This window comes from Hydractinia symbiolongicarpus, chromosome 8 (genome assembly GCF_029227915.1).
Source record: "Hydractinia symbiolongicarpus strain clone_291-10 chromosome 8, HSymV2.1, whole genome shotgun sequence".
NCBI lineage: Eukaryota > Metazoa > Cnidaria > Hydrozoa > Anthoathecata > Hydractiniidae > Hydractinia > Hydractinia symbiolongicarpus.
In genome coordinates, this window is record NC_079882.1 from 13,834,445 (window position 1) to 13,978,623 (window position 144,179).

At 35.7% G+C, this 144,179-nt stretch overlaps 4 protein-coding genes and 1 long non-coding RNA gene across 5 annotated transcripts; 1 reads left to right on the plus strand and 4 right to left on the minus strand.

Moving 5' to 3' along the window:
* The first annotated feature begins 10,893 nt into the window (after positions 1–10,893).
* LOC130655228 (replication protein A 32 kDa subunit-like) lies at positions 10,894–97,408 on the plus strand. The gene is made up of 8 exons (XM_057457960.1): positions 10,894–11,017; positions 24,965–24,981; positions 30,156–30,224; positions 44,321–44,428; positions 58,973–59,086; positions 82,663–82,851; positions 82,984–83,183; positions 97,268–97,408. Exons 1-8 carry the CDS (start codon positions 10,909–10,911, stop codon positions 97,347–97,349), a joined length of 888 nt encoding a protein of 295 aa, XP_057313943.1. The 5' UTR covers positions 10,894–10,908; the 3' UTR covers positions 97,350–97,408.
* On the minus strand, positions 22,037–23,137 carry LOC130655230 (uncharacterized). The gene is made up of 3 exons (XR_008984600.1): positions 22,999–23,137; positions 22,870–22,901; positions 22,037–22,164 (listed from the first exon to the last, which is right to left on the minus strand). It is a non-coding gene; the product is annotated as an uncharacterized LOC130655230 (long non-coding RNA).
* On the minus strand, positions 90,910–93,077 carry LOC130655229 (uncharacterized). The gene is made up of 5 exons (XM_057457961.1): positions 92,940–93,077; positions 92,598–92,633; positions 92,467–92,523; positions 91,323–91,373; positions 90,910–91,224 (listed from the first exon to the last, which is right to left on the minus strand). The coding sequence occupies exons 1-5, from the start codon at positions 93,007–93,009 to the stop codon at positions 91,100–91,102; spliced, it is 339 nt and encodes a 112-aa protein (XP_057313944.1). The 5' UTR covers positions 93,010–93,077; the 3' UTR covers positions 90,910–91,099.
* Positions 97,409–104,549: 7,141 nt separating the features above from the next.
* Positions 104,550–106,255, minus strand: LOC130655367 (uncharacterized). Its single transcript, XM_057458118.1, has 2 exons — positions 105,700–106,255; positions 104,550–105,589 (listed from the first exon to the last, which is right to left on the minus strand). Exons 1-2 carry the CDS (start codon positions 105,968–105,970, stop codon positions 104,862–104,864), a joined length of 999 nt encoding a protein of 332 aa, XP_057314101.1. The 5' UTR covers positions 105,971–106,255; the 3' UTR covers positions 104,550–104,861.
* Positions 106,256–110,343: 4,088 nt separating this feature from the next.
* On the minus strand, positions 110,344–121,500 carry LOC130654463 (START domain-containing protein 10-like). Its single transcript, XM_057457048.1, has 7 exons — positions 120,198–121,500; positions 118,750–118,905; positions 118,537–118,681; positions 118,240–118,343; positions 114,503–114,620; positions 114,375–114,427; positions 110,344–110,832 (listed from the first exon to the last, which is right to left on the minus strand). The coding sequence occupies exons 1-7, from the start codon at positions 120,333–120,335 to the stop codon at positions 110,602–110,604; spliced, it is 945 nt and encodes a 314-aa protein (XP_057313031.1). The 5' UTR covers positions 120,336–121,500; the 3' UTR covers positions 110,344–110,601.
* Positions 121,501–144,179: the final 22,679 nt, after the last annotated feature.

The window sequence follows — 144,179 nt, forward strand, 5'->3', positions numbered from 1 at the left end:
GTAAATATCCTTCAACATCTCCGCAACCTCGCTGGATTTCTTGTTTTTCAGGGGCCTCACCACCTTATACCTTGAGGCCACGTCAATGCCTGTGAGGATATACTTGTATGTATTTCCATAGATTTTATCATGGGGCATGTACAAGAGATCAAACTGGTGCGTTTGATTAGGCTTTGTAATATTGAAATGGGGATAATCGAACTTTTTCGGGCTACAAATATGTCGAAGCCAGAGCAACTGACGACTCAGCCAGTGTATAATTTTCTTCTTTGAGAGACCAGCCTCTGCAGCGAGTAATTTGATGGTCTTGCGTCCGATCCATAGATTTTCTGGTTGATAGTAGTTTTGACTTAGCTTTTTAGCTTCCTCCCCAGTAATATGTGCTTTTGTTTTTGACATCTTTTATTATATGTCAAAAAACGTTACATCCATTTGTACGCCGCAAAACCGAGGAGGGCCAAGGAGCCAAGAATGAACATCAGTTCACCATCGGCTTGTTGTTTACTGGGGACATAAAAATCGGATAATATCGGAGCTTTCTCATGTGTTGCTATGAAATACTCCCGCATTCCTTTGTCCAATTCTTTGAGAGATTGCCCTGGCTCCCGCTGTTCCTTCCGCCGTCGGTTATACCAGTCTATTTTCGCTTGACGATCCCTTACCCATTGAGCTTGGGCCGTCTGTAATTTCTCGACGGCTAGATCGTGCCTTCGTCGCTCTTCGTCGCTATGGCCGCCGAGTTTGCTGAACAAATAGTTACTACCACTGAATGCGAGTGAATTAATCAACGCTCCTCCTGCCATTATCGCGAGAGTTGCCATTTATTTTGTAGACCCAAGGCCTACAAAAATTTTGCTGCACTAATATTCGACACTGTGGAACCTCCCATCCAGGATATTGACCTGACCATCCATTAAGAGATGCACGTAACACCGTATATCCCCAGTTCCGTCAGCCTTCTTTGTCATGTGCAGGGTTATACCGTCCGATAACCTTTGCAGAGGCCGCCCGCTTCCGTGTAGGGTATCGTCGGCAGACGCTCTGAAGTCGACAAATAACGCATACCTTTCAGTAAAAGTAAATGGTCACTATGGAATCATGGGATCCCAGCAACGCAGCCACCTGTTCCATGTGATCCCTGGGTAACATCGCGTGGGAAAAGAGCTGATTGGGCTCTCCTTCGTAAGTGACACTGACCGACGATATGCCAGGATTGTAGAATTTTTCGTTATTCTCAGCATATTTTTTTAACAACGGTAGGATCCTGAAATGGAGTAGTACGCCCTTCAATGATTTAGCGGGTGTATCCAGTTGGAGATTATAGCTGGTGTCACTTTTCTTCATTCTTTCATAGGGCAACGCAAGCCGGGAATAACGGCTCATCATCGCACTTGCAAGGTCTTCGTTGGTCACCTTATCAAACTCGAGCGCAATATTGGTAATTTTATAACTAGCATCAGCTGCCTTTGCCGCTGTGCTTCCAGATGCTGAGGTCCCTAAGTCCTTGATCACGTCACCATAGGGCGCGAAATGCAGGATAAACTGCAATCTGTCGTGTAAGCCTGCTTGGTAGAAGGGCAAGTCACGAGTCAACGAGAAAAATTTACAGATAGGAATGGCAAACGTGTTACCGTACGCCGCGGCGATGGCCTTTTATTTCCTACATGGTCACTGGCCTTCAGTTGGAGGGCGCGGATGGTCCCATCGTTGGGGTTAATACCTTGTAGGATCAGGGTATTATCCCTAATGAACTTCGAAACCCAGAGATCACGGTACACTGCGAGTATGTTGTAATCTTGTATGTTTTGTATTTCATTACCATTCAGCGTAACCCGTAAGCTCTGTACCAGAGCTTTACCAATATTTGAAACAATAGTACGCTTGGTATTGGTTCCCGAGAGCTCAAGGTCAAACAACTTGATTGAGCCGGGGAAAATTACGTCGTTTTATCACATGTTTGGTAGATCTATATACAAATCTTCATTTGGGCCTATGGTGCTGGGTATGTGGCTCATCTTCACCCTTTGTTTTTTCCCTTTCATGCTATACATCGTTTTTACCTCCTTGTGCGGGTCTAATTTTGTTCCAAAAATACTCATTTATTTATAGTGGTTTGGGCTTGAAATAAATGCTAATTATTCCAGGATATGAAGATGACTTTACGCCGGAGGAAGGCATTCAAGACGAAGCCGAGGAGTTTAGTAGCGAGAGCGAGATCCTTCGGCCCGAGTATATTCCCGTACCAAGCACTGAGCCTCAGGCGAGTGGGATAGAAGCGACTGAGACAGACACCACGCTAAGTCCACCGGAATGGTTGCAAAGGTTGCTGGAGAAGGAAGGAAACGACACTACGCTAAGTCAAGGGAAAAATCTGAAAAGGTCGAAGGTTGTTAGCTTTTACAAACATCTTGCAATGGGGTTGAATGAGGAGCCGAAGCTAGATGCGATACCTTACGACAATTCTAGACTGAACAATAACCAGCTTTTTTTCGATGATATAAGACTCACAAGGGAAGATAATGGCGAATTTAGAATTATTAGATCGACACTGCTGAGGATACTACGCCCCAAAAATCGCTTGGGGCGTATGGGGTTCGAAGGCTATATTGCACCTATCGCGACAACGGCCGGGAAGCTCTTGAACGATGTGGAGCAGATCATGGCAAATGATGACACTATCGAGATGCTGCCTCTACTCAAGAGTGTTCTTGATAATACGAAGAGCCTCATGGAGGATACTTCTTTTACAAAAGCTTTCGACGAACGTGAAAAAAGGGGGTTTAAGCGCGAGCTTCAGACTCTCAGCGGTAACCTGGAGAGACTACGCGATCAGAGGGATATTACCAAGGATGCCCATGGTTTATTATCTTCCAAGATCCACAGTCAGCTGAAGGCGATTAAGGAGACCCTCATGAAAAATGACTGAGAACGACACATCCCTACGGGAAAAACTGAACATTTTGTTCAAAGAGTAGGGTATAACAATTGCTAGCATAGTCTCGGCTGTAGGCTTACTGATATCCACCTTGGTCCTAGCACTCACAGGTGGTGGGGCAGCAGGAGCTGCTGGAGGAAGTGCAGGTGGTAGCAAAGGGTTTGTGGAAAAGCAACTGGAGAGATTAGGACGGTTCCTGAAGTATCTAGCAGGCAAGGCTGGGACCGCATTACCTGGCATTATTGGCACCATCGTATCGTTCTTCTTCCGGGTAGCCGCCAAGGTTGTGGAATTTGTAGCGAGACATCTATACATGGCCATCGCAGGTGCTGTGGGTATAGTTGTGGCTTACCTGGGAAACAGAAGGAGTGGGAAGAATAGATGAAAAGTCTAGCTTGTTGATAAAACACATTAGACCTATTTCTTCATCCTACTCCCAACGTGATAATGGTGGCCTTGGTATCCTCACGCTGCCTGTGGTCTTCCTTGGAAAGGGGTGAGGCTGCCGCACCCACTGTGATATCACTGCGAGGCGTGGTTTTCTTCGACTCGACATGTTGCCTAGGAGGTGTGGTGAAGGATGCCTTATGTTTGACGGCATGGCCCATGGTATTCAGATTTAGCTCCACACCGACACCTATGTTAGAGGGCGCGATTAGAACGTTGTTGTTATATCCCACAATCTTTCCAATACGGAGTTCCATGTTGGAGGGGAGCATGTACACGCTGGACATTACGGCGAGATTTACCGGAGTCCTTGCATGCTGGAGCACCTTTTGAAACTCGGTGATGTCTTGACCTACGTTTTCCTGACGTTGAACCATAGCCTCGAATTTCTGCAGAAGGATCTGTCTAGCTATGAAGTTATCCGCGTTAGAGCCTAGGATTGAAGCCTTGGCACTCGCTTGAGACCCTAGTACCAAGATCACGTAAACGCGAATACTTTCGCTAAGCTTCATCAGGCCCTCCGATGTCAGACCCTGTCTAGTGGGCATAATGAACTTGGCCCAATCTCCGTCAACTTGCGGCCACCATCTACCATTTGTCAACGATGACGTCAGGGCTTCGAATTTGTACAAAGCGTTGGGATCCGCACCGTACTCACGACATGTTTGCGCATACCCCGAGGTGGAGTAGGGGTTCTCGTATTGTGAAAAGCCTCCTTCGTATGACATAGGTACCTTCATTCTGGCAAGAATGCGACGCATGTGGTAGTACACGTGGAATTTAAAGATCGAGTTGACAAGGGGTACGAGCCACTCATGTGCTTGGCAGAGATCCTTAACGCCGTTGTCGCGCAATGACAAGCGAAATTCACCTGGATGTTCCAATAGTCCAAGGCTTGGCCTTCCCAATTTACACTCACAGGATCGTTCAACAGGTTAGTGGGAACTTTGATGGGATATTTGGTGAACTGTGGGAAGGCCACGGAAATGTGCTGAGTCGTAGACACGTAGAGGTCCTGATACTCCAAGTTAGTTACACCGATATATATTCATGTTTCTTTAAAGAGACATGAAGCAATTGTATATTACTGATATTGAGGAACCAATAGTCTTTGATGAATATCTGAGTGAAGGCACCAGAATAGCGCTAAAAAAAATTAGTATCCGCCCCAGGTGGGTGAATCTTTATGAAAAGAGTGAATTTAATATCTATCGCGGGTGCCAAGATGAGTGACGGGACGTTTAATGTAGGGCCATTGGAAGTCACAATCTCTATTGAGTTGGGCTTATATAGAATCGAGGATCTCTCGGCTATTGTCAAAAACCAAGCAGGGGATAGGATAGAGCTATTTGTACTCAGGAACGGCGTGTGTAGGATTAGGGTTAATAAAGGGTATATTGTGATAATTGATCAACCGCTGCAGGACCTTATGGGGTATGCTCTTAATAACAAGGTGGTGACTACCACAGCAAGTACAATACTGACATTCATCAGCGGCTGAGAATCGTATGCCCTCAGATGGATAAAGATTACTGTCTTTTAAATGGTAAGAAATTCAATATACTAGCAATACTCCCTATCAAAGAGCTTTCTGCTTTGGGGATATGCTTACCTGGAATTTTAATAACCCCTCGGGCAACTTACGGACAGTCCCTAACAGGCCAATGTAGTGATCTCACTATGGGGAAAGAACTTTTCATGTCGGTTTTTAGGCTAAAACGTAGCTTTTGATGGACTGTTCTTAAAAAAAGCTGTTAAAATATTATAAACTAAAAAATGACGTCACAGCGTCGATTTCAAGTTTCCTTGTCGGTTCGTTTTAATTGAATTTATTCAAAAATACGGCTCCCGGAAACTTTTAACAGCTTTTTTGTTAGTCACTGACATATCAGGCACGAATTGTGACAGATAAAATATTTACAGGTTGCCCGCGCATAGTGAGAACACTGTTTTCCGACAGTTTTTCAAATATTTCGTCAAAATAGGGCATTTTCGTCAACATTTGACGACAGTGTCGGGAATACGTCGAGTTTTTCCGTAATGTTAGCAGAAGCGCGAAAATTGAAAATGGTAGCTTAAGGCGGTAAAATATATAAACATTATTTTTGCCGAACAATTACTGCAGTATGGGAACTTTTTTTTCAATGTGCGTTTATGAGAGCTGAAGTAATACGCAGTACTCAAAGTATTAGTTATCGCAACAAAGATGTACGTTTTAATAATTTTTTGGCTATGTTTCCGCATCAATCAATAACTAAGGAATACTTTAACAGAAAGGCCGGCGAGCTTAATGCATTTGTCAGAAAATTTAAATGGATGGGCGAAATAAGGTGTAAGTACCTGGAGGAGTTTTCAAGAGAAAAGTGGTTAAAGTTGGACAGTGAAAAGCAAAAATATCATACAACGCACGAATGTGTAGGATGCAGTTCACTTAAAGCCGATATAAATACATTTCCAATTTCAACAACACACAGACGCAAAAAACCTAATCCGTTGAAAACACCCTTCGCTGATATCACAAATACACCAGATACACCAATAAATATTATTCTCGAAATTCCGCACACAAAAAATGACATTTCATATATGAAAGGAGCAGCCGAGTTTGTTTTTGACAGTGTCAATGACAAATGGGATAAAATATTTGATACACCGTTTACTAAAATTTTGACGAAAGGGAAATCAGCTAACGTTGCGGAAGTAAAAACAAATTGCGAAAAGAAAAAAGAGTTAAGGCAAAAAAATACAAAAATTAAAAAATGCCTGGAAAAAAAATGTTTTGGTCAAGGCAAAGTCATGGATACGATTTTGGGAATCAGACAGTCCAAATCTACCTACAAAAAATCAAGATCCATTCAGTATCTTGAGAATAAAGAAAAAGCAGTTGAAAGAATGATTGGTAAGAACAAATTTATTTATTTTTTATCCAATATTAGAGCAATGTTATAAATACATATTTTATATATATATATATATATATATATATACATCTATAAATATATGTACAGCAACTGTTTCCAACATATGTAAAACTAATTTTAGAACAAGTTAGAACTATACTGGGCTGTATGATTTTTTACAATTTTTGTACAAAAACAAACGTTACACACTTTTTAGCAGGAATGAAAGAACTAAAAAAATGTTTAAAACATAATATATAATAAACAAACCAAATTAAACAAACAAACAAACAAACAAATAAACATCTTTTTAGGAAGAAAACAATCACTGCAATCTCAAACAGATGATACACCAATGAAGAAAAAGAGGCATAGTCCAGACACGAATAAAATTAATTTTGACAGAAATGCACTGTTAAGAAGTAAAGCATATGGAAGATGGTTCAAAGGTAGTTTCGAATATAATATTCTGTAAACAGTACTTACAATATCCATTAACACACGGATAATTTTTATAAATTTTAGATAAATTATTCTGAATTGGCACGAAAGTATGGCATTCCTGGCACCACTGGAAATACGGTTGTCATAAAATACCTGGAAAACAATGGCATCGATTTATCGAAATTTACCAACAACTTTGTTAATCCAAACCGAATGTGTCGTAAATACGAAAAATTTTCAGTTAAGAATCTAAAGAATAATGTTTTACAAATTACAACAGCTTTTTCCTGATTTTCCAATTTTTGAAAGCTTTTTTTTAATAAATTTTGTATTTTTATCACACAAATTTGTAGTTTTAAATATTCTAATGTATATATACTACTTTTGTTCTACTACTGTTCTATGAACTTTATAATCTGTAATACTAATGTTCTATAAATTGTAAAATGTATAATACTGTACCAAAAAGATGTATATATATACTTTACAGATGGTAGTGGTGTTTCAGTACCAATGCCTCCCACATTTGAAAAGATAAAGAAGGAAGATTTTTTTTTTCCACTAAGGGACTTTTAGACGTACGCCCATGAAACAAGTTCAGATCAGTTTAAAAATAAAATAATAAAATCTTTTCTTAAGCACTCAAAAACTTTCACTCATTACGGTTCATTATGTGGTGCATATATCCGTACCCTACTAATGCAAGAGAATACTAGCTAGCTAAACTGCTTTTCTAATTAAGCTACTCTTTTGTACAGAGGCGGGATTTGCACCCACGACTATTTAGCTAGCTAATCTGCAGTGATCTAAGACCTACATAAAGAGTTTGTATTTTTTGACTGTTTTTTATTACTGTTTATATTGCTGTTTATATAGCTATAGCTATAGGTATAGCTAGCTAGCTGTCAAACCATGATGGTAAAAATTTAAACTTTAGCTAGCTAGGTAAACACTTTTGGGAGTTCTTAGTAAAATATATATATGTATATAATTTTACCTATAGCTGGAAAGATCAAATAATACAATACAAAATGTGCCAAACCTTTTTTTTCTGTGTTCTGTTACAAATACGTCCCAAACATTTCTGTCAAAAAGACATTCGTAAAGAAGATGGCTGCCTTCTTGCCCTCCTCTCTTCCCACACTTTAAAAATAATGGCATGTCAGCGATGTATCCTCCCACAAAATCAGCACGTCAAAAGAACACGTCAAACAGCAAAACGCGGGAAAAATTTAAAGAAACGCGGTATACACGTGCTTCTCCCGAAAAAATTAAAGACGCGCCGTAAGTTGCCCGAGCCGGTTTACCTCCCCATTAAGGATTCAACAGACAGGTTAGATTTCATGCTCATAAACGAATATCAAAACGAAAAGAACCCTTTCGTTGGAATTACCATGCACTTGCTTATAGAATAAATGAATAATGATGAGATTATGAAATTATACACGAGCTTACCACCGATTGCACCGGATCATGAGCCTGATGAAAGTCAGGTCTATCGATTGAAGAAAATAGAGGAAATAGAACAATACCTACGAAGCGAGATTAAACAACGTAAAAAGCTGTCGAAAAAATTTGGAATGCATGGTACCTGGATCCATTATATAGACCACGGATTTCTCGCCATAAGCGTGATCACGAGCGGTGTTGGCATTGTTACAATGCTCAGTGGGATAGGAGTTCTCCTAGCAGTGGCAGTGGGAGGAATCGCGATCGCTGTAAGGTTGGGACAGACTGCCTTAAAACAAGGTGGGAAGAAGCTGAATTACAAACGCAAAAAACATGATAGTATAAGATTATTAGCGGAAACGAAGCTGAACTCCATCGTTGATTTGATTTCGAAAGCCATCGGGAATAGAGTGATAAGTGATTATGAATTTTCACTAATAAACCAAGAGAAGCACAAATATATGCTGCTAAAGGAGCAGATTCGCCAACGCACTAAGAAAATCGTGGAGACGACTAATGAACAAGAAAGGCAGCAATTAGTCGCTCAGGGAAGACATGAGGCCGGAGAAGAACTGTTAAAAACTTACAGTCTGCTCAATATGTAAGAAATACCTAGATGAACCGCCTAAATTTTCATAATCTAATTTGTTCATTAACAAATTAGACGATGCCTACAACTTCACCTGTAATAGAATCAACCATGAAATCTCCGTCATAAATTATTGTTCGTTTCTGTTTTGACTCAAGGCCTCTGATGTACTCATCGAGTATTTTCATAGCCGTGATTTCCAAGCATGATTTACAATTAGGCCCGAGGGTTTGCGTTGAAATATCTCTATATTTTATCTTGTGGATCGCAGCTATAATTTCACCCTTCTTCATGGTGGAGTATCCACGTATACCTAGCTCTTTGGCCTCTTTTTTGAAATCGTTCATAGTTTATTTTGTATACAACATTAATATACAAAAACTATCGAGTTTTTACTATACTACAACGAATGATTTCTCGTCGTTATCTGAATCAATAAGATGTCATGTCCTGGATTGTTGAACGGACTTATATTTGCACTCCTCAAGAAAGACCTGCGGATAGTGCTTATTCCCCTGTTGACAAATGCTGGATATTTTTAGTATACAGATACATTCACATGGTTGTCGCATAGGTAATGGAAGATCGTAGAAATACGTGTTTATTTTACCATCCCATTCTTTAATTTTTGTGTTCAGGTATCTACCGTTCTTCAATGCTGAGGTCGTGAACTCACTACCATACAATTGCTGTATCCTGGCTAGGATACACTTATATTTTTCCAGCCATTCAGGATGATCACCAACATTAAATGACATGGTAAGGGAGGATCCATCATCGTATCTGGACGCACCGCTTGAATACAGCCCCTTTGGCGTTATGATCAATAGTGACGATATCTTGCTGCCATGTTTATAGCCTATAAAATATCTAGCATCTTTGCCTTTGTTGGCTTTAATGGGATCGCTAAGTACTATGTTTTCAATTTGAACCTCGTCGATATCGAGCACTGTTGGTTTGCTGTAAAAATCCTTTGTCTCTACGGAGTCGTTATAGAATTTGAACATCCTTTATTAAAATAACCAGGGCCCAACTAAGGATTATTACATTTGCAATAACCTCCGTTATACGTTATATACATTATATAGTGCTGCCAACACAGCATTTTACCACATATAATTAACCTCCGTCCACTTTTACAGCGATCGTACTTATCAAGTTCAATCTCACATTCATCGCAATACTCAGTCATTTATTTTTAAAGGCTTCGGGTATATTATGTATAATATTATTTATAGCATATATAGTATATATGCTATTGCGCATGCGTTGATTATATCATATTATGTGTTAGTATTTAATGTATATATCATTTAGTATGATTTTGTGTTAGTTGTTGGCATTTATATATCATTTCATATTATTTTGTGTTGGTGACTGGCATATTATTATGTGTTGATATCAGCATATGATTTTGTTTTTACTTGTTTTTTTGGATGGGGTGGTGATGGAAATGGTGGAAGCGGGGTTTTTGGGGGTAAAGGTGTAGGAGGAGGTCGGTGTACTTAAATTCACTCCCTACTACTACTAATGGGTTGAGAGTGCCAAAAATTCTACCATCGATTGGCTGAAGAAATCGCAGCGAAAAAAAAGCAAAACCTGGGCAATGTGATATCGTGGATCCGGACGAAACTGACTTTTTCACTGCTGAAATCGTGCCTATTGTGTATTAGAGGCTCCCGTACGGCAAGTGTCAGGTCAGAGTGCAGTAGATTGGTTGCTGAAGACATTGATGTCGATCATCAACTGGCTAAAATTTAGATTTTTTCCTTGTAATGTAATCTTTTCTATGTTCTGTTATCCTTCCACGTATTATGTCCCCAGTCGAATTTGTATGTATTTAATGTAATTTTTTTTAATGTATTTTTTTATATCGGTATATCTCTGTTGGACACCGGTAAAATATAAGTTAAGTTAGCGAAAAAAAAGCCATTTTTAATTTCTAGTTCAGTTCCTTAGTTTACTCAACGCGCATCAAACGTGCTCCACAATTTCGCTTTGCTCGCGAAGCTCAATCGCTTCGCAAAAATTGGGCTAGGAATGAGGTTGCTATATATCTATCTATCTATCTATCTTCGCTCTTTCTCAGGTCGCTTAGCTCCGCAAAAAACTGTGATCAGCCCAGGTGACGAGGTTGTACCACAATGCAAATATCGCATTTGCTTTACCGCGACAAATCTGAAAAGGAAATATCAAAACAGTACGGAACTGAACTGAACACTGATCTGACAAAATCAAATATGAATTTTCAAGGTAGGAAAGTAATTACCATTTGTTGTTCCATTTATAAAACTAGAAGCGGCAACTTTCAAAGCCCCTTCACAGAAGAATGATTAAGAATACAGATTTTGTTATGTACACAAACTTTACACAAGACAAAGTTACCAATCCGCTAATTAGGTGTGTCCGTCTTTTGGAAAGTTTTACAATGTAAGCTCAATATTTCAAGGAAATGCGATTTTGTATACGAAATGTGTAGCTAACTTAAAAAATTAGCGAGTATCGCGCTGGACTTAGACAGGAAAAAAGAAGAAACAACTAAATTAAACGTAATATAACTATTTTTTGAAATAGCAAACAAATACCAACATAATATCAACTAATAACAAAAAGGTTTTTTGAAGAAACTTTACTTGGAGAAAAAATATTTAAAAATTGTTGTTTTAAGTTCTTTCTTCTATTGAAATCTTTCAAGTTCAAGCGTGGTGATCTTCTGGTGATCTTCTCTTCAACGTCATCATTTTCGAAATTGTTATCACTCTCATAAGATAAAATCTCTTCTACATCAACTCCAGATTCTTTACAAAACGAAAGCATTGTTTGGACACATGTCCGTTTCCATGCTAGCATGATGGGTTGGACGGGGTATATTAATGACCCTCTTCCAATCTGATCTAGACTGTGTTATATCTAAACTCAACTTCCTCTGTATCAATTCTGTCCTTATAACCTACTGCCAAGTCTTTCTCGGTCTGCCTCTGGGCTTTGCCCCAGGAACTATCAAGTCTTGCCCAATTATCCCCCTCCATTCTTTCCAAGTGCCCCAGCCAATTCAATCTTCTTATCTGGATAACTTCTTTAATTATACGGAAACTTAGCCTGCTTCTTAGCTCATCTGAACTCTTTCTGTCTCTCAGACCGACGTTACACATCCACCTAACCATTCTCATATCATTCCTTTCTAAACGGTCAAGATCTTCCTGCTTCACTGCCCATGTCTCACTACCGTACAACATAACACTTCTTGCACAGTGCTACTCAACAAATGGAGTAACTCCTGCAGCCTTGTCAATCTTCAATTTCCTAGTAGCCTCAACTACCCATTCTGTCTTGATCTGCATAACTGGCCCTTCTACAACATCATCAGACAAATTATCCTCATCCCAATCAAACTCAGTGTTAAGCCTCTGATAATAATTCTTCCAAGCTACCCTTTTCTCCTCCTCTGTGATAGCCAAGATACCTTCATCATTACGTATACACTTCTCACCTACAACATCTTGATTTGTCTTCTTTATTTGCTTTGCTATCTTGAATACCTCATTGCGCTAGTCTTCCCTTCTTAACACATCTGCAAATCTGTTTCTCTCTGCTTCTGATTTTGCCTTATACACTCCTGTACGAGCACGATGCTTAGCTTCTAAGTAAATATTTTTACTACCACCTGACTTCCACTCCTTCCAAAGTTTCCTCTTTTCCTTTATACACTGGTCAACCTCATTATTCCACCAGCAGGTCTGTCTATGTCTAGCTGGTCCTTTCGTCCACCCACAGGTATCAGCAGAAGCTTCTAGAAGACAATTCTTCAAAGTAGTCCAAGTACTTTCAACATTGTCACTATCACACTGACCATTGTGGGCTAACTGCTGAACTTTTGCACTAAATTGTCTTGCTACAATCTCCTCCTTCAGCTTCCAGACTTTGTGACGGGGCCTGTACTATCCATTCTTTAACACTCTTCAAGATAATATCACAAACCAGCAACCTATGCTGGGAAACACACTCTTCCCCTGATATAACTTTCACGTCCTTCACCACTTTCTTGTCTGACTTTCTAACCAGGAAGTAATCTATCTGTGTCTTACAGCCACCTCAAAATTTTCTTCTGGCACTAATAATGTTAATCCACTGATTAATGTGCTCCTATTGAGACAAAATTTCGAAGAAGAAAAAATTAGTTTACTGAGAGGCTTGGAGGGAATTGGTTCGCCACTGCAAAAAACAGATTCGCCAGATTTAAGTATTTAATTTTTAAGTCTTTTCAACAAATATTTATTTACTGGTTACCGTAATGCTTTAAATAAACGCCCCTCTTTCATTAAACGCCCTCCTCGAATAGACGCCCCTCTCTTTCAGTCATTTTTTAAATAAACACCCACCTCAAATAGACCCCTCCCTCGAATAGACACCTCTCCCTCATAAGGGGAGTTTATGCGAGGCGATAGTAAAAGAATACTTACTTTTTTCCTAAATCTTAGGTTGAAGGTTGAAAATTTAGCTTTACCCTTTTAAAGTTCATTCTCTAAAACATGTGAATATCTTTTATTTTCTGTTGTGAAGATATCTATTATAGGTATCCTTAAAAACTGCAAAAGAGACGATGTGTAAAAATTTAATAAACGCCCCCTCTTTTAAACGCCCCCCCCCCCCCTTTGAAGAGAGGCCCCCCCCCCAAATGTCAAAAAATTTAATAAATGTCCCGGGCGTTTATTTTAAGCATTACGGTATGTACCTAAATGTTGGAAGAGTTAAAGGGTCTTGCCTATTCTTAAAAGTGGCAATAAAACAGATCCTACTAATTATCGGCCTATCTTCCTTCTGCCAATTCCTATAATTTTTTTAAAAAGTTAGTGCATGAGCAAATGTCTCATTTTATTTCTGAGCACAACTTCCTAAATGACAGACAGCCCAATTTCGAAAACTCTTCTCTACAGAAACTGCAGTAGTCGATGTTTCTGATTTTATTCTTACTGAGCTCGACCAACAAGACTTTGTTTGTGCTGTGCTCATTGACCTTAAAAAAGCTTTGGACACTGTTGATCATAAAATTTTCTTCAAAAAGTTATGTTGTTTTGGCATCAGAGATGCTGCCTTTGACTGGTTCGAGTCCTACTTAACAGACCGAATGCAGCTGACTCTTGTAAGCGACACAAGATCAGATCTGCTTCATGATTCATTCAATTTTTCTTGAAGACGCTTTTGGGGTGCTGCAGGAATTTGTGTTGGGCCCCTTGCTTTTTCTTTTGTATATTAATGACCTAAAATTTGTCATCAATTCAAGCTACCACCGTGTATTAGCAGATGATACAATAATTATTTCTTCCCATAAAAACTAGGATACCCTTGTCTTTCAGGTCGAGTTAGAACATTCGCAAGTCGACCTTTTGGAAATAATAACAAAATTCATCTGGTGATGGGAGAGGAAAATATTAGCCAAAATTCATAAAAATTAATTAATCAGGAACAAGCTGATAATACAATTAATTACGGTAATTAACTTTTTTTTTAGATATTCTTTTGTAGGGTTGGTAACCAAATTTCTCTCCTCAAACCTCTTTACACGCCTAAAAGAAACTTTGGAGTGTCATGTCTTGCACACCTCAGGACCTGTGTGGAGAGCGATGCACAAAATAGAAAATCTTTTATTTTTTATCTTTTTTATTTATCTTTCTAATTATCTCTGGTGGTTCATTGAGCTTTTTTATCTATACTCCTTCAATTTTATAAGATCATAATTATCTTTGTTTAAACATGTGTTCGTAGAAGAATTTTTGAGTTTTAAAAATCAAATAATTTTCATTCAGTGAAGACCTTCTATTTTGTAGCAATTTGAAGGAACTTAATATTTTTTCAAAACCTAAAAATATTTTAACAAAAAAAATTGAAAGGTGGTACCTAGGAATTGGTGAAGTTTGAGTCCTGATGAAAAGAAGAAGTGATTGGTTCAAAAATTGAAAATATAAACAGAAGAACCTATGTGACTGAGATATGGTGCAAAGTCTGTGCCAAATATAAAGAACTCAAAAAATTCCAACTCTGAAAGGCGTTGCTTTTACAAAAGGAACTAACATTTGTCATCTTAAGCTTTTCTTGTTTAAGCGACTCTAACTTATTAAAGGGCCCGACCAACCCTAATTTTCACAACAGCAAAAAGATAATATCAAGCAAAAAAGTTTTAAAGAAAAAAAATGAAAACAAATAAACATTTTATTAACCCATCTCGTGAAAAAAGATTACTGTCGTAACACTCTCCTTCGACTGTGCAAGAAACATTAAAAGAACACTAAACTTTTTTATTAAAATAATTTTTTTTCGTTATTTTAAACAGGAGAATAATAACTTGCTATATAAATTTCGAAACAGCCCAAGAATAGTTTTTGCGGTATGGTTTTTAAAAAAACACAAGAAAAACTCTTGCTGCATAACTTTTAAAAATAAGTTTTTGAGCATGCAAGTATTTTTATCTTTTCACCTTGAGTGCTAGTTACATTTTTTTAGTGAGACAAATTATTATTATTTCCTCTTTGCAACTAAAAATTATAAACTGCATGCGTTATGCGAAAATACATAAAAAAATATGCTTCTTGTAACACCATCCTTTATTGTTATTTTATTTATTTATTTTTGTTGTCGTTCCAACCATACATTCTCGATAAAATTATTTTTGTGTTTCCGACCAACCATAAGCTGCTATCTACTTCGCCCCTAGAACAACTAATTAAGTTGGAATCGCTTTTTTCTAAAATTCAATTTCAAATAAAAATATAATAAAATATGCAAAAGAATTTTCAAATGTAAAAAACAACAACAAAGACACAAGATTATACGCATCTATTGCAGTCTTTGTCATGAATATTTGCACCCGCGTGCGGTGGTATGTACACCTACACTAATACAGGCGTGCGATCAGTATCGCACGCCTAGCTTATGATTTTGGCGTGCAATTATTACATTCAAGAGAGTGGTGTCCTGTACCTTTATACAGCTTTCGGACAAATGTTCTCATAATGTAATAATGCCAAAGAAAAAACATGTTCAATAAAGTTTAAAAAATCTTTTTAAAAGGCGAAAGAGAAAGCAAATATCTTTAGTAATAATAATCGAAAAAATGTATATCGTATTAAAAAGAAATCCAGACGTTCTGTTTCCCACACGACACAGCAGGCAATAAGTCAGCCCTGCCATCGCTTTTGTGAGAAGAGATGTTCTGCGAAGACTCTAACAATTGAGTCTCCTGTATAGTTTTGCTTTGCATTGAACTGTGCCTGTGACAAGCATTTTTACGAAGCATGTCACCGGCGACTTCTGCGATATTCAACTTAATGATGCCCTGACCTTCAGTTTGTAAATAACATGTGTACAACTTACTTCCTAATCAGTTTATCATAAAACATAGAGAGCTAGTTGGGACAGAACTATTAACTTAAGAAGTACACCATTGGGAAGGTAGGTCAATAGGACTTGTACTTCATTTCCATTTGTCATCGTCTTAAGGAGAGCAATACAAGGTTGATGAATTTTTTGCCAGCTGAAAAACAAAAAAAATATTGTTAACGCAATACAGACGCAAAACATTTGAAATGTATCTCACGTAAGCAATTTTAATGAAGGTGGGTATTTAATAGAAATACATTTTAGAGATACATTTTAAAAAGGAAGAACAATAATGTATTGGTTAAAGTTTGGGTAAGGGATTACTCTAAAATAGCTCAGTTCTGCTTGGCGTGTGTACGAATTAGAACAAGTCGTGTGATAAAGAGCACGCCTGAATTTCACATGGCGTGTGCGGAGGTGTGCGTGTGCGATTGCACGCCATTCATGACCAAGACTGTATTGTTTAATATTTTTATTGTTATTCACAATCCATCACGACTATCACCATTAATGGTGACGATCGCAATAGCATCGTAATTTTTCAAACATTGCAACTATCGCAAAGTTCTTTGTTGGCATATTTTCTATCGCGATAGTCAAGATTGGTTCGCGGATCGTTCGTTTTGTGCATGATACCTGCTCACAATGTTAGGTGTCTTGACTCCAGTACTGTATTATTCAGATTGATTGTTACCTTTCTGGAGAAATGCACAGGCAGTCTACTGCTATTGATAACAACCAACCAGAAGGTGGAAAAGTTGTTCTCTCCAATCAAAAACTGATGCCACCCACCCGAATATAAGAACATTATTGGAAGACTCGGTGTTCAATATGTACTTAAAATTATTTTGGTCAACATATTATATGGTTTTGACGTCGTTGATGCCACACATGCATTTTGAATTTTTGGTACGCTACCTAAGGGAGAATGGTGTTAAACTGATCGAGGGAAGGCGCAAAAACAAAGCTGGTATTTTATTTTCAAATATACAAATAGTTACTCTATAGTGAGTACACAACCTCGTTCCCAACGTTCCTTGCCCTTTTTAAGGCAACATGTCTTGGGTACAAGGTTGGTTAGTACATTGTGGTCAAACAATGTTTCTACAATGTTAATTGTCCCGGCCCTAACACAACACAATGAAATGACTGAATTTTATGAAGCACTCACTCCAACTTTCCTCTTTTCAAAACCAATCTTGTTCCCATTGCTTATTGTTTACTGTTTTATGTTTTAGCACAGGAATTGATACATTACGTAGCAAATGCAACTCGTAAAAAGATTGCCAAGATCTTTGCTAGCAAACATTTTTTGCTAGCAAAGATTTCTTTGCTTCGCTATCTGATGGAAGCCAGGCCAGAAAAACAAGCAACGAGAAAGAACTTGTACTTACTCGTCCCACATGTCGGTATGGAAAGCCTGCTTACTTTGTGGTGGAGTGCTAAATCGCTGCAGATGGCGTTAGATTCAGTTTTTTTCAGTAGAAAACCCTGCACTAAATATTCAAGCTGGTAATATACCCCTGCTTGACTACAACACAAAGTTAGTTACTGCTACCGCTGATGGAGCTGCTGTGAATATGGAACAGTACAGTGGAGGTCTCACACAAATGAATTCGGAACCCATGGTTGGTAACAATACACTGCCTTAACCATCACTTGGAGTTGGCCATTAAGAAAGCCATTTCTGAGTTCTTTTTATTAAGCAACCATGGCAAACTAAAATCAGAAGTGAAAAATCCCGCAACAGCATTAGGTATCACATACTACTCAATGCCAAAAACACACATGGAACCCGTTTTGTAAGTCATCACCGCAAGGAATTAAAAAAATCCTCCATAATTAGCCCACCTTAATAACAACATTCAAAGAATATGCAGCTGATCCAGGATGTTGACGTGAAACACGTGCCAAAGCTATTTGAATTCACCTTATTTAAAATCATACAAGTTTATGTCTAATGTCATTGTCTATCTTGATGTGCTCAACAGAAAGAGTTGTTAAAGTGGTGTACAACATGCAGTCTGTTGTTACATTGTCGCTCTCGTATTTGGAAGATCTACAACGAGAAACATTGGATGATGTCATAAGCAGTTACAGTACAGTCTGAATGTAATCTACCGCGTACACACTAATATCACACCTTTGCATGGAGGACGGCAGTTGTTTGTCTTTTATTTTAATAAAATCCCTTAAGGGTTTTGCAAGTTTATATTTGCGTGTTAAAAAACAATGTGCTCGTGAAAAAAAATCGGAGCAATTGTATTTCTTGTAATAGCGAGATACATTGTGTAAATGTATTGATAAGCTATTCCCTTAAGTATTAGCGTGAAGTAATAAAATAATAAAAATCTTTCAGCGAAGTTTTATAATACATTGTGCGAGAATGTGTTGTTGATTTAATTACTTAAAAAGATTCCAGCGCGTTTAATTTAAAAAACTTATGAGAAGCATTGTTCACAACTATTAAACGACTCGTGCGTTTTTTTATTAAAAAAATACAACTACGGTTTATTTTTGTAAAACAAATGGTGTATATTCTGAAATAAATACAATATCTACATTTCTCGATGAAAACATTTCCTTCTTAACAAACAACGTAAAATAAATCCTACCGCATATTTTTTTATTGAAACAAATTAAAACATTTCTATCGCTTCTTTTCGTTTTTAAACTTTTAAATGCAATCTAAAAAAACATTTACATCGCCGTTCTTCTTTCTTGAACTTTTAAAACGCGATCTAAAAAATCTTTTTTATCACCGCTTTTTGTTTGTAAACTTTTAAAATGCGATTTAAAAAAACTTTATCGCCGCTTTTCGTTCTTAAACTTTTAAAATGTGATCTTAAAACACATTTCTGTTGCCGCTTTTCGTTTATAAACTTTTAAAATGGGATCTTAAAAAACCTTTCTATCGCCGCTTTTCGTTTTTAAACTTTTATAATGCAATCTAAACTTTTATATTTAATTACTGCAATTAAAAATTTCAAAAGAGTTCGCGCAAAATAGATTGCTAAAATTGATCTTGCAACCTATTGTGATTAAACAATCGATCGCGTGGGGTCATTGTTTATCAGCGAGGCAATTATTTTCTTAAAAAAACAAAAGCTATCACAATGTTATTGTTCTGTGTAACCATTCATGCGAGTTTCGCGTCCGCGATAGATTACATTCAGACTGTACTGCACCTGAAGAGATTCTCGATTTAACTACAACAATATGACAATAGAGTTGATTAAGTCATGCTTATAGGTAAATATCCCAAGACTGGCCACAGATGAAAGAAATTGCCCCTATCGCGATTACATCCACATTGTACTAGAAAACAGGAATTACGCCCAGTTCAGAGCAAACTGCTAAATCTGCTCTGAATTTACAAACTACTGCTGCTTGACTCATCAAAGAGAAGTTTTCATCTATTTCAATGAAATTGATGATGCGTACAGCCTGTTGACAAGGCTGGAGTTGACAAGGCTTGAACCTCAGTATTGAGAGAATGATCCAGAAAACGGCAAGGATGCTATAAGAAAGTTATGTCAACATTTTAAAATTCCATTAACAGCTGCTGGGTTTGATATGCAACAAGCTTTCATCGAATGGAGATCTTTGCAGGTGTGAAATCTTTTTACAAAAAAATGCTGCTGAAACTGCTGCTGTGTGGGAAAAATTATTCCTTCAAAGGAGTGGTCCCACAAAAAATCAAAAAAAAATAATTTCATCTTATTTTATGGGAAATATTTTATTTATTATTATAAAAAACTTTTTTTGACGTCATAGTTTTGACGTCACAATTCAGCAAATAGAATGATATTCTAGAGAATCCAAGATCGTAATTTCATAATTAGAAATATTTATTTTATTTTATTTTCTATAATTATAATCACATATTATATATTATATATTGTGTGTTTATTCTTCTGAGTAAGGGACATAGAGTTACAATGTTTTTATTATCATTTTATTTAGTGGTCTCGAATTGAAAAAAGTTGCAGCCCTGTGCCTGTAATAAGCTCATCAAAGGTTTCCATCTCATTATCACCGTCCTCATCTTCTCCAAAATTGTTTTCTTCAATAATATCTCTAATTCTTCTTCACTGTGTCTGTGTTTATATATGTGATCTGAGCATCAAGCTTTTCTTTCTCTCTCTCTCTATCTCCCTCTCTCTCAAAACTAACATCGCCGATTATGACATCACAGCAAAAGGTTCTTAATAAAAAGACAATCTTTGCGCATTGATTAAAAGATCAATAAACAATTTTTCGAAAAAAGAATAAAAACGTTATACTAATTGAATAGAACATGTAAAAAAAATCAAAAATTTCGTGGGACCACTCCTTTAACAAAAAAAGGAATTAACGAAGGAAAGTAACAACTTTTTAGAACTCGCACGCCTACTATCCTTCATCACACCCCCAAATAGAACTCAGGAGTGCGATGTTTGTCGAAACCCCATGCTCCATGACCAAGTTTGAATCTCAGGAAGTTGATACGAGATGCTGTTTGTGTTTGTCATGTTCTACACTGTTGATTGTTTCTTTTATCATCCTAGCCGTTGTTCTGGATTCTCTGTCAATGATTGTTTTTCTCATCCTAATTAAACTGATGAGTTCTGCTTCAACTGTGGTCTGCAAGTTTGTTTTTCTTAACATCTCCCTTTCTCACTGCACACATATGTTCTTGGACTTGTTGCTTGAACTTTCTTTTTGTTCACCTATATATACTCCGTTGCAATCTGTACACAAGATTTGGTAAACAACATTGCTTTGTTCTTCCATGTTAATTTTTTTCCTTTGGTTTAGACAAAGTGCTTAATTTAAGTGTCTTTAGAGTTAGAATGCATTTGTTCTAGTGTTGCTTTAAAACTTGATGAAGGGTCTTGCTGGTACCTGGTATGAGGGGTAGGAATGCTGTTGCAATAAATTCCTCTGATGCTTCTGTGCTAACGATACAAGGAACAAAATAAAACTGGCTCCTGAAAATCAGCAAATTTCGCTTCCAGTAACTCTTTTAACGAATTGCAAACATCTTTTTTCTTCCAAATAGCGGAATTTATGGAATTTTTGTTAAGGTATGTAAGATTTTAAAATTCAATGGTAATGCAACATCAAGTGCTCTGGTTCAAATATTTTGGAAGCTGATGCTGCAATCTCCAATATTTCTGCATATGTACAAACTAGACATAAAAACTGAGTAAATGACGTAATTTTTTTAGATATCCTTAAACAGTGGCTTGTATTTCTGCTCTAGTTTTCGGTTTGGCAACAACTGTTTCATAAGCTACTTGAATAGCTGGCCAAATTGCAAGCAACTTCTTGTATGCAGCACCAACAAATTGAGTACTAGTTAATTTGCTTAGTAAGTGATGCTAGACGTTTAAAGCATGGCAGGCTGCCTTAATCTCAGTTTTGATTTTCCCGGAGTTTTTCAAAAACTTAAAGTTATGATGTAGAATTTATCAACTTGTTGAAACGCTGTTGTTTTAAAGGCGTGCTTCACTGCCAGTTCAACGCGATCGTTTGAGCAGTGAATTTTGACTAGCCAAGGTCTTGTCATAAGACCAGACTTTCGGCCAAAATTGACCCTGGCACCGTCTGGAAGTACAAACCAATCATTTTCGTGCAGTAATCTACTGGCTTGAGGGGAATGAATCCCTCTTGGTTGAAGATACCAGCTATACCATTGTGAAGAGACTCTGCATCAGTGCCACCATACCCGCTCATTTCTAAGAGTGACGCCACAAAATACACTGTTAGCCCTAAAATACAGAAAAGAAAGAAAAAATAATTGTGTTTTTTAGTGAAATAATTTTTGTTGGACTTTGAAATAATGTAACTATTGTAAATTGTTTTCACCATTGCGGGTTGTTCGTGTTTGCACCATTTCTCTATCACTACCTGTTTTTCACGCCTGTGATCCGTTGGTCAAAACTGACATAAAATGTGTACTGGCAAGAAAGATAACCTTTTCTCGAACTGCCTCCACAATAAACTAATAAATTCTCTTGCACTTTTTTGATCAGAATGTCCTAAAGTAAAAAAATCTTAAAATAAAGTACAAAAATGTAAGAGAAACCTCGCCCCAGATCCCTTTTTCATTAGGAAAAAAGTTTAAGTATCTTCAATTAAACGTACGCCATTAATTTCTGCACTTTTACCAACGTTGTAAATTAATTCAATGTTAGGTTAGGATTCATCGCTATTTTGTAAGCAGTTCAAAACTACTTTAAGTATCTCCTTTGTGCTTTTGTGCTTCTTATCGTCAATTCGTTTTTGGGAAGATCCTTGAACTAAAATAGGTACACCATCACCACCTGTTCCTTGTTCTAATTCCAAAACGATTTTATGGCAGGCACCATCATATCGTGTTACAAAATTGTAACATGGGTTGCCGATTTTATATGGGACATTGGATACCTGAAACTTAGTGACAGTTTGTGCCATCAGTAAATGCCAAAACCGATGTCTTTACACTACCCTTCAGTTTTAATGCAAGTTCAGTTTTATAGCAAGCACAAATTTTGCACCACTTATAGTTCACCATAGTTTTGTCGTCAACCTCTTTAGTTTTATAACCAATAATGTCCTCTTAATATACCACTTTTTTAAACGTAGAAATCTCATTTTTGCCAAGAAAAAAACGTGTCCTTGTATTCAATAAAATAAGATATAAAAGTGAATGGTTACACATTGTCTAAAAAATTTGAAAGAAACAACTTTAACACCATGATTACCTTTTGATTTGTACCGAAAGATTTTTAACAATCTAAACCGAAAGTAGAAAAAGAAGTATAACATCGATAAAAAAAATATGAATAATTTTTTATCGAGTAAAGAAATATCATCTCAAAAATTATACGAACCTCCCTAGTTAAAAACGTCTTTTTTGAACTTTGCATATATTATTAGTAATCTAAAAAAAATTAAAAAGAACAGAAAAGATATAAAAGAGTATAGGACGAAATGGGCTCAGCAAAATATATAGTTTCGATTCACAAGTAGCATCCATCATATGAATAAACTTGTTTAACATAATTCTGCATTTTTGACATCAATAAAAGAAAAAGTTAATTTATTTGTAGCAAATAACTGGGCCTGCATTATGGTAAAATACATTCAAAATAACAAGGGAGGATATGGTTGCTGTAACCCCCTATTTTGTATGGATTTTGTAATAATTTTAATGCTGGAAAACACTTAAAATTTTTATGAAAATATTTTCTCTGTTGTTTTTTATCTAAGTGAGAGGAGAACAATTTGCTGTATAAATTTCAAAACAGCACAAGTATAACTTGCTGCAAAACTTTCAAACAGTGCAAGTATATTCTGTATAACTTTCGAAACAACACAAGAAAAAATCTTTTACTTACTCTTTAACTTAAAACAAGTTTTTGAGCATGGAAGTATTTTTATCTTTTCACCCTGACAGTTACTTCTTTATAATAATAGCCGCCTCTCTGTTATGGAAAAATGAAATGTGATATATAAAGGACGGGCAACCCATTTATTTCAACGTTTTGACGACTAATGTTTTCATAAATCAAAACAAAAGAACAAATTCATCCAAACAATTTTTTGGTGAGACAAATTATTAATTGTTTTTCCTTGGCAACAAAAATTCATTCATTACCTGCATGCGTAAAGCGAGAATACAAGGAAAAATATGCTTGTCGTAACACTTCTCCATTGTAGTCCAATGGCCTGGACACCACAGAAACAATTTTGATGTAGAAAGTGTCAAACGTCTAGCCTTTTTCTTTATTGCCAACACTGGTATGGCGGGTAAAAATATTATACTCAGGTTATATACAACAGAAAAACGTAGATGTTTCCACAGGCTGACTAGTACTATTTTAATTTTTAGTAGCAAATTTGAATAGCCTAATGGTATCGTTTCTGCAGATTCAACTGCAGGTAATCTTTTTGCACTTTGCTTTTATATCTTAACAAACTTGTACTCAGATTTATCACTTTTGAATATAAGTAATAAATTTGGTTAGCCTGACATCTTTGCACATATTGTTGTTATAGTTCAGCAAACTCTATTCTGACTGATAACATTTTGTTTCTAATAATACATTCTGTTTTAAAAATAAATTTTACGCAAAGAGTAAGTATGGCGTGTGAGGAGGCATGTGTGTGCAATCGCACGTCATTCCTATTCAAATCTGGATAGCCTGACATCTCTGATCTTATAGTTATACCCAGAATGATACAATCTTGTTTTTTAAAATAAATTCAGATCGTCTGACATATTTTCACATATTGCTCTTATATCAGAAATCTCAACAGGCTTTTAATTTCAGTGATTAATTCAGAAACCTTGACATCTTTGAACTTGATACTCTTTAAGATTTTTTCCATCTGTTTCACAGGACCTTTCATAAAAACATTTGAAATGTTCTTAGAAACCTGGAAAATTAAAGGGTAGTACGTAAGTGCCAGGAAGTTGTCATCAGAATGTCATTGTAGAAGAAATGAAATGTGGACTGAACCTGGATTATTAACCTATATGTGACAACGTGCAGGGACAGGAATTCTGAATAAATCTTAAAAGAAAAATATTATAGACAGGAAAAAGGGTTACAAATGCAAAAATGTTCAGAATTGGTGTCAAAGAACACTTCAAAACTATCTTGAGGTGCGAAACGTAAGAGAATTTTAATGTTTGAAGCATGATAACCTAAGGAGAATAAATAAAAGTAAAAACGTCGACACCCATTTTTGTCTGATATGACTGTAGTTTCTAGGCCTGGCTTGTCATATTATTTTAATTTATTAATATTATTGTTGTGCATGTTTTTATCACTTTTACATACTTCTTTTTAGGTTTTGCTGGACGACAGGTGAGCTTTGTTATTATTTTTGCTAACTTCATTGTCTTTGAATGTATAATCTATTAACAAAAGTGTTATCCCGGATTGACACGGTCTAAGGAAAAGAGTTGCGATGTTTGCAACTACGTTGAAGAATGGCTTAAGCTTCCAAAGCAATGGAAAACAGGAAAACCAGTTTTGCTGGTATACTTGGTACAATGTCGATAGTGTGTGGGAAGTGCCACAGTGGATTGCCAAGTTTGGTCTTCGACTACTACAAATCTTGTTAAAAAGACAGTACCTCAGGAGTAATTTTATGGTGACTATTGCCAACTGGGTAATCACTATCCATGGAATATTAGGAATATATTTTAATTCGCTAGGCTGATAGTGTGAACAACATTTGCTGCCGAGAAGTGTTTTAGCAATTTAAATTTAAGTCTTATGTTCTACTCAGATAGGATAAGTGCGAAATTACTTCTTTCCTTTTGCTTGTTTACCTTTACAGTATCAGTCTGTAACAGTGTTTAGACTCTTCTTTAAATTCCTACAGTGCCTGGGTCCTTTTTATTAGATTCTCCAAGAACTTGTATGCTCCGTTATTACTTTTTATCTTTCTTTTGATAATAACATTAACTGGTGATAGCATAGGCTAAGTACTCTTTTAGTGTTGGTCAGTTAGAGCATTGCCATTTGCCTTGCAGTACCTTGTTAAATCGCTATGTTTTATTATGTGTGTGATAATATTTTATTAGTTTTTATGTCGCCACATCAACAGTGTTGCTTACTCTATTCTTACTTTTTAGTGTAAGATAGTAGTTCTAAATAGTTATGAATGTATCAGCTATTTTTAAAATGATTCTTGTACCAAAATAATTACTAACAAGGGATCAATAGCAAGTGACCTACAGTGCTCCCAGACCACAACTGCAAAATGACTTTATATATCAATATGAATGTATATCTGAAATATGAAATAAGATTAGCAAGGTTTATAAAACCGAATTTAACATTCCTAATTAGTTTTCTTTTTTAATTTTTCTTTCTGGTTTTATGATTTAAATTTGTAACGTTTTTAGAGAAAATGGAACAACCTATAATACCGGTATTATTTTACTGGTATACAATTTAAAATTACTGGTAAAGCTTAAAAATTTTACCGTTATATTCTCTTAAAAGTACCAGTATAATATAAGCGACATCGTTAGCCCACATGTGAGATTGAAAAAACTTGTCTTGTAGGGTTTTCGGAAATAATCGAAAGACTTATCCAGTTTTTGAAGAATTAAATAGATTAAACAGTGATCGCCCAACAACCCTTGACAGCTACATTTCCTCATGCGAAATGTCAACTGTGTCAAAAAGAAAGTACATCGATAATGTGCTATGTGAAAAGGAAGCCAGTGAAGATAGTACAAGAACAGCTGTTACCGCTGAAAAAGGAAGTAAGAGTTGACTGCAGTTACGTCAACCAATTCAGTTTTAATGTGATTGGAAAGCTACGGGAAGCGTAAGATAGCTCTCTATCTTACGAAAGCCATAGGGAGCAACAGTTAAAAAAAAATAAAACTGTTCAAGAAATTAATTGATAAACTTTAAAATATAATTGTCTCCTAATGTTAAGTATAAGTTTTTTTTAAAAGAACATCAAAAGCGTTTAAAGTTGTGTGAATCTTTTTTCTCTTTCTGCATCTTGAACTGAGCCTGGACACCCAGCAAAACATCATCATCATCATTCTCGGCTTAACGTCCGTTTTCCATGCTAGCATGGGTTTGACGGGGTATATTAATGACCCTCTTCCAATCTGATCTAGACTGTGTTAGATCTCTGTATCAATTCTGTCCTTATAACCTCCTGCCAAGTCTTTCTCGGTCTGCCTCTGGGCTTTTCCCCAGGAACTATTAAGTCTCTACACTTTCTTACCCAATTATCCCCCTCCATTCTTTCCAAGTGCTCCAGCCAATTCAATCTTCTTATCTGGATAACATCTTTAATTCTACGGATACTTAGCCTGCTTCTTAGCACATCTGAACTCTTTCTGTCTCTCAGACTGGCGTTACCTAACCATTCTCATCATTCCTTTCTAAACGGTCAAGATCTTCCTGCTTCACTGCCCATGTCTCACTACTGTACAACATAACACTTCTTACACAGGCCTCATACAACCTACCTTTTAACTCAATTGACAAGGCTCTGCTAGTCAACAAAGGAAGTAACTCTCTGAACTTTTTCTAAGCAGAACTTATGCTGCAAGTAACACTTCTTCCAACACCCCTGTCACTGCCCAACATATCACCTAAGTAACAGAAGTTCTCAACTATCTCTAACGAGCCACTGTTGTACATCATTAAAGCTGAAAATACTTCATTCTCTATAATCTCACCTTTGTAACACTTACAAACTGAATGTCAGCTCTTAACCTTCCACCAATACTACTGCACTTCTTATGTACCCAATGCTTGCAAGTCTGACAAAAAATTGAGTTACTACCAACCCCTTTCCTGCAAACTCCACAAGGCCACTTTCCAACTACAAGGTCACACTTGGCTGCAATGCTTCTAATCATGATTTTAGACTTTGCTGGGTTCACCCTTAGCCCTTTCTCTTGTAGTCCTTTCTTCCACTTCTCAAACTTTTCAACTAATTCTTCCATCGACTCTGCTATGAGAACCAAATCATCTGCATACAAAAACTCCCATGGACAACCTGAACTCCATCAACAGCGCGTCCAAGACTAGAAAATGCAACAGAAGACTAAGTACAGAACCCTGATGTACACCAACATTTACACTAAATTCATCACTAAGTGAATCGTTAATCCTGACAGGACTTCTAGCATTGCTGTACATAGAATGTACCATCGTAACTAGCCACTCATCCACACCTATATTTCTCATCGCCAACCAAATAACTTTACGTGGCACTCTATTAAAAGCTTTCTCTAAATCTACAAAGGCAAAATAGAGATTCTTTCTCTTTCCTAAATACTTTTCCTGAAGCTGTCTGAGTAAAAATATTACATCTTTAGTGCCATGCCCTGGAACAAAACCAAATTGCATCTTATCTATATCAATTCTTTCTCTAAGTAACTTATCAATCACTATCACCCTTGACACACTCGACTGCCACTGACTTGGAATAGCACCATCCTTTATAATCTGATTAGCAAGACTTGTAATAAGCTTAACTGCAATATATCCAGATACTTTTATGATCTCTGCAACAATGCCTGATACTCCTGCAGCCTTGCCAATCTTCAATTTCCTAATAGCCTCCACTACCCATTTTGTCTTGATCTGCATAGCTGGCCCTTCTGCAACATTATCGCAGACAAATTATGCTCATCCTAATCAAACTCAGTGTTAAGCAACCTCTGATAATAATTCTTCCAAGCTACTCTTTTCTCCTCCTCTGTGATAGCCAAGATCCTTCATCATTACGTATACACTTCTTACCTATAACATCTGGATTAGTCTTCTTCATTTGCTTTGCTATCTTAAACACCTCATTGCGCTGGTCTTTCCTTCTTAACACATCTGCAAATCTGTTTCTCTCTGCTTCTGATTTGTGCCTTATACACTCCTGTAAGAGCACGACGCTTAGCTTCTAAGTAAATATTTTTACTACCACCTGACTTCTACTCTTTCTAAAGTTTCCTCTTTTCCTTTATACACTGGTCAACCTTGTTATTCCACCACCAGGTCTGTCTATGTCTAGCTGGTCCTTTCGTCCACCCACATGTATCAGCAGAAGCTTCTATAAGACAATTCTTCAAAGTAGTCCAAGTACTTTCAACATTGTCACTATCACACTGACCATTGTGGGCTAACTGCTGAACTTTTGCAATAAATTGTCTTGCTACAATCTCTTCGTTCAGCTTCCAGACTTTACGACGGGGCCTGTACTTTCCCTTGGCTTCTTTAACACTCTTCAAGATAATATCACAAACCAGCAATCTATGCTTGGAAACACACTTCCCCTGATTAACTTTCACGTCCTTCACCACTTTCTTGTCTGACTTTCTAACCAGGAAGTAATCTATCTGTGTCTTACAGCCACCTGACTCATATGTCAGAAATATGTCAAAACAATCTGTAAATTTTCTATTGTGATCACAGACTCCTTGAAAAATAAAGGACAGAAACCCTTTGCGATTAATACAATTTGCATTATATTGTTGTTGGCCAATATTCGGTATGTGAGTTCCTTTGAATGCTCCAATGACGCCTTCCATGTTTTTAAACAGCTTAAAACCATTTATTGTCTCCAAAATTATCTTTCAGGAGAACATGTAATTGTTATTTTAAATAAATTTTCCAAAATTCCCCTACTTACTTGACAAAAAGTTTTGCGATCTGTAGACTGATACATCAAACCTATCGGAGATTGATGGCAAAGGTACCATAAATAAATACAAACCTAAAAACAACACCATAGATATAACAAAATAAGTAAGTTAATGAGATAATACAATGTTGGCATGATTTTTTATTTCAACACATATACCTGTTTGCAAAGCAGAACACACGGTCTACCACTAGTTTTCTTTGGTAAAAAAATGAAGCGGTACTAATCAGCTGGCAAAGCTTTTCAACAGATGTCTATTTCAAACGAAATTCGATTTGAAAACATGATTGGGATATCTGAAATAGAAATAATCATAATTAAAATTAGTCAACTTCTTGAAACTTCTTAAAAAACATCTGTAATTTTCTCATCAACATCATACACTTCTAAAATCGCAGCTGCTGCTTTGGCCCTTGCAGACGACATATTTGTTATTGTAATTAATTTTGCCGTGGCAATATCAGTTACTGTCTTACTCGTTGCATAATTGAAATCAATATATTTTTTATTTCTTTGGTAAAATGAGTGCAACTCGTGCCACAAATGCAAAAGGTAATTTCAAATTATTAGAGTAACAAATTTAAAGTAGCAAGTTTAAAAAATATAATGCTTAACTGCCCAAACTTTTTGTATAACTGGGGCAATTAATGGCTTAGCTATTGTCTCATTTCTTCGAATTAGACGTGTCTTTGTGTGAATGAGAGCAATTACTTGCTCCTTAAGGATAGACCTGTTCTTAGCTCATCTGAGCTTCTGTCTTTTAAAGTGCTGTTACCTCCACCTGTCCATGAATTCATTTCCTATGCTGGTAGCAACTTCCATAATAAAAGGTTAATAATTTGATTATTTTTCTTAGCCTGGAACAGATGGTGGGGGTTTCATGAGTCCAGGCTTAAACTCGCCTGGTTTTGGATCACAAAAGAAGGTTAGTATTTTTTATTTTAATTAAGTTTTTTTAAATTTACATGTATATATTAAAAACAGTATAATCTACCCTGCAAAAACCATGCCAAAAGTAAACTTGATATGGGTTGAAGAAGATTTTTGTATCTGGTTTGTTTTGCAATAAATGTTTGATAGGATCATAATAGCATATAACAAATGTTATGTGCTTTTTTCCTATATTTTTTGTAATATGCAATTCACATATTTGACCTTGGTAACTTGGTAGATTTTGCATGTTGCAATTCTCCCAGGTACAATTTTACTTGCAATTAGCATGTTGTCATTAAAGGGAACCCAAGGTATAAAATAATGTTGGACTTATACAAAATATTCACATAAAGAATTTCAGATTTAATTATGCTGCATAAATTATAGCTGCATAAATTATGATGTCATATTTAAGTAATAGCAAATTTTGACATTTTCTGTCATCAGTAATTTTAAACCTTATAAATGATGCATCGATATTTTAAAGGTGAATTGATTAACATAAATATTTTCCCCAAAATGACACTCGTTTGCTCGTTCCAGGCCTCAGCAATTTTACTCCCGGTTTGGCTGGAGGTAAAATAGCTTAGGACGGGGGTAAAATGATAGTAAAAGAACCCCTGAAGTACACACCAATTCCGAATAATGTATTTTATTGGTAGGGCTTTCTATTGGCCAAAAGATTATAATGTAGAAACCCAAAGTAGCTTAAGGAAAATGGCAAACTTAAATTGGTTTCTGTATTCAGAAAGTATTTCTTATTTTTACACAAGAAGTTTCTGAATACGAAAACTGTTCTCAACAAGGAAACTGATTCCAAATCTGTATACCTTATCCCGAACTGATAGAGTATATTTTTTCTCACATTTCGTGTAAATCTTCATGGCAGGGGGGGGCACATGCAATATCATGCGTGTATGTGTGTGTTTTGTTTTTGACATTTCCTGTTAAATATGATCCTGCATGCAAAATACCAATATGATTGTTTTTTTGTAAATTCTTAAAGGGTTGTTGACATTCTTTTGGGGGGTGAGGAATTTAGGTTTTTTATGTTTACCTTAAAGTTTTGCAAGAGAGGGTGTTATGGTTGTCCATTTATATTGCTTGTGTTGCAAATGGTTGTTTTTTTAATTTTGTGCAAACTGTTGTAGAAATAGACATATACTGTAATATACAAATGCAATCTAAAAAAGTATACTTCACTGTAATCTGTTGTGTAAGCTGATGTTTTTTATATTTTGTGTTTTTAATGTTTTCTTGGGGAGAACTGTACAGTACTGGAAACAGGACACCTAACATCATGGACAGTGTATCCTGCGCGTCATGCACAAAAACAAAAAAATAATATCAAGCAAAAAAGTTGCAAAGAAAAAAAAGAAAAGAAAAACAAACAAACATTTTCTTATCCCTTCTCGTAAAAAAAATATTGTCGTAACGCCCTCCTTTCTTTATGATTATTATATATGTTTAAAATTACGCTTGCTAAAATGTAATACTGCAAGACTTTTAGTCGATACCATTTAGGAAAAATAATAAAAAAAGGTAGAATACGTTTGTCATAACACCCTCCTCCATTATGAATTTAAATAAATAATTTTTAATGCCGCAAAAGACTTTAAGTATTGTCAACTAAATTATAGTCTGTAAAAAGATTTTGCCCTTAAATTTAGATTTTCTTATAAGACTGCGCAAAAACATTAAAAGAACTTTTTTTTCATTATTTAGGTGGGAGAAGAATAACTTGCTGTATAAATTTCAAACCAGCTCAAGTATAACTTGCTGTATAACTTTCAAAACAACACAACTGTATTCTGTATAACTTTCAAATAACAAAAGAAAAATTCTTGCTGTGTAACTTTTAAAAAAGAAATTGTGAGCATGCAAGTATTTCTTTTCACCTTGAGTTTTAGTTAAATTTTCATAATGAGACAAATTATTATTATTCTTTCTTTGCAACTAAGAAATATAAACTGCGTTCGTTGTGCGAAAATACATAGAGAAATATGCTTGTTATTAACACCCTCCTCCGTTGTTAATATTATTTCGCCAACCAACCAACTATAAGCTACTATTGACATCACCCGTAGAACAACTAATTATGTTGGAGTTGCCTTATTTTTAAAATCCAATTTCCAATAAAAGATATTACAAGATGCAAAAGAATTTTTAAACGTAAAAATAGCAGAGACACAAGATTATACGGATCTATTGTTTAATGTTTTTAATGTTACTCACGATTCATCGTGACAATCACGATTAATGGGGACCATCACGATAGCTTTGTTATTTTTTTATACATCACGACTATTGCAAAGTTCTTCCACGATGGTCAGGAGAGGATCGAAGATGGTTCCTGTCGCACATTATGCACGGTCACAATGTTAGGTGTCCTGATTGCAGTACTGTATATGGAAAAATTTCAGGGAATTTGATAACAACCTATATAATGATAATTTTTACTTATCAATATGCCTTATCGCTATATCGCTAACAGTAAGTGGGTTATCGATAAATATTAATATCTGCATTGCTGCATAAATTATAATCATAAAATATTGGTGTTAGCTGAGAAAAACGCTAGTTATGTATAGCTTTGTTTTTTATTTCAGAATTAAACTGTGTATCGATATTTAATCTGTGTTATTTTCTGTTTTTTAGATAATAATTTTTTAGATAAAAAAAGCAATCAGAAGATTCAAAATTAACCAAGAAAGTTTTTAGCTAGGTTTAGTCAGGATAAGTTTTATCTTTTATAGGATCATAATCTAGAGAATAAAGCAAGAAGATAGCCGTTGAACATGTGGATAGTTATGTGTTTTGTTAACTTCAACAGAGCGTTTTCATGTAGTTCTTGCTCTAGGAAACTGTATCACCTTTTCTTCTTAAGTTTTTAACAAAATCTTTGTAGTTTTAATGATTTCGTTGTCTCTGGGGAAAAATAGAGTATATACAAGTCGTTTTGTTCTCAATTTACATGAGAAGCATTTTAAATGGAAATCTTAGTGTGTTTTTTATCCAGGAATTTTTCTTAACTTCAAGTATTGAAGACCATATCAAGAAGGACATGGGGAGGGGATGTTACCTATGAGGCCAATGGCAACACAGTTGTTTTTCTAATTTAAGAAACACGTTTATAAAGAACACAATACTGACACTTAACGCCCTTTTAACTGATTATGTCTTTTTTTCAGGGCTCTTTCTAAAGTTCTAATGGTAAAAATAAAAATAATGCTTTCCTCCTTATTGAAGATGAAATTTAAGTGCACACTTTGACATTTTTAGCACACGCAACATTTGTTTAATTTTCCATGTTCATGACAACGTAGGCCAGGTCTTGTCAGGAATGGCATGCGATCCCACGCGCACACGCCCACACAAGCCTATTTGAATGTTCCCGTGCGATCTTTGCACACCAAAAAAAACACTAAATACCTCAGGCGTGCGCTAATCGCACACCAAAATAAATAATATTCTGTTCAATAAAGGTGTAGGGAAATAATATACAGTGCTGATCACGAGTAAAGCTACACATCTTTAAGAGTACGAGTACAAATAAATGCAGAGTTCGAGTACAATGCGAGTGTGAGTAAAATAAATTAGAGTAATCTTTTTTATTAACGCGACAATGCAATAATTAAACTTCTCGCAAGTTATATTAAAGAAAAACATAAGACATTAATTTTAATTCACCATTTAATTTTTTTTTAATTTAGTTGCTCTTTTTAAATAAAAAGAAAATAAAAAAATAAGTTTTAAAGTTCAACTTTTCCGTCTCTTACTTCTAAAAATGCTTTCGCATCACTTTCAGCATGTTCTTTCGCAAGCACAGAATCAGCATGATATTTAATTATAGTTATGGTGATCAATTGCTACATGCAGACTTTGCTTTCTGAATATTTTTCAACAAACATTCCTTTATAACTTAGACAACAATCTGTATAATTTTACAATATCGCTGTAGAAACAGGATGTCACAAAGCTTATTATCGTTTCGTTTTTTGGGGGCAATAACAAAGATCGAAGCAACAAAAATAACATGAGGGATTTTTTTTTATAAAAAAAAAGTTTAATTTTATACAAAAAGTGTTTAACTAAAGAAGTTTTATGACTGTAACATGCATGTTTTATAATTTTTCTTTGTTCTGTTGCTACGTTGTTGTAATAAATTTTTTTTCTCAAAAATAAATAATGAACGCATTGCACATTTCAGTTTCGTCGCAACAAATTACCTGCTTTTCAACACGGCACAATTAGTGTTGCTGTATGCGAGTTCTATGATTACTCGAGAAAAAATTAGCACACGTCATCACACTCCATTGAAAATTAAGACGTGCGAACATCGCACAAGCTCGCACGCCTGCATTTTTTTTCCTGACGAGGCATGCAGGCAAATGAACACGTGTTTTAACCAACATCCTCAGGTCTTGTGTCCTATGAAAATTATTCTTCATTATTTGAATTTTATTGTGAGGTCGAAAACAAAATTCTTTGTTTTATATTTTCACAAATTGACACTGGAGGAATTAGCATTTTAGTATTTGCATTGTTTCCTCATAAAATTATTTTTCATTTTTGCTATGTTCTTTTCCAGAAAATTTTTCTTTCATTTTGCATTGTCTTCTCAGACAATTTTCTTTAAGGGGCTTTCGAAAATTCTTTTCAGGCCTCGTTAGCAGGATATCACTGCCAAGATTCGGACCCCCTTCCCCCTCTTTTTTAGCGGATTTCCGTCTTTGAAATACACACATTCAGATAAATCTTGGAAGGCTCAGGGGCGTGTTTCGTAGATAAAAGTAAGGAATTCATAACAAGACGAATTATGCTCGCTAACGACGAAGAATTTTCAGGCCACAAACAAATTTTTGAAATTTCTCAATCCTTAGTGGATTTTTTTTTCACTCCCTCCCTTAGCGGCCACATCCCGCTAACGGAGCCCAAAAAATTTTTCCGAAGGTCCCTAATTTGACATTGTTTTCTCAGAAAATTATTCTTTAATCTTGCTATTTCCTCAGAAAGTTTTTTTTTAAAATTATTCTGATATACTGCCTAGAAAAAATATAAAATCCACAAAATGCTGTTTCCTCAAAACTAAAATGAATACATAAACATTTCCATTTCATATTATTTTGTAAAGTAAATTGCAAAAACTATGGATTACTTTCCTTGTGATATATTATAATTTATAGTTAGCAACAATTTCGAAGTTTAACAAATTTTTTTTAAAAAAAATATATATATATATATATAAATAAATAAAGAAATTTAAATTGTGCTACTTACTAGTAATGTAAATCATATCAAAAATATTTCTGTACAGTAAAACAAGTTTACATCTTAATGCTCACACGCGATTATCAAACATCAGAATAAATAATTAAATTTCTAGACAAACATGAAAACCTTATCTATTTTTTGCAAACATTAAATCAACTGAAATTGGTAATTAATCTTCTGTTCTCAAGTTATATTTTCTCAATTTTAAGAAAATGTGAAAAAAATTTAAACAAAAGGCTGTATGTGGGACTAGATAATGATCTGCAGTGTTATTTTAAACCATTTATAGACAAAAGTAATGATAATCATCTTAATAAAAGTTTAGTCTCAAATTAGCTAGATTACAGATGCCAAATGTGATGCTCTCTAGGAAAATTGACCGCTTCTATTTTTAATTCGTATTTTTAAAACAATAGAATTCCGTATTTCGTATTTTCAAAAAAGCTTCAACATTGATTTAAATTTGATGTTTTCCACATTATGGTTGATTTTTACCTTTTTTAGGTAAATTTTTGTGGAAGAGGATGATATGCAACTGAAATGACAGATTTTTCTGGATTTAAACTTGTTGTTTTCCAAACTATAGTTTTGTCTAAGCTTTTAAGGGAAGACAATATTTAAAATGTGTAAAGAACTTATTTTTTGTTGATTTGTAATAACTCTTGCAGGCATCCTTTTTGACATTTCAGATTGAAATATTGAGGGTTTTCAACATAATCACTTATAAGATGTACTTTTTTGAGATGCGTTATTTCTGACATTGTTATTATCTGTGTTGTGACTGTCAGTGTTGTAACTGTCTGTCAGTGATGTTACTATCAGTTTTGTGAGTATTGGTGTTGTGATTGTCAATGTTGTGACTGTTGTTGTTGTAACTTTCTATCAACTAGATTTTACACCTTGCAAGCTGTTCTTTTTTATTTTATTAATGTGATTTGACATTTAATATTTCATGTAAGATTTTAAGAACATTTTCATAAAGTTAGGAATTACACCTTGCAAACGAACTTTTTTGACATTTTGACATTCATTTTTTTGGTAAAGGGCAATGTGCAATATTTATTTACTGAAATATTTATTGACACCATTAAAATTTATATGACGGATTTTTTCCATTGTCCTTCCTGTGGATGTTTCTACGGAAAGGACAGTGATTAGTTGTTTTATAATATACTAGCATGTAAATCTTCTTAAATGCTTTACCTTGACAAAAATGGCTTGTCAGAGCCAAATAATTTTAGTAAAAAAGTTTCATAGAACATAATTTTCCTGCTGTTTTAAGTAGGCTTGCTTTATAACTTTCGAAAGAGCAAAAGTATAACTTGCTCTGTAACAACAGGAGAATAATTCTTGCTGCGTAATTAGCAACTTGTAGAAAGTCTAAAAAGTCTTACTTTTTGTCTTTATAGTTAATTTATTAGATTTACAACAACCACTTTTTAATTATCTGTATGCATAAAGCAAAAATACATGTAAAAACAAGGCAGAATATGCTGCAATAAAGAATTAAAATTCAATATGCTGGACTGAAGAAGTAAAAATCACATGCTTTGCAAAGGGACACATTCCTCACCTTTTCTTCATTGGCAAGACTGAAGCTAGGTAAAAACAAAGGTTGAATTAAAACGAATTGTATACATTTTCAAGCTTAACAATAACGCAATTAATTGCTCGCCTCAAGCTTCGATAAATTTGTTTGGCCAAGCAATCCTAAAATATAAAAAGTATGAAAAAAATCTGAAAATGGAGGTAACAAAATTCTTTTGCCCCTGTTAGGGTTAGGGTTAGGGTTGTGTTTGTGTTTCAGCAATGTTCATGACCGAGTATTTTAACCCAGTTATTAAAAGTCAAGTCATCATTATTAAACTGTGACCTGGTACAGATGAGGTCCTATAAATGACCCGTGTTCTTATGCATGTTAGGGCAGGCACAAATGCGTTAAAATTCATTAAATTCACAATTTTGATAAAAATTTTGGACGCATTTTAGTCCAGGATCTACCAACGGATCTTTTCATGTCATTTTCCTCAGAAGGGTTGATAGTCTCAATCTATTGTTTTTCAGGTCAGTAATTAAAATTGCTTTGTCAGACGGAGTTTTTAGGGTTCCTCTAGGTTCCAGGGACCAAAATATATCACAAAAGACCTTAATTTTATGTCACAAGGCTCATGATTAAAATGTTGTATGCAAGTAATACTATCTTCTGTGATAACAAAAATACAAATCTAACATCAAATTTGGGTTCCAAGACCAAGTCAGATCCTCCACAAAGTAGATATCAAAATAGTGTTGTTTTCATCCCATAAGCCTCATGGCTGAAACTTTTCAAGTGTGTTGTACTAAAGCCTATGAACACAAAAAACAAGTCTAACATCAAATTTGGGTTCCAAGTCCCAGTCAGCCTTAACATCGAATTTTGGTTCTAAGTCAAAGTGAAATGAACGAAGCTATGAAATTGAATTTCCACTTAATAGATACACTATGAAAGGGCAAAAATCATATGAGAGGTGTGATTGGCATATCATACGAACTAGTTAAATCAGTTTTTGCATTATGTCAACGTCGTCATTTTTTCTTTTTTCCTGAAAAAAAGAATTTCCATGTCAAGTTTCTAATTACTTTTAGGTTGCTAAAGCAACGTTTGTATAGATGTTAGAACAATGTGAAAAAAAGTTGTTTATCTATAACATGGTTCGAAAACTGGACGAAAGTGGTAACATCAAAAAAATTACCTTCGTCATCAATGTCTTGCTCGAGATATGTTTTCCAATCTTTAGTAACTAGAAGTTCTTCTTCTTCCAATGACAGCTGGAATGCTTTGAATTGCAAAATTACCATTGCTAGAGCTAAAAGTTGGCGAAATCTTTTGCTTCTTTTGTACCCTTTCCCAGATGAAAATGATGTAAGGGAACCTTTTTCAATTATATGACATTCATTGAGCAATTATGGACCTCCATACCAGCCAACCAGAGGTTGGTGCTTCATCCGTAATGCCATCTTTGCAATTGGTAAATCATAGTTTACAACAATGTTTTGTTTTTTTTACATTCTATAGCCATTGTTTGAGCTCTTTTCGGCGTTTCTTTCACAACAGCACATGATGTGGGTGTTAGGTTGATCTGAGGCAAGTACCAAATCTGTTCTGTAGCTTCATAGTTTTTGGATTAGAATGAATTCAGCGTGACGAAGAAAAAAAATCTGGTACATGACTTCTTGCTAAGTTATCAAGCAGTAACAAAGTATGAATGGTTATTTATGGCTTTTCATGATACGGCTTAATATCTAACCCAGTTGACTCGAGCGTGCGTCGTCGTTTCTTTGAAACACTTAATCACATTTAAGTTGTTGACTGCTGGTCCAATTTTGTTAGGTTCTGATCTTTGTTGAATTTCATCTTATTCAGGAGCGTTGTTATCAAGACTTTGATAAGCTATACCGACAGTGTCATGGAGAGTATCTTTACCACTCAAGGTTTCTACAAAGCGATCAGAATTGTCAAATGCCAATCCTGTTTAATATTCAGGTCTTAACTTCATCTCAGGTGGTGAAATTTTTAATTCCTGACAAGCCTTAAAGGTAAGTTCTATTTGTATTTCTTTCACAGTGCTATAACTGACACAATAGCCATAGCGATTTAACATTTCCATCACTTTTTTACTGCCACACAAACTTTTCATTGCTAATCCAAGTTTTAGATGCTTTAATGGTTTCTTTCTTCCAGATGTAGTTGCAAACACAACATCTTCACTTATAGATCCTACTCTTTTCTGCTTACTCAGAGACTGACTTGTTCGACTGTCAGTACCATTGATGAGATATTTAAAGAACTGCAAAACTTCACCAGGAACATTAACATCACCAGACAAATTGTGATACTCTCTAGGAAAATCGACCACTTCTCTTTCAAAATACAGAAATTTCGTATTTTTAAAAAATAAAAAATACGATATTCTATTTTTAAATATAGAACATACGAAATTCTAATTTTAAAAATAGAATTTCGTATTTTTAGAAATGTTACGTGTGTCAAGTGAGTGGTTGAATAAATTGAATAGAACAATTACTCAATTTTACAAGTTTGTTTTTAAAAGATTTTTAATTGGCTCAATGATTTCACAGGGACGTTTTCTCATCATTTTAGAAAGAAATACGGCAACTTTGGAGCTGCGCAGAGACGTTTTCTCGTCATTTTAAAATGATTTACGACAATTTTAAAGCTTCCCAGGGAGGTTTTTTCGTCCCTTTAGAACGAAATACGGGAACTTTAAAGCGACACTTTCTCGTCATGTTAGAATGAAATACGGCAACGTTGAAGCTTCAAAGGAACGTTGTCTCGTCATTTTAAAGAGAAAAACAGCAACTTTGGAGCTTCGCAGGCACGTTGTCTCGTCATTATATCATGAAATACGGCAACTTTAGAGCTTCGCAGGGACGTTTTCTCGTCATTTTAGAATGAAATACGGCAACGTTAGAGCTTCGCAGGGACGTTTTCTGGTCGGTTTAGAAAGAAATACGACAAATTTGAGACTTCGCATGGACGTTTTCTTGTCATTTTAGAATGGAATACGGCAACTTTAAAGCTTCGCAGGGATGTTTTCTGGACATGAGTGAAATACGGCAGCTTTCAATTTGTGTAAAAAATGAGACGAACCCTAACCAGACATTACTTTTTTTTATGTCTTTGTATTTTAAATCTACAGCGTATTTTTAGAAATACGTATTCATTTCAGTGAATGATCTTTTCGTAATGCTTCCTCACCATCTAGATTTTGCTGAAAAGTAGATTCCCTCTCCTCGGTTTACCTTTCTGATTACAGATTCTATCTTTGAAATGTTACAATAGCTTTACTCCCAAACCTAAAGTTGTTGATGTAGTGTGTGGGTCTTTTTCCTTTGTGTTCTGAGATAACAAAGCAATGTTGTAATTATTCAAATCATTCATCAGATAGACTTAGTTTTCAGTTAAAACTTGGATTTGTATCATATCACAAATTGACTTGAATGAATGAGCAGGTATAAATCTTGAACACAATGCCATTCTGAAAAGTCTGCACCTTGTTTCTTTCCAGGTTTTGATTATTGAGCGTTACTTTGATACCTTGTTTGACATTAGTATGATATTAAATTTCTTTTGAAACAAAGTATATATCTCCAAATTTCGCTAGCATTTTCGTGTCATCTAATAGTACAGAATGTGTCTTCACATTACTTTTAAATTCATTTGTTTCAACTTGAACTAACTTTTGGTTTCGTATTGTTTTTTTGTTGTCTTTTTTTGAGCAAATATGCATACTCTCAGGTGTTTAATACAAAGGTAGCTTAATAGCTGGGAGGGTAGTCTTAATAGCTGGGGGGGGAGGGGTCGGAATTTTTTTTTCAGAACCAATAAGCGGGGAGGTTTATTAAACAGGGGGGTCAGAACTTTTTGTGCAAACTGTAGTGGCTTCCTTTCAAATCATCAGATACAGATGCAGTGCGTAAAAATAAATAAATGTAGTGCTAGCTTGCGTCAATGATGGTAAGTAAATACCAGCAAACACAGAATGTATGAATGTTCAAAACAAAAAATAACTTCCCAAAAAATTTTTTCGACTTTTAGGAGGTTATTCATTGGACGAAATTGATAAGCAGGGTGGTCATAATAAGTTGTGGGTGGGTGGGAAAAAATCTAAAAATTAATAAGCCCCCCCCCTTTTGTATTAAGTACCCAAAAGTAATTTGAGTACCCAAAAGTAATTTTGGTAAAAACACCAGTAGTAGAAGGTGATACGTAGGTTGTGGAAGAAGAGGGCATTTTCTTGTCCGAATACTTTCCGATTTCTGTAAATCGACGATAACATGGAAACCTCTAACATCATCTAATCAGGAAGGATCACATTATTGTACTTCAGATTTTTTGAATTTTTAATAGTGAGAACACACTTGCATTTATTCAATGTATCAGCTTTAAATAGTGTAATCACTCCATCTCTACTTCCTTCACCATGATGTAATACACAAGATTTACCTAAAGAGACAAAAAGTTCTTCATGGTAAGTTGTTTAGGGGAGACGATACGTAACTCATAGGAAAGAAAATACAGTTCAAAGTCACTTAAGGAAAATGGAAGAGTATGTTAAAAAAACTGTTTTAAAAACTGTACAAAGCAATTCACGATATTAATACATTCTCATACATTCTTAATATATTCTCATAATTACAGTAATCTCTGAAAATAAAGTCATTTTATTTCGTGATTTATAACGTTAAAGTACACATAATTATTATAGTTGTTGCAAAAAGGGACTTATGAACTAGATGCTATCAGATATCCCTCACCTTCGTATAACCCGCATAAAATTTCAATCAATGTGTTTTACCAACCCGCACCTTTGCATAACCGCATTATGTTAAGAAAAAAATTCAGCGTATTTTTACTTACCCTAATCATTTTATAATCATGTGCGTGTGTTCTGTTTTTTCATGCTGGAGACAAGTGGGGGACGTTTAAACTCGTGAACCCCAAACACGAGAACCAAGTGTCTGAACTAGCGACTCTCTTATTCTCAACTTCCTTGTTTCCGATTGGCGAAATAATAATGAATTAAAATTAATTTGACAATTCGATCTTCTGCTAATGCCGGCAGTACCAAATCGGACAATGCTGTTTTCTTTTAATTTGTAAACATTAGTTTCAGCCAATAATAACTCTTCATGTGATTGAACAAACAAACAAATAAAAAAACCATTCTATCAGGTTATAAACCTAAAGTAAAATCTCTGTTTTTTTATGTATATTTAAGTTTTTTTGGCATAAAAATAAACTAATTAATAAATAATTATCACAGATTGTCTGTAACAGCGATGTGCGGAACATTCCTTTCTAATGTTTATAGAATTTTGTTATCTATTTATATCTCAGCAATCAAAGTGTGCATGATAAAATGAATGGCGGCAATAAGGAGGAGATAGTTGCGTGTCTCTAAGGAATTGTATTTTATATTTATTTTTCATATTTTTAGTCCACCTGTTGCTCGAAGGTAGCGAAGATAAAAAAGAAAATTATTATCTATACTTTAATTTTAACATTTTTCAAAATTTTTAACAGGAATTAATAATTAAGTCCTGGGCACTAGGTTGTGAAATATGTGTCAATTAAACCTAAAAATGATACCTGCTATATTGCTTTATTACCAATAGCAAATCATTTCAATGTGCTCAATGTGATTGCAAAGATATAAATAGATTAGAATTACATTCAACACAAAAAAAAATGATCTCCAGAATTTTGTTTCAGAGAGAGCTCGTAATATTAACAATGGCAAGCAATTTTTCACTGTGTAAAAAAAAATTAAAGTAGTTGAAGTAAGATTACATAGATATAGGATCGCGCATGCAGTTATATTAATGTACGCATTTTATCCTGTGGGTACTATTTTCTTCATTAAATGTATAAACTTAGAAAATATAAAACTTATCACATAACCTGCACCACAATATAACCCGCACTAACGATGGAAGTTGTAAAAATCAACTTATAACCCGTGGGTTATATACCGGAAAATACGGTACAAAGATTTCGTTCATCATTAACTTGCTTAGTTGCAGTAACCCCAACCCTAAAAATACAACCTAAAAACTGAAATTCATTTAAAGCCTTTTTAAAAGGGTAACTATTTTCTTACCATCCTTTTTTTTTCTTCATCAAGTTCACAGCAAATCTTTTTTTCACATTGGCTCAGTCAGTTGAAAAAATGTAGTGAGCAAAATTAGACAGGAAAGGAATTAAGTGAAAAAAACGCATAATTGATACATTTCCTACACGGAAGAAGAAACTGCCCAGACATTAAGAAAAAGGAGAAAATTCGAAATGTACAAACATGCAACACAACAAAAATTATTATATTTGTAATTTAGATAACTAAGATAGCCGAGCAATTCTTATTTTTTACCTTTACAAAAAACCTTTGTCTGACTTAAACTTCGACCCTAAATTTGATTTTGGATTTATATTTTTGTATTCATAGGTGTAAGTACTACTCAACTGAGAAATTTCAGCCATGAGGCTCATGTTTTAAAAACAAACCCTTTTTGTGGTGCTTAGTTAGTGGTCTGAAATGACCTAGGAACCCAAATTTATGTTAGATTTTGTATTTTTGTTATCACAAGATAGTACTACTTGCATACAAAATTTTAATCATAAGGCTTATGACATGAAATTAGGGTCTTTTTGAGTAATATATTTTGGTCCCTGAACCTAGAGGAACCCTGAAAACTGCGTCTGACAAAGTAATTTTAATTACTGACCTTCCGTTGGTAGCTCCTAGACTATTTAAGATACCCATATTTTCGCTAAAAAGAAAAAGAAGGAAATTGGTTGAGTTTGAAGTTTGTTCTCGAACAAACTTTGCCAAACTTTAAAAAATCTGCTCATCAAATTTTTGCTGTTTGATGGGTGTTTGTTACATTCGAGTTCCTGTCATCAAATGTTTTTTTATCACTGTGTTGAGTGAGAAAATACAAAAGATAAAATACTAAAGATAGGGGGGGGGTGTCTTTCGAAGGTTTTTCCAATAAATTTTTTTTTAATACTTGTTAGGATATGACGTTTCTCAGGATTAGATCAGTAGTTTATTTTTATGATGTGCACATTGACAGGGAAAAATAGACAAATGGGCAAAATGAGTCAAAACAGTTTAAAAATATGGATTTTTTAACTTTTCTATGAATTGAATTATAAGTTTTTTGTCATGTTTTAGATCCAGATAGGTCCATTGTAGTTTCGCTTATTTCATTATGAATGTTGTACATTGGTTTTTGCAATATCTTTTTTAGGTAAATCGCTCTCAAACCCTTCTTCCTGTCACAGCAGCCATGATCGACAAGGCGGAATATAATGTTACAGAAGATGTGTTTACTTATGAAGGTGTTGAAATACATCAGGTAAGTGTCAAGCTCCTTACCTGAAAATGATATCCAAGAAAGTTATTGTCTTAACAAAACAGGATTTATTTTAAAAATATCTAATCCATGGAGTGTGTTTACCAGTTTTATGATTAGATGTAGGAGCTCTGAGTTATGCAATTATGCTGCAAATTGTGAGACTTTTCTCAAGTGTGCTGGGAGGCATGTTCAAAAAAGTAGCTACTTTTATAAGAGATCATCTCAAAATGTTTGTATGTTTTTTTGTATTAATATTAATTTTAATATTAACGCTTTGAAGTATTTTGTTTCATTAAAGGAGTTATCCCACGAAAAATCAAAAAAATAATTTCATCTTATTTTATCGGAAATGGTTTTTTATTATTATAAAAAGCTTTTTTTTAAAAAAGTTCTTTTTTTTCTCTTATTCGGCTTTTTTTTACAATTACGTCATAGTTGGCGAATGATTTTTTGTGTGTTAAGACAATTCAGCAAATAGAATGATATTCTAGGGAATCCAAGATCGTAATTTCATAATTAGAAATATTTATTTTATTTTATTTTATTTTCTATAATTATAATCCTATATTACCGTAAATGCTCGATTTAGCGCCCTGGGCGCTTATTTAAAAATTCAACTTTTGGGGTGGGCGCTTATTCGAGAGGGGCGCTAAAACGAGAGGGGCGCTTAAAAAAAAACTCAAGTTGTGTCAAATCAAAAATTTTTTAGCAACTAAGACAGTATTAGTAAGTGATAAAATAATAGAATAAAACAGAAGACATGCTCTAAAAATAACGTTGTTAATGTTCTTAAAAACTAAATATTCTCTATGTCAATATCATCGTCTTCGATTTCGTCATCGTCCAATAAAAAAACTTCGTTTGCCGCCTCTTCTACATCGGAATCAGTTACGCTATGTGATGAAAAAGGGTTTGTTTCATCCTCGGCATCCCGTAATACCTGCATTTGTGTTTTAAGCATTGTTTTGCCTGCTGCACAAGGTTGTGATTCTTTGAAACAATGAATATCGTCATCTTCAGAACCATCAACTTTTATATTTAGTGCGCATGACTTAAATGATTGTTTAATGGTATCAGCTGATAAGGATGACCACGATTCTGGAATCCATTCAACAATACGTTTACGAGGTGGTGCCTTAAGATTGCCATCAACGGTTTCGTTGTGTATTCCCTCATCTGCAAGCCATTGATCGTATCTTTCTGTACACATCGCCTTAAATGGTTTATTCCATGACACATCTAGTGCTTGAATGTACTTCGTGCATCCTCCGGGACTAATAACCTGATCAATGTTTGAAGACTTTAATGCTGCTGCAACACTACTTTCCATATGACACTCGTAGGAGTCCCACGCTAAAAATCGCTTACCGAAAGAGAAACTTCCCAAAACCTTCTTAGTATAGTCAAGAGTCAATTCAGTATTCATCCAGCCATTTGATGAAGAAGCTATTATACAGCGTGTTTTGAATTCGTCGTTTAGTGTTTTTGACTCACGTTTTGCGCCTTTAAATACGATATACGGTTTCAATCTTGTTCCATCCGCTTTTGCTGTTAAGCAGACAGATACTCGTGATTTTTTATGGCCAGTAGTTTTCATTGTAACAGTCTTGTCACCTTTTTTATGTACTGTTGTATCAGATACCATATCTGACCAAACGGGTGTTTCATCCATTGCTATGATGTTTGAAGGTGAATAATGATACTTAGAAGCATAACGTCGAGTGTGGAGTATGTAAGACACAAGTTTATCGATCAACTTAGAAGGATCTTTTTGAGCGACAGAAGTTTTTCGTCTCAGAGATAGCCCATTTCGAAGCATAAACTTCTGCAACCACCCTGTACTTGCTACAAATGTATCACCCTGTACTTGCTACAAATGCGATGCTATTTTCTGAATCACTTTCTTTCGCTTTCTCATTATACACAAAAAGGGCTTTTTTCATGATCAGTTTTCTGGAAACTCGAAGTCCTTTATCTCGTCTATCGTAAATATATTCAACAAGCACTTCTTCCATCTGCTGATCGAGAGGTTTGCGTCCAGCACCGTCTAATCGTTTCCTTATTGAACCGTGATCTTTCTTTTTTAAAGATTGTAATTCTTCTTTACACTTTGACCATTCTCTTATTCTCTTTCTATCAACGTTGAATTTTCTGCTTGCTGAACTTATGCTATTGAGTTCGGCGTAAGCTACTGCGTCAAGCTTAAACTTTAAGCTATAACTAGATACTTTTTTACCCTTATGAGAAATAGCGACTTCGTTAGTTTCGTTTCCATCCGCCATATTTTCGTACCACACTTGACCTTGAAATTTTTCTTTATTTCCAAAGCTATCTTTATTTCACTTCGCAGATCTTTTTTAAATGTCCTTCACCACAGAAGACAATTTCTGCAAGCTCCTCAACTATCTAACATTGTGTAAAGCCAATAAGATGGAGTGTTTTCATCGATGTTCACAAAGATCAAAAGACAAAGGTGACAACTTAATAGTTGTTCCAAATGGTGTTTTTTGTTTCTCTTGTTATCACAGCTGCAGTCACATCTAATTAAAGTGCCAATTTACTATATTTCACTACTAGTCATAAAGATAGCTAACATAAAAGTTATGGCAAGAACAAACTCTTCTTTCTGCAATATATTTTACACATGTTTACATGTCAAAATGGACGCCTGAAATAAACTTAAAACTGAAATGTGCAGTTGATACAAGAAATGAAGCTACAGAATACGATGAAAATGCAATCGGCGTTTATTTATGGGGCAAAGAAGGAACAGTAGATGGGCTTGTTGGTCATCTTCCATTGGAGTTATCAAAACTCATAAAACAATTTCTAAACGCAGACCATTATAACGTCGTGACAGCAACCGTGAAAAAGAGAAGTTGGGCTTGTCATCCCGGCAAAGTACAGTGCTATGACAACACGTAAAGAACTGATAACTATTCTAAATGATGAACTATTGAAAAGAAAAAATAGATACGAACACTTTGCTATGAAATTTAACGCTGTAAATGATTTTAAAAAGAAAGCTATTTTTGAGTAAAACGTCTTTTTCCTATTTCCTAAATATTCAAATAAGCGCCCCCTTTGGCTCTAAAATTATATTCAAATAAGCGCCCATGGGCGCTTATTTGAGAGGGGCGTTTATTTAAAAATTCAACTTTTAGGGTGGGCGCTTATTCGAGATGGGCGCTTATTCGAGAGTGGGCGCTAAATCGAGCATTTACGGTATATATTATATATTTTTGTGTTTATTCTTCTGTGTAAGGGACATAGACACCACCTTCTTCAGGGAAAACTTGTCTTATTTTCCACACAATACACGACAGTATAACTCGGCGATCGCCTTTTCCAAGTCGTTAGAAAATGAACCAAATAATTGCTTGTAAGTAGCAAACCGAAAAGATTTGTTTGTAGGCATGTCTTGCAGAAATTTCCCTTTTGTCTTGTGTGTACATATTAAAACGAGACAAAGTTGCTTGAAATCCTCATTCTAAGTTATACATTTTATTCCTAAAAAAACAACGGATATTTGTACGATACATATCATTATTATTTTATATTTTAACAATACTTTTTGTGTAGCTTAATCATATTTAAAAAAAGTATGTTTAAGCACATATACCTTGGAATTGTTTGTCTGTTAATGCATCCACTTCCGTCCAACAAAGACAATCAATCTCCCTGGTTTCAGTCTTGCAGTTATCGCACTTGCACCATTCGTTTCTCCCAACACAAAAACTTTCCCATTGTTTTACTAAAAATGTCGTTTCTCTCTCAGTTACAATGTTTTTATTATCATCTTATTTAGTAGTCTCCAATTAAGAAAAGCTCATCAAAGGTTTCCATCTCATTATCATTGTCCTCATCTTCTCCAAAATTGTTTTCTTCTTCAATAATATCATACTCTAATTCTTCTTCGCTGTGTTATGACGTCACAGCAAAAGGTTCTTAATAAAAAGACAATCTTTGCGCATTGATTAAAAGATCAATAAATGATTTTTCGAAAAAAAAAATATAAACTTTATACTAATTGAATAGCGGCAAATTATAAATAAAAAAAATCGAAAATTTCGTGGGACCACTCCTTTAAACGAAGTTTATACAAATTTTTTTAAAACATGATACGAAAAACGCTTTTATTATCATATGAAAATAAATTATAACTTAGTACAAAGTAAATTGCTATGCAAACATAAAACAAACTTAAAAGTAGCAGCGTAATTACACAAAATTATTTCACTATGAAACTAGATACAAAAGAATTAAAGGGGAACTCCAATAAAAATCACTTTTTTATTTTTTATTTTATACGTACTCAGAAAAGCATAAAAAGTAAAAAAAAAAATTACTTCACTTGTTTTCCTTATTTAAAATTGTTGTACTAGCCTTCGCATATTCAATTTTTTTTCTCATAAAAAAACAGACAGGCCCGATTTCATTTATGACTGGACCCGATTATAAGTAATGACATCACATCGTGTAGAAAGTTTAAGCGAGTGCAGAGAACGTCCATGTTAAGACCTATAGCTTACATTTACATCGCTGTTTTATGTAATTTACGTTTAAATCTTTAAAAAATGGTTAGGGGTCTGCGTTTTGATGTATCATTCATCAGAGAAGTGTAAAGAAGTCAGTTGTCACAAAATCCTGTCTGTGAAAAAGAAAGAACTCAGACAAAAATAGCTAGCTAAACAAAATACGTCGTGCAGGTGATCTAATAAGAGATCAAAGTTTTTATATTTGTTTGTCTCACTTCACAGATATTCCTTTTAAAAGAGATCTCCAGGAAATAAACTTCCATAATAAAAATATTGCCACTTCGTAAAAAAGCCATTTTAGCTAGTGATCACGCATTTCAATGTTCCTCCATCACAGAGAAAATTTCAACGTTACATAAAATCGCATTTGTGTGCAAAAAAGCACGTGCTGAGAACGTTGGTTTGAGTCAGTAAGACACCACATCACTTTGCATCATTATTAGTTTCTCCCTTGTGGGACACAAGAGGTTCGAAGTCGTATGGCTGTAATTTTGTGAAGTCTTTTTCATGAAGAGAATTATCCGATTCTAAGTTTGCTGAGTTATAATCTTCGTCATTATTACAAGACGTCTTATCAACGAACAATGTAACCAGTAAGTAAACATACTTTTAGAAGGCGTGCTGCTGAGCTCACAGACTTTCTGCACGATGTGACATATGCTCATTTATTCAGACCTAGTCCTCTCAACTTTATGCGACCTTGCAAATTTATTTGAAATTGAAGATGTTTACAGACCCGATTAAGGTATAAATAAAGATTTTTAACAATTGTAAAAGGTTTATTGTGACATATTTATGTATTGTCTTATCAAAATAACATTTTTTCAAATATTTTTTTTCACTGGAGTGCCCCTTTAAACAAAGTTTTTTTGTCATATGAAGAAAACAATACAAACTTTAAGGGAAGCAAATTGCTATATGATCTTGAAACGAACTTCAAAATTACTGCCGTAATTACGAATAATTGTTCCAATACGAAACAAGAGAGAAGAGAATTAAAAACAATGTAAAATATGCAATTAATTTTGATAGTTTCAACCTAACTTGCGAAACAAAGTTAATCTCCATTAAATTTGAATATACTGAAATTAAATTAAACAGTTTTTTAAAATCTAGGTACTTTTATAGCATGTCTAAAATGTACGACAGCGATATCGATTGGATATACGACACAGCCAGTTTTGATGACAAGGCTGATATTTTTGCAACGTATATATTTTTTTTTTTATTTATTTTTTATTTTTTTTAAACTCTTAAATTTGGTAATGTAGTAAAATTGAATTTACTCATATTTTTTTAAAATAAAAATAATAGTCGAGGAAGACCAAGCATACACAAGAAATATCTGAAGATAATTACTTGTGTCAAGACGTTTAAAGAACAAGGTTCTGCTGAAGCCCACTAACGTTGCAGAGACAGTGTTCAGGGTTCGAAATAAAAAAGTAAAGTCGCTTCGCAAAAATTTCAGCACTCTGTAACGAAGTAAACCACTATCTAGATGTCTGGGAACACTGTAGATCAATTACCTTTGGCTTGTTCATTAGTAGCTACTTGTTTTTTGAGCTTTACTTTCTCCTGGGTTATTATTTTTTTGTTGGAGACAAGTGGGGGACGTTTAAACTCGTGAACCCCAAACACAAGAACTGAGTGTCTATACTAGGCACGCTCTCAGTTTTAACTTTCTTGTCTCCGATAGCCGAGATAATGTTGCAAAAATTAAATAAGTTTAATTTATAGCATGCTGTAAGAAAATATTTAAAATGTAATTATTGTTTCATAGGTTCTTAACCAGTTTTCGTGAACATTACAACGCAAGTTAAATACAGTATACTGATTAAAGTTGTTTTCGCAATAAAATATGTTTGTTTCAAACATGAGTCTGTAAGTGTGCGCATGCGCTAAACGTGCAAAAATAATTGCTTTCATTCAAAAACACCAAAGATAGCGAGTTCCTTTCAAATCACGTAAAAATAATTGCTTCGAGTTAAATTTTTAAATTGCGATCTAAAAAAAAGCATTTCTGTTCGCGATTTTCATTTTTAAACTTTTAACAAAGCTTTTTTATCGCCGTTCTTTGTTCTTAATTTTTTAAAACGCGATCTAAAAAAGCATTTCTATCACCGCTTTTCATTCTTAAGCTTTCAAAATGCAATATAACGAAGCTTTTCTATCAGCTGGTTTTGTTCTTAAATTTTTAAAACACAATCTGAAAAAGCATTTCTTATCGCCGCCTAAAAATATTCGATTCGCAATTTTATCATTTTCTTCAAAAATGGCATTTCGATTCGCAAATTGTGAACTGCTAATTCGAATCGAACTTTCTTTTACAAATATTGTTCTCCAGGTTAAAAAAAGTTTAACTGTTAGTTGCCACACCATTTACAGATAATGCTTTCACCCTGAAAAAAATACAGCAAGTAAAAACTATAAATGTCTGAGTTTTCTCAAAAAAGAAATACAAAAGAAAAAAACACATGACGACTTTCAAGAAAATTACTATCCAATGCAAGCATTATTATCCAAAGTATCAAACCTTACAACCAGCTAAAACGATTTATGAAAATATCTGAAGACAAGTTAAATCGTTCGTTTATAAACTGGCTGCATTCTGGAAAACTTCTGGTGCAGTTGTATCCGTTGCATGTTATGAAAGCACCAACGCGATGCATGTTAATCATATGATCAATTTGATTGAAAGCGAATTAGAAATCAAAGAACTCATGTTGTGGTAACTGCTGACGGAGGCCCTGACCAGTCAGTTAGGGACGTTATTAACTTATGTCTATGGGTTTGCTGTGGAGAAATCTTGAGCTCGACATGTTTGTCATCCAATCATATGCACCAGGTCACTCAAGATTTAATTCTATTGAGAGCTGCTGGTCTTACCTGACTAACAAATGTCGAAAGTATTTTTGCCGGACGATATCAACAGAGTCACACCACATCAAAGTGACGGGTTGATGAATGTTTGAGACAGGGCTGTTGATTTATGTGCTCGGTTTTGGCTTAATAAGAGTTATTGTGGATTTACCATAGATGTAAAAACATTTAAAAGTTAATTCCACTGGTGCCACATCAACAAGTGCTCATACCATCCACCAAAGATTTTTTGAATGCTTTCGAGAAATTGAATGAAACCCCGGGTTATTCAAAACTCGTGGAAATTTATATCTTTTTGGTTAGACAAGTTAATCTTAAAGCATACCAGTTAGATTTTTTGAATACACCAAGAAATCATGGAATCATTGCTCCAAGTGTGATAATCAATTTTTGAAGCTAATACAAGAGTTTGGGAATAGCTGTCCAATGCCTGAAGATAGCAATTTTCATAAAGGCGTTACAAGACTTTTATTAAGTTAATACAGAGTCAAGTCACAAACAGAAACTACCAACCCAACTTTGGTTTATGCGAAACACGTATCTTTGTACATTTTTTTGGAAGCAGATAAAAAAGACATTTCAGTCTTATGAAACAGCTGTAATTATACAATCTTTAACTGCACGAATAAATTATGTTTTTAAAGGCTTCTGTTTTTTTTCAGTTAAAATGGTGAAAAATGTATTTGTACACGTTTTTCAGAAGAACGTAAATAAGCTTCTGCCAATTATCCTGGTCAATATTAAAAAACTAAGTACTTAAATTTCTTTTTCTTAAAGAGTGCTTAATAAGTTAACAGAGTAATAGGGCCAATACAGTGTGCAAAATGAAAAAAAAATGACTTCGTTTGAAACTCAAAGTTTCATGTGTTCTTTGAACTCAATCTTCAGCTAACTGACTAAAAATTTACAAAGTTAACGTTTAATATTCAGTATTATGTTCTCATGTATATGCAATGACTTCATTTGACGTCAGTCATTAGTCTCAAAATTGGCCAACAAGAATTTGTTTGGGTGTCTGCATTTCGATATAAGCTCATTTTTTTGGTTCAAAAGGTTGTTCCTTTAAAGGTTAAAATTTCATACTTTTCGTTAAGGCAAAGGTTACAGTTATTCGAATTGGGTTTATACTGGGAACATTTCTTGATAATATAATAATATATATATACATATATTTCATTGCAACTCAAACCGTATCAACTTCATTAATTTGGTTGAGGTTTTATGTTGTTTTGTCTTCAAATAAGTTGTACGCTGCTGGTAGGAGTCTGTGTGTGAACCTCGTCTATAACGAAGGCACTGCAACATGGTTCATCATCATCATCATCATCATTCTCGGCTTAACGTCCGTTTTCCATGCTAGCATGGGTTGGACGGGGTATATTAATGACCCTCTTCCAATCTGATCTAGACTGTGTTAGATCTAAACTCAACTTCCTCTCTATCAAGTCTGTCCTTATAACCTCCTGCAAAGTCTTTCTTGGTCTGCCTCTGGGCTTTGCCCCAGGAACTATCAAGTCTCTACACTTTCTTACCCAATTATCTTCCTCCATTCTTTCCAAGTGCCCCAGCCAATTCAATCTTCTTATCTGGATAACACGAGACTTAGCCTGCTTCTTAGCTCATCTGAACTCTTTCTGTCTCTCAGACTGGCATTACACATCCACTTAACCATTCTCATATCATTCCTTTCTAAACAGTCAAGATCTTCCTGCTTCACTGCCCATGTCTCACTACCGTACAACATAACACTTCTTACACAGGCCTCATACAACCTACCTTTTACCTCAATTGACAGGACTCTGCTAGTCAATAAAGGAAGTAACTCTCTAAACTTTTTCCAAGCAGAACCTATCCTGCAAGTAACACTTCTTCCAACACCCCCTTCACTGCCCAACATATCACCTAAGTAACAGAAGTTCTTAAGTATCTCTAACGAGCCACTGTTGTACATCATTAAAGCGGGAAATACTTCATTCTCTATAATCTCACCTTTGCAACGCTTGCATACAAACTGTATGCCAGCTCTTAACCTTCCACTAATACTACTGCACTTCTTATGTACCCAATGCTTGCAAGTCTGACAAAAAATTGAGTTACTACCAACCCCTTTCCTGCAAACTCCACAAGGCCACTTTCCAACTACAAGGTCACACTTGGCTGCAATGCTACTTATCATGACTTTAGACTTTGCTGTGTTTACCTTCAGCCCTTTCTCTTCTAGTCCTTTCTTCCACTTCTCAAACTTTTCAACTAATTCTTCCATCGACTGTGCTATGAGAACCAAATCATCTGCATACAATAACTCCCATGGGCAACCTGTTCTGAACTCCATCGACAGCGCTTCTAAGACTAGAATAAACAACAAAGGACTAAGTACAGAACCCTGATGTACACCAACATTTACACTAAATTTATCACTAAGTGAATCGTTAATCCTGACACGACTTCTAGCATTGCTGTACATAGACTGAACCATCGTAACTAGCCACTCATCCACACCTAATTTTCTCATAGCCCACCAAATAACTTTACGTGGCACTCTATCAAAAGCTTTCTCTAAATCTACAAAGGCAAAATAGAGATTCTTTCTCTTTCCTAAATACTTTTCCTGAAGCTGTCTGAGTAAAAATATTGAATCTTTAGTGCCACGCCCTGGAACAAAACCAAATTGCATCTTATCTATATCAATTCTTTGTCTAAGTAACTTATCAATCACTCTTTCAATAACTTTCATTACTTGATCAACCAACTTCAAACCTCCATAGTTACCCCTTTCTAATGCATCACCCTTGCCCTTGAAACAATTCACTATTACACTCGACTTCCACTCACTCGGAAAAGCACCATCCTTTATAATCTGGTTAGCAAGACTTGTAATAAGCTCAACTCCAATATATCCAGATGCTTTTACCATCTCTGCAACAATACCTGATACTCCTGCAGCCTTGCCAATCTTCATTTTCCTAATAGCCTCCACTACCCATTCTGTCTTGATCTGCATGGCTGGCCCTTCTACGACATCATCATCAGACAAATTATCCTCGTCCCAATCAAACTCAGTGTTAAGCAACCTCTGATAATGATTCTTCCAAGCTACCCTTTTCTCCTCCTCTGTGCTAGCCAAAACACCTTCATCATTACGTATACACTTCTCACCTACAATATCTTGATTAGTCTTCTTCATTTGCTTTGCTATCTTGAATACCTCATTGCGCTGGTCTTCCCTTCTTAACACATCTGCAAATCTGTTTCTCTCTGCTTCTGATTTGCCTTATACACTGCTGTACGAGCCCGACGCTTAGCTTCTAAGTAAATATTTTTACTACTACCTGACTTCCACTCTTTCCAAAGTTTCCTCTTTTCCTTTATACACTGGTCAACCTCATTATTCCACCACCAGGTCTGTCTATGTCTAGCTGGTCCTTTCGTCCACCCACAGGTATCATCAGAAGCTTCTAGAAGACAATTCTTCAAAGTAGTCCAAGTACTTTCAACATTGTCACTATCACATTGACTATTGTAGGCTAACTGCTGAACTTTTGCACTAAATTGTCTTGCTACAATCTCTTCCTTCAGCTTCCAGACTTTTCGACGGGGCCTGTACTTTCCCTTGGCTTCTCTGACACTCTTCAAGATAATATCAAAAACCAGCAACCTATGCTGGGAAACACACTCTTCCCCCGATATAACTTTCACGTCCTTCACCACTTTCTTGTCTGACTTTCTAACCAAAAAGTAATCTATCTGTGTCTTACAACCACCTGAATCATATGTTCTCAGCCTACTCTGTCTCTTACTGAATAATGTGTTGCAAACCACCATGTCCGTTGCCATTCCAAACTCAAGCAGTCTCTCCCCTTCATTATTTCTGCTCCCAAATCCATAGCCTCCATGCACACCTTTATAACCTTCAGATGACTTCCCAACATGACCATTAAAGTCGCCGCCCACCATGACAAGTTCAGTGTCTCCAAACTTTGATGTGCCTGCTATTAACTCATCATAAAACTTATCTTTATCTTCCTTACTGAGTCCACACTGTGGAGCATAAACTGACAGAAAAGTGACAATCCTATTACCTATCAAAAACTTTATCACTATAATACGACTATTAACACGCATAACATCTATTACTTTTTCTACCCACTTCTCTGCAACGAATATGCCAACTCCTCCATCCATCACTATTACCAATCCAAAAAAGCTTATACCTTGCCCTCCTACCTTCCACAAATCTCACTGAAGCTCCTCTCCACCTAACTTCCTGAACACAACACATATCAACAGATCTACGTTCTAACATTTCAACTACTTCACCTGCTCTACCTCTCAGAGTACCAACATTTACACTAGCCATCCTCAACCTAATGTTATCTACCTTGTGATGTGATAGCTGGGTCTGACGATGCTCACATCTGACATCTGTCCTACCGTGCGCGACACCTTCACTCCTTAGAGTTCCAGCCCCGTTTACGCAGTTTGTCTGATTAACTATTCTTACGGCATCAATAAAGAGTTTTGGCATTGTTTTACAGCTGGATGCCCTTCCTAGCGCCAACTGTTCACAGACCGGACTGGGTGTTTTTTAAAGTGACACCATCACTATGTGGCATTTCATGGGACTTCCACAATCGCCCCTTTAAACTAAGGTATGGTGGAGGACGTTCAACTCCTCTCTTGTCTCTTAAGGAGACCCTTCACCTATGGTTCTTAAATAAAGAAAAGAGATAAGGGCTAAGAGTTTGCAAACATATATTTTCGTAGGAATTTAGATTGACTTTTATCAGACTTTCTTGACTTTTTCCAGGACCTCGTTCTACATTACGCCAGTGTTGTAAATTATCGACAAGCGCCCTGGGTGTTTATTAATTTTTTAAACTGTATCGATGGGCGCTCATTTGTGGGAGGTTAATGAGTAATATATGGTATGCATGTTGCACTGTAGAACTAGTCCTTTTTCTTTGGCTTCCTCAATGCAGAACCAGTATGTTTAAATTTTTTGCAAGAAAAAGAGTTTTAGCGAATGAATCAAGGCATTTTGTTACTGACTTTATATGGCAAAACTAATGCTATTGTTGAATTATATGAGAAAATTTAAGCAAAAATGTGATATAAATCACCGAGAAGTTTTTGTTGACACAGTGACAAGCTTGACTTAGTACAATTGAAACTACATAAAACAAAAACGGTATATTTTAGTTTCCAGTTTGGCTCATCCAAAATAAAGGCAATTTAAAAGATAGGAGCCAATGCAAAATACATGTACAAGCCGTAAAATACACAGGATTTATATCACAAAATATCAGGCTTATAAAGGTATTTCTAAATATAAACGTCAGTTCTAACCATCTGCATCAATGCATCTACAGACCATCGTATTCTACGAGCCCGCAGTAATTAAAACATTGAAGTCATTTTAAAACATCTTGGAAATGTTTATAGGACATTAGATATAGCGTGTTTTGAAGATGTCTGTATGGCGCCATTAAATAACATAGTTGTTTGTTGCAATTATGACCAACACATTGTTCATAAAAAGATATCTTTCTGACCTCATAAGACGTTTTGATGGCACGGGTCTAGTATCACTGGCTCTGTGGTATGTTAATAAAAGCTCCAAAATCAAAACTTTGGTTTTGTTCTTATTGGAAAACTACTTATTCACTACGTTGTTTAACAACATACCTTCAAACGCATTGCATGCTTTAAGTAAATATTGGACTGATAGTCTATACCGACAACTTCATGACTTAGTTACAATTGTACTTTTAGAATTTTTTTAGTAGCTAAATTACACATAAAGATATTCTTGTGTTTTGTTTAGTCCGTTATGTTTAAATTTGTTACTGGATCATTCAAAAAAAGTAAAAATATAAAAATAAAAAACAAATCTACGTAAAACCAAAATAGATTGAGTGCGTATATGTACTATCTTCGTTTATTCTTGGTTTCACTTTCTAAAGATATTTTATCAGACATTTTTTGTGAGTTACCATTTTAATCTACACATGTTTTTTAAAATTATTAATAATCCATTATAAAATCATGAGAATCAGAATCAAATAAATCAGAAACAAATAATGAGTAATAAACATCATTTTTTATTTAGGTAACATTAAAAGGTTACCAGAACAAAATTTCAACCACACAAAAAATAAATTATGCTCAGTGTGTACCAACAAAGTGTTCAAATATTTAAATTTCAAAGTCACTGATATCTTCATCGCTAGACCCACTCTTGCTTCTATCGTCATCGCATCATCATCAATCTCTATTTCTTCCTGAACTCTTTCGTCTCGCGCCTGCATTTCTTCTCCCTGCTCCTGTGGAAAACGAACGACACACCTCTTATCTAAATATTTTGGCACCACCAGAGATAATTAGAAAGAAAATATAATCAACAAGCCTGGTGCAAGTTTTAACGGCTTTAAAACCTGTCACCAGGATTTCTGTCGCGGGGCTCGGTAACGGTGTTCTAATGGTCAGGTAAATCATTTATTCTGTAAATTACATATGTTAAAAATTTATATAAAAAAACGGGGTGTTCGCTTCGATGAGACAACATTCCTTCGTTCGTGTGACATCCATAACCTGAAAATGGTACAAATGCAAAGTCTTATTAACTGCAAATAATTTTTGTTTTAACATCGAAAATCAAACTGTTAATTTTCTATTTTGTGCATTGCTCTCCACACAGGATCTAAGATGTGCGAGACATCCCACTCCCAAGTTTCTTTTAGGCGTGTGGCGAGGCGTGCCGGTGCGATCGCACGCCCTTTCATGACCAGGCCTGTTACGTCTCAACTCTTCATTATTGGACGATTTTTTGTGATCAAAAATCACATTTTTTAATCGCAATTTTTCATAATACATTTACTGCAGGAAATTGATGACATGAAAGAATTCCCACTTAAACAGTAAAAAGTATTATGACATATTTTGGAATCCAGGCCACTCCTGTTTCAATACACCGTAGTATCACTATGAAATTAGCACTAATGAGCACACCCCAGAAGTAAATCAAATGTTTGTTTTTTGCAACAACATAAAAGATTGCAATGACTGATGTCTACTCTGTCTTTTGTTTATAACTTAAAGAATGTGTACAACATTATGTTTCATTTAGATAACTTTCATTGGAATTGTTCGCGAGGTTCAGGAAGCAGCTACCAATATATCGTACAAAATAGATGACATGACTGGACGCTATTTTAATGTGAAGAAGTGGATTGATGGGGACGTAAGTAAGGTTTTTTTATGGCGACTTAACTAAATCAAAATCCTTTCTGATCAAGAGTCATTTCAACAAGTGAGGTTTTTTATTGATTTAAAAAAATTGAATAATAAAGAGAGTTTAAAATTGTAAACAATGCTGGCAATTACTGAAAGCTAGCATTAATTAAAAGGGCTGTTACTGTATAGCTATAATACAATAACATTAAAGTAAAGATTTTTCAAAATGAATTGTTATTTTTGGATTGTTATTGTTTATTGTTGTAACAGGTTTTTATTACTCGTGGTCGAGTATTGTCTTTATTAATAGCTAACACTTTTCTTAAAAGTATAATCCCCCCTCGACCCCAGGTTTTTTTGACTTTTTCAGATAAAAGATGACGTTGAAAAATACCCTGGTATCGTTGACCAGATTTTGAAATATGATTGGCTTTCACATTTTCGCATAATTATGATGATTTTCTTCCTTGGTCAGCACTTTTTCAAGTTAATAATAATGGTGCACAAAGCTGTGATCAATTAGTTTTGTAAACAAAACTTTATAAAGCTAGCAAAGTTTATGAAAAACATTTTAGTGTTACTTTGTTAGATTTATTAAAACATAACTGACTCAGTCTTGGTGCTGCGTTGTACATTAAGAAATAATAGCAGACTCCTGAAATAATAAAAGAACAGCCCTGTCTTTTAGCAAGTGTTTGTATGTTGTAGCTATACAGCTAATAAGCTAGCTAAAACAAGGTTGTTAATATGCTTAGCATGTAGTAGATGATGAAAAACATACTGCAGACGTGCAGATAACAGCTATCTTTATGTATCTTTATGTATTGGTACTTTACTTTTTCGACTTTTGCAAATTACGAATTTATTTTAGTGCAAGTTTTTCGCCTCAAACCCCAATTCACAAAAGCTCCTCAAAAAAGTCACCCAAATTTCTTTAAAAAAAAAGAGTGGGAACCCTGATCAATCAAGCATGGCACATATTTTTATTTAGAGATTTGCTCATAATGTTTTTTGTAAATGTATCTTTGTCAAAATTGGTATACTGTCAAAAATTGTTTATAGGTGTCCCGGAAAACTACCAAATTCAGAAACTCTGGAATTATGATGAAAGTGGAAATATTTTTGGACTCATAATTTATTAAACCAACAAAAAAACAAGCTATAGCAAGATTTAAGTCTTTATTTTAATTTTATTTTTTGCAAAAGGTATGTTTTCCAACAAGAAGTATTTTATAGCTCACTTTACTGGGCACCTTAACACCTATTTTCCATTTTAAGAAAATATTCCATGGTATGAAATGGACAGAAACAGAACAAAAAATTTTCTACTTGTATCTTCCATTTTATAATATTGCACATTTTTATACAGAAAGTAAACACACTTCGCAATCCTCACAAAATGAAATAACCTGATTGGCTACCTTTTTACACACAACGCAAAGAACAAGTTTAACTCGATTCTACTTTGCTCAGAACAGAATAGACAAGAACATTTTCTGTTTATGTGACATAAACATGGCATGCTCAGAAATTTTTCTGTTCCTTTTCATTCAGTACTTATACTCTACTTGTATTCAGATTAAGGAGGTATTTTAAACAAGAGTAGAACTTTTTATCTTGAAACCTAACAATGAACTATCTAAGTTTTGAGGAAGTACCTAGCTAGCTAAACTATATTAAAGTATTATGTGATTTGCTTATAAAACAGCACATCTTTTTTTAACTTGACAGACGCTTATTGCAGACAATAATTTTCTGTTGCGCTGGAAAATAAAATTCTGCCCGCTAAAGTTCCGCCATTGTTAGTCGCATAAATTAACATATGCCGCGTTCGCATAATCTGGCCATATATTGGCCAAAAATCACTCAACAATCCCAGGGTATTTTTTGTGGTCTTCTCTCATATCAAAAAAAACAATAAACCCTTGGGACGAGGGTGAGTTAAATCCTGTTTATTGTAGAGAACTATATTGTAATATGCGTTACTGCTAAACTAACCAATGTAAGGGGAAATAAGTGATAGTCAAATGGCTTTGCATCTATACAGAATCATATACAGCACCTGTTTTCCATGTGAATCTTCAAAAATCTTGTTTCATAATATTAAAAATTTAATACGGCGTAACAAAATGTTTACTGTGCCATAGTTTTATTTTTCGACACTGTTATATAATATACGTGTGTTGTGACAGTCATAGTGGATGTGTTAATTTACTTTTGAAGTCGCCGAAAAATGCATTTCTCAAATGCAAATTGACTAATTAATTGTCGCAACGTCAATAACAATTATTTAACAATATCAATATCTTATATTAAATTATTCAATAAATAAAAATTAAATCAGAATGCTGAAACCAACGTTTAATTTACAAGATGACGAAAGACCATCGAGGTCCAAGAATACAAATGTTTGTATGATAAAACATCAAAATGTTACAAGGAGAAATGGTCAAATCGTTCGGGAGACATTCTCAAAAACCTAAAATCTCAGCCACACGTAACTCCACCAGAATTTGATTATGGGCATCTTTCTTTTTCCTATGCTTTAATTCTATTTCTTAGAACCATAAAAATAATGCTTTAAGCAATTTTCTACTTGTTTTGCTTGAACCAGGCTTGCTTTTCTTTCAGGACAATTTTGTTATTATGTCAAAAAGTCGACAAGGAGATGCAAAAATAAACAACCATTGGGAACACATCAGCAATAAGTGTTAGGTGATAAACCATATGAGCGATGAGCGATGAAAGCTCATCGCCGCATTGGGAACTTAGCTTAAGTGGATTTTTCTACAGCTCTTATCGAGGAGTAATTTACTAAAACGATTCAAAAACTTTTTTTTCAAATCCCACAGAAAACGTTATCCAAAGTTAACTCTCTTTCTATAAACTTTAAACATCGGTAAAAAAACGATTAATAAGCCTTTTGCATACCTTAAACATCACCATTTTAACTTTTGTTAAAACATAAATAACCTTACAAAGAAGAAAATTAATATTGAAAATACGGGGTATAACTACAGCTTAACAGATATTTTCTACACTGCTAAAGAAATTATTTATGGTGTAGCAATTAAACACTGCGGTATGGCATAAACACTATGGTGTATCGAAAAAGCACTACAAAGGCTTTATATCGAAGGCATAATCAAACAATTTTATTATTACTTTATTACAGCCTATTTTCAAAAAACAAGAGTACCCCAAATCGCAAACATGTCGCTTATAAAGCAACATGTCCATTGGTAACAGATGGTTTTAACAGAAACTGTTAAATTTAAAAGCAGGGTGGGATTGAGGTTGATCTTGAAGGTGTGTGACTCAGACAATTTACATGAACCTGGTCTGCTTTTTCTGCCTGGTTAATGCAAGCAACAGATAAATATTATAACCCATAATGACAATTTAAACGACAATAAAAAGTTACTTCTTAAAATGGATGTTTTATATCAAAGGAAACATAATTATGAAATAAAATTTACATAAAAAATTTAAAAGAAAATACATTAAATTTATGTATAGATAATTTATTGAGCTTTTGGAATATATATAATTTTAATGCAAAAATCAAACATTTATATGTCAATGTCAAAATAGCTCTCACTGAGATAAATTTTTAAATATATGTCTAGACAGTTAAGCTTTTTGTGTCTTTAAAAACGGATTTCTATCAAAACAGTAGTTGAACAATGACACAAGGAATGACAGAGAAAGTAAGTCTAAAATTTTACTCATTTTTCTAAAAAAAAATGTTAGGTCCTGGTCCTACTATAAAGACTTGGGCCTTCCTTTTCCAGTATGTCAACAAAAACCACATAAACTACATGTTTAAATCTTAGGCAAACCTTAAAACAACATCACCAGTATTATGATATTACTAGTATCTGCTCTTCTGCCGACCTTAGAAATTGAAATCTCAATCAAAATCCACCAACCAATTAGAACAGCCATATAAACTATTTAAATAATTTAGTGAATGGTGTATGAATTTCAGTTGCTTTTTGACTTGCATTGGCAGCATCAGAAGAAACAGCCTCTTGCACAGACCTTTTAATTAAACATCTAAGTTTTCGTAAATAAGTGGCACGCAGGTTTAGGGGAGCATAGATGTAGGTTTGATCTTTCTCCGATAGAACTTGTATATAGTTTTTAGATGTCAAAGTATATTATATAGAATACAATTTCAATGTAGCTCTGGTTTTCACTGTCTTTTCTATTTGATGGTCTGTTCACAACTGTCAATCCTAATGCAGGGATAGAGCTCAGAACCACAAAAGAAGACTTAGACTAAAGAGCTCTGAACTTCTGCACACAAAAACGAAAATGAAGGAGAACTGGGGAAAGCGAGATGGGGGGAAAACTCTTGCGAAAAAACATGGCTGCCACTGTTCGTTCCATCTTGCCAAGCGCACAACAAACATAAACTAAAACTGAACTCTCAATTTAAATAATTTACATATATGTATCTTATATAATAATACGGAGCTTCCGTGTGTCCGTGTGTGACTTTTGCAAAATGGATTATATTCTTCACAATTTTCTTTGATAAAGTCTATAAAACATCACCTAAACATCATCAATTTATGTTAAAATAATATTGACGGTCAAAGGAAATTTTATTAACATTAGTGAAGCCATTACTATGTAAATAAATTTTTGAGGCTAAATAACTTGGAAACGAGGTGGTGACGTCAGTCATTTTTTTACTGAGTGGGTAACCAAGGGCCACCAGGGACCAATTTGGGTAAGTTTTTTAAACCTGGGTCCCCAAATCCGTTTCGGAATAAACCGGTTGATGACGTCATCAAAAAACATTTAAACCACAATATTTTTGTAACTGTTTATCAAAAGTACATGATCCTATACACTTTCTTGATCAGCGTTTCAAGATATATACGATTAAGGCAGCAGGCATACCAATTTTTCATATTTTGGCAGGTCCTCGCTGACGTCTGCATTTTTTTAAACTCCTATATCTCCTTAGGCGTTCATCGAAAAACATACAATTCTGTACCTTATTTTAATCAGCGTTTCTACCTCTACACATCACATGCTAGAATAAACTAAATTTCGCCAATTTCTTTTGTATCTACACTGCTGACGTCAGCAAAAAATCAAAACAACCTATTTTTCTATTGTCCTTCTGCCTAAGGGGATTTCTCCATGGGCCTTATCGACTACCTTTTATAGTGATACAAAGTGTATGTGACAGTAATAGTGGATGTGTTCATTTTCTTTTAAAGTCACCGAAAAAATTATGTCCATTTTACTAGCGGGCTTACTTTGTTTACATCACATAATGAAAACGGCTCAAAATAAATTTAACAGCTAACTTTCGAAAAATAGTGTCATCTCGCCACCAAAAAAAAAACACACAAAAAAAGTACAAGTGAAGAAGTAAAAAAGTGAAGTTGAAAGTGAGAAGTGGAGCTAGAGGTAAAGTTAGGTTACAAGTAGTAAATAAAGGCTAGAGTTTGAAATGGATTTGAAAACACAAATATTAGAACTTTGATAGTTTTAAACGTTAAATTTTTATGTCGCTGGAGCAAGCAGACTTGCATTTTCCAGGAAAAGCCATTTAAAAGCCTCAAATTCTTAGTTTCATATTTTACAGCGTTTTTTAAAAAAAAAAAACTAGCCAGCATGTTTGTTTACATTTTGTTGCATAATTGTATTTGTCCTAAAATTCAAAATGCTACATAAAGCAGTTAACTGACTAACTTTGGTTTGTTGAACTCACTGAATGTTATTGTTTTTACATTACTATTGCTTCTCGTTGTGTGTTTTACTAAGCATAAATAGCTAGCTTTAGTTTTAGCTAAGTGTTCCCAGTTTAAGTATATTTAGCTGGGTGTCTTAGTTACTGTTAACTAGCTAATGTTAGAAACCAAGGCCTGCTACCCATCCTATGGCTAGCTCTAACCTATGACTTATGTTATTATTCCTCTTTTTTAATTATCTATAGTTTAGTTTCAAAACTTTTCTTCTTTAATGAGCACAAATTATGATGTAACATGCTAGCTAGCTACCTAAACAATTGCAGGATAATGTGATGTATTTTTATGCCCATAGAGTATAATTCTTTTTACATTTACTGTAAATGTTACAAGGGGACCATGTGTAATATGAATTTTTTTTAAATTTAAAGCGTGTGTGTTAAGTTATTTTTTTATTGTTTTGTTTCTGACATCCTGTTAAACTTTTTTCAGCCTACATGTAAAATACCAGGTTATTTTTACAGGGGGTTGTAGACATTTGATTTGAAATTTACGTGGGTTTATGACTTATTTTAATTTATGAGAGGATGGTATGGTTGTTCGTATTTTTATTTGTGTTGCAAACTGCTGTTTTTTAAAATTTTGTGTAAACTTTTGTGGGAAAAAGACTTTTTGGTGAAATTTGCCTCCACTAAAGGCTGTTGTGTAAGCTAATGGCTTTTTCATATTTCGTATTATATACTTTTGTTGGGGAGAACTAAACTGTATGTGATGTCATTTTTGCTGGAAGAAAATTGCATGGTTTCACGTTTTTGTTAAGAATTTAACAGTGTGTTCTGGATGCAATGTTGCATGGGCCAGTGACATGTTTTGTTTAGAACCTGATGTATCTGAAAATGCTAAAAAATGTTAAAAGGAACAAGAATGGTGTCCGGCATTAGTGTGCAGTTCGAGTCAAGTTACAAAAAACAGAAAAAATTTCTTTGTCAGGAATTATTTTCTGGTTTAGAAATTATGAGATTTCCAGATCAGGAAATTTTTTTCAATTTTCTGAAATTTATTCTGATTGAACCCAAAAAATGAATGAGATATATATATTTAAAGATCTTCAGTAGGTGTTAATAATTCCACGAGAACCACCTGTTAGAATTTATATAAATGCCTCTTTTAAAACGAATGTAGACATTGAAAAAGTTTCCTGATATAATATATAGTAAAATAATTTCTGTTTCTATAACCAGCCGCACTGGTGTACGCTCAGGGGCATGGGTAAAAAAGTAGATTTCCGCATCAACCTTTATATATAAAGCATTTACCGTTAACAGGAGAAGGAACGTACTATCTGCAAAATATGCAGCTAGCTATGTTCTTTTGCTGACTTTGCTTAACTTTTTGGTTTTTAGTATAAAATTGTCAGAGACAAGAAATTTTGTGGATGATTATAGCTAGAACAAGCTATGTGATGGGACATTCCTACAGAGTAGAAAGTTTCTCACTCAAAAAATAGCTAATTTTATGCTAGCCACGTTGGTAGTTTTAGCCCAGTTAAGTAGTTAATTTTATGCGAGCTATGTTATCTGTCTGAAAGAATTTTTCAAGCTATTATGTAGCTAGCTAGCTAATTTTATGCTACATTCAAGTTAAAATTGCCAAACCATCACAACATTACGATTCTAATCCTCATTGATCAAGTTTTTCTGCACCATTACAATGCCACGATTATAATTGACCGATCATGTTAAACGGCATTGTCGTTGTTGTCTAAATGTTGGATTAATTAACAGTAAAATTTTCTGCAATTTTTTTTTCATCATATGTAAGTATTTTTGGTGCTGTTCCTTTTTTAGTGGATTTCTTTGGTTCTGCATAAGTGTTTTCCAACATATTTTCCTCTACTTCAGGAGCATATATTTCCTCTGCTTCTATTGTTTGTTCTACTTTAAAGTCATAAGATCGTCTATTAATTTTTTCTGGATCTTTATCTGATGAACTTGAACTTAGATGTCCCGTGGTTTCTTTCTCTTTTTGTCCGAATCAGAGTCTGATGATATTGATATAACCTCTATGGGTGTGGGTCTTGTAGGTCGTGTAGATTTGGTTTAATCAACAGGTTTGTTTGGTTCTCTTAGCAGCTGCTCACTTTTCATAAGAAGATTTCTATGTAAATCTTTAGTCTTTCCTATTCCATTTTCTCTTTACGTGATATGCTAGGATGTCAGGATTTTTTGTGATATACTAGGATGTGAGGGTTCTCTTTTTCTACACCATACACATTTTTTCCCAGTATAAGCGTGTGCCACCACAATTAGAAACTTTCTTAACTAGCACTCTATAACGTGAATTCCGATGCCATATTTACGTTTTGTCGTACTTCTGTTTGCTTGAAGCTGCTCCTTGCTGACTATTCCTTTTTGCTATTCACATGCTTCCATTTCGGCACAAAGTCATGGTGATCCATATCATTGACTTTTGTTGCTTTTTCTGTATCAAAAATAAAATCGATCGGTAAATAATGTCCTTCCCTTCCAAAATCAGAAAATGAGTAACCCGTTGATCGATGTACAGTGTTGTTATGCAAACATTAGGTGTTTTACATGATCCTTCCAATTCGCCTTTTGAGTAGTAAAAATAGTCTTCAACCATTTCCCATTGGATGGTAAGGAGTGGTGTTTGACGCCTTTATACCAGTCAAAAGATGAAGTTGTGCCGTAACTTATTGTCAAATTCTCGACCACGATAATAACGAATTCTTTTTGGTAGGCCAAATAGAAGAACATACTCGTTTGCAAAATTTGTGAAGTGATCTACCACGACCAACAAATAATTAAAATTACCTCAAGATTGGTCCAAGTGTTAATAATCATGAGATGATCTCAAATGGTTCTATCATTTCAATAACCTTTATTGGTGCTTTTTTCCACAATTATACATGTACATTTCTTTGTGATAAATGTTTTGATGTCCCTCGACATTTCTGGCCAATATAACTATCTTTTGCTAGATCAATGACTTTGTCAAAACTCAGGTGTCCCATGTCTTTGTTCAGATATCGGTATGCCAATACCAGATCATGTGAAGTTGATGGTAAGATATACTTTTTTTTCTCATTGTTGCCTATTCTTATAAGAATACCATTTTCGTTCATCCTCGAGTTCTGAAAGTAACTGAATAGCCGCCTTACTTTTCTTGACATGATTTTGATAAATGATGCCTTTGGTTTCCTACTTTGTTTTACTGAGGCGTCCACAGGTCCAATGTCTGCACCATCTATCTGGTCTCTTTTAAGGTTGTCCAGATTAATTGGTGGATTGTTTGTGGCAATACAAGTCTTTGCAGTTTCCAGCAAGCCCACCTGTTTCTAGCCATAGAGATCATTGGCCTCAATACTTAGCGTCTGATGCTGTACTGTTCAACATTTTTATGTTGCGCTCAGCATCTTCGTGTTGTGTTTCTACGTTTTACGCTCATAACTTCTGTCAATTCAGCAATATTTCTGCCACTGTAAAATGTTTAACAGTACAGCTTCATAGTCTACATAAACTGGCCTTGCATGAATTGGTGGAAGTTTGTGAAAATCACCACATGCTATAACAGATATTCCTACAGATAAAATGTCTCCTGAACATCCAAAAATTTAGCCGTTGATGAATATGTAAAACAGCTTGTTGACCCTTGAGGTTTCGCCTATTACAATAATGCTTTGCTCTAAAAATTTATTTCGCAGCATGTATCACTAAACTTTTAGAATATTTTTAGCAAAACTTCTATCCGCTGGTATACTCCAGGCTGAATGTATTGTATTGCTCTTTACATTGATGACAGCAACACCAGTGGGTGCCAGAACGAGAATCTTATCTTATCTAAGTTCCCTGCAAATGCTTTTTTATCATGTCAGAAATTGTTGTTATCAAATGGGACCTGCACTTCTTTTTAGAAAGATATAAATTGGCTCAGTTTAATGGGGTGCGTTGCATGCTTAACTTTTTGTGTAATTTCTAACCCAATCATTTACAACAAAAGTTTGCCTTGAAATTCATTTAATGGTTGGATTTTTTCATCGAGTTCATTACCGAACATCTGAGGTTTGAGTAACCAATTGTTCTCAATCATGGGTATGTTTTCGTTGTTTTCTTTATTCAGCGGAAAAATCAATGTTATTTACATTTGTGTGAACATTTATCATTGCTTCTTCAACAAGTTCACTGAATGGTTTGCAAATTCTTTTATTTCTATTTATAATTCCTAATACACCTTTTTCCAATGATTTCTCTAAGCAAGTACCCAAGTTTTCACTTAACAGTTCTGCTTCCTTCCTGTGATGTTAAACACATTTTTCTTTTCGCAAGCACAATTTTTTCTTTAAGGACAGTAGAGACAGCTTGTTCGGATAAGGAGATTCCACTTGAATCTTAGCATGTCTTCTTTTAGTACTTCTGGCTGGCTGTCATTTTCATCTTCAGATGTTGGTTTTATTTTGATAGAGTAACTTGACAAGAAGTCAGCATGACACATATGCTTCAACATAGCTCTCGAGTTTTTTTGTTTTACTTGGCCTGTTTTGTTCTTTACTTCGTGATAGTGTGTCACTTTAAAAAACACCCAGTCCGGTGTGTGAAAGGTTGGCGCTAGGAAGGGCATCCAGCTGTAAAACAATGCCAAAACTCTTTATTAATGGCCGTAAAAACAGTTCATCAGACAAACTGCGTAAACGAGGCTGGAACTCTAAGGAGTGAAGGTGTCGCGCACGGTAAGACAGATGACAGGTGTGAGCATCGTCAGACCATTACCCAGCTATTACATCACAAGGTAGATAACACTAGGTTGAGGATGGCTAGTGTAAATGTTGGTACTCTGAGAGGTAGAGCAGGTGAAGTAGTTGAAATGTTAGAACGTAGATCTGTTGATATGTGTTGTGTTTAGGAAGTTAGGTGGAGAAGAGCTTCAGTGAGATTTGTGGAAGGTAGGAGGGCAAGGTATAAGCTTTTTTGGATTGGTAATGTGATGAATATGGAGGAGTTGGCATATTCGGATGTTATGCGTGTTAATAGTCGTATTATAGTGATAAAGTTTTTGCTAGGTAATAGGATTGTCACTTTTCTGTCAGTTTATGCGCCACAGTGTTAACTCAGTTAGGAAGATAAAGATAAGTTTTATGATGAGTTAATAGCAGTCACATCAAAGTTTGGATACACTGAACATGGTGGGCGGCGTCATGGTGGGCGGCGACTTTAATAGTCATGTTGGGAAGTCATTTGAAGGTTATGGAGTTGTGCATGGAGGCTATGGATTTGGGAGTAGAAATAAGGAAGGGGAGAGATTGCTTGAGTTTGGAATCGCAACGGACATGGTGGTTTGCAACACATCATTCAGTAAGAGACAGAGTAGGCTAATAACATATGAGTCAGGTGGCTTATAGACACAGATAGATTACTTCCTGGTTGGAAAGTCAGACAAGAAAGTGGTGAAGGACGTCAAAGTTATATCGGGGAAGAGTGTGTTTCCCAGCATAGGTTGCTGGTTTGTGATATTATCTTGAAGAGTGTTAAAGAAGCCAAGGGAAAGTACAGGCCCTGTCGTAAAGTCTGCAAGCTGAAGGAAGAGATTGTAACAAGACAATTTATTGCAAAAGTTCAGCAGTTAGCCCACAATGGTCAATGTGATAGTGACAATGTTGAAAGTACTTGGACTACTTTGAAGAATTGTCTTCTAGAAGCTTCTGATGATACCTGTGGGTGGACGAAAGGACCAGATAGACATAGACAGACCTGGTGGTGGAATAATGAGGTTGACCAGTGTATAAAGGAAAAGAGGAAACTTTGGAAAGAGTGGAAGTCAGGTGGTAGTAAAAATATTTACTTAAGCGTCGTGCTCGTACAGCAGTGTATAAGGCAAAATCAGAAGCAGAGAGAAACAGATTTGCGGATGTGTTAAGAAGGGAAGACCAAAGATCATAGGTGAGAAGTAGTGTATACGTAATGATGAAGGTGTTTTGGTTAGCACAGAGGAGGAGAAAAGGGTAGCTTGGAAGAATTATTATCAGAGGTTGCTTAACACTGAGTTTAATTGGGATGAGGATAATTTGTCTGATGATGATGTTGTAGAAGGGCCAGCTATCCAGATCAAGACAGAATGGGTAGTGGAGGCTATTAGGAAGTTGAAGATTGGAAAGGCAGCAGGAGTATCAGGTATTGTTGCAGAGATGGTAAAAGCATCTGGATATATTGGAGTTGAGCTTATTACAAGTTTTGCTAATCAGATTATAAAGGATGGTGCTATTCCAAGTGAGTGGCAGTCGAGTGTAATAGTGAATTGTTTCAAGGGCAAGAGTGACGCATTAGAAAGATGTAACTATAGAGGTTTGAAGTTCGTTGATTAAGTAATGAAAGTTATTGAAAGAGTGATTGATAAGTTACTTAGAGAAAGAATTGATATAGATAAGATGCTATTTGGTTTTGTTCCAGGGCGTGGCACTACAGATGCAATAGTTTTACTCAGACAGCTTCGGGAAAAGTATTTAGGAAAGAGAAAGAATCTCTATTTTGCCTTTGTAGATTTAGGGAAAGCTTTTGATAGAGTGCCACGTAAAGTTATTTGGTTGGCTATGAGAAAATTAGGTGTGGATGAGGGGCTAGTTACGATGATACAGTCCATGTACAGCAGTGATGAATTAGTGTAAATGTTGGTGTACATCAGGGTTCTGTACTTAGTCCTTTGTTGTTTGTTCTAGTCTTAGACGCGCTGTCGATGGAGTTCAGAACAGGTTGTCCATGGGAGTTATTGTATGCAGATGATTTGGTTCTCATAGCAGAGTGGATTGAAGAATTAGTTGAAAAGTTTGAGAAGTGAAAGAAAGGACTAGAAGAGAAAGGGCTAAGGGTGAACACAGCAAAGTCTAAAGTCATGATTAGTAGCATTGCAGCCAAGTGTGACCTTGTAGTTGGAAAGTGGCCTTGTGGAATTTGCAGGAAAGGGGTTGGTAGTAACTCAATTTTTTGTCAGACTTGCAAGCATTGGGTACATAACAAGTGCAGTAGTATTGGTGGAAGGTTAAGAGCTGACATTCAATTTGTATTTAAGCGTTGCAAAGGTGAGATTATAGAGAATGAAGTATTTCCAGCTTCAATGATGTACAACAGTGGCTCGTTAGAGATAGTTCAGAACTTCTGGTACTTAGGTGATATGTTGGGCAGTAAAGGGGGTGTTGACAGAAGTGTTACTTGCAGGATAGGTTCTGCTTGGAAAAAGTTCAGAGAGTTACTTCCTTTGTCGACTAGCAGAGTCTTGTCAATTGAGTTAAAAGGTAGGTTGAATGTGTAAGAAGTGTTAGTGAGACATGGGCAGTGAAGCAGGAAGATCTTGACCGTTTAGAAAGGAATGATATGAGAATGGTTAGGTGGATGTGTAACGCCAGTCTGAGAGAAAGTGTTCAGATGAGCTAAGAAGCAGGCTAAGTATCCGTAGAATTAAAGATGTTATCCAGATAAGAAGATTGAATTAGCTGGGGCACTTGGAAAGAATGGAGGGGGATAATTGGGCAAGAAAGTGTAGAGACTTAATAGTTCCTGGGGCAAAGCCCAGAGGCAGACCGAGAAAGACTTGATACAGTGGAAGAGGGTCATTAATATACCCCGTCCAACCCATGCTAGCATGGAAAACGGATGTTAAGCCGAGAATTATGATGATGATGATGATGATGATGATGTTCCTCACTTTCTTGGTACTTTCTGTTTTGACCCTCTTTCCTTTTTTTTTTCTTTCTGAACAGATAACATGTTGTTACCGGCTATCTGACTACCTGTTACTATTCTGAAATTTTGTGTTTCGAGACATCTAATTGTTCAGGGGATTATTATGTTATGTAGTTTTAACTTGTTGCATAAAATTTAATAAAATTCTAAAAGAACCAATGTACTACTTTTGATTTTTGTCCCAAACTATTACGGCTATAATGATCACATAAATAAATTTGTGGACACCTCCAGCTTATAACAAAACTAACGCCGATAATGATGCACAACATTCCATGTCCTTTATTGGAATGTGACAACTTATAAATTGCAACTAATACTTTCATCTGCAAGAATATTAGAAATATTTTCCAAGCTTTGTATTTGTTTGACTTCATTTTCAACAGTCTCACTATGCAGTATTTTGTTCCTACGTAGAGGACATAATTCAGATTAGCTGTGTTCCAGATGGAAACCTTTTTAAGGCCTGACAAAACAATCGCAAATAGAGAATTGCACATAGATTGTGTGTCAATAAAAGCTCTGAGACTGGCATCCCCTTGATGGAACGAACAAAGTGCTGACTTAAGAATAGCGCAAGTCCTGAATTTATTTCATTATCCCTGTAGAGTAGTACCTTCTGCTAGCAAAAGGGAGTGGTAATGTGCGACTGGGTAGAACAATTAGCCTCTAGAAACGTACTAAGCCTTAAAAATATTCTGGTTTTGCAGCTCATTTTCTTATACTTATTTGACTGTTTGTGGTGTGCAGCACGATGAACTCTCTAAAAGCTGTAGCATCGTTTTCATATTTATTTGCAGACAACTTGATAAGGAGAAAACCTGACATAGGGATAGGGATATAATCTTGCAGGGGTAAACCTTGGTTTTAAGTTATTTACATTTGAAGTCATCACTAATAGAAACTATCCAGTGCAACTCCTATAGGATGGTTATCACTTACATAATAAGCAATTTTCCATGTAATTTGAACTTGAGTTAAAAAATTTAAGTTAGCAACAAAGGAGAGCACGTAATTTTTTGTCTGTAGAATAAAACTACTACCCTAAACACAACCCCAATTAGTACCCCATATTTTCAAGTAATCCAAATTTGGTATTTCTTAGCCTAAAGTTTTTTTCTAAAGTAGTTACTTATAAAATACTTATAAAAAGATGTGGGTTTGCTGAGGGAAAAACTTACCGGTCAAATATGTAACAGATCTATCAAATCAAAGACACTGGCTACCATGATACTAGTAGCCACAGTAGAAAAGTTTGGTGAAAGGCTGTAAATATCAAATCTTTGACGTGATTTGTTATCCCCTGTGCCTGAAATTTTACAGTGCCTCCAGACAAAATCAGAGAATATGTTAAAATTATATTTGAAACGTTAATACACAACATTAGAGCATATGTTGTTCAGAATCTGATTTAAAGAAATGAAAGCGGATTCTCAACTGCAGTGTGTTCAGGCTCCAGGCTGTCTTTGCCTCTATCTATCTGCTAATTATTTCAAAGATTTCGTTCTGCATGGCTAAAAAAGTTAATAAAAGAGACTGTAATTGTTTAAACGACAAACTTTGTCTGATTGACAATAAATGTCTTACAAAAAACATTACATACAAGGCAAATATTTCGCTGACTTTACCAGGTTACGAGGAAAAAGTTTATATTGGAATTAGCGAAAAAAAATTGGGCATACAACTGTAGCTAATCTTAACATTGTTCTTGTTTTGTGTTACTTGTGGTCTTCTGAAAAATGCTTTTTTTTAAAGATTTAAAAGGCACTTCCCCACTTCCCCACATTGCTGTTGTATGGAGGATTAAACCAAATTATATTTCTTTTACGATTTTTATTTTGGCTTTACGGAGTTCTGTTAGTTGGGTGATATTTCAATTTGTGATTTTATCCAGAATTTTTTTGTGCGGTTTTGTAGCTTCATTTGATGATAGTTTTGATAAATATGTTTTAATGGATAATGGGATTTGCTTTATAATATTTGGCGGATAGTTTGATTCTTTGTGTCTGTATGCCCAATATGGAATCTATAATCACTGCCCACAACAAAAATATTATGTACAAAAATGATATACCATTATTAAAGACTTGTGACTGTCTCAAGAAAGACGAATGTCCATTGAACAACGAATGTTTGTCAAAAAATATAATTTACGAAGCCACTTTATTCACGGACAATAACCAGGCAGCAAAACATGTAGGACTTTGTGAAACAACGTTGCATTCAAAGATACATTCGCCATGAGCAATCATTTAACACCAAAATATACCAAAATAGTACATCGCTTTCTACAGAATTCTGGAACAAGAAAGAGCAAGAGAACAGGGATCCATGTAAACTGGAATAGAAAAACATGCCCGTTGTGCCCAACTGAAAAGTTTGAGATTGCAACCCACGCAGGGTTGAACTTATTAAACAAGAAAAAGTATTTGCTTTCGTCTTTTGACGGTAAAATTGACCACATAAAAAGAAGACATAATTAACATTGCACTGTATTGTATTTTAACGAGTCAGTTTGCCGAGAATTGTTGCTCTTGCGGCAGCATGAAACGTTAAGTACAAACAAATATTCTGTTGTTCTTTATACCTAAATTTATTTTTGCTCTACTGCAATGTATAGAGCATTGTGACTTATAATAATTTGTTCGAAATATCTGAAATTGACTAATTCACGAAAATTAATCTTCGCCAAATGCATTTTAACCTCGCAAAATAAATCTTCACAAAAAATAATCAACTTAAGATAGTTACAGTCAGAGGGGAGGAACGTTAAAACTTCAGTCGTATGGAAACCTAAATTTACATTGTGTATTTTTATACACAAGAAAAAAGAAGTTTTTTATATACTGGAGAAATGTGACGCTCTCTATGAAAATCGACCAGTCCTCTTTTCGCATTAAAAAATACGAAATATGGAAATTTCGTATTAAAAAATACGGATTTCGTATTTTTAAAAATACGCAATTCCATTTTTAAAAATACGAAATTCGTATTTCGTGTTTTTTGAAAAATACGAAATACGGATTAAAAAAGCGTACTTATGAAGTAAACATTAAAAATAAAAGCTTTAAAAGTACATGGACCAGAATGTTTTGCCGGAAGCATTTGTGGCTCTACTAATACAAAAAATATTCGTTAAAATCTAGCCGTTGCGCTTGTTTTTAAATAAAACTTATGTAGTTTATTATAAGCGTTTCGTCAAAACAAAGGAATGTACTCAGCCTGATTTCCTAGATTGACTTCGTATTCTTTGATAAATTTATAATGAAAAAAAAAGTTCGTTATTTCCCATTCTAGGGTCTAATTTTGTGTTGATTTAATTTTCAGAAGAATAAAAAATTTTTTTTGCTTAATCAAGAGCACGCAGCATTTAATTATTTTTCACGTTGCACATAATTAGATTATTTCAATGTATATATTTGACTTGTTCGTCATTGGGTTTCACAAATGTAATTTGTGATGTTGGTGTATAAGAACATTCTACACGATGCATAAGAACAAAGTAATCTGGATTTAGAATAATTAAAACAGTTATTTTTGAATATCTTTTTTCCTTTCTGCATTATACATGAATATAATATTTAAATATTTTAACACGGAAAATTCATTTTTGCAAGAACAAAATTAAGGCCAAACCAGCCGTTCGGCGGGAAATTTCTACGGCGAATTATTTTTGAACGGAGGAGTAATTGTTTCAGTTCTCCGATTGTGGAGAAAAAGTGCTCGCGTTATTATTAATTATTTCCAACAGAAAAAGACAAAAGAAAAACGTGACAGTAGAAAAATTAGTACAATTTTTTAGCTAATAAATGTAACTCAATGTTAAAAGGGTGCTGGACAAACCAAATCTTTAACTTCCTCTTTACAAAACTCACGTATTTCATTGTAGAGATATAATTTTCTCTCTGGTGACAATGCTGTTGGTTTTATTTCTTCCAACATTCCAGTGGGTACTACCGACGCATCTTTAAGCAAATTCTGTGACAGTTCTTTAGAATCCCGCAGTTTTTTAAAAAGACGGTTCCTGGTCAGCAGAAGAAAAACGGAAATGTTGGTACGACTTGATTCGATCTAATTTTTTTAAAAAAGGTGCTAAATAGTCTTTCCAGTTAAAAATTGGTATAAGCAGTTGACCATTCTCTAATCCGACAAGCTCGGAATAGTTTGTGCCTGATTGTAATGAAGATTTTTCAACACACTCCACAATGTCCAGTAGACTTGAAATAAACGTTACATTCGTTTTCTTCTTTAAAAGTCCGAAACACGCGTCACAAAGAAATTTTGTATGACCAGCAATCATATAATCGTAGTAAATTTCTTTATGAAATTCATTTATTGTCCTCCATAAAAAATATTGTAAGAACGCGTTGTTCTTGTTTTGTCCAGAACAGTTGTCAGCGTTTAAAAAAAACCTTTTTTTCACCCAAACCATGTTTTTCAAAAAATAAATGAAGCAACGATATCGTGGTGTTTGCGTCTTTACCTGTGTTAACAGCCTCATCTATGATATAGTTAACTTGGCGTGGAATACCCTCACAACATACACCAAGCAACCCAGCTTTTCTTGGAGTTTTTAAAAAAACTGGCATGGGTTGTAGTGGATTAATCGGGTAATGCAGCTGTTGCGCGTAATCAAAACTGTAATGGTTGCTCCCGTCATAACTACATGGTAAATTTCTGCATTCCAACTTCCACGAATCTTTTATAGGGGCTAACTCGTCTCTTAATTTTTCGCATTGTTATCTGTATAAGTCACGTTCACTATCAGCACAGTACAAATGAGTTTCTTGGTCATGTATGAGCTTCATCTTTTCTAACTCGGTTCGATTTGCTGATTCAATTATGCTTTGCGTGTTTTTTGGCATGTCCAGCACAGATCAGTTTTGGGTTTAGTTATGACTATATGTGGCGTTAATTCGTTCCATTATTTGCAAAAGGTGGAATACTGCATGGAAGGATGATTTTTGTTTTTGTTAGCATCCACATAAAATCGCCATACAATGTATCTATAATCGTGAGATGGGAGCAATAATATTGGACGTTTTGTCCGACGAAGGTTCGAAACGAGCTACAGACATGTCCGACCAAACTGTGGCGGACATTTTGTCTGACGAGTCTCCAAAAATTCTCCAAAAAAACAAAATATTTTGAGGCCTGTTCTATTTTCCGTTTTCTGGCAGTGTGGACTTGAAAAATTGCACACGGTTTATAATTCGAATTAAAAAAAATAGATAAAAAACCTTAAACATATATGGCTAGCATTATTTTAAAATAAAAACATGCTTAGAATCAGGATTATGTTTGACCAAAAGTTAAGAATATCGCTGTGTGCTTTTTTTTGTAACCATTAAATCCAAAGCGTATTTTTTAGAAAAAATGCTTAGTTCTAAAAATACGTATTTTTAGAAATACGCGTATTTTTTAATACGGAATTCGCATGGAATTAAATAAGCAATTTGTCACAGAAGTTACAAAGTTTAATTAAAGACTCCGGCTTTTACTATGCATTCATATTTTCTTATTCGTAAATAAAAAGAGTCTAATTAAACTTGTATAGAATAGTATAGAATGAATACTTATTAAAAATTTGTTTCTATGATTTTTAAGGTGTATAATATGATGTTACAAGGCCTAATTTGTTAGGAGTTTGATTATAGTATCAAAATTTATTATTTCTCTTTTCTAGTAAATTTGAAAACTAATTTTTTGCACACATTTTTGTTGGCATATCTAAAGTTCCTTTCTTTGTGAAATGTAATATTTATGCCTTGGCTACTCCCTAATTTTAAATGGAATCAAGAATACGGAATAGCTTTTTAAAGTTTGTTTGATAATGTCAACTTTTTATCAGAGATCTGTAATAAATAAAAAGTAACAATACTTTTCAAAAACATTTCACCCTCAAGTTATATGAAACTGTTTTATATGGTCTAGTTGAGGCACAATTTAAATATTGATTGTTTATTCTGTCAGTTTTTTGTAGTTTACATTTTATGCGACATAGCTACGCTCTTCATAAACAATGGTTTTTTGTTACATAAATTTCAGGAGGGTCACTTGTGGAAGGTGCGATTAGCTGCCGGCCAATTATTTACCGTTCCTTTTTTATATTCTGATCACAGTAACTGACCGGCCATTATTTTAGGCGGCTATAAAGTGAAGGGGACAACTTTAATTTTTCTTTGCTGAACTTTCAGAAAAAACCTAAATGTGAGCGTCATTTTTTTACTTTTTGAAAGTTATACCATAGCCACTTAATCCCTCCTGCTTTTTGTGGACTTGAACCATGCAATAAAGTGTAGCTAATTCAAGCCTGAAAAAGCTGCAGTTTTTAAATACAGCAAGTACAGTAATTATTAGATACCAGTTAGCATAAAATTTTAAAACTGAAAATTTAAGAAAAATTAATCACATTTCAACTAAATTAGATCGCAAATGACAAAAAATCGCCTGCAGCGACCTATTTTCACTATCTCACTTTTTATAGTTAATTTGCTCCCGGAAAATATTCAGTGTTTTTAAAGCATATTGTCAAGACGATTAACATATTGTTCTGGTACGGAAGCCGACGACGGTCAAACCTGGTTTATTTTCAAAATCAACATTTATTTTCGAAATCGGCATTTATTTTCAAAATCGACATTTAATTTAGAAATCCACGTATCTGTTTTTAAAAACCACATTTATTTTCAAAATTGAGTGTGCAAATCAATTTTTGCAGGGACATTGTTTTTCTGCGATGTATGAAATGGATTTTAAGTTCGTAATCTAGAAATCATTTCCCATCAAATTGAGTGTTGATCCATAATGGTGTGAAAATCGCGTGAAAGTAGAATGAAAGAAGCTGTGTATTCTGGTGATTGAGGTAATATTTTGCATTTCAATCACATATTTTGCAATATTCGTGGAACAAGAAGAGGTTTTATTTTATCTGTGGTTTAAACAGGTTTTAAGCCAAAAATTTTAAAACACAAACACGTTCACATTATGGTTTAACTTTGAAATCTCATTTAAAACCTATTTAAAACACACTTAAATGGTCAGTGAAGGAGAAATAATATTAATATTACTCATTCTCACCTGGAATGTGTTTGGTTTGTTTATCACAATTTTGTACAGGCTGAATTAGATCGTGTATCGCTGGAATGGAATTTGCATAGCATTTGCAACTCCTGGTACACTTTGGTAGCTGGAATACCAAACGAAATGTATTTTCTACCAAACGAAGGGACGAAGCTTGTGAAATTTACGAAACAATAATGACGATTTCTGGTTGTTAATCAAATTAAATCCTATTTTGGATATATATCAAGTGTAAACAATGTCTAACATTAACAAATCAGCAATGTTCAGCGCTGCAACATAAACAAGCAACAACATACATATCACAAAACTTTGCGGGTAAAGATTATCGTAAGCTTAAATTATTCAGAATTCTCGCAAAATTTTATATTAAAATAAACATATAAGCACTTAAAAAATGTAAAATTAATTCAAGTCTGTTATTGTTTCCAACAATTTATACTCTGCCTTGACCTCCAATAATAGCTTCTTTTAACGATTTTAAATGAAGTTATACGGGTGTCTACGTCTACCTTGCATGGTAAAAATAACGTATTGGAGCAGGTGGAAGAACATGGCAATCGATTCTTCCTTTCCAAATCGTAGAACTCAATTTTAGGCTGTTCTTGAAATCAAAGTGGGGGCACCTCGATTGCCCCAGTGACAAACATTAGTATTTGACTATATGTAAAATCGTATGCATTCCCTTCGTGAAAGTTCTGAAGAAAAACTTCCCATGCATAAACTGTTTCATCTTCCTCAATTTTCTTGTTGGAGCCTATAGGGGAGAAAACATAATGTAAAAAGATCGGTAAAAATTGCTCCAAACTTGTATTTATGCCATTTTTGATCTGTACAGAGTAGAGAAAATATTGAGTAATGAGTGATATGCAGATATCATCTTTGTCTCAAAATTTTGCCATGTATATATTGATGTATCCATAAGCACTAACATCGTCAGTATATTGTCCAAAAGATTTTAAATAAATCGCTGTCATGCACTTCATACAAACTTGATAATATGTCTCTCTCATCTGAAATTTGGGGAAGCAAACTTTCATCCTCTTACTAATCAGTAATAAAATCGAATGTGCCCATCGATAGACATTTTAAACCAAGACCACCTTGAAGTACACTCCATTCACACAATGCACAAATTTTCGTTTAATGCAGGAATATCATGCACAAACCAATTGCATTTGAAAATCTTCGAATTTGAGAGTTCTCTCATAAGTGTAAAGTATCTTTTTTTTGGTCCCCCACCATCAACTGCAGATTCACCAGCAAATTTGACACACGCTGGTTTGATGTATAAAAATGCTTTCCTTTGTATGATTTTCATTGTTGTGTTAAATAATTTGTTTCTACTAATAGTGATTTGTACTACATCATTTTGCCAAGAATCAAAACTGGAGCAGAGATTAGCTGCTATGAAAGTTTGAATTACAGTCTCAGCAGAAATGCCAGCATTTATACTAATGTTTTTCGAATTTTTTAAACTGGTCATTACAGCAGCATCACCATCATCAGTGATGTCAACAACATAATTATCAGATTTTTCCTTCAAAACAGACAAATAGTTTGAGTACTCAATGTTTTTGGAAGATGATGCACCTAAAATGATAAACAATTCATCCACTTAACCTTAAACATGTCCAATATGTATTAAACTTAAATGCATAACACAAGAAAAGTACCTACTTTGCGTGCTGATAGACAAAGAAGAAGAGCTTGTCCCACTATAGCAATATTGTTTTTATTCAGGACATTCTCCTTGTTCTCCTAAAGTATAAAATGTGGAAAATAAGTAAATATTGATAAAGCAACTAGCTAACCAAAACATTATGTTTCTTAAACAGTATTAGAGCACAAGCTGCCTATTTTACATACTTTTTCACTTTAGCTTAGGCTGAAGACTAAAAAACAACTTTTAAGCTACTGGTGTAACATTCACCTTGCTCGCCACAGCATGTAGACGGTATATACATGTGTTGCCATTAAATGTGTTTTTTATTTTTTACAATTTTATACGCATTATATGCAGTGGCTTACACGTTAATATATAGTTAGCTATAGTAGTTATTATGAGTTAGAAAACATAATCTTCTTACATTAAATACCATTGATGGTGGTAAATCATTCTTATCCTCGTCAGTTTTTTTCTCCTCCAAATCATCAACTTTACAAATAATGCACAAGTCAATTTTAGAAAACGGTTTTGCAATTTCCTTTTTGTATTCACCAACTGTAAATGTTTTTAGTGTTCCAAGAACAGGATATATCTGCATCATGATTAGCTTGTTTTTTCTAAGCGATTTCAGTAACCTAATTTGCAGTCACGTCCTTTCCCACTTTTACTGGAATTCTTGATCCACGAGCTTTATGTAAAACTCCTGTGTCATTAAACTCCAACATCTATCGTCACATATCATCCCTTTTAAATATTTAACCCCCTTTCCTCCACTTACATGATCACTAATCCCACAAAATCTTTTATTTCTCTTTTCTTTCTTCTTGTCCAAGAAGTTAGAAAAGGAAAATGGCTCGTTTGTAGAAGGACGATGAACGTCTGGTATAACTTTATCATTTAAATTCATTTTCTTTCCATAACGGACACAGAACGTATTTTCTAAGGCTGGAAATTTAGTCCCACAAGCACCGCAGTACTTGTCCGCCATGTTTACTTTTTGCAGATTCTAAAACGCGTTTCCAAAAGTGGATTTTAAAGCCTGATTCTAAAACTCGATTCTGAATACCGATTTAATAAATTCTAACACACCTTTTTCTGAAATGGCAAGTCAGCAGTTTTGTTAAAACTTTATAAAAAGCTTTATAAATTGCGATTTCGAAAATAAATCAGATTTGATGCAGAAATGTTAAAATCCGATTTATAATTCTGAAATGTTTTTTTAAAATAAATATTGATTTTAAAAATAAATCACATACCATCCTGGGCTTCGTATTCTTGGAATGTAAAGATATCTTGCGATATGTTAAAGTTATGTGTTGCGTAGTATCTCTATTTGATTTTTTTAGTATAACTGTCTACCGGTATTTAGGACAAGTCAGAAGGTTACAATAGATCTGAATGTCGAGAAGATACATATGTTCGTGTAATTGGAAATATGAAATCATTTCAGGAAGGAAAAGTAAGAAGTATACTGGCCTTCCACATGATTCCATTAACAGATTTCAATGAAATAACGTTTCATCTATTAGATGTTATACACGCCAATCTCTGTCCTAAGGTATTAAATTTGTAGTGCTGTGATATTTTTATTGTTGTAGGTATTTTGTGAAAACGAGATAAGAAATCGTTCTTTCTGCCTAATTTTTTTGGGGCAATGTTTACAGTTTTAGTTTTCTAATTTCCGTTTTAGAGAACTGACAACTGTCAAGCAGATCAAACCTCCCAAAATTACGGAATTTCTTCTGCATATGGTTTGACCACAAATGACGCAGGTTTGACAGGTCCACATAAAACTGTATTTAACTATATATCTTCATGCATAGCTGAGCAAGGGATTAGTGTGAATGAGCTACAAAAAAAAATTCATAACCTGGACGAACAACAACTCAGGTAAACTATTGTTTTGGTTTAAGGTTACTGTAACGGCTTTGAGTACGATTGTTATAATCGTGAAATTCCCTAAGAAGTCTAAAATGTAGTTTGTTATTGTATAAATTTTTCATTTTAACATAATAAACAAAAAACGCTAAAAGACAAAAGTACTGGAAACTAAGTAATCAAATTTATATTCTCTTGTTTAGTACAGTATTGCCTGACATGATCACATTTAATTTTAAAAACGCATAGTTGGACTTTGATCTGCTGCGTTTCCGCCCTGAGCCATTCGTTTCTTTTTATTGAACCTGGAGTACTTTAAAACATTTAAAACTTTTTTCCTTCTTAAAATCTCATTTTTGAGTTCCAGGGACAATACCTTTGGAATAAAAAAAATAAAATAAAAATGTGATAGCATATTTTACCTCCAGGTGTCGAAACAAAATGCTTTAGGTCTTTTTCTCACAGGTTTTCTAACGTATATACATCACCACCACACACTTAAAGTCTGCCATTTCGATAGGAAAGAAAAACTAATAAACCAGCCGTTTCGGCAGGAAGCTCTACGGCATATTACTGATTTGTTCGTCCTCTACTTGGGAGTATTTTCGTAAGTTCGATAATTGTGCAGAAAGAGTGCTCGTGTTATTGATTAATTACTATCTCACCTGCATGGATAGTATTGGTTTCCAACTGGCTGGCTGGCTGGCTGGCTGGCTGGCTGGCTGGCTGGCTGGCTGGCTGGCTGGCTGGCTGGCTGGCTGACTGACTGACTGACTGACTCAATCTCGATGATGATCCCGCCACTGTTCCCTAAATTGGAATTGAGAAATTGAAAGGGAAAACCGCCTATAACATCTGTGAGAATATATATTTTTGCTGTCTATGCCTGTTTTATTCATATTTATAGTTATATTAGCGTAATCGCGATGAAAAATATGCATTGCAAAAAACATGTGCTCCCTGAATTGGATTTTCTGTCCCAATGATTTTTAGTCACGCATTTCACCTTTTTGACTTTAAAGGCTGTTATTTGGCAAGAACAAGGTAATATAAGTTTTCGAAATTCATTTCACTGCGTTTCCACCTTGCAGAGATCTATACCAGATCGGGTGTTTGTATCTTTGCTGGCTTTTTTCGATTCAACGAGTTATCAATACACTATTGAAACGCTTTGTTGAAGAAAACATTTGCAGCCAGGCATTTTTTTGGTAAAGTTATGTTGTAGAAAGTGCATTTCAGATAAGAATTTTTTTTTTTTTTAAATTGGGTCATTTTGGGCATTTTTAAAAATCTTGATTTAATCCAAAAAGGGAGCACATTAAATTACGTATAAAAACAGAAACGCGATTACCTACACCAACAAATTTGTGGTATAATTGAAGAAAATTGAATGAAATATCGTTTTATTTTATTTTAAACTGTTTTAAAACATTTCTTGCCAATAAAAAACGCATTTTGCCACATAACTTACGTAGCAAATTCCAAAAAAGGAGCAATTTTTCCAAAATGTTACCCCGATTTCCCCGTTTTTTGAAAAATTGATTGTTTAGGTTGTTTTAACAACTCCAAGCTTTAAAATTATGTTCTTTAAGCGTTTTTTAAATTTTTCTATACTTTAATAAATTCTGGTCCAAAAGTCCAATCTTAAATGATAAAAACTGAAGAAAACTAAATAAAATCGGGGAAAATTGCTATATTCGGGACGATCTGAACTACAACAGGAGAGATGATTTAGAAATTGAAGGAATTGAATTTCTATGGATTGAATTCTTCCCCAAAAAATCGAAACCGTTGCTCATTTCTTCATGCTAGCGACCCCCTGATAACTCAAAATACCTCGACAGAAACTTTTTTGAAAATTTAACAATATTTTGGATGCGATTACAGCAGAGAACAAAGAAACGATTATGTGCGGGGACTTTAACTGCAATTATAAGGTCCCCGGAGACCATTCCGACTTGAAAGATCTTGTAAAACTGCACGGTTTCAGTCAGTTAATAAAGTCTTACACGCGAATAACAAAGAACAGTAAAACACTTATCGATTTGTTCTATACGACAAACAAAATAGTAATTACCGATACATTGGTGCACACAAATTCCATAAGTGATCATGGTTTAATTGGCATCAATAAAAAAATGAACTGTAAACGCTATCAACCAAAAAGAATAACGGCGCGTGATTACTCTCGATATAACAAAGAAGACTTACAGAACGAACTTCGTAACATACCTTGGGAAAACTGTTTAGCTGTCGATTTCAAGGCTGGGATTTATTCAAAAATTACGTCACATCTACCATCAACAAACATTCACCACTGAAGGAGAAAAATGTTCGGGGAAAGCCCAGTCCCTGGTTGACACGAGAAATACGTCAGTTGATGCACACAAGAGATTATCAACTACACCGCTTCAAACAAACTAGCGTTGATGCTCATTGGGACAATTATAAGAAACTCAGAAATACTGTAACAAAAAAGATACGTGCTGCAAAAGCAAACCACATCAGAAATGTATTTAAGCAATCCACTGACAAACCTAGCGACTTCTGGAATCAAATCAAAAACTGCTATCCTACTAAGGGTACATGTGCTCCAAGTAAATTTTTCAAAATCAATGGGGAAAATGTATCGAATCCCAAATGTATATCAAATGCATTTTGTTCGTTTTTTACGAAAGTCGGATCCAAATGTAAAATCATTAATTACACATGGAAAATGTTTGACCATCGGGACCCCCTGAAGGATATAAACCGAACTAATGCAACATTTAAGTTTAAAGAATTAACAGTCCGAGAAACATTAAAAATCTTAGAATCGACAAATGCATCGAAAGCGGCAGGTCCGGACACATCACCTGCAAGAATTGTAAAGGATATTGCTCCCGTAATTGCAGCACCACTTACGTTCTTAATAAATGCAAGCTTGTTATCTGGCACCTTTCCAACATCAGAGAAAACTGCAAAAATTAACCCTGTGTTTAAAAATGGAGATCGCAGTAATATTGATAATTACCGTCCGATCTCTGTGCTCAACATCCTGTCGAAGACCATCGAAAGAGTCGTTTATAACCAACTAGCTGACTACCTGGAAGAAAACTTCTTCCTGAGCAAACACCAGTATGGCTTCCGCCGGAAACGATCGACTAGTGATGCAGTTACCAAACTTACAAATAACATCCGCGAAAACATGGACAAAGGCAAAGTAACAGGTGCCCTGTTTATGGACCTGAGAAAAGCATTTGACACTGTTAACCACAGTTGTTTACTTTACAAACTTCCTTACTATGGCATACTTGGTAAAGAGGTTGATTGGATATCTAGCTACTTGTTTCACCGAAGCCAAATCGTTAACGTTGATGGAGTACTTTCTGAGAAGGAGTTTGTTACCCATGGTATACCCCAAGGCTCGATATTGGAACCTCTGCTATTTGTCCTTCTTATAAACGACCTTCCGATCCAGCTAAATTACTGCAACGTATTAATGTATGCTGATGACACAGTGATTTATTTTTCACACAAATCGCTAACTGAGATCGAAAAATGTATAAACTCAGATGCTGAAAAAGTGTTCAGATGGATGCAAGATAACTGTCTTATCCTAAACCCAAAAAAAGGAAAAACAGAATTTGTAACATTTACATCTCGATCACGTAACACCCAGATCAATATAACAATCAATAACAATGAAATCCACCAGCCTGCGTTCTACGAATATCTTGGTGTAATCATGGATAGCCATCTAAACATGAGCTCTCACCTTCAACGAATGTACAGGCGGGTTAGTTCAAGGCTCAAAATGCTCAAGAAAGTAAGACATAACATTTCGCCAATTGTTGCTGAGAAGATATTTACGTCAATGATTCAACCTCTAATTTTCTACTGCTACCTACCCTGTTTATGGTGGCATGAGCGATACATGGCGATTGAAATTCGAATCGTTATTTCTGAAAGCAAAATTCATTGTCAAAAATCGTAAAAAATGGCCAACTTTCACAATACGACTGAAAAGAAAAATTGTTATTGACGTCTTCAAATCGTTACATTTCGAAACTGATGGGAAATATGTTATGATCAACCACTCGATAAACACTCGAGGAAAGAACTGTTCACTTCGGCTCCCATCAATTAAATCTGAAGCTGGGAGGAAATTATCATATTATCAGGGAGCAGTTATTTTTAACTCCTACCTGTTAGTATTAGGAAAGAAACTAATTTTAATTTATTTAAAAAACTAGTAAACAATTATGATTTTTAAACTTTTCTGGTTCATCCACGATGTAGGAAGGAACGGTTGACGCCAAAGACACAAACAATTCAATTTCCACGTCCTCTCACTGCCAAATGTATGGATTGTGTGATGACGTCATCCGTCGTTTCTTACATCGTGTTTCTTGATATACTTGAAAATTTTTCGCACAAAGTCTTTCACAATATTTTTAATTTTCTCATATATGGTTCTCAATGTTCATTCTCTTAAATTTTTCAATATCCGCGAATTTTTTATTTCTCTCCGTTTAAATCTTACTTCGAAAATTTTATATTTTGTTATTTTTGTTTTACACAGGTCTCTCATTGATAACAGTAACATTTACATATATCTTGTATATATTATACTGACGTAGATAAACCTGTATAAAGATGAATAATAATAATAATAATAAAAATAATAATAATTCACTTAACATGTGCTAAAAGTGAATTTTGGTGAATATTTGATTTAACAAAATAAGGACGCAGATATTATTTTTCCGCCAAGATTAAAATGCTAAAATTGTATTGGCTTTTTAACACGGTGGAAACAGCCCTTTCGCAAAATTTGAAATAAGATTTATTAAATTTCTAACTGAATTCTGCGGTCCCATTGGATAAATCACGACAACAATAATGACTTTTCGTTGCCATGGTAATCATGTAAAAATGTACATCATGGGAAGAAGAATACAAAGCGTTAAATCATTGAAACTAGTCGAAAGTCGGGAATTATGTGATCAAATATGGATCTAAGATTTAAGTGATTTCCTCTTTTTAAAATTATGATTTTTCTGACGTGTCACGGAATTTGACCTTTACAATTTTAACTCCTACTTCTTGAGTGAGTACTTCTAAGCGTAAACCAAATTCAGAAAATCTAAATCACTGAAATCATTGCCATTACAAAAACAAACATTTTCGATGATTATATCCTGAGGTATCTTTCCGAAAGTGCAAAAAACACTTTAATGTGAAAATGCATTAAAAGTATTCCTATTTTGGACTCTACAAGTTGTTAGACGACTGGAGAGGAGAGGCCAAATTGATCTCCCTAGCACCTCAGCGGCTAGACTTCTAAGATCTCAAGCCGGTAAAGCTTACGAGTAAACTCTTACGAGTTCCCTTTTCAACGCACACCGGCTAGTCCATATTGTAGCTACTCGTGGCTTAATTTAATCTAGTATTTTTTTGCATAGAATGTTATGTTAGGAGCCGCGAAAATGACGTGTTTGGATTGCATTTCGTTAAATACAGGTAAAGTATCGTAAAAACAGTGAAAAAACAGTGATTGCTATGTCCGTTGGCACTATTGTAATGAGATTGAAAGAAGAAGAAAATGACATGAATATGACTAAACTAGCACATTCGCTTTCCAAGTGCTGCAACGATGATGGATCGGGTGGGACTCGATGATGAACTTAGTTCCAAAACGGGGCTCCGTTTGGCGTATGCCTCTCCCGGGTGTAATTTAGCATAACAAGTTCGGCAAATTTAAATGGTCAGTTGGTAATTAAAGTTTTTTAATTTTCCGATCTATTTTCTCATTTTACCAGTGAATTTATATGTCACTACGCGCCTAAGTGATTGAAAAATCAATAATTAAATAGTTTATCGATTTCCATGATTTATTGTTTTATTATATTAAATTAGAATGCAACCATTTTGTGGCAGCAGGAAAAAAACATTGTAAATCATGCCTGTCATGCCTTATTGCAATGTTTTGGGTTAATCTAGTTTTATTTAACATTTAACCCAGTGTTGACGCAGGACTTCCTAAATTAAAACACGCCACTTTAGAATTGCTGCTATATTTGTTACAAATTTAGAACTGGATGTTTTATTTGTACATTTACTGTCATAATGTTGCATTTTAGTCTTGTTGAACATTTTTACACACTGTTTTTCTCTTTTTTTATAAAAACATCAGGGTGGGATTAAAAACAACAGGTCTATAAAACAATGGAGCCTGATCAGCCACTATAATTTATCTTACAGACGAGAACAATGATATTATCAGTTTTGTTATTAAATGAAAAATTGAATGCACTGAAATTTTCGAAAAACCCGATAAGCAAAAGGATAATTAAAAATAAACAAATAAATGTTAAAAACATGAACTAGTTACATATCAAAATATTTGCCGATAAATAGCCGACATGTTCTTTAATCCCGACTATTCTTCTTAGATCGTTAAGGTCTTATTTTTACTAGAATTTTACGCAACCCATATTTTTTTAAAATGTTTTGCAATTCTTCGTCTTTTTGCGAAATTTTAGAGATTGCATCTTTTTTCACCAGCGAGTTGGGATTTTTTATAAATTTCTTAAACCACCTTCGAATTAATTTCTCTTCGCAGGAAGAAATCTTATGCGTTGAAGAAATAATGAGCTGCCTTCATCCTCAATAACTGATTCGCTTTCGCTTGGCGGTAATGCATTACAGTGCTGTTTGACTTTATTTTCATCCACGTTTGCAATTCTATCTGTTTTCAGACTTTTAACTGCATTCCTCCGTAGAGAATATGTCTGACTGACAGAATTGCGTTGCAAATATCTGGCTTTGTCTCGTATCTGTGATTCTGTCATTGATGAACTGGCCAAGAGATATCCTCTCTCGGACTGCATCAAGAGTAATCGTATCTCCCAACATTATCTCGTTGCAAAGCCTCTCCTTTAACTTCTCTTCTCCACCACACCGCATTTATTTATTAATTTTAGCACACGTTTTCGAAACGTTTTTTGCTTTTTCTTGAAGAAAGTAAGACTTGCTAGATGTAGCCTCACTGTGGCACATCATATTTGCTAGTACTCTCTTTAGTTCTGTTATCTCCCCATGAACTTTTGATACAAACGACTTTCTAACAAGACTGGCAGTGATCCTTCGACTTTGTTTTCTGCCAAATTGCAATTGGTGGCGCGCTGGAAAAATGCTGAAAATTACTCACTAACCAAAGATGATGACATAGGTCGCCCCGCCCGGCTCACAAACACGGGATCTGATGAGGAAATGCCAACACCCGGGAGCATATTGCGAATAGCAACGTATGCCTGACATTCTTCGTACAGGGCTTGCGTGAAAACCACGATTCGATGGCCAGCAGTAGAAGCGGTTTTATGGTCTTTGACACTTACCAAGTGTACATTATTCTGGGAGATTTTGCAGGTGTTAAATTCTTTTAACGTTATATTCTTAATTGCTTCCGGACGACTTGCGTTAGACAGAATAAGTGACGAGATAAGGTATTTTCGACAAGATGCAAAAATTTTCACATTTGGTGCTTTTGAGCTTATTCTGAATCGTTTCAGGTTATCTCTGCATTTTTCTACCAACTCAGAATGATCATACTCATGCAGCAATGCATACAATTGATAAATATTTTTTATTCTTTTAAAGATGGAACAAAACAACTTTCTGTCAAAACTGTGACGCTCCCGATGGTACACGTGTTTTTTATAAGAAAAGAGTATATAAGAACATATTAAGAACATGTTAAGAACATAAGACTTTGTGAAGCTTGACTGCATATTTTCTCCATTAAAGTATAAACAAACTTAAATAAATTAAATAAATAAATTTATATAGTAAAGGTAGAAAATTAAGAACATCTTAAGAATATTTATCGGCTGCATTTCGAAAACGTTAAGAACTTTGCCCAGGTTTCTTCCACTTCAATGTTCTTATGTGTACGCTATGTACCAATTAGTAGAAAGCAACATAAACGTGAGTAAATGTACATGATTCAGCTTACCATCACTATGATCTACAGTTTCAGCATTAATCTTGTTGTTGTCAACGACAAGGCCTAAATTACAAAATTTAACAAATAAGAAATGGTTATGTTCTACCAAAAACAAAACCGCAGATATTCAAGTATTTAAATATGTTTGAACAATTTTTTACCTGTGTTTTTATCCGGAAGTATTTCGGTGTTGTCAAATCCTATGTCATTTTCTAAATAACAAATAATAGCAACAGGCAATGATAGCACGAGGGATTCTAACAGTTAAGGTTTCCATTTCAGATTTCAGTGATTTTAGCAACAACAAAACACATCTGTTATGCGCAAATTTGTAATTTCTGCGCCACTTTGTAATTAGGAAAGCTGTGCACCTTTTTTAAGTATGTTAATGTCTTTTTATTTATAAGAACATTCTTTTGAATGAGAGAAGGTCACCAAATGTTTTTATAAAAGTTACCTCTCGAATTCTATTATCGCACTTTATAAGAAACAGATAAAAAAACAGCATGTTTCGCGCCAACAGGTAATAAGGCAATATGTGTTTTTTACTGCCTCTTAACACATCTATAAAATCACAAAGGAAATAATATATTAAAAATTAACTACCTTTATTTACGCCGGCCCTATGTCCGCCTTTCGAGAAATTTGGTGTAACGCCACTTTGGGCCATGTTTTACACCGACCAAGGAGTAAGTAAATAAAAAAAATACTAATCAAGGCTTCTAAAAGTAACGTTTTTAGTTTTCTTGAACAACAAATATTAATCAACAAATACTGTTTCTTAGCCCTGTCGTGTTTTTGGTAATATTTAGTACAAAGTTGCGCATAACAACATCAAATAAGTGAATCAAAACGAAGAGTTTCAATAGGTATAAATTGACCTAAAATTGTGTAAAAAAAACTAAAAAACTTGAACTTTAAATCAAACTATCCGAATAAATCTACGTTTTCGAACTAGAATCTTGGGGTTTTGTTGCCACAGAAACGTTAGTAAAAACTAAAATTTTTACTTTTCTAAGCATAAGCCATGCCATATACCTTTAGGGAACAAATTTACCGAAAATAAAATTAGGTGGGAAAGACATTTTGCGGAACTAACGAAATTTAATTTGACGTATAATAAAAATAAAATATTGTCTCGAATTTCATTTGGCGGAGAACGACAATAATTAATTTTGGCGTAAGCTTATTTTGGTCGGTGACGAAGCTATTCCAAAAAAACATGCTGGACTTGGTTTCTCCTAGTCAATATCATTGGTATTACAGAATAAAATAATTTGTAGGAAAACATTTTATCAAACATACCCTGGTTTTCCTGATTTACTTCCTCTTGATTAAATTCTTCAGGGATGGATGGACATTCTAAGTAAAAATTAAAAACCCAGAAATGTGATAACTAGAAAAAATAAAAGGTGTAATTATTATATCAATCTTACCTTTCTTTTTAGTGGTGAATGTACTGTCCGGTAAATCTATAAAAAACGATCAAAGTAAAATTTAACAACTCGTCTTTCGGCAGTTAGAAAAATTTCTTCCCCACACACTTTCTTCTGTTAAGTAAATTTCTCAGAATCAAAAATAAAAAGGTTTTATTTCTCTCTAAGTTGTTATAAATATTCTACCAGTTATATTGTTTTACTATGGTTTTAAGCCCCCTTGGCTTGTGCCCTTGCAAACTTCCACACAAAACGCAGTGAAAATGGGACTCGCTAAATTCAATCCAAACAAGCATTTATCACCTTGAGATACAATATTATTTTTACTGTCAAAAAACGTACTGGTAGGAAAGAATCGTGATGATCGTGATGAATAAGTCCATGGTGCTAATACTAGGGCAGTGTTATACATCACTGGTGCGACCGCCCAACGCCAGCGATACTTTAATTCAGATTTTTACTCAAACCTCTAGCGGAAATGACGCTGTCACCTCACTAAAATTTTGTATAATTTGAATAATATGAAGTACGTGCTCAGCAACTAGAGTTAGTTTTGCTGAAGAGTACGCGCAAATTGATATACAACTTAACAAAAAAAAGGCTTGCCGTGAAAAACCACTATCTCCTAAATTTTTATCATCTCCGTTCTTCATAACCACAACTTAGATGCAAATTTGTAAAAATCTCAAAAATCAGGGCAACTCACGAAATTGATATTCAAACAAGACAGCTCAGCTGCGGGCAACTGCAGGTGCAGATTGTTTTCAGTTCCGAGACTCTCACCCGCAGGGGCTTCGGAGGGACCGCCCTTAGGCGGTCGATGAATTAGTAGGAATTATATATTTGTATGGATTTAATCCAGTTTTTGTCCCTCAAATACACTGTAAAGCCTAAGACTGATTTTGTGTTTGGGTTTAAGTCAATCTTTCAGAGGTTAGTCCCTATTAAAACCCTTCTAAGAGCACCTGTTTATAAAATTAAATTTCTCGATGTTAGTTATTTAACACAATTCAACATATCTGGCCTAAAAACAATCCTGCTGAAATATAATGAAACAGTATAACATAATTAGAAAATTGTCTTACTTAAATTTCCACGTTGATCAACTTTTCTATTTTCTACATTCAACCTGTTTAAAACAGTCGTTGATGCTAACCAAAAAAGAATGCGAAGAAAAGTTCGCCGAGCTATTTATTATACGGTAACCACCGCAGCTATGTAGTACACAAACCTTCAATATGCAGTTTCCTCTTTCTCTTTCCCTTATACTTCGGCCATGTCAGTCAGCTCTTTTACGTACCAATCCGGGTCTTTTTCGTTACATGGATCTTCAGAATCAGCATTGTTTTTTCTTGCTTCAATGTGAGCAATTTCGCTCGGATTCGATCTAACAAATTTCCTCAAGTCCTTGTAAACTATTTCCTCCTCGTTACTTGTATGATCTGTTATTAAACCGTCATCTGCAACAGGATCTACACCTGACTCTGGTATGTCTTGGCTTAACTTTTTATATTTTACTTTGTCCTTGATTTTATGGGTTTGTTTCAAATGATTTTCAATTCATGCTACAACCTAGACATTAACGTTTCATATTTACCAGCAAAATATTTTTACAATGAAACCTAATAGCAAACATTCTTTGTAAAAGGCACCTCTCTACAGCGGTAACTTTTTTCAGAACGGATAAAAAGACTACCATAACAAAACCTCTATATAGCGGACAATTCACAGTAGGAACCTCTTTTTAGCGGACGTCATTTTAAGGTTCCAATTTACATTATCCGCCAGAACTGACCTTACAGCGACCACGACCAATAACTTGTCATATAAAACAATTCTTGTAAGATACTTGTGTATATTTTACTTGGATAATTTTTGTTTAAGAATTTCATTTTTAGTCAGCTAATGGCTTTTTCAGGAGTATAAAAATGAAAACTTTCAGGGATATCTTGAGTCTGTTTTATTTTCCGGGATTAAAGACAACATATTTTTAATTATCTTCGGCTCTTTATTTCGATAAAACAAGCATTTTTACATATTATGCGGTCGATTCCACCATATACTAACATCCAAGAATAGGTTTTGAAGCAATATAAACCAATTTGGAAAGAACCTCTATGTAGCAGGCATCTCTTTATAGCGGACTTTTTTTGGCTCCGATGGTGTCAACATGAGCAGAACTTTGTGGTAGCCATCAACAGGACAGTTTTTTTTTTTCGTAGAAACGTGGTTTACTTTTCCGCAATACAGAAGGCAAACGTTTGCCTTTATAAACATTTAGTTGACTTTTTAAACCAACTGCACGGCCGTAATCAAAGTTGTGTTGGCTAATAGGATGTTTCTTTAAGTCAAGTCGTTCCTCCTTGCAAATTGGACAGCGGGTTTATGAAACGACAATCTTAGAGGCATGCTGTCGATTTTTTGCATCGATCCGTTTTTTGAATAGCTGTAAAGCGAAGGTTAGATAACAGGGTGACCACTCCTTAAATTCCTTAAATAACCTTAAAAAAAGAAAATCTCCTTAAAAGTACTTAAATATACTTAAAAAAATTGAAATTTTAGCTAATTTTTCTGATCGTAACTTTTTTGGAAATGTGTTCATGGATTGTTCATCACCAGTAAAATAAGACATATTTCTCTGTTACCTGAAATCTTATATTTTCTATCTTTCAGGGCATAATTCATATATGTATATTTGTATAATATGTATAATTTTCTTATCATAGAACATAGCATGTAACATTAAAGATAGCGAAATAAAATTGATTTTCTCCTTAATTATCCTTATTTTTATTTTTATTTTATTCTCGTTAACAGAAAAATATCCTTAAAAAATGTCAATTTTTCTCCTTAATTCTCCTTAATATCCTTACTTTTGTTCTCATTTTATTAGTGGTCACCCTGGATAAGTTCTCCGTGACTCACGAATAACCAAAAAACTAAAAAACACCCCTTGCATGCGTAAAGTCCAGCCTGGAATGAACTGTACCTCAGTAGCACCATTGATATCGTTAGCTACCATCTTTATCTTTAATTGATTGCTATATTTGTCATCGTCAACCAAAAGCCAAGCATTGTAATTAATTGTTGTTTCAAGTATTTAAGCATTCAGGTTTTCTTTCTTGTTACACGCACGTGGTATTAAAACAGACACCGTTACAATTATGAGCCATGGTGTCCTTTAACAAAAGTCAATTCTAAGGCAATAAGGTAAAAATTAAAAAAATTTAATCTTCTTTTTTTATTCGGGGAAATGTAACAAAGACCTGGAAAAGCGGATGAGAGGCGCTGTTAGAAAGTTGAGGTAAAACGCTTGAAATCAAGGCATATTTGGGCAAAAAACATGCTAAGTTTAAAAAAAATATAGTTTAATGCGCGTTTTTTTATTTTTAAAAACAGGGTTCTCCAGTTGAAATAGTGATTTTTCTGCGACGGTGCACGCTTAATTGAGGGAAGGTGCCTACATGTTTTTTATTTAAACATAAAAATATGTTAGTACCTTATTATCGTAGGATTGTAGGGAACTTTTTTGACTGATTTCTTGATCGTTGGTTGCTTCAAGTAATGTTTTCGTACATGCTGAGAAAACACAATTAACACAATTATATTGGAGACAAACAAATAAATAAATAAATAAATACACAAAGATAAATCCGGTAGAAAACCGCATTGGAAGCCACCAAAATTCAATTATTGGCTAATCTGAAACTAAGGAAACTGAGAAAAACCTGAGAAAAAAGTATACGGCCAAGATTTCTAGATTTTTTTTAAGTATTCAGCTCTTCAACAAAGTACTTGTTTTAGAGCTTCTGTGCGATAGCTTTGTAAATTTTAATCAAAGGCTGGAATAATTAAAACTTGTTTGATGAAATAGACAACAATTGAGTAAAAGTAAAAAGACAGAAAACAATCAAAAGTTCATGTGCCGTGGCTATCTTATATAATAATACGAAGTGTGTGTGACGGTCATGTGTTCATTTTTCTTTGATGTCGCTGAAAAAGATGTCTGAAATGTTAAATTTTATGACGTTACGGCGCGACGTCAATTAACGTTATATATATACTACGCACAATCGCCTGTACTATATCAGTCTGAGAAACGGAGAACTTTGTGTTGCTGTTTAGCTAGCTATTTTCTTGTCACTTGTAAAGTTTATAATTATTTAATATAAGATATTGATTTTTCAAAAAAAAAAAAAAATTAACGTTATATTAAATAAGCTGGAAACGTGGTGGTGACGTCAATGATTTTTCACCGCGTGGGTAACTAGGGACCGCCTAGAACCAATTTTGGTAATGTTCCTAAACCTGCGTGCCCAAATCCGTTTTGGGCGGGTTGATGACGTCATCAAAAATTATTCAAGCCCTAACATCCTAAAATTTTTATAGAGATTTTTAACAGCCGTCGTAGAAAATTGTGGAGAATCAAATTACACAGACAAACGAAATTAAGAAAAAAGATCTTCGTTTACTTGTCGTTTTCCAAAATTATTTTTCGTAACTTCAGTTAAATAGAAACACAGGCAAGAGCCTTTCGTTACCCCATCGAGCAAAACAGTCACTCAGCAATTTTATTTTGCGGAAGGTTATAGCAGTGCCAAAAGTAATCACCAGTTTAAATATAAAACGTAAGATTAATGAAAAAAATCTAACAAAACGTGTTGTTTTAGGTCATCGTTGGATTGGTTAAGCAACGAGGGGCACATATACTCGACAATAGACGATGATCATTACAGATCCACATCAAGTTGAACGTGTTGTTATTTTGTAGCCAATACTATATCTTTTGCCGAAATAAATGCGAAATCTTATCTAATATGTTTTCTTTTAGTTTTTGCAATTCCTGAAGATATATGGCGATTTTATTACACTTTTTTGCCACCATCTTGAATGTAAAGGCCATGTTTTACCTTTTTGGTAATTTTGAGCTGGGGTAGGTCACTACTGTAAGCGTCTATTACCTGTTAAATCCTTAAAGGAGACCTCTTCCACACAAAAATAACTATGGCTAGATCAAAACTAAATATAACGTATGAGCTACGCTTGAAGGAAGAAATACAGAAGGAGAAAAAAATCTTTGGATTTTATTGAAACACAGCGCGAGGTTCTGGCAGGTGTCTCTAGAAACTTAAAGGTTACCTCCCGAGCAAAAATAAGTTGCCCTAAAATAATCCACAACAAATGTTATTCGACAAAATAACAATGTTTTTCACTATATTTACAGTTTAAAGGAGTACCATTGAAAAAGAAATTGACTTACTGCTGTTTAGCTCCCTCTCCAAACCCTAGTCACGCGGGCATTATGAAAACGGCAAAAAATGCTCACATCAGCAATGTTACGTCATCACGAGATAATCTACTGACCAGAACGAAAATTGTAGTAAAGATTATGTAGACTTTTCGCTTACCCCACCCCCCTTTCCCTGTATTATAAAGTGAATTCTAAAAGCATGCAGAAGCAAAACCAATTTTTAAGGAAATTAATAAGTATATCAACACGAGTATGAGTATGGATGAAAATACATTTTTGGGTTTTCAATATGGACCAATAGGAGACAACTCTGTTCAAGTACTTCACACCATATGGACGAGCCGGAAACGGAATCGGGTGAGTCACTTACTGAACAAAATTAATTGTATCTGGTACAAATGTGGTGTTTGCATCAAAATGAGTACTTGTAAGAAGTGTAAATGCTGTAGAGGAATGGATACAACCGTGTTATGGGAATTAGGCGGTAAATAAATTTAGTTAGTGATTAGTGTCTTATTGTGACTTATTTTGTGAAATAATATTTATTTTTACTATCTTAAATAAACGGTGCATAACATAGCACGATCGTTTTCTTTCTATCGTCCTAACGAAATAAACGGCATTAGTGGGAATGTACGACAGGGAAAATCGGCCTTCCTTCTTCGGGAGACGATTAATAGTAATTATACTTTGACATTTGCTTTTTCTTTTGGTACATAACCGTCGTGGCAGATCTGTGCGACGTGTGATTCCAGCTTGTGTTGTCAAGCGAATAAGACAAGAATTTCCTTCTCTAGACGGTAGTTACACCGGATTCAAAGACGGAGATTACGTAAATAAAATGAATTTCACATGGGTGCACGAAATTAATACCGACGGCGAATAGGAATATTTACAAATGAACTACAACATACAACTTACAAGCTTTTTTACAAGAATACTAAATTCTAGGCTTGTCATCATTCTTTTTTCCCTATTGTTCTAAATAATAGACACAATAGATCTACTATTTTTAACCTGAAATCCAACTCTAATATTTTTACAAAACATATTACTATAACAAATGTGTACATGCATAACTATATTTACATTTGCGAATACTTTAAGGAACGTTCTATAGTTTCACTTCTCTCAGGTCGTTCTGTTGGTGCTTAGAATTCCTTTCATTTTCTACTTTCCCTCGCCATTTTGTCCTCTACTACATTTTTGTCAAAGCTCGTTAATACGATGCAATAGCGATGTTCCGTAAAAATTCATAACATTTGTACTTTTTCACTTTTTCTGCAACAAATCTTTTCGAGTAGCGCGAAAAGGAAGTTTTATAACAAGCGACGTATTGACCTTCCTTAGTTTTCTTCTTGGCCTAAAAGTAGAAGGAGGTATTAATAACTTTTTAGAGAACTGGGCAGAAAGACAAAAATAGAAATGAAAGTACACACTTGATCGCGATTTATGTTGTTGTTGTGATCAAGTGTTATTTGTAATAACGGATTTCAACGTTTTGCATACTTTTATCTGTCGCATCAGCTTGCATCGAGATAATATTCTCAATAACTCCAGATATATTTCCACATTTTCTAATTCACAAACGTTGACAGTATGTGAGCTACTCGATAAAAGTTCGCGAACAACGTGAAACAGTGGTTTCGCGACTCATGACAAAAAAGCTATGTGGTTAGTATAAAACTACTACATACCTTTCTTTCCAGTTTAACACGCGTAGTCGGCGTTTCTTCAACTTTATTATCTTTGTATTTCATGGGCATTTAGCCTTCAACTAATTTTTAGGGAATCTTTTTTACACCTAAAATCTGATATTTTATGCAAATACAAGGATTACTCTTCGCAGTCGTACAATCTACGCGTTTGCTATTGTGTTGTCTTTTGGGGGATATTAAAAAAGATTAAATGGGGTGTCTTCTTCTTGGATGGAGTTGTCACTCACAACCCAAACCTAACAATTTATTTTAAGTTTTCGACTTTTTCTTAAAACAAGTTGATGTGGTAAAAGGAAGAGCGGTGCTTTTTACCTAGATTAACCGACGTGTCTGCTCGTTTGCAGCGGTGGAGAAATAATTTTTTACTTAGTTTAGTTTGGCAGTCTTTAAATTAAATTTTCTTCACTTTCCGTGTGACAATCTGGTCTGTGTTGAATCTCGTGATGACGACACAAGATTTTTTCGTTTTAAAACACTCAGCAATGGCGGACGCGAAGCCCATGGTTATGTGGAAGTGTGGTATTTTTTAATTCCTTATATCTTTCAAAAACAACATTTTTAGTAAAAAGGAATGTTTTTTTCTTTATTAACTATATTTTACTTACCTATTAAGCACAGCTTATTTTTGCTCGGGAGGTAACCTTTAAATTCAAACTTTGGCGGTTTTGTGAATAAACTTTCGTAAATATAAATACGCAGTTATTATTGGCTTTGGGTAAACAATTACAGTATTCTCTGGTTGATAATTTCTGAATGAAAAAGTTTGTTGCTAAAGTAATAACTTTTCAAAATTAAAAATATTCACTTCTTTTTTTTTCCCGCAAAACCATTCTTTCAAATTCGGAACTTTTGATTTCATGTTGTTGTAACTTTCTCCTAAACGTTTTCGATCTTTGTTGAGCGAGTTTAATCTTTTGCAGATAAAGCACATGCAAGCTGCAACAAAATGTTCACTTACTCTGAGCATAAAAAGAAACATTAGTTTTTAAAATCTCTATAATAATACGCCAGTTCCGTGTGTCTGTCTGTCACTTTTGCAAAGTGGATTACATTCTTCAAAATTTTCTTTAACAAATTCTATAAAACATCGCCTATTATAAAATTGTTCTGTAATTTACCAAACTTTACCGATAAAATAGTATTGACGTCAAAGGAAAGTTAATTAAGATTAGTGAAGCCATTACAATGCCTTTAAAACTTTGAGGCCAAATAACTTGGAAACGAGGTGGTGACGTCAATGTTTTTTTACTGCGTGGGTAACTAGGGACAACCTGGGACCAATTTGGGTAAGTTTTTCAAACCTGGGTCCCCGAATCCGTTTCGGAATGGACGGTTTGATGACATCATCAAAAAACCTCTAAACCTTGATATCTCTGCAACCGTTTGTCAAAGATACATGATCATATACATTTTCTTGATCAGCATTTCAAGATCTATACGATGAAAGCAACAGGTATACAAATTTCTCAAAAAATATATTTATTTTGTATTTGCACTGCTGACGTCAGCAAAAAAACTAAAACAACCTGTTTTTCCATGTCCTTCTGCCTAAGTGGATTACTCCGCGGGATTTATCAACTAGTCTCTATAATAATACGCTAAGTGTGTCTGTCTGTGTGTCTGTGACAGGCAAAGTGGATGTCTTCATTTTCCTTTGATGTTGCCGAAAAATGCATCTCTAATATGTCAAATTTTCTGACGTTACGGCGCGACGAAAATAACACTACTTTAACGTCAACATCCTATATTAAATTAATGAAACCATTACAGTGCATCTAAAACTTTGAGGGCAAATAACTTGGAAACGAGGTGGTGACGTCAATGATTTTTCACCGCGTGGGTAACTAGGGACCACCTAGGACCAATTTGGGTAATTTTCCCAAACCTGGGTCCCCGAATGCGTTTCGAAATGGACGGGTTAATTACGTCATCAAAAATATTCAAACCCTAATATCTCTGCAACCGTTTACCAAAAGTACATGATCCTATACATTTTCTTAATCAGTGCTTCAAGATCTATACGATGAATCTATATAATAATACGTCAGTTCTGTCTGTGACTTTTGCAAAGTGGATAAAATTTCTTTGATAAAGTCTATAAAACATCGCCTATAAATTTCTTTTGTAAATTAGCAAACTTTAACGTTAAAGCAATATTGACGTCAAAGGATAGTATATTAAGATTAGTGAAGCCATTGCATTGCACTTTTAAATTTAAGGCTAAATAACTTGGAAACGGGTGGAATTAACTGACGTCATCTCCTGCGTGGGTAACTAGGGACTACCTGAGAGCAATTTGGGTAAGTTTTCCAAACCGGGGTCACCGAATCCGTTTCGGAATGGACGGGTTACTGACATCATCAAAAACTTTTACACCCTAATATCTCTGCATCCATTTGTCAAAAGTACACGATCCTATACATTTTCTTGATCAGCGTTTCAAGATCTATACGATGAAGGCAACAGGTATACATATTTCTGAAAAATTTGTTTGGGTTTTCACAGGTCTCTGCTGATGTCTGCAAAATTTAAATGACGGTTGTTTTTCTCTGTTATCCTGCCTAAGTGGATTTTTCCACGGGCCTTATCGACTAGTCTCTATAATAATACGCCAGTTCTCTCTGTGTGTCTGTCTGTGACTTTTGCAAAGACGATATTTTTTACCACTGGAATGCGCGAGTTTTTCAAGTTTTTTTGTCAATATCTTTTAACGTCAATATCTTATATATTAAATTAATGAAGCCATTACAGTGCACTTAAAAATTCGAGGCCAAATAACTTGGAAACGAGGTGGTGACATCAATGATTTTTCACCGCGTGGGTAACTAGGGACCACCTAGGACCAATTTGGGTAATTTTCCCAAACCTGGGTCCCCGAATCCGATTCAGAATGGACGGGTTGATGACGTCATCAAAAAACCTTCAAACCCCAATATCTCTGCAACCGTTTATCAAAAGTACATGATCCTATACATTTTCTTTATCAGCGTTTCAAGATCTATGCGATAAAGGCAACAGGTATACAAATCTCAAAAAAAAATTTTAGGTTTTGACGGGCCATTGCTGACGTCAGCAAAATTTTTAAACCCTTATATCTCATTAACCGCTCATCAAAAGCACATGATCATATACATTTTCTTGATCAGCGCTTTAAGTTCTACACAATAGAGGCAACGTGAAAACAAGCTTCTCAATTATTTTTTTTTGTAAATGGGTTGCTGACGTCATCAAAATTAAAATAAGGCTTCTTTTTCATTATTATACTGCCTCAGTGGATTTTTCCACGGTCCTTATCGACTAGTCTATATAATAATACGCCAGTTCTGTCTGTCTGTCTGTGACTTTTGCAAAGTGGATAAAATTTCTTTTAAATTTAAAAGTCTATAAAAATCGCCTATAAATGTGTTCTGTAAATTAAATTAAAGCAATATTGACGTCAAAGGAAAGTATATTAAGATTAGTGAAGCCATTACATTGCACTTTTAAATTTAAGGCTAAGTAACTTGGAAACGGGTGGAAATAACTGACGTCATCTCCTGCGTGGGTAACTAGGGACTACCTAGGACCAATTTGGGTAAGTTTTCCAAACCTGGGTCACTGAATCCGTTTCGGAATGGACGGGTTAATGACGTCATCAAAAACCTTTAAACCCTGATATGTTTGCATCCGTTTGTCAAAAGTACTCGATCCTATACATTTTCTTGATCAGCGTTTCAAGATTTTTAAAAAATTTTTAAGGTTTTGACGGGCCATTGCTGACATCAGGAAAATTTTTAAACCTTTATATCTCTAAGTGTTTCTACAGTTAATTTTTATTATTTATTATCTTTTCCAGCGTAATTTTTTTTAACAACTATAATAATTATGTTTACTTTAACGTTATAAATCACGACAAAAAATGACTTTATTTTTACAGATTACTGTAGCGCGTGGCCTTGTGGTTATGGAGTTCGCTTCGTAATCACAAGGTCCGTGGTTCGGTCCACAGGGCGGGCATGTTTAGCAAGTGTCTTTACTACAGCTACGAGTCAACCCATGCCATGTGAGGGAAATTGGGTAGGTGATGCCGGTGTATACTTAATGTATACATTCCGAACCAGGACCCACATTGATAACAGTGTTTCAAACACTGAAGTGGCTATATCCTGTATAAATATTCGGAATAATAATAATAGTAATAATAATAATAATAATCATGCTTTATGTCGAACAAGGTATCAAACTAACGTTCAACAATCAAAACCTGGGAAGAAACAAGGTGCAGACCTTTCAGAATGGCATCGTGTCAATTTGTGATATGATGGAAATCCAAGTTTTAACTGAAAACTAATTCTATCCGATGAATGATTTGAATAATTACAACATTGCTTTGTTATCTCAGAACACAAAGGAAAAAGACTCACACACTACATCAACAACTTAAGGTTTGGAATTAAAGCTGTTGCAACATTTCAAAGATAGAATCTGTATCCAGAAAGGTAAAACGAAGAGAGAGAATCTACTTTTCAGCAGAAACCTAGATGCTGAAGAAGCTCTACGAAAAGTTCATTCACTGAAATGAAAACTGGCCACAAAACTCAGAGATGTTGCACTCACCCTTCGGAGCATGATTGCAGAAGTAGAACACAATCTATTACCGACGTCAAATCTATATTTGAGCCATATTTTGTCTGGTGAGGTTAATTTTCCTGATGGACCTCTAAATGACCATTCCTTAGATACGTGATGTTATAATGCTATTTCAATGGTTCTTATAAAAAGGCATGTGGTGTGTAGAGTCAGACTTGTTAAAAATACAGGTGCATATTGCATGTAGTAAACGGTCAATACGCAACATTCATTAATACTTGCAAAATAAAAACAAAAACAAAACTTAAACACAATAAAATTTATTTATGGCCAAGAGAATGCATTGTCACAACAAAAAAGTCAATGTGATAAATAGTTAGTCGTGATGTAGCTGTGACACAAAAACAGTGGCTGTTTATCTTTTTAATTAATTTTTACTATTTCACAATTTACAATTTAAATGTTGACTGATTTAATAAAATATGTACAGGAATTGATAAAAAAAACAAGATTATTGATTAGTCATTAAATTAGTCCATGTGTTCAAATTCAATTTTTTGTTGAAAAATTGTGCTTTGCAACATATTTTTGCTCAAAGTCAACAAATGAACATTCCAGAGCGGTAAAGGAGCCCAATACAGCAGGTTTAGCGAACCCTAACGATATACCAAATTTAGCATACTAACAAAAATTCAACCTCCATTTGCATAAAAGCACTTACACAACTTAAAAGCCCAAGCTACTTTCCAGCCATTGCCCGGTTAAAATTTCAGATACTTCAGGCGTTGTATACAAATCTTGAAAATCATGTACTTCTGACAAAGTATCACCATTTGTGTTTTCGTGTCGATGCTCCAAACCTTTTTGGATTTTTGTCTGCAAAAGTTGTGATTTCTTACCGTCTTGATAGTCCATCACATCGTCATAGAATGACATGTTACTTTCACTGTCATCGGTAGCCCCGATGTAGTCTGGAACGTTGACTGGCGGAGTTGAAGGCTTACCTTTACTGTTAAATTCAGCAGTTTTCTGTGGTGATAACGTTAAATTTCCATCTGACGAACTTAAGCTTCCAATTTTGCCGACTTGTCTTGAAAGTGTCAAAAAAGGTTTTCCTGGCGACAAGACATACTGCGTATGCTTGAGACTTAGAACAGTATCGTTATTATTTTGTAGCATGCCGCAATACGTATTGTTACTTGTTAAACAGTTCATTGCACCAACTCTATCCATGTCGGATATGTTTTTACACTCTTCAGTTCTTTGCTGATCCGTACTAAGTTTTATAATTTTAGTGATATGTTGATTACATATTGGCTTTGTTAACTCTCGCGTTTTCTTTTTGGGTCTATATTTGTAATCTGGGTAGCGTCGCATGTGCTCTTCACGTAGCTTCTCAGAGCGAACAACGAACGGTCTTCGATCGACATCACTCAAAAGTTTCCACCTTTTTCCTATAAAAAATTGGAAAAGCGTTTTTAAAATAAGGAGGAAAAATGAAAAATGATTGGTTTTTTGCATTCGCTATAAAAATATAAATACAAAATAACGAAACATTATCTACCTAATCGCCGACTGATCTCAGCGTTATGCATGTCAGGGTAGACGTCAGCCATTTTTTTCCTTTCTATTTGCGACCAAACCATAAATGCATTCATAGGCCTTTTTACATGATTCTGACTCCCTGATTTTTTCTTTTTTCCATGATTTGATAAAACAAAATCAAGATTAAGTTGTAGTGGGTTCAAGTGTATCATATTTAAGTCACCTTCTTGTGGTTCAGGAGTGGGCAAAGTATCTGACATCAAAACATCCATACCAACGTCCAACTCCATATTTAAAGAGCAAAATGAATGTCGTCAATTTTCTTTTTGGTTTGGCAAATATTTTTTCTCTCAACTTCTACAAATCTTGTTTCTCCTTTGTAATAGTTTAAAATTCTCACGCTCGAGTAGTTACAGAATATATTCAAGGTTGATCTCACAGGTGCGTAAAATTTCAAGTGAGAAAAATCTGCCGAAGAAACAGCACTGAGAAGTGTTATTCAAATATCAAATCGCCACTGATTAGATCCCGCGCATAAAAATTTGAAAAAATCTGCTCACCTGTTTCTTATTTACTTAACCAATCAAATCATCATTTACTACTTTTGTTAAATCTTACTAATTTAAATTAAGCTCCCTGATTGGTCGGTATGAGTTTAAAACAAAATAAATTCAATATATAATTAGATAATAACGGCCTGTTCAAAAAAAATTATCAAAGGGTTTAGCGAAACCTGGTTCACATTGCGACCACAAAAATAAAGCCACAACATTTCGAGCAGCTAATTTGTGTGTATTTTGGTATCGAATATTTAAAAATGAAGTAAGGAGAAAAAACAAGTTTCCCTAAAAAACTAAATAACCTAAATTACAAATTGTGTCGTTTTCGAGAAAAAGTTAGATAGTATAAACCAGGTAAAGTGGAGTCCTTAATAAATTCTTTTACCATCACGTTGTGACAACAATTAACATAATTGTCCTCGTGACAGTCAAATAAAACGCATGATTAGCTACGTGTTTTTTAAAGCATTTAATATATTTTCAGATTTTACATGTTGCAATTGTTGTGAATGCAGAAAGCGTACATTTCGCTAACGACCATTCACAAAGCTCGACCAAATTCAACGTGAATGATAAATGGCGATTACAAAAGCTTCTGTACAATTTGTTGAAAATATTGAACATGTCTATTTGAACATTAACATGTGTGAACAACAAAAGGCTGGCACGCGGAAAGCCTCTGGGAATATATTAGCCACACATGTTGTATTTTTATTAAAAACAAAGTTATGTAAATAGAATTTACAAACTCATCAGGTGATTGAGGTTGTTTACACGCTTTATTTATATGAAGCAATAAACTCCGACACCAACCTGACCTTTTTAGTCTGCTTTGTTAAGATAGTAAAAACAATTCCAGAATTCTGCTTTTTTTATTCTTATTTATAATTTTTTCCTTATTTCTTCAAAATTAATGTTTTCAAGTATTCTCTCCAATTAAAGGAAACGCTAAAAGGCGAACACCTCTGTTTAACGACTAGATTTCATTACACCCCAGCCGAATTGTGGTCGAAGTCTTGTAGAAAATCTTCCAAAAAATCGGATACTCTAATTAGCTTACACTTTAATTAACACAATCATTTTCCTATCGTCGTTTTGATGTAAGGAAAGATATAAAGATGCCCTGGGGAAGAGGTTGTGTTAATTAAAGAGTAAGCTAATTGGAGTATTCAATTTCCAGAGTGTTTTCTATACAAGGCTTTGACTAGAATTCGGTTTGTTGTCGTGAAATCTAAATGTTTAAGGTTTGGTTCTTGGCTTGTTCGGATTGTGAACAATTTTCTGCCCAGTTTGGATGCAAGTATGGGGTAGACGTTTACAAGCTTCGCGGAGAACGTTGGTGCTGTATAGGTCTGATACATTATCCAGTTCTTGCACGACATCTGAACAAAAGTTTGCGACGTTATTAACATTCACTGATAGTATATTACAAATCTGTTAAGCCAATGCTATCAATTTGTGATCTTTATCTAAAACATGTATTTTATTCTTTTCATGGACATGACGTATCCTTCACAGTCCTTTTTTAATTCTTGAGTTCCGCGTCGTACTTCACCTATTATATGTTGATTAAAGTAAACACATGTTTCTCTCTAAAGGTAATATAGAAAAGACCTGTCAAGATAAGTAGATTGAATGTCAACCTTTAATAGTTTGAGAACTCACAATGGCCTGAAACTTTCTGGACATGTTAGTAAAAACCAATCTTTTAAGAAGAACGTCCATATTTAAAATTTGAAATTTCCCTCAAAAGGTTACCAATTAAAAAACAGCGCCATTGTCGACAAGTACTCTTGACTGTTAACCAGATTTTTGAAATTGGCGATGAAATCGACGTAATGTTGAAGTGATCCGTCAAACCAAGGTATTTTGATCCGAGTCATGACGATAGCGAATCTTCTATTTTTGTTTTGGATGATAATGGTGGTACCTTGGTGTCTAGAAGATCAATCAACAAATCCACCTGGTTATTTTCCACTGGCCGTTGTCTCACTCTATTTATCCTTGTAATTTCGGTGCAGCTTCAAGTGTAACAGGCTGAGATGTCATGGCAGGAAAAAGTTGTGTTCCAAATGATGTTGTGCATGTTTGTCTGATTTCATAAATTCGTAGCAGGGTGTCGCATTGGTGTAAAGATCAGGACAAGTTACAAAAACAGAAATTAGGGACATTATTTGTACATCTTGGGGAATTAAATAAGAAATAATAAATATAATTAAAGAATTTTAAGACGCGTTGACGAGAACCGCTTATCAGAATTTAAAACGCCTCAGAGTAATAAGAAATGATGTTGTAGCAGCCCTTTGACAACAAACCCTGGGGACAAGGATGCAGTTTCTTTAACGCTACTCACTCGAAAACAATAGATAAGAAGGAAGAATAAGTAAAACGACGTAAGGTGTTCTTTATTTTTAACTTCAAGTATGAACTGCGTTACGTCTTCAAATAACCTTTTTGCTTTTGTTAATCTTGTAATATAGTTTGTCCCCATAAACTGCATAACTGCAATGTCTCGAATTTACGCACAATGTTCAAAATACATTTTGGGGACAAAAAAGACCGGGAAAGAAGTTGATTTGCATACCATTTACACACAACAAACAAAAATGTTTCCGTAAGTGCGCAAAGATACATAGTCACCGAAAATGCAAATCTAACCTTTATTTAAAATTCGAAGAAGAAAGCAATGATCCGCGTCGATATACAAAACCTTTTTTTCAGAAAGGTTGTTGCTACAAATAATGTATAGGATCGTGTGCTTTTGACAAACGTGTAAAGAATTATAAGGGTTGGAATATTTTGCCGACGTTAGCAAAGAAAGAAATGTATAGGATCATGTGCTTTTCACGAACGATTACAGAGATAGTGGCTTAAAGGTTTTTAATGACGTCATCAACCGTCCATTCCAAAACAGTCTAATTTGGTCCCAGGTTGTCCCTAGTTCACCAGCGCGTTGAAAAATAACTGATTTTACCACCTGGTTTCCAAGTTATTTGGCCTCACAGTTTTATGAGCATTACAATGGCTTCTTTGATTTAAATTAAGCTATCGTCGTGCCGTGACGTCTGGAAAATTTACAAATACGACATATCTTTCTCGGCTACATTAACAGGAAAATAAGCACATCTACTTTGCCTATTATAGACAGACAGTCTTCGTATTATTATTCTAGTCGATAAAACACATGGAAAAATCCAGTTAGGCAGAAGAACAATGAAGAAAATAGGTTGTTTTAAGGTGTTTTGCTGACGTCAGCAGTGCATAAACAAATAACAATAATTGGCAACGTTTGTTGACTCTGTTGAAAGAGCTTTTAACCCTGATCAAAATAATGTATAGAATCGTGTCTTTTTGATGAACATATAAGGTATACCCGTTTCCTCTTTTATATACTATTTTGTGCTTAATTGTAGGGGGGTCAAATTGCACTTTTTCGAATTTTTCGCCCTAAAATCATTTTATAATGACTCCCCTATTTTATTGAGATTTGTGAATGAGACCCACCTCCTCATTTTATTATCAGCCCCCATAATAAGTTTTTTTGGATATCACAAAGCAGCATCTTTTCTTATAATCAAAACACAACTCTCTTTTGAAACAAATCTCAAGAACAAATACTATTTACAGGTTAAAAATAACAAATATCAACAAAATGTCAGCACAGTTTATTCCTTAAACATGTCAAAAGCATTGATCTTTATTTTAGTTTATTTATAATTAGTCATTTTATCCCCTCCCCTCCTATTTTATTTTCACCCCCCCCCCCCAAAAAAAAAAAAAAAAATGACAGAAAATTTCGTAATACCCCTCAAGTCATTATATTATGACCTCCCTACTTTAAGAAAATTTTCCCGGAGTACCCACCCCCCTGCTTATTTGACCTCCCCCCTACAATTAAGCACAAAAGAGTAGAGCTTAAAATGCTGATAAAAAAATGTATCGGATCATGTATATTTGACAAACAGTCAGAGATATTGAGGTTTTTATAAGCAGATTCGGGAAGCCAGGTTAACTTACCCAATTTGGTCCCAGGCTCGTCTTTCCAATACCGTAATGCTTCAAATAAACTTCCATTTTAGAAGGGGTGTTTGAAAGAGGGAAAGTCAACAGATTTTTGTATTTTTCTTGTCAATGGAATACATTATTCACCTACAGGATAAAAAAAAATCAAACCCACAACATTTACGCATATTCTTTATATGTTTTGTATGATGTAATGTCACCTGCAATAGAGCACATACTTAAATTTAATTTATTGGAAAAACGGTTTGTTTTCTGTTTTAGCTACAACAAATAAAAAGTAGACTACGTGACCAGCACAGTGATAAAATCTTTAATATTTACTAGAAATTAACTGAATACTATATAACATCATAATCGCTACCATCAGAAATATTTGAGTCCGGTGAAATAAACGTCTCGTCAATCTCGTCGCTAGTATTGGCTTCGTCCGGATCATGATTGATGACGTCATGCATATTTAATAACGGCAGGTTATTATCGCCGTCAGTGAGCCATGGTTTCTTTTCAGGATTGTGTTCGTTCTTCCATTTTTCGTACTTTAATGCTGTTTTGTGGAGTTTTTTCATAATCTAAAATTGACACAAACAAACATCCAAAAACTGCTATTGTTGTTAAAGGAGAGGGGAACTGCGCACGGCACGGCTGCTTAATAAAAGTTCATGATGACAGTGTTGATTTTAAAGACCAGACTTGGTCTGCTCCATAAAAATCAATTTACATGTTACAGCCATCATAACAAAAAAGTTTAGAAATAAAGACTAAGAATGTTTTGATAATTTCACAAAACGGTAAATTTTCACCTAAAACTTTGCAGAACACGCTAGCCCGAAAATATAAAACATTTTGTTAAAAATAATGTTTTGTTTACATCGTTATATTTCTCCTTATTGTGGTGGTCACGGGCCAATACGCACAAGATAATATAATGTAAAAAGAAAATGTTAAAGATCAAATTAGCAAATGTTAAACAACTACACCCAAAACCTACTTATTTGGCACTAGGTGAATTGCCCCCCAGTAAATTGCCACCTGGAAGATTGCCCCCCGAAGAATTACCCCCCGGAGAACTGCCTCTGGAAGATTGCCCTCCAATAAAATGACTGACTCAGATAATTTTTGTTACTTGTTCAGCCTGGAATTGTTCTTATTCTGCTCTTATATTTTTTAGCCATTCCCAGCCTTTTGCTGCTATAAAAATATTTTAATAAAAAGAGACAAATTCGCTCAAAAATGATACAAAGTAAATGTGTAACAAACGTATTTAAAAATTAGTATAAATGCTAAACTAAATACAATGTACAAAGTTTTAGAAAGTCAAGTTATGGGCAATACTGCGTAGGTGTTCCATGAGACGATTGGGGTAGTCATCTATGATATGCAAAATTCTGGCGTTATTGTCAAGATATCGTCTTCGTCGAGGTGGAGCAGGATGTCCAAGATGTTGAAGTATCGAAACACGAACAATAGCCACATCTCCTATTTTTGGAGGGGGGGGGGGGTAATTCTCCGGAGGGCAATCTTCCAGTGGGAAATTTACCGAAAAAAAGTCGGGGAAAAGAGACTAAATGAAAAAAGAGACTTTACAATTCGTACAAAACACCACATAACTGTTTGGGACTAAATTTTTTTACTTACTCGTAGTTGTTTTTGTATAAAAATATACATAGATAAATAAGAAAAATTGATTCAAATTCTCTTGTGAGGTTATCTACAGGAAGATCAAAAATTAGACGGGAAAAATGACTTATTCGAAAAATTAGTCGGGGAAAGTGACTTATTTTGCAAAAGTGACTTACTACTTCCCCGACGAAATTTTCCCCCGTGTTTTTCCTCGATAAGGTATATGAACTTCTAGGCGGAATTACGTAAAGATAAATCTTTAAACAATCTGAAAACATTTTAGACGACGACAGCTCCACAGAGCGTCAAAGTCCTGGGGACTAGATCCTCATGAAAAGAGCTCCGCATGGTTTACAAAAAGAATAAATTGAACTTATATTAAAATCTGTCAAGACCATCAACAATATTTTTTCATGTTTTGAGTTCATTTTCCACAACATACTGCCAGATCCAAACGATAAAGTTTGTTATGATGAGATGGCGCCAAAGTGGAATAAATATACAGACCGAAAACATTCACAACAAATGGAACGCATAATATGGTGGCTTCATCTTTTTTTACGAGTCTTTACTTTTATTATCTTCACTTGCAAATTTGTTTAGTAAGTTCAGTAGTATAAAATAATAAAAATATGTCACATGTTGTTCAACATTTTTGCTATTTTCATCTTCGACTTGTTCATGTTTAATTATTTTGTGTATAGTATATAGTGACCCGTGACTATCAATAAAGAGAAATTTATTCTATTGCTTTTTAATTTAGCCACCCGTTTGCCAAATTTTAAAAAATAAATAATTCAGCACTCACAGATATGTGAACAAAATGGATTTATAATGGGAATTTTTTTATAGAGTAGACGAACAGGCCGGTCGGTCCGGCAATTAAAATCAAAACTCATCATGAAGTTTTATTCTGCACTCGTACCGCATCGCAGTTCGCCTCTCCTTTAAATTTTTTTTGTTACTTCTTGTTTTTCAATTTATGTACATACAGTAGACCCTCGATATAACGAACCCCCGATATAACAAACAGCTCGATTTAACGAACCAAAGTTCATTCCCCTTGGATTCTGCCTTAGGAAACTCTTATAAATTCCCGCTATATAACGAACTCCCGATTTAACAAACCAAATTTTCCGTCCCCTGAACCAATAAAACCTCTATATAACGAACTCAAAGTATCAAATGGTACAAAAATACGACAAATAAAACCAAAACAAACGCAACGTTTTCGATATTTTTACACCACGTAGATAGCACTTTACGTACAGAAAAAAGAAAACGCAATGCAATATCATCCAAATTGAGTGATTCGACCCATTAAGTGTAAACAAAACGCAAAAATTGGATTTTGAGGCTTGCATTGGACTTACAAGTTTTCACCCAATTTTGGAGATCATATGTCATTATCAACATGATGTCCTTTTATATTTGTCTTAAGTGACATTTCGACTGTCACAATAATAGGCAATTCTTCCTGCAAAACAGTTTGGTAAATCAAATTTAGAGCCATTTTTGGAAAAATGAAACACGTGTCTACACAACAACCAACCAAATGATTTGATGATAGAAGTCTTTGCATTGCTTTTTGTAAACAAAAACGAACATATTTTATTCGAATTTCGTGTGATTTAACCTTATTTAATTCTACATATATTTGACCGTGTTCTATAGCGAAATATAAATAAAAAGTGTTTTTCATCCCAGTTCTTTTGATGGACAAAAATTTAAGCGATTTTGATAAAATTGGGGAAAATTCCAATTTCCCTCGATATAACGAACTATTTTCCATTCCCCTTGGGGGTTCGTTATATCGAGAGTCTACTGTATGAAAATATGCAAGAAAAGTTTTGAAGACGATTAGCCACATTAAACATTCGCATACAGTATCATTTTTCGATGATTATTGAAAACCTAAAATATGCAATGTCATCGTTTTTGTTTTCCTTGGCTCAAGAACTGCATGATTTAATAAAGAATCTAAAAATATTACACGTAAAATTCCCTTATCAAGATTTTATACCTCGTTAAAGAAAAAGTGGATGCAGAGGTGTAGGCTCCTCTGATGTAATAAAGATTGATAACACTCGGTTGATTTATTGTTTTTAGAAAAGATTAATGAACGAATAAGAATTTTCTTTAATAATTTCTTTTAATGCAACGCATGTGTTATACCATGGCGGTAGAAATATAAATTTATTTCGACCTTCATGGTTATACTTTTGATCAATGTGTTGTCAAACAATTTCGCATTAAGTTTCGACTTTTATTAAATTGGCAACCCGCGAAAGTTTATCATCGCGAAAGTTTATTTACAAATTTTGGCGTGATTTTCGTATCGCGGGTTCATACCCAGTAGACACGGATTAAATTCGACGAAATTTTCCTATTTCGCCCATTCTTCTGCGCGCCGATTTTATGCGACTATATGCGCGAATAAAATAAATAAGGTTACAGTAAAGCTACGTTTTTCATGACGAATTTGACTTACCCTTGGTGACATACTCGTTGATAACAAGTTGATGAACCATTTTGGTAATTTACCTTAAAGTAATTTACAAGAAAATATATTACTATAATAATAATTATTGTAATAAAAGCGAAAAGGATAAATTTTACCTTTAGGGTCTGTCTGAGTTATGAACGTTAACTTGCACCTGTTAGCTGTCAACTTCTCGCCAAAATAACCAGTCAAATAAGACACAGATCGTACATAATTTTTTCGAACAGGTATCAACTGCAAAAGACAAAAAATAGAGTTTATAATAAGAGCTCGATTTCGTAAAATTTTACCACACATTTCAACTTATGTACACACCCAGCTCGCGCCTATATATTAATTAGCCTTGTGTGTGTGTATATATATTATACCTAGCTAATTGCTATTATAACTAATATAATTATTAGTTTAGCTAGATTTATTAATACTTTACTCGGAGAAACTTTCGCGAAACCAAAAACTCGCGAAATTTTTTGGATAAATTTTCGCGAATCTACAAATTAAAAAATACCGCGAGATAAATTTTCGTGAAATCTGAAATTGGAAAGTTTTGGCGAGATAAACTTTCGCGATTCGTGATTTTTTATGTCCTTATAAAAAAGTGGCCTATATTTCTTATGATAGAAAAGTGTTTTTTAACGATGTAATTTTCTTTCTAATGATATGTAAAAACTTCTATTTACAAACTGGCTTCATCGTCAAAATCACAAAACAGATCAAACACATTTCTAGGATCGTCTTCTTCTGGCTCCCACGCATCGTCATCATCGCCTTTTTGCCAGTAACTCGGTTATAAGCCATACATATACATTTGAAACATCATCGCTTTTGTTTATTTCTAAGTTTATTCCAATCTCGTTCCCAGCGCCAGTTGTCTCTTTTTTTATCGGGAGGGCGAGCCAAGTGAGGGCGAGTCAAGAAATAACTTTTAAAACCAGCAAATTTCTTTTAAATTTTAGTGGATAAACTTTTGCGAATCAACAACTTAGAAAGTTTGTACTGAATAAACTTTCGCGAATGGCCATTTTTGAAAGTTTCGCGAGACAAAGTTTCGCGAAAAAGGCCAAAGTTTCTCTCGCGAAAGTTTCTCCAAATAAAGTTTTTTTCAGGAGTTGTCTCCTAATTGAATTAGTTTGAGCTTTATACTCTACGAGCTCAGATCAGTATCGTATAAAGTTAGTTGTAGAGAGGTTTTGAATCTTGACTTGACCAGATATTGGTCCAAGGGATCAAAAAAAATTACTGCCCTTTTTTGGACCATGGTCAAATTTCCGCCATTATGGGTCAAAATGATAAAATTTATATTTTTTAGTTGTGAAGGAAAAATAATAATAATTGTCTCACTAACAAAAATGTACTAGTTTTTAATAAAAATACTTGCATGTTCAAAAACTTATTATTAAAGTTATGCGATGAAAGTTATTGAAAAAGTGATTGATAAGTTACTTAGAGAAAGAATTGATGTAGATAAGATGCAAAAAATCACAGATGCAATATTTTTACTCAGATATGTTCAGGAAAAGTATTTAGGAAAGAAAAAGAATCTCTATTTTGCCTTTGTAGATTTAGAGAAAGCTTTTGATAGAGTGCTAAGTAAAGTTATTTGGTGGGCTATGAGAAAATTAGGTGTGGATGAGTGGCTAGTTACGATGGTACAGTCTATGTACAGCAATGCTAGAAGTCGTGTCAGGATTAACGATTCACTTAGTGATGAATTTAGTGTAAATGTTGGTGTACATCAGGGTTCTGTACTTAGTCCTTTGTTGTTTGTTCTAGTCTTAGAAGTGCTGTTGATGGAGTTCAGGTTGTCCATGGGAGTTTGAGAAGTGGAAGAGAAAGGGCTAAGGGTGAACACAGCAAAGTCTAAAGTCATGATTAGTAGCATTGCAGCCAAGTGTGACCTTGTAGTTGGAAAGTGGCCTTGTGGAGTTTGCAGGAAAGGGGTTGGTAGTAACTCAATTTTTTGTCAGACTTGCAAGCATTGGGTACATAAGAAGTGCAGTAGTATTGGTGAAAGGTTAAGAGTTGACATTCAGTTTGTATGCAAGCGTTGCAAGGGTGAGATTATAGAGAATAAAGTATTTCCAGCTTCAATGATGTACAACAGTGTCTCGTTAGAGATAGTTGAGAACTTCTGTTACTTAGGTGATATGTTGGGCAGTGACGGGGGTGTTGGAAGAAGTGTTACTTGCAGCATAGGTTCTGCTTGGAAAAAGTTCAGAGAGTTACTTCCTTTGTTGACTAGCAGAGTCTTGTCAATTGAGTTAAAAGATAGGTTGTATGAGGCCTGTGTAAGAAGTGTTATGTTGTACAGTAGTGAGACATGGGCAGTGAAGCAGGAAGATCTTGACCGTTTAGAAAGGAGTGATATGAGAATGGTTAGGTGGATGTGTAACGCCAGTCTGAGAGACAGAAAGAGTTCAGATGAACTAAGAAGCAGGCTAAGTATCCGTAGAATTAAAGATGTTATCCAGATAAGAAGATTGAATTGGTTGGGGCACTTGGAAAGAATGGAGGAGGATAATTGGGTAAGAAAGTGTAGACTTGATAGTTCCTGGGGCAAAGCTCAGGGGCAGACCGAGAAAGACTTGGCAGGAGGTTATAAGGACAGACCTGATACAGAGGAAGTTGAATTTAGATGTAACACAGTCTAGATCAGATTGATAGAGGGTCATTAATAAACCCCGTCCAACCCATGCTAGCATGGAAAATGGACGTTAGCCGAGAATGATGATGATGATGATGATGCGACAATAATTTTTCTTGTGTTGTTTTGCAAGCTATACAGCAAGAATTATTCTTGTGCTGTTTTGAAAGTTGTACAACGCCCAGAGGCAGACCGAGAAAGACTTGGCAGGAGGTAATAAGGACAGACTTGATACAGAGGAAGTTGAGTTTAGATCTAACACAGTCTAGATCAGATTGGAAGAGGGTCATTAATATACTCAGTCCAACCCATGCTAGCATGGAAAACGGACGTTAAGACGAAAAATAATGATGATGATGATGACAGAATAAACTTTTATTGTTTTGAAAGTTATACAGCAAGTTATACTTGCGCTGTTTCGAAATTTAAGTGCAAATTCTTTTTACAGACTATGGTTTATTTGATAATTATTAAAGTCTTTCGCAGCGTTAAAATCATTTATTTAAAATTCATAAAACAGAGGAGGATGTTACGACAATCGTATTCTACTTTGTTTTATTATTTTTCCTAAATAGTACGGACTGAAAGTCTTGCTGTACTACAGTTAAGCTAGCATAATTTTAAACATATAAATAATCATAACCAAGGAGGGTGTTACGACAATAATAATCTGTCTTGTTTTTTACTTGTATTATGGAGCTATTTTGTGAGAGTAGCTAATTTTTGTTATAAATCACATAAAAATTTAAACTTCTGTTTAACGTTGTGATTACAAAATTAGCGCATTGCGCCTTTTAGTTTTATCTCAACAAATCACCATGAACAAAGAATCAACTACAAGTGGCCCTACTAATGGTGGTCCTAAATTAACTTTATTATTTCACCTTGTTCAGTATAATTGTAGATTGACATTCAACCAACAAAAAATAACATCATTGATTATCTACTATGCTCATTATATTTTCACGAGATTGGATGGAAAATGTGTGGTTTTTTTTCAGTTTTTTTCTTCAAAACTTTTTTGCTTGATATCATTATTTTCTTGTTTTGGTGAAAATTAGGGTCAGTCCGGTCCATAGAACAACTAATTATGTTAGAGTCATCTTATGCAAAAAACATACTGAGTTGTGAGGCAAAGATCTTGACAAGGCGAGCAGGCCTACTTAACAAAACATATTTCATACTCAGCAAAAGTTTTATAGAGCTTACCTTGTGGTCAACAGAATGATTGAAAATCATAAACTCGCTTTCATCCTTTCGCCACGTACGATACAGACTCCAATCTCTGTACTTTAATGGAGGTGGCATCTTAGCTAAAGGAGTAACATTTTTACCTCATAAAATGTAGTACAGTAACGACAGAAACAATTATCACGTTATGATTAGCAAACTGTCTTGCTACCATATAACCAAAAAGAAATGAAATTATAAAGTTACGTAAGTTGTATGTGTGATTAATATATAATTATACACGTTATGTATCTGAATTATAAAAAATCATCTTACCTCCGTACCAACCAATCACTGTGTTCCCATTTAATTTACAAACATCATAGGAATCTGTCATGTCCTTATCCCAGACTTTTCTGTATTCTGGATCATGAAGTACATCATAGAGACACTCAAGACTAACATTGATTGGAGAACTTACCTGTGAAAAATGTAAGTTTTTTGAATGTAAACATTTTCCCTAAGATTTTTATATAAAAATTTACTTACCTTTATCATTTTAATTCTTGATTCTTCTGTCCATTTTGATTTAACTAAAATATCACCTTTGTTATATTTTTCTATCCAGCCCTCATCTTCCACGACAAGTGAAAAGAAATCATCAAAATCCTTATCAATGGATGGCCGCACTTCATATACCAACATCTATAAACATTATATTGCATAAGTTAAAATAATAATTTTTCATATATTCAGTATGTTTCCCATCAAGAATTGGAAAAATTGTGTATATATCTCAAGTTTGATTTATTACATATTTTACTATCTTATTTTTTTGAATTGTTTTTGCCAGTTTTTAAATTTATTCTTTGTTAATAAATTGATTTTATTCCAGTCAGTTAATTATCCAGCTATCTATTTAATATGGTAGTTTTGCTGTGTTGTGGATTCCTAATGCTCATTCTTTGTAACATTGTGAGGACTTGGGATAGCCTCAGATTCTTTAAATATAGTTTTGAAAGAGTATATACTTAATCTTAAAATGATCTCTCCACGATTTCAAAATAATTTAGGAAACCGCATTGACTTTTGTGTTCGTTGTATTTTTAAGCAATACAAAACCGTCTATCTCTTCACTGGCTGCCTGCAATGAAGGTTTTGAAAACCAGCTCACTCTCGAAGTTATATAAATAGCTTTATCAAAAGCCAAGCTTTTTCAACCTTTTCTCAAATTAATGACATTTGCCTTAACCCAGGCCCTGTTAGGTATCACTGTTATTCATGCTAAAAACCTGTGACAAAAAACACACAAAGCACTTTCAAGTGACAAATGTGGATTATGGGCTCATAAAAAAGTGTATTTTTGATAAAAAATATCAACAATTTATAGACTCCAGAAAATAAACTGTATTTTGTTTGCAGTCCCTGTCTTTCTTGTAACAACTTGCCCTTTGCTAATGAGGAGTTATTTGGTGAGGACACCCCAGGCAACATCAATATTACTATTGATGAAAACTTTGATTTTGAGGCAATTAGAAATAGGAAGGGTTGAATAATTGTCCATCTCAACATTAATGGTCTGTCATTCAAACTAGACTACGTTAAACTTCTGGTACATCAAACAGAGCTTGATGTATTCCTCATTTGTAAAACTAAAATCAATGACACCATCACTGACAATGACGTTAAAATTAATGGCTATGTTTGTTATAGGAATGATCGGTATAGACAAGGTGGGGATGTTTTAATTTTTGTTAATGAAAACTTGGATAGCTACCTACACTCCAAAAATGTTGAATTACTATGGGTGAAAGTGTGCCTGAAAAAAACTAAAACTATTTACGTAGGTGGGGTTTACCGGCTACCTGGAGGTAGTGTTGCAGAATACTGAAAACCTACATACTCATTATAAACAATGTTTTAATAAGCTCCCAATAAAGAAAGAAGCTTTTATATTGGGAGATTTTAACTGTAACATGCATTCAAAATGCTCTTACCTCCAAAATAAAGGAATTATGCTCCACTTTTTTCCAAAAACAACTTATTACGGTGCTAACACGTTTTACAGAAAATAGTAGCACTCTTATTGACTTGATTGCTTCTAACAGTTCTTGTATTTCTAAAACTGGTGTCATGGATTATTTAGGCATTAGTGATCACAATTTAGTTTATGTGATCAGAAAATTTAAAAGGCCAAATATTAAACCTAAGACTATCAAGGTTCGTAGCTACAAGAAACTCAATTTGTCATATTCTAACAATTATGATGACCTTGATGAAGCATGTGAGAAACTGGATGAAAATGTTAAAACAATGGCTGACAAAGATATCCCTTTTAAAACACATAGGTTTTCCAGCTATGTATCAAAGAGCATAAATATACTGCTGTGGGACGTCATTTCAAGACATGTAATGTGGAGCTATCAATCAATCATGCAGAAATAATGGCAAAATCGATCAAGTCGGAATATCATTTAATGACACTGGAGGCACTTTTCATTCGGGACATAAAGCCTAAAATAAACACAAAGGACGAGTTTAAAAGCCGTGAATTAGTAATAAAAGTTTAATTATGACTTATCCCTCATGGGAGTTTTAATCATTTAATACCTTTTAACTCGTGTATAGTGTATGTAGGTAGATGTTGATATGTGATGTGAATACTTTTTATTTAGCAATTTTACTGTTTATATACTTTTACTTATAGCCTGATGATGAAGTAATACTTCAAAATATATTGCTAAAATAAACATATTACATTGTTGTCTTGCATACTATGTCGACAAAAATTGCACAATGTTTTTACCAAATAAGTTATTAACATTTTAAGTTTAAATAATTTTGTTTATAAGTACCAATCCTTCGAAATTCGCATGAACAGCGTTTAGAGATAGTTGTTTGTAAGTTCTAATCATTTAAAGTAATAAGAACGACGTTTATAAATTGTTAATGTTTATTTTAAGACTACAGTACTGTTAAAAGGTTTGTTAACATCATAGTTCGTGTTTATTTCATGTTATGCACGAACCACGATAGCCCGCGATGCGTATTTTTTTAACAATCGTGGACCTCACGATCATGTTTTGTGGAATACACTAACGAAAATTAAATATTACATTGTGGCTTCCACGATAGATAACTTCTATTGTAAAACAACAAAGACCGTTTATCAATTAAATAAAAAACTGACGGCAAAAAAATAAATTAACACTTGTTGTTTTAATTCGTTGTCATAAAGCTAGCTACATAATAGATTTTAATCGTTCATGAATCAAAATGCGATGTAAAAAAAATATTTCTATCGCCGCTTTTCGTCTATAAACTTTAAAATGCGATCTTAAAAAACATTTCTATCGGCGCTTTTCGTATATAAACTTTTAAAATGCGATCTTAAAAAGCATTTCTATCGCCACTATTCGTTTTTAAACATGTTGAATAAAGTTTAAAAAATCTTTTTAAAAGGGGAAAGAGAAATAAAAAATGTTTAAAAATATATTTGATGCCAAAAACATATAGCGAATCTGCCAACATATCATCTTGTCCAACGTTTCAACCTTGCACTTGTGGTTAATAAGTTTTACAAAATTCATTTCTATAACAGCTTAATAACATAACACTGAGGTAAACAAAAAATAGTTATTGGTGAATCACACTTGCAAATATTCACATCGCACTTGTAAAGTTTGCTTACGAGTGCGATTTTTCGCACACCTTAGCACTCGTAATTTTTTTAGCAGGTGCTTTTTGTAGCTCTGGCATAGTTTTATTCAAGAAATGGCCTGCTTCTATCGCCGCTATTCGTTTATAAACTTTTAAAATGCGATCTAAAAAAACATTTCTATGGCCGCTTTTCGTTTTTAAACCTTTAAAATTCAATCTAAAAAAGCATTTCTATTGGCGCAGACAAATTTAACTTTTCTAGACAAATGACATTTCGTAAAAATACGATCGCGTCCATGACGAAAAAATATACATCAAGCAAAAAATACGAATATGCTTTTTTAACTTGATAAATCCTGAAACAAACAAATTGACTTTAAAAAAAGACTTTTTTGAAAAGAAAAAAAAATTAAATTATACTGGCTATAAAAATCGTGGAGCTCGCGAAAATAATCGTGTGACACACGATCCTTCGTGGAGATAATAATATTAGCGTGGTGGCCACGATAGAATGTTTGCATGTTTGTTATACATACAGATCACGAACACGATATTAACAAACCTTTTCACAGTACTGTAGCTACGTAGCGAAAAGTTAGATTTCTATGAAGAAACTATAATGAAAATTAAATTTGTATGACCATTCAATTAAAAAATCGTATTGCAATTCGTATTGCAAAATCTTAATAATTCGTATGAAAGTTCGTATGAAAATTCGTATAGTAAGAATAGAATTCGTATCACAATTCGTATGAAAATTTGTGTGAAAATCGTATAAATTTGTATGAAAATCGTATAAAATTTGTCTAGGGTTTTTTAAAAATTGTATAACTAATTAACACTATACGAATTGTATACGATTTTTATATGAATTATAAACAATTAAATTCGTATAGCTATATTCGTATAAAATGTCATACGAAATTTGTAGATGATCCCTTATTGAGTCATTGGAAAAAATTTAAGAGGCCTGGGACGTGGAATTATTGACTATAGAAGATACTACAGGACAAGCAAACGAGTGTCATTTTGGTAAAAATAATTAATGTTAATTAATTCACCTTTATGATATCTATGCATTGGTAAAGTTTGAATGCACATCCCTTATCAGGTCAAAATTACTGATGACAGAATATGTTGAAATTTGCTATTACTTGAATATGACATCAAAATTTATGCAGCATATTTAAACTTGAAATTCTTTAAATGTGAATATCTGTAATATATATAAGATCAATATATTTTTTTACCTAGGGTTCCCTTAATTATACATCTTTAACCTTTTGCTCAAGACTAAAAATATAATTGAGCTCATTACCAGGCAGAACATTAATGCTGGGAAACTTACTAGTGTCACTGAGAAGCTATTGATTTTATTAACATAAGCAGATTTTTCTCTTATAACATCAACAGAATTCCCTTTGTCAGATTTTTGAATGAGAAGATCTAATTTCTTACAAAAGAGAGGAGAGCAGACTTATCCTAAGAGAGATTAGCTATTATCTGTTAAACATTCTTATATTTGTTTTGTTCAGTCTTATTATCAGCAAATTCATTTAGTCGCTATAAGCTATTAAGAAAACCAAACTTTTCTTCCCCATCTTTTTCTCCTTATAGCTAAAAAAAATTTCGGCAAACAGTTGCAATTCCAGGGGGTTGTTTGTTATAGGAAATAAAAGAATTTATTGAAAATACATCCTACCTAAAATTAAAAAAGCTTATCCTTTCTCATTTTTCTATTAAAAATTGTAAATTCTTTATAGATTGTGATGATTTGATACGAAATAACGTTAAAGGAATACGTTAAAAGTATGTTAACCCCCTATATAATTTAGAGGACGGTTTAACAAAATGGATATGGAAATATACGTTGGCCGATATGCGCATACAAAGTGCAGGGCCACGACTTCATTTAGAACCGGGCTAAGTGTGTTGCGTTATTATTTGAAAAGTAAAATTTTGAAGAACTTGTGTTTTTTATGTTTGTTACATATTACACCATGTTTGTTCATTGTCCCCTATGTCTTCATTCTCGTTCAATGTCTCACAGGTTCTTTTTGTCTGTTCTCCATCACTGTGTTCATTTGTAATCACTCTCCCCAATGTAGATAGATAGATGTGCATACTTTACATGGCTAGCCTCACAAATATCGAGGGATATACCCTGTCTATTATTTCCAGGAGGGGCCATGGCTTAGATGGAGAGTCCTAGAGTATTTAATGCTCATTTTGAGCTACGCAGACCCAATTAGTAGGGCCGACGCTCTACTAGACAACTCCCGGCAACATCCAACGGCCCACAAAGTGTGCCATCTCCCCAATTTCCCTTACATGGCTTGGGTTAACCCGGGGCTATGGTAACATTCACTCGCCCATGTTGAATCGCCGTCGTCAAGAGGAATCGAACCCCGGTCTCCCGCACAGAGTACGAAAGCTATAACCACTAATATACGGCGCCACATTGTATTGTATTGTTAATTGTTGTATAGTTTATTATGTGTCATGTCCCAATGCGATCATTTCTTGTAATAAATATATATTTTTAGTTCAACATGTACAAAGTCTTCCTCTCAAACTCCGAGGTATAGCGAGAGTCGCATCAACATCAAGCGTTTTTTACTTATATCCAAATTCAAATTTAAATATTTAAAATTCTCATTTCAAATTAGTCTTAGCAAGCAAATTTTATCAGGGCATTCAGCACAATATTCTGGCAAGCTGGTGAGTTTTATTCATGTGGCTTTGCTTTCTCTTTTTCAACAGGCTTGCCGTTTTTCCTATCAATTATTTATCAATTATTTAAATTTAGTTTCATTGTATTTAGTTTGAACCGTTTCAAAATCATTTTGTTACAAACATACGCCGTATTTTGTGCCCTGATCTGGTTTTGGGTGTTTGGCCGGAAACCCTAACAAAGTGGTCCCGACACACGACGTACAACATAATTAGCACCCCTTTATCGACATAAAAAGTCCAACATTCAGGGTACTCCAACCAAATGGACCCGACGGATGAACCCTCATTATCCGACATCCTCTCTACATAACAAATATATATTTTTTCTGTCAATAGCCATAACCAACGTAATCTCTATAATAATAGCCGTCGTCTGTCTGTCTCTGCGCGGACCCCCCGCTGAGTTAGAAAACGATGTTACGGAAACACGAATATCAAATGCGATATATTTTTATCCGCTTTGTTGCGACGGGTAAATATAAAGGACGGGCGAACCCGTGGATTTTTCCACGGGCAACGACTATCTTTATAATAATAGCCGTCGTCTGTCTGTCTCTGCGCGGACCCCCCTCTGAGTTATAAAATGATGTTACGGAAACACGAATATCAAATGCGATGTATTTTTATCCGCTTTGTTGCGTTGGGTAAATATAAAGGACGGGCGAACCCGTGGATTTTTCCACGGGCAACGACTAGTCTCTATAATAATAACCGTCGTCTGTCTGTTCGTGCGTCAAAAGCGACTTGTGTTAACCACGCACGAAATACTAACCCGCTAGCGCGGGGACGGGTTCCCGCTGGTCCAATTACTAAATTACGTAAATTACGGCCGCAATGTAATTTGGATTTTATGAATAAAATCGAAGTACGATATATTGCTGAGTCATCAACCCTATAGCGCTAGAATAAGTAAGAAACCGGACAAAATTATATATTTTTAATGAAAATGAGAAAAATATGAAACGTCATTTTAAACCACGGTATGATCCTCGGTATCCACCGCGATAACCACCGCCATAACCACCACGATTTCCTCTTGGTGCTATAACAATGTAAAAAAATGGTTTAGATACATCAAATAAACATTTTGTAGGGTACGGGTGCAACACATTCTCTCTGCAAATTGTACATATATGGTAGAAGTGACCATATAGTGAATTCTACGGAATTGGTATAAATACCAAATCCCGTTTCTACTAGTACAGTAGATGTTGAATTTTACTGTATTTGTACAATTACTGTGTGCGCAACTGGTGTGTGAGGGGAAAAAAGGTAGCAGTCACAGTGTGGTGAATGTGAATAAATCAGTTGCCAATGGATAAAATCAAAAGCTAGCTAACTTTGTTTTTGATAGTTAATTTAGCTAAGTATTGGAAAAGAAGTTTAGTTGGATATAATTTGATTGTGGTTTTGTTGTTATTGCTGACGAAAAGACTTAATTAGGCTAGGACTAGGCTACTAGCTAGCTACCCTCCTAGCTAGCTACGATATAGAGAAGGAACACTTTGTCTATAGTTAGCACGTCATAGATAGCAAGCTTTTCTATGAGATTTATATTTCATAGCTAGGTTAAATATCGCTCTAAGAAACCAAACTTAAAACTACTTTCGTCAGTTTACAGCTAGCTAAAAGAGCTGTTTTATGACCAGCACTCTGGCTGATTTACACTTGAATGGGGTTTGTCATACCAGGGATTTCATGTCAAATATTTTACATATACCTTGTCTGTTCAAGGGTGGTTTTGCTTAAAGAGCGATTCTAGCTTCAGCTAGATTAATTATAGCTAGCAAATGTCAAATTAAAGGGGCATGGGTTGGAAGCTATAAAAATATAATCCACTTGACCCACCCGTTAAACGAACGTAGCGTTTACTACGATCACCAATGGGATATTATTTTAAGCATTACAATCGTAGCATAACCTTTACGCACTGAAAAGTAAATTCTAATTCTAAAACAAGCTATCTAGCCAGCTATAGAGCTAGGCAAATTAACCACTTTACTTGTGACGATGCCAGGGACCAGGACAAATAGGGGACCTAACACACGGCAGACACGGACACACCGGATACCCGATTTTTAATAACTGTTAAATTTCAGTTTTAGTAATTAGCTCTTTGTGAAAAAAGCAAAGACATATCTAAGAAGACTGTAACAAAGTTTTTTTGATTTTTGATTTATGCGGTCGATAGTACCACACCCACGACAACCGTGCAAACTTTCCATATCGGAAATGTCATGCTCATGAGATGGGGAAAAAGGGCTTGCCCCATTCTTTTATTAGACAGAAGTAAAGATTTTTAGTTTAGTTTGTTTATTTTAACAGGCCACTTCTATCACTTTAATTTGTTGAAAAGAAATGTTTAGAGAGCTTTAATATCAAAAATTTTCGTTGCCCAAGTATGGTGGGTAAATTGTTTGGCCCCTTACTTTAAATATTGCGCCGCGACCCTTGTAATATATCAAAAGTATTTTTAGCGATCAAAAAATGTCTCCGGTGTTCTTTTCAGTATTTCCTTAGTTCTTATCTGGTTAATGTGCTAAGGAATATTTACCCACACTTTTGTCACCTTGTTTGGCTATCTAGCCAGCTTAAAACAATTTCTGACCAGATAATAATTTTCCGATATGAAAAAAATAATCGTTTTGTTTCTATATAGCGATCCGGCATAGTCATAGGCTATGGAACCGGTAACAGTTTAAAATGTCCGGTTTAAACGTCAAAAACATAACAATGTAACATAAAAATGTAAATATATTCTAAGAAAAAATATACAAATTTTAAACGTAGTAAATTCAAAGTGTAATTGTTTCACAGTTGTCTCGTTATGGTGTATAATATGATCATAGCCATCGGTGCTCTCCACGGCTGCCGTCCCTGCATCCCTTATGACGTCACCGTAAGGCGCGAAATTGATGATGAATTGCAACCGGTCGTACAGGCCGCTGGGTACAAGCGTAAATCTCTCGTCAGCTCAAATATCTTTCCAATGGTTATACAGAAGGTGTTGCCATAGGCTTTAACGATGGCCTTCTCCTCATCTGTTCCCACATGACCAGTTGCCTTGACCTCTAGGTCCCTGATGATCCCGTCATTAGGATTAATCCCTTCGAGAATAAGATTGTTGTTGCGCTCAAACTTAGATAGCCAGAGGTCCCTATACAATGCCAGGATATTGTAATCGGAGATATTTTGAACTTCCTTATTATTTAGAGTAATGTGTAGATTTTTCACCAGACTTTTCCCTATATTCGATACGATCGTACGTGTCGTGTTGGTCCCTGTCAGTGTCAGGTCAAATAGGAGCTTGAGACTACCGGGGATAATGACATCATTTTATGGCATATTTGGAATGTCGACATATAGATCTTCTTTCTGGTCAATGGTTAATGGAGTATGGGAAATCTGGACTCTTGCCGGTGTCCCTTCATACCAAGAAGCTGTTTGCTCCCGGCGTAAGGGTCCATCAGTATACCATATACGTTCATACTTATTTATTATATGGCTGTAAATAAAGATGGCTGATAACCCAGTATTCACACCTGAGGAGGATATTGGTAGAGATAATGAGGATGATAAGGAGGATACCCAACAATCAACGCAATTACCTGGAACATCGGGGACTTCAACGCCAGGTCAGCAGCAGGAAGGTGCGCGTAGGCGATTGGTGTTGGGCACGCTAAAGACGCACGAGTCGCTAAAGACGGCGATATTTCATTCGAAGGTTAATAGCCTGTACACGAATCTTAGGGATGGGTTGGGTATGACGCCCAATGCAATTCATTACGATAGGTTCCGAATGGGTGAGAGGTGTGAACTTATTATAAAGAAGGTTGTGACGGGGAAGAGATCACTACCGGAAGTAGTACTGACGTTGCAGGATGGTAATTTTCCAACTATAAAACAGCTCCAGATTAGGCTAGGCAGTAAACGCATGTGGGCGATAGGCTTTGATGACTATCGGACACCCAACAAAGGTAGTAAGACAGATGCCCAGAATCTTATCCGTGATGTTAATGTCCTTATGAATAGGAAAGAGGATGATGAGGGGACCCCTTTGATAAGGTCCGAGGTGATGGAGATGGAGACGTATGACAGTATTCAAAATTTTGCACAAGTTGTAGATGGTTATACAGATACCTCATTTGCGGTATTGACGAGGAGGAGGAGGAAATTAACATAACAGCCCTGAAATCGGAGGTTGAAAATCTGCGGGGTAATATAAGGGAGATAAAAGAAAAAATAAACAAATATAATAGTAAAATAAGTACAGCGGAGGGAAGACTGAAAGAACTTAAGAAGCAGAAGGTCGGTGTGCGAAGGCTTCAGGATATTGCTGAGCTTGAGAAGGACACGCAAAATTGAAGGAGGATAGGAAGAATGAACTGGGTAGACATGGTATACTTTCCTCCGATGCCTTTAAGCATCTGAGAAATATTAAGTCTGAGTTGATGAAAATCGCAGGGGATGACATGCCTTTGCTTGAAAAGCTTAAAACACTCTTCCGTGAACAGGGGATAACCAAAGCCAGCATCGTCTCTGCTGTAGGTCTACTAATTTCCACCATTGTTCTTGCCGTTACAGGAGGAGAGGGTGCAGCAGCAGGTGCCGCAGTGGGAACCGCAGGGGGTGGTGAAAAAGGGTTTGTGCAAAAGCAACTTGGGAGGCTTGGGAATTTCCTGAAATACCTAGCAGGTAAAGCAGGTACTGCGTTGCCGGATATTATAGGTACAGTGGTCTCCTTCCTTCTAAGAGTAGCGTCAACCATCGTTATATATGCAGCTAAACATCTGTATATGGCCATTGCGGTAGCTGACGGGCTTGTCGTGTTATACATAAAATAAGCCTTATTTTTTTATCAACCATATGTATGCTAAAATGAGACCGACCCCTAATGTGATTAATAAGGCCTTGGTATCCTCGTGTTGATTTTGTGGGGGTTGTTTGGGTATGGGGGACGATGTTGTAGGTCCGGGAAGTGGTGTGGCATGTATGGTATAATCGGGAAGTATAGAAGGTATAGGGGGCCCGGCATGCCTTGTGGTATGTATGGTTGTTTTGATAGTATGCCCGAGGGGTGTGGCAGATGCATCCTGCACAATGAACTTGTTATTCAAGTCAAGCCTAATACCAATAATCGCACTTGCAGGGGCAATCAGAATATTGTTGTTATACCCCACAATTTTACCTATACGCAGGTTCATGTTGGATGGTAACATGTACACGTGGTGCATTACAGCAACATTTACGGGCGTTCGGGCATATTGCAACACCTTTTGGAACTCCGTAATGTCATGTCCTACATTCTCTTGCCTTTGGACCATGGCCTCAAATTTCTGTACTAGAATTTGCCTTGCCATGTAGTTATCTGCATTGGAGCCAATCAGGGATGCTTTGGCACCTGCCTGAGACCCCCAGCAAAAGAACTACATAAACCCGGATGCTCTTACTCAGCTTGGTCAACCCTTCAGATGTTAGACCTTGGCTTGTGAGCATAATAAACTTGGCCCAGTCCCCATCAACTTTAGGCCACCATCTACCATTTGTCAACGATGACATGACAGCCTTGAATTTGTACAGACTATCTGGATTCGCACCGTATTCCCTACATACCTGGGCATACCTGGATGTGGAATAGGGGTTTTTGTACTGTGAGAACCCATCATCAAAGGGGATGGGTACCTTCATCCTTGCCAGGATGCGACGCATATGATAGTACACGTGAAACTCAAAAATACTGTAGATGAGTGGTACGGAACCTGTCATGTGCTTGGCACATATGCCTAATGCGGTGGTTGCACAGTGTGTGGCAAAGTTCGCCTGGATATTCCAATAGTCCAATGCCTGCCCTTTCCAATTCACAGGGTCATTGAGGTAGGTTGTTGGAACCTTGATGGCGTACTTCGTGAACTCCAGAAATACTACAGAGATATGGGAGTCCGTACTCACGTACAGATCCTAATTCTCCAAATTTGTAACACTAAGTGGCCATTCACCCTGTTACTTTTATACTTTGCAGAGTGGTTGTATTTGTATATGTTCATTCCTTTTCTTGTTAGACGAAAAGAGATGAAACTGTACATCAACGATATTGATAAACCTAATATATTCGAAGACTGCATGGGGCAGGACACACGTATAGCCTTGAAATCGATATCTATTAGGCCTGGATGGCTGAACCTATATAGCAACAACGATATCACTATACGTAAAGTTGCACCTGACCAGAGGGTGACTCGAGTTGAAATTATAAATGGCCTGTATAAAATAGAGGATATCACGGCTATTGTCAACAGCCAGGCAGAGGGAACGATATCACTATTTGTTTTAAAAAATGCATACTGTAGACTCCGTGTCGGTGACGGGTATACGGTGGTGATCGGTAGACAATTGCAAGAGTTTTTAGGATTAACCTATGACCCCGCAAAAAGATATTATACAAAAGGTGACAACGACACCATATATAGAATCGATATATATCAAAAATTAAGACTTATTTGTCCACAATTGGATGAAGACGACTGCCTTTTAAATGGCAAAAAGTCTAAAATTCTGGCCTTGCTTCCTACCCGGGAGTTAAACGCCTGGGGAGATTTGTTAACCTGGACCTTTGACAGTCCTGTATACCTTCCCTTAAAGGGGTCCACTGTTCATACTGACGGACATTTACCATCATAAATAAAACGTCACGTTTTTTGACATCACAATGCATTTGCTGATAGAATAAAGATGAGTGATATCAGCAAACTTTATTCGAGTTTGCGGAGTGCACCTGCACAAGGCTCTGATCAGGATGAGGGACAAATTTTCAGATTAAAAAAAATAGAGGAAATAGAACAATATCTCCGGGATGAAATAAAGGAGCGGAATAGATTGGCGAAAAAATTCAAGATGCACAACACGTTGGTCAGGATGTGCGACCATGGATTGCTTGGCGTGAGTGTTATCACGTCGGGGCTTGGGATAGGAGCTATGGCCTCGGGTATGGGGTCCCACTGGCTTGTTCCATGGGGGGACTCGCGATTGCCGCTGGCATAGGACAAGCCGGTCTCCGGAACGCCTCTAAACGGTTGCGTGTTAAGTCCAAAAAACATGAGGGGATAAGACTGCTTGCTCAGGCCAAATTAAACTCCATCGCTGACCTAATAAGCAAGGCAATGGAAAATGGCGTTATCAGCGACCATGAGTATAGCCTAATTAGCCGTGAAAAGGAGAGGTATATGTTGCTCAAGGAACAAATGCGGCAGAGATTTAATGGGATCGTGAATGCTATCAACGAACAGAAGAGAGCCCAACTAGTTGCCAAGGGTAGGGAGGAGGGTAGGATGAGGGACAAATCCTTACATTGCACATTTATTAGTAGCATTATCTTGCAAAAATTGCTGTAAGCTAACGTATCAGGACAACCCCCACAACTTTTTGAGACCTGCCTTTTTATCCTCCGAAAAGCACCAATCGATGATCCTATCAGGATGCCAGGCTAATAGAAGAAGATCCTCCTTAATTCCGGCCTTTCCTATCTTCCTGTAATAGTAGGCCTCGAGTAGTTCGAGCTCCTCCTCAACAACCATATCCCATATGTCCCGGGTGACAAACCAGTCGGGCACATACCTAAGCATCCAGGGATGATTTTCAACGGCCTTGCTGCACATACCTTGCGTCTTGAATTGATCCGGTACATATTCGAGCATCGGGGCATATCCTTCAACGGCCTTGCTGCACATACCTTGCGTCTTGAATTGATCCGATACATATTCGAGCATTGGGGCATATCCTTCAACGGCCTTGCTGCACATACCTTGCGTCTTGAATTGATCCGGCACATACCTGAGCATGTCGGGATACTCCCCAACAGCTTCGTTGCACATGTCTTGCGTTTTGAATTGATCCGGCATATACCCGAACATCAACGGATTCTTTTCGACTTCCCTGATTCAATTTATAGTATGTGTCTTCATTCTCTTTATTATATAGAAGTTTTACATTTTCAGAGGATTTCATTCTGGTCAAAACTAACACTAATTCCCTATCATACAGTAAATGTGTAAGGGGAAATTCCCTGAGATGTGTGCGTTGATTTTTAGGGAATTGTGCTAGAAAATGTTGGACCTCCTATTCTACCTTGTTGTGACGTCATCAATGGTGAATACTAGGTCTTATGTAGATTAATATGGGATGGTATCGGATGGTGCTGCATTAATAGGGACTGTGCCGTGACTTGCGGTGACTATTAGGGATTGTCGTTGACTTGCTGTGACGTCACTGTTGTACGCGCACGCGATTGTGTCAGAACATACATTTTCTAATCTCTAGGACCTAGAGGATGATTTTTATAACTGTAAATAAATGAAACAATGTAAGAAATGGGAACGTATGTTGGATGCATATGACAGGTGTACCTGTGGATGAAGGTATGTGGTAAAAGCTAAAATATTGTGCTGGTACTGCTATCAGGAATACATCACCTATAACGGGGGTAGTTGTGTGTGTACAACGGGAAGCAATTCTCTGAAGTAGTTTGAAATTCAATAAAGAAGATGCTGAAATTTGAAGAAGAAATTGTCAACCCTAAGATCTTCTATAGTTTTGCTGCTACCTTTACTGACATCAACGATATCAATGTGGACTATCTAACAGTGTTAGATCGCATTCCTGCCAATGGAGGTAAGAATAATCGGTACATAGTAGGCTACCATACGCGAGACCTAGTGGTTGCTTTGAGGGTAAAAACACCAAAAATCTGGTCCCCACATCGAGTCACCCAGGACAATGCCGGTGCTGTACCGGCGATGAGTCTTGATTTCGAAGAGTACCCTAATTGGGTTGCGAAGTAACGTCAAATCTGGTCCAAGATCGAGGAGTTGATATCTGAGCATTTGACGACGGAACCTGTGAACAAAGACCGTTACGTGAACGCCAAGCTTAAATACTACAAGGACGCGATTACGACTAAATTCCACGGTATGCCAGTACCCTATGATGAGCCATGCCAAGCCAGTGTTATCCTAGCTATTTCATCTATCTATATGCAAGGTAAAAACTACTACCCTTAGGTACATGTTGTGGAATGTCGATATAAGGACTTCAAAAAAGAATGGCTGCTGAGCGAGGAATAAAAAACCATATATTTTATAGGCCACACAAGACCTATAAAATATATAAAATTAAAGGCTGTAAACAGGTGGGGGCTCTATGTAGCGCTTGCATACTGTACAGACTGAAGTTTTTTTAAGGTCTCATCTTTTCCCTCTTGTCTTTCCTTAGCAACTAGCCGAGCACGCTCCAGCGCATTGATGGAGTCAAAAATACGGTTAAACCGCTCCGTTGTTCCAATGGCATATACTTTTGCTTCTCTTGCTTGATCAGATTAAACTCGTACTCGTCAATCACTCCATTTCCAACAGCATTCGAGATAAGATCAACGATGGAATTCAGCTTTGATTCTGCGAGTAGTCTTATACCCTCATGTTTTTTACTTTGAACCCCAAGCTTTTTCGAAACGTTCCGGAGACCGGCTTGCCCGATTCCCACGGCGATCGTGATACCGCCCATGGCGATACAGAGAGGGCCCCCAAACCTGTGGCTAACGCCCCGATCCCAACGCCCGAGGTAATGATGCTAATACTCAACAGCCCATGATCACAGAAGCGTACCCACGTGCCATGCATTTTGAACTTCTTGGCAAGCCTGTCCCGCTTCTTTATCTCATCTTGCAGATACTGTTCTATTTCCTAAATTTTTTGAGCCTATAGACCTGGCTTTCCTCCGGCATGTCGGAGCCTTGTGCAGATGCACTCGGTAAATTCGGGTATCGCTCATTTATTCTATCAGTAGGTGCATCGTTGATCCAGCGAACGAAACGTTTTTCTCGTGATGATATTCGTCTGTAAGCATAAACTCGAGGCGACCTGTGGAACCTTTCAGGGGTAGGTAGATCGGAGTATCAAAACTCCAGGTCAGCATATCCCCCCAAGCGTTTAGCTCGTTGGTGGGGAGTAAAGCCAGAATTTTAGACTTTTTACCATCCAGCAGGCAGTCGTCTTCATTCAACTGGGGACAAACATAGTATGCATCATAATCACCCTTCATATAGTACTTTTTCGCGGGATCGTAGGGTAGGCCCAGGAGCTCTTGCAGGGGTCTGTTATTCACCACCGAGTACCCGTCACTGACACGGAGCCTGCAGAGTCCATTTTTCAAGACAAACAGTTTGATTTTATGCTTGACTATTCACAATGGCCGCCAATGGCCACACGGGTTGAATACTTACCGATTTTGGAGCTATCCTCGTATCCTGTCCCAGGTAGTCTTCAAAATATTGTAGGTTTGTCAATGTCAGTAACGTAGACTTGTTTCATTCTTTCTTTTAAAACAAAGATGAACATGTATTCGTACAACCCCAAGGCAAAGTACAAATCCAACAGGGGAGAATGGCAACTTGGTGTTACAAACCTTGAGCATCAGGATCTGTATGTATCGACGGAGTCGCATATCTCCGTAGTATTCCCCGAGTTTACAAAATATTCCATAAAAATCCCCACCAACCTGCTAAATGACCTTGTCAGGGTGGGTTGGACAGGACAGGCCCTGGACTACTGGAATATCCAGGTTAATTTCGCTACCCACTGCGCAACCACGGCATTAGGCATCTCCGCTAAGCACCTGACAGGCTCCCTACCCCTTGTCAACTCGATCTTTAAATTCCATGTCTACTATCACATGCGTCGCATCCTTACCAGGATTAAGGTACCCATGCCGTATGATGACGGTTTTTTCTCAGTACAAAAATCCCTACTCAACATCTGGGTATGCGCAGATATGTAGGGAATACGGTGCAGATCCCAATAGCCTGTACAAATTCAAGGCTCATGTCATCACTTACTAATGGTAGATCATGGCCTCAGGTTGATGGGGATTGGGCAAAGTTCATCCTACCAGCAAGTCAGGATCTGACGTCGGAAGGCCTGACAAAGCTAAGCGAGAGCATTTGGTCTTGTTACTTGGCTCACAAGCAGGAGGCAAGGCATCTTTAATCGGGTCTGGTGCCGACAACTACACGGCAAGGCAGATTTTGTTGCAAAAATTTGAAGCCATGGTGAGGAGGGAAGAGAATGTAGGACATGGCATCACACAATTCCAGAAGGTGTTGAAATATGCCCAAACCCCAGTCAATTTTGCGGTTATGCACAGCGTGTACATGCTACCTTCTGATATGAACTTGCGTATCGGTAAAATTGCAGGGTATAACAACAACATTTTGATCGCACCTGTCAATGTAAGCGTTGGTGTCCAGGTTGACGTGAATAACAAGCCTATTGTTAAGCATACAGAGAGGGCTATCAAACCACCACCTAGGCATACTACACCTATAAAGCATACTACACTACCAAAACCTACCACACCTCCTAAGCATGCCGCGCCTCCTATACATACTCCTGATCATACTATACAGGCTATACCATCTACACCTCCTAAGCATGCCACACCTCATATACATACTCCTAAGCATACTATACCTTCTATACATACTACACCACATACGCATGCCACGTCTCCTATACATACTCCTGAACAACCCCCACAAAACCAACACGAGGATACCAAGACCGCATTGATCACAACAGGGGTAGGGCTTAACATTGCGTACATATGGATCAAATAGTAAATCATGATTTTTTAGTCTTTCCAACGTAGAACAGAACAAACCCAACGGCAGCCGCAATTGCCATGTACAGATATTTAGCCGCATATTCCACGATGGTTGCCGCCACTTTGAGAAAGAATGAGACTACGGTAACAATAATCCCAGGTAATGCAGCACCTGTCTTACCTGCCAAGTACTTTAAAAATTTCCCTAATCTTTCCAACTGCTTCTCTACAAACCCTTTTCCGGCACCCGCCGCGGCACTTCCTCATGCAGCACCAGCCGCGGCACTTCGTCTTGTAACGGCGAGTACAATGATGGAAACCAGCAGACCAATAGCAGAGACGATACTTGCTATGGTTATACCCTGCTCTTTGAAGAGGATTTCGAGCTTTTCAAGCAAAGACTTAGCATCTGCGGCAATTTTGTAAATATCACGCTTGAGTTCTTTCACCTTTTTCTGTAAGGCATCCCTTTCATTCTTCATACCTTTAATTTTCTTCTCAAGCTTTTCTATTATTTTTTTATCAAGGCTAGAAATCTCACCATCGTATGCCCCATCTTTCTCACCCTTGAGTTGTTTCAGCCTGGCTTTTGCATTATCAATCTCGCTGTCATACGAAAGTATTTTATGTTCTAAGCTTTTAATGTTACCCTGATAGGTGTGAAGTTCGAGGTCAAGCCCCATTAATTCACGTTCGGTGAATTTAGTGAATGAAGTTTCTTTTGTAAGGGTTTCTGCATCATGTACAACTTTCCTGATATTATCTAACGATTCCATCGTGATGATCTCATCGGGAGCATTCTCTTCATCCTTCTTCACAATATCATCAATCTCTAGCGCAAGTTTCTGGATCGGTGCCCTTTTGTTGGGTGTAGTGACATAGTCAGTAAAGCCCATATCTCGCACGTCTTGAGCCGTGAAACCAGCTGTTTTTAATAATGTACTTAATGCTAGGAACCCACTCCCATACTTTTTTTGTAACCCTTATATCTCTGAAAAAAAAGTTGTTCCCCTTCACGTTTGAAGTTACCATTAATTACATTTATTTCTATCCGGGTTTCATCCAAAGGTCCCAGATTCCAATTATTATTAATAAAATGTTTGTAAAAATCTCTTACCTCTGATTTTAGTTTATTTTTCATCAGTCTATCAAGTGCACCTCCCTGCTGTTGTTGTCCTGACGTTGAGGACCCCGGAGTTCCAGGGAGTTGTTGCGTTGATGAATGATCTCGGTCATCTTCGTGTTGTTCATCCCTCCCGCTTTATCCTCTAAATCATCCTCATGCGTAAATACTGGATTCATCGGCATACTTTATTTAAAAAATCCTCTATAATAATAAATGAGTACATTTGGAAGTACCTTGGATCCCTGCGCAGAAACGAAGCAGCTTTTTGGTATCAAAGGACGCCGTCAACGTGTCAAAATTTCTAACATACCATCCACTATCAATCAACATGAAGACCTCTATGTTGATATTCCCAACATGGGGCAGAATGATGTCATCTTTCCTGGCAGTCTCAAGCTACTGTTTGAAATGGTGCTGACGGGGACCAATACGAAACGCACCATCGTCAGCAACATAGCAAAAGCCTGGTGCGAGATCTACGTATCACCCTAAATGGTAACAAGGTTTAGAATATAAGTGATTTCAGCACCCTAGCAGTCTACCGTGACCTATGGCTACCCAAATTCGATCGTGACAACAACCTCATTTTGGAGGGAATAAACCCTGACGATGGTACCATCAGGGCCTTACAGGTCAATGCTACTGACCATGTCGGGACTGATGAAAAAAGCCATAGCTGCAGCGTATAGCAACACTTTTTGTATTCCTTTGGGCAAGATTTTTGAACTGACCAGAGACCTGCTGTTTTATCAGACAGGGCTCCATGACAGGCTTAAGTTCGTGATCCACTTCGCGTCGTACGGTGACGCTATAAAGGATGCAGGGACAGCAGCCTCGGGAAGCACGGCAGCCAAGGCAGCCGGTGCTGTGTACAAAATCACTAATATCAAGCTGGAGTTCGACAAGATCACTCATGAAGGCCTCGCGAGTGCCATGATGTCCCATAACGGAAGACTCGCTTTACCCTATGAAAGAATCCTAAGAAGCAAGGTGGTTACCATGAAAAAGGCTGATACCAGCTACAAACTTCAAATAGATACCCCTGCAAAGAGTTTGAAAGGCGTCTTGCTACTCTTTATAGAACCTGGAAAAGTGAAGGCTTACTCTGGTTTTAATGAGGTCTTTTACAACCCCAAGATTGAGAAGATCAGCGTCACGGTGGAACGAGAGCCTTATGACCTCTATTCGCATGCCATGTTACCCAAGGATCATTTGGAACAGATTGTGAACCTCTTTGGTAGTCACGACTCGAGTGTGACAATTGAGAAATTCTTCGATGAAAGATATGCGTTGTTTATCGATTTTAGAGCATCTCCTGATCATACCCTACATGGCTCCGAAAGATCTCTACAACGCCTTAGTGATGGGATAACGTTGCATATGACAAAAAAAGCTGACGGAACTGGGGATTTCAAGTGCTATGTGTACCTGCTTTAAGATGCTCAACTAAATATCCTGGATGGCCGCTTTCACAGTGTTGAGTATTAATAAATGGCAACGATCGCTGTTCTTGTTGCAGGTGCAGTAATCAACGCACTAGCATTCAGCGGCATAAACTTCTTGTTTTCAAAACTATCAGGACACGGTAATGCCGAGAGGAAAAGGCACGACCAAGCGATGGAGAAACTCCAGAATGCCCAAGCACAGTGGGTGAGGGACCGTCAGGCAAAAATCGACTGGTTTGGTAAGCAAAGGGAATTGCAAATAAAAGCCGGTAAAAGCCTTCGTGAGCTGGACGACGATATGTATAAGTACTACATTGCCTCAAACAAGAAGGTCCCGAAATTGTCTGATTATTATACATCCTCAAAACCACAACAAGATGGCGAACTCACGTTCATTGTTGGCTCCTTGTCTCTTCTAGGATTTGTGGCGTACAAATATTTGTAAGGACGTTTTTTGACATGTATAATAAAACATGTCAGAAACATCACATATTGTTACTGGAGAAGAGGCGGAAAAATTAGGTCAAATTTACTATACCCCTGAACATCTCTGGACTGGACGAAAAGCTATCAAGTTGCTCGCGAAGGATAGCGGCCTCTCAAAAAAGAAGGTCACTCACTGGTTGAGTAGACAAGTGCTCTGTCTATGGCATATCAAAGGCCCGAAACGTATCGATTACCCTCATTTTACCATTACAACAACCAAGGAAATGCACCAGTTTGATTTACTATACATGCCCCATGATAAGCTGTATAATAGCACCTACAGGTACATATTGACATGCATTGACGTGGCTTCAAGGTACAAGGTGGCGAGACCCCTGCGTACCAAAAAAGCTAGCGAGGTTGCGGATATGTTGAAGGACATTTACAAGGCTGGACCTTTACGATACCCAAAAACCTTTCAATGTGACAATGGTTCTGAATTCAAGTCAGATGTAACGAGATGCTAAAAGGCAAGGGAGTGGAGATTAAGAGGGCTACCACCAAGTACCACCATACGTTCACGGCTTTTGTCAAGTCGTACAACAAGGTACTAGCGGAAAGACTCTTCAAACCTCAAGATGCGCAGGAGTTGGTCTCTGAGGACACTAGTACCATTTGGGTTAAAATATGTATACAATAGTAAAAAATCTCAACAATACCAAAACTGTCATGATTGGTATGAAACCTAGCAGGGCAATTAAACTCGATGAGGTGCCACTCGCAAAAAGCCAAAAATACCCTGAAAAAAACTCTTACCGGAGGATGGTTTATATCTCTATCTGCTACAACCAGGGGAGAAGTACAGTGACTCGAAAAGACGCGCCACTGACGCCTTTTGGAGCAGGAAAATGTATAGGTTGGATAGGATCGTGGTAGGTAGTCGTGTTTTATACTATTGAAAGAAAGGTCCTGAAAGAAGCTTCGTCTCGGAGGAATTGATGCTTCTTCCTGAAGATGTTCAGGTACCGCCGGAGGATGTTAAAGAGTGGTAAAGAGTAATTTCAGGAGTACCTCTAAAGGTTCATCTTCCAACTCTTTACTCGGATCTCTTACATATAGCAAAGGAGGCTCAGTATAGAATGGGTACCCATAAACGATACCTCTGATAATATCAGGTTCAATATCAAGGTCAATATCAATCAATCGTCTATCTGGTATGGGAAAATTAAGGATATCACCTATTGCTGATATATCAGCCAAATCCGATAGCTTCAACTCCTTATCCTTGATGACCTGATAACAGATTGCACCATACTTATTCCTTTTAACCGCAACGATATAGAGCCCTAGGCTTTGAATATCGGCATCTAGATCCTCGTCGATCTCGGTTCTTGGAAATGTTGCCCATGTTTTTTTCCCTGATGCTACCCAGTTTAAAAGGTCTTGATCAGTAGGGTGCTCAAAGCCTTCATAGCATTCTCCATTTCTAAACCTAAAATTTTCCAGACAGGTAAGGCAATAACCAGTCACTGACCCTGCCTTTATACAGCATCGCAGTACAGGTATCTGAATATTGCAACCATTTGTAAATTGTTGTTTTTGTACATAGTCTTCCATCTTTTGATATTTCAATACTTCGTATCTCAAAGCCAAGCCAGTCAATAGATGAGGGGCTATAAACCCCTCATCTATTGGGACCCTTTCTGCTATACGATGTTATAATTTTACTACCACAAGAGCGGTGAAATTAGCCCCGCTTACGACATTTCAATATCAAACATACCCTCGAATAGATCACGCGTATCATCGTCGGGTACCGTGAAGTGATTGAGGTAATAATTCTCAATTCCCAGGGTATCGTCCCTGAATCGGCACCAGGCATGTACAGCGTTAGGATTGTCGCATTCCGTTTTCCTCACAGTAATTTCGGGGTACGTCGCCCTTAACGTGCTTATTCTTGTGCTGAGTTGCTTACGCTGGCATCGGATCATGTAGTGCTTATTCCCGCCTTTTTTTCCATGCTCGTGAGGATCGTTTTTATCGGTGCGGGACATGTCTCTGTCTAAGAACATCAAGTTGTTCATCCCTATCCTAAATTTCATCCCCGAGTGCCACGAGTTGGTTGTCCTTATCCTTAATTTTATCACCGAGGAAGGCCAGGGCCCTATCCTTATCCTTGATGGTCTGGCGATGCTCTTTAATTACATCTATTATATCTTGTAGTTTTTGGACACCTGCCCTGGCCAGCCATCGGATGACTCCTACAGCCTTTGGTTTCCTGGAATGACGAAGATCTCCAATGCATTGTCTAATGTCACGAAAGCGTCATGCTTATTTTGGTCTTGTTTTAGGGGTTGGTTTGTAACCAAGCCTATCTCATAACGTGTAAGGGTGGAACTATCTCGATAAGACTCCGCAATCTTTTTAGGGTCTCGATGGCTCCTGCGTTGAACATAACTTGCGAATACATTTTCTAATATAAGGAAGCCGGCCAGATCGTGGTCACTCGAGAATTTTCCAAGTCCTAAGGTGCTCCAACCTCACATACAGGCACGCATGTTTGGATTTTTTCAGATCAGCCTTGATATCATCCCAGTCGGGTATCAAATTCGTCTCTTCATCGATCATCCTCATGTCACTCCTCTCTTTTTTCTGCCTCCTGAGGTTCTTTGGTAGGGCAGTGTAGCTTTGCGTTAAGAGCCACAGGCTATGCTTTCTATGTCTACCTGAAATAGTTAATTCAAGCAGGGACTGTCGCCGCTTATCAAGGCTTTCATCAGCTATACAGTCATCGACTATGAAGAGACTCTCCTTACCTGCTAGTAACGACGACGATTTTTGGATCCATTCGAAGAGTTCTTCCTTAGGCTCTATAAGGAGCACATAGTTATCCCTCCAGATCGAGGCTCTCTCAAGGTAGGTCGTATTCCACCGTATAGTAGGGCACAGGATGATGATATTGTAGAAATGGTGTCTGTATTCATTCTCCAACAGGTCCAAGACACGTTGCGTTTCCCGCAAGACGTCGGGCCTGTAAAAATTGCCGTGTGATAGTCTTTTACAGCATCCAACATTTTATTCTTGCCTGGAGATTTCATTATCAAGCCACACCTATTCTGAGACATATCGATTGCCGTTTGATATATTCTCACTCGCCCACATGGTTTGAGTATTGATATAGTGTAATCTCATAGCAACCTCGGCAAGCGACGGAGCATTGCCATTTTCTTGATATTAAATCGGTACGTTGTGATCAATATGCCACTCTCCATAATTTTCCCATGTCATTCCCTTGCAAAGCTGCTTGTCAATATGGGCCCGCAGCGTCGCGATATCGCAACCTAGATACTCCTGAGAACTAAGCTCCTTGCTTCCCTGTACAGCTTTGTGGGTTCGGCTGCGTACAGCATGGGTGAGATGTCCAGCAGGATTGTGAATTGGACAGGTGGATATTCGCCTACCATGTTCGCAAATACCTCTGCCCCACAGTCTTTGCACTCTGATCTTCGCCTACCATGTTCGCCGCAGATGCTTCCACCTTTGCAGTCTTTAAACTGGGACCTTATCCTACCATGTTCGATGCAGATGCTTCCACTTCCGCATTCTTTGCACTTTGATCCTACCCTACAATGCTCTCTGCAAATCTGACTTCCCCCACATTCCTTACACTGCGATCTTATCCTTTCATGTTTGCAAATCTGACTGCCCTTACACTCCTTACAGAAAGCCCTCTCCCTTTGATGGGGGCAACTTGTACGTTCACGTGACGCCTTGTTAACGTCGAGGCATTTAATACACATTTTTGTCCATTGACCCTTCCCTTTGATCCTGAAATGGTCCAAGGGGAGATAGTGCTTACATTGCGTACATTTCCTGGTCCCGTCCGTATTGATTTGTATTTGCCTTTAGTGACCAACACAAATTTTACCGGTCAATTTTGTGGGTATCGGGGAACGTTTATACAAGCCTTGTTTTATCGCTTACGACGTCTAACATCATTTTATTGATAGCCCCATTTCCTGCTATCAATTTTCGGGTACAGGGCGGCGCAGCTGGAACAGATCCATACACCCCCATTGTTACTAATAAGGTACCCCCGGCAGGCAGGGCAGAACTTGGTATTTTAGGTCTTATATTCGAGAGGTAGGGGATCAAACACTTACATCTTACCCTCCAGAAAACGTAATACTTTGCGATATCGATCAGCAAGCTTCATCTTCTCCGGGCTGACAGACTCGGAGGATGCTCTGATGAGTTCGGCGTACTGGTGTATAATGTCATATGTGAACGGTATAGAGAAGTAGGTAAAACTTGTCTTGTTGAGACCCTTAAATCTCCTTGTCTATTCTGATGGGGTCTACTTCATATTCAATATTACGGTCTTTGTTTTTGACACTCCGCTTCCCCGCTTTATCCCGCCAACCTATGCAACTCGTTCGACTATTCCCCCTGATCTTAAAATTGTCTAGGGAACGCAGGTGTCTGGACTTCGAACATGTCTTTTCCATTTAGTCTATTCCTGGACCCACCATTGAATGTTGGTGTAACACTCTAGCAACATCGGCAAGCGTCGGATATTTGCCAGTTTCCATATAATTATATGGAACCTTGCGATGAATATGAAGAAAACCATAGTCCTCCCAGGTCATACCCTCAGAAAACTGGGCCTCAATATGAGCCCGCAGCATAGCCATGAGCTACTTGTTTTCATGTAGAGGCCGGTTGCCGGGTCGATTAGTGAGATGACCACATTCTTTACATCCGTATGTTGTCTTTCATGAGGGCAAATACTACCTCCTTTAAAGTCTTTACATTTGTATCTCCGCTTTTGATGGGGGCACCTTGAGCGTTCCCTTGAAGCCTTGTTAGCATCAAGGCATTTGATGCATTGATTTAAAATTCGACCATTACGCTTGATTCTAAAATGATTCAATGGG

Coding starts and splice junctions, on each gene's coding strand:
- LOC130655229 (XM_057457961.1), bottom strand. CDS start 93,009: ATGTATAACACTGCCCTAGTATTAGCACCATGGACTTATTCATCACGA. Junction 92,634..92,939: donor ATCACGATTCTTTCCTACCA/GTACGTTTTTTG, acceptor CGTTTTTTATAG/ATTTACCGGACAGTACATTC. Junction 91,225..91,322: donor ACTTCCGGATAAAAACACAG/GTAAAAAATTGT, acceptor TTTGTAATTTAG/GCCTTGTCGTTGACAACAAC.
- LOC130655228 (XM_057457960.1), top strand. CDS start 10,909: ATGCAAATATCGCATTTGCTTTACCGCGACAAATCTGAAAAGGAAATA. Junction 30,225..44,320: donor GTTTTGGATCACAAAAGAAG/GTTAGTATTTTT, acceptor TATCTTTTTTAG/GTAAATCGCTCTCAAACCCT. Junction 44,429..58,972: donor AAGGTGTTGAAATACATCAG/GTAAGTGTCAAG, acceptor TGTTTCATTTAG/ATAACTTTCATTGGAATTGT.
- LOC130654463 (XM_057457048.1), bottom strand. CDS start 120,335: ATGACACCAGTTTTAGAAATACAAGAACTGTTAGAAGCAATCAAGTCA. Junction 118,344..118,536: donor AGTGATTGGTTGGTACGGAG/GTAAGATGATTT, acceptor TTACTCCTTTAG/CTAAGATGCCACCTCCATTA. Junction 114,621..118,239: donor ATCATTCTGTTGACCACAAG/GTAAGCTCTATA, acceptor TGTCTTTTGCAG/TTGATACCTGTTCGAAAAAA.
- LOC130655367 (XM_057458118.1), bottom strand. CDS start 105,970: ATGGAGTTGGACGTTGGTATGGATGTTTTGATGTCAGATACTTTGCCC. Junction 105,590..105,699: donor TGAGATCAGTCGGCGATTAG/GTAGATAATGTT, acceptor AATTTTTTATAG/GAAAAAGGTGGAAACTTTTG.